Source organism: Micrasema longulum, unplaced genomic scaffold (genome assembly GCF_059751315.1).
Source record: "Micrasema longulum isolate JH-2025_06_02 unplaced genomic scaffold, ASM5975131v1 h1tg000769l, whole genome shotgun sequence".
In the NCBI taxonomy this organism is placed as follows: Eukaryota; Metazoa; Arthropoda; class Insecta; order Trichoptera; family Brachycentridae; genus Micrasema; species Micrasema longulum.
In genome coordinates, this window is record NW_028277963.1 from 412584 (window position 1) to 542760 (window position 130177).

Genomic DNA, 130177 nt, shown 5'->3' on the forward strand with positions numbered 1-130177 from the left:
AACGAAAATATGAAACTAATTATTTTGTCATTTTTTTATTAAAAAATGCGATTTTTACGTTTATTTGCAATGGAAATTTAACAAACCTTGGTTTGCGGACACTATATTGATTGTAACAAATACCATAATAATATAATTTAGATATTTTTCACAAAATGGTGTAGAAAACAAAAAAAACACTTTTTCTTTTTTTTTGAACAGCAATTTGTGAAAAGGACTTAAAGTATATGGTTATGGTATTTGTTACAAATCAATATAGTGTAAAGATTCCGCAAACCAAGTTTTGTCAAATTTCTATTGAAAATAAACGTAAAAATGGCATTTTTCGATTAAAAATTATAAAAGCGCCATCTACGAATAATTAGTTTCTTATTTTTGTTTAGAATCACCTTAAATATTTTTTTGTTGCAGAAATAATTGCCATATTTCTTTGGCTGCATTTTACCATTATTTTAACTAGAGTTTAGAGACGATTTTGCGTGAAATCACATCGCAAAAATTGACCTGTAGCACGAGTATTTTAGATTCAAATTTGTACGGGAATCCAAGTAGATTGATACTTTTTCGAGTTTACTATGGGCAAAGCGTGCGCCGAAGAAGTTCGCTCTTGCGGCGGTGTCAAGGTGAAGGTTCCCGTGACTAAAATTGTGTCGCACCGCGCCAAGAAGGCCGGCAGCAAGCGGAAGGCGCGGCAGGCCGCGCCCCCCGGCCTCAAGGCGGGCGGCGCGGCGCCGCCCCCGGCTCCGCCAGCCCTGATCCACCCCATCCTGCTGCCGCCTGCGGGCCTCCGCCCCCACACGGGGTGCAGCTTGAGGAAGAGGATACGTTGGTGTAAGTTTTGGCTTGTGGGGACCTAGTTTCGTATATTTCGGCGATCTTGTTTTGAAAAATTCACTATTCTTTCTTTTTTTTTTAACAAAAAAATCTGTTTTCCTTTATAAATTATCGTGATCTTTAGAGAAAAATCGCTTTTTTGTCTGGTAAAATAGTCCCAATTCAATTTTTTTTAAATAACTGTTGTTTGGTTCTTAATAAATTCTATCTGGCCATAATCTGCGTTTTTTTATTTGTATAAACAGCTAAAAACTTAGTAATAAATTACAATTAGATTTAAACTTCAGTTGTGATTTTATACTTTTTTTCAAAGAATTTTTTTTTTACATAAAATATAACATAAATTGAACTTTGTTAAAATATGTTTTTTTTTTATTTAAAAAAATCCAAAATAGGGATTCTATGACCCCAACCACAGTTTACGTAGCAAAGTCACTTATGTCACTTAAAAATATTTTTTTTCAATTCAAATTAATTTACACGAACTTATTATGGCTTTTTTAGGTTGTGCCTGTGTTAAGTCATTATAATGAACAAGGAAAAGATATGGTAAATTAAAAGAAATATTTATATATTATACGATAATAATATTAAGAATGACAAGCCAAATATATAACATTAAATACATACTTGTAAATAAAAATTAAAACACATTGGAAAAAAATTACTAAAATGACCTTTCTGGGAAAACCTAATTATAAATCTAAAAGTAAACATTAACGATTTACTGAAAACGTTTGTGGATTAGAATGTCCGTCAATCTAATATTGGTCATAAAATAAAAGCGCTAATTGGTCAAATGAATTAGTGAAAGTATTTTGGTAAATAACATTTATTAAAATACAAGTTAATTAATAATACCCACCCCTTATTCCCTTATCAATGAACTGGCAGTTTGTACGTGGAAGACTGAATACAAGTTAACAGATGTACACATAATGTAGTTAAGAAAAGTAGCATGGATGATTGGCCTCGAGAAGGGAGACTACACTTACGGAGAAATGGAGTCAATGTTAATAATCTCAAGTCTACAAAAACGTAGAAATAACATTGACTCCATATTTATGTTTAATTTACTGAATGGCTTAATTGATGTACTATCGTTACTGGAACAAGTGGCATTCAATGTTCCGATCCGCCGGTTGCGAAATAATAATGTGCTGTTCCTCGATCAACACAGCAACACACAAACTATGGCTTGCATGCACCAATGTCCCGATTGTGTCGCATTGTAAACTCGAGACAAGATCTGGACTTTTTTGGTGTAAGTCTTTATAGATTTAAAAACTCACTAAGATAGACCGGATCTTGTATTAAGGTATTTATTAATTAATTTTTTTTTTTTGTCCTAGCTTTAAATTTTTTTTGTTGTATTTTATTTTATAAGTGCCGGATTTATTATAAGAAATTGTATTTACCATCGTTCGAATGGACTGCATAAGTCCGTCAAATAAATAATTAAATAATATTAGGTATCCGATTGAAATTTAATAAAGATGAAATCTGTCTTAGCGTGTCATAGGTTACCGATCACTGAACTAGTACATAAACGTATAATAATTTTCTATCCAACATATAGTTTACCATGAAAATGGCCCTTACCATGGTAGCCGAAACTTCAGAACGAGTCAGATCACCCAAACATACTTATTAAAATCTGATAAATGATGTTCATGTTAAAATGTGAGGGCAGTTTGTCAACGGTTTCCCTTCTTCCCCAGGCGATGAGTTGCCGTCGGAGGCGGCCGTGGCGGCGCTGCGGCGCGCGGCGGAGGGCGAGGGGCAGGGGGAGGGCGACGGGGGCGGCGGCTGCCCCGAGGAGGTGCGGCGCTACTCCCGCGACCAGCTGCTGGAGATGCGCTCGCTGCCGCTGTCCAAGCGCCGCCCCGACTTCCTGCCCGAAATATACTGGTAAACAGGGATACAATTAATTAGTAATAAAGTTTTTTTTTTCTTTAATTTTTTTTTGCACCACAACAGGCCAGGGGGCCCAATTACAGTGGTGAATTACATTACAAAACACCGAGGCTTGAGAAAAATCACATTTAATTTTTGTGTTCTCACCGGGAATTGAACCCGGAACGTTCTGTGTGTGAGTCAAGCGTCTTGACCACGACGCTACGGAGGCCATTAAAATCACTTCACTCTCACAGTTTCGCACTTCTGCTGGTAGAGCTTTCCATAGGGTCTGCGACCATAAATGCACGTTCGTGCATTATCCTGATTTCCCTATCTGTACTCAGTGGTGCATAGGGCACTGCATTGGTATGGTCCAATTGCAGCATATCTTAAACATTTTTTCATGGAAGATAAGGTGATCACAGTTTAGGAACAATGTAATGTTGCGCCGTGAAACCGCCTTTATAAACGAATATTTCATGTTGTCCACTCTGCCAGGATTTGAACCCAGGTTCTCGAGCATGACAGGTGAATGCGCCAACCACCACACTACGAGGCGAACTTATCTCCCCTCGATTTCCTCTTTTGAGATTTTTACCCGAGAGTAGCTATCGATTCGAAAACTGTACTCACCCGCCCGGACATGGGTATAATTAGTAATTTACCTTTTGAACCGCAATGTATTTTTCATAGAATGTGCGAAAAGTGAGTTAGCATCTGTCATTTTCGCTCGAGAATACTCTTGAAAACTTATCAATCGCACCAAAATGTGTCTTACTAGTTTGTCTGTTGAAAACTGTGTCTATAATAGCCGAAAATTTACAGACTTATTATAAACGTGTGAGGCGTTTTAAAACTAAGACGCTAATCTTCGCCATTGATCTGAAATCAGTAAAACATGGCGATGAACAAAGAAACAAAAGTACTATTGGCTACTGCAAAGGTTCCGGAACACAAATGGCAGTATCTTATACATTTTTTACTCAATGTATCGAGTTCTGCAAAAACAATGATAGTCTCCTTTACTTACAGAACATAAAACAAACCAAAACCATGTATAAAATTTGAAATGTGTCAATAATTTAAATGCAATAAAATATAACTTCTGGCAACAATGATCAACTTAAATAATAAATTATCCCTGCAGTCTGGAAACAGTACTAAATTAAACATTTATTGCTTATTACTTATTATTCATAATGAAAATAAAGTGGAGAATGCTCACACATCATGTGTACCAATCTAGGAAAAAAATAGGCCTGTACGATTACGTATGTAAATTCGAAATTCAAATATTACGTGCATTTTTTTATCCAACCTCGTACACTATACCATGCGTTTTATGATAGTAGTTTTTACGTTTTATGATTTGTAACATTTATTGTAAAAAGCAAGATAATATTTTTAAAAAATACAATAATTACCATTGATATTAATACACATAGACATGCCCTGACCCCTTAAAAATGATGACACTTAACTCATGCCCAGCGCGTATTTAGTCGTTCTTTGACTGCCAGCCAGGTGTGACATTTCAATCAAAACCAAAATGCCCGCTTGTGTCATGAAAGCGTGTAAAAACATTTAGGGTAAACATTGTTAAAAGGATTGTGTGACCTTTCATTGGTAAATATTTGTTCATGAGTGAAAGCTGAAAACAATTAATATCTAAATATTAATTTTTGAAAACGTCCAACTGCGCCTAGCGGCGCGATTGCGAAGCTTTTCTTAATTTTATAAGAGCACTGATAGGAATACGTTTTTAAAATATAATAAATGTGAGTTAATATTATTTTTGTATTCTCCAAAATCCAGTGAAAATAAATAAATGGGTCGAAGTTATAAGGAAAGAATCTGATTTCCACCAGAAACTAATGTTGATTGTTAACGTTAAAATACAAAGTTTTTTTTATGCACATATTCAGATTGTTAAATGCAGTTCTGGTATAAATAAACAAACTTAGTAACTATGGTACGTTTTCGTGTCACTACTTTTAAAAATATTTTACTCTATGCGGCCCGTCTATGTATCAATATGTCAATGACAATTATTAAACCAACAAATTCTGTGATTATTTTGTGATGTTTTTAATGTCAAATCACTGTAAATATTTTGCTCGGAAATTATCAAAATTGTAATGTACTTTTAGTTCGGTCAGCTCTTGGGATGGAAACAAGAAACGAAGTGAGACTCCTAACGATGATGATCGCGGCGGTAGAGACAACCTAGGGGATAAGGTGAGTAAACACTGAAAATTATTAAACTCTATCTGTTGTTGGAGCCCCTACCCTAGTTGGAGATTGACAGAAGACATGAGGCGGCTGTTTAATGCGTATTTATTACATGGCGAATAAATAATGAATAGTTTCACGGCAATGAGGAGCAGCTGTTCGGGCTGCCCATTTGGGCTAACTGGTTAGGCTGACTGGGCGTTACTCTTTGGTGTGGTCTCTTTATAGGCCACATTCCTTCGTTGTTCTTTTCACGAAGGAATGTGGCCTATAAAGGAACGTGACGTTGTAGGAACGATGTTAATGTACTACCGGACATTGCTCTCGTCGTTATGTGCAATACTGTTAGTTTTGCAGAATTTGTTGTATTCGGTCCAATGTAAAATGATGACTCGCTTCATCGGTCGTCGCTCTATATTTCAGGTGAAATGATTTAGAGTAAATAGTATTTTTTTCAATCGACTTTTTCCAAATTATCTTATCTTATTTTTTATGACAAATGTAGTTTTTTTCCGTGGCAAAAAAATACAGTTCGTGTGAAAAAGTGACAAAAACATTTACTTAATATCAATATTAAATTGGGTTGTGATCCCGTGGCTAGTGTTGCGGTCTCGCGGATCATAGGTCTGAGATCCGAGGTTCAAACCCCACTTTACCCCAGCATAGTTACCATTTTCTATTCTAATAGTGCGTTATTTACAACTCGTTGAAAATGGCCCAAAAATTTTAATGTTTGGGTAAATCCTATGGCGAATTCAGTCTGTCCCATCTTCCCTGTAATAACCGAGTTCGATTGTATTTACCTTTACTGTTGTGTTTGTGTGCAGAGGCGTTCGGGAGATCCCCGCGAGCGCATCCGCAAGGAGAGCGAAGGGATCGTGCTGTCGCCGCAGCGTCGGAGCTTCAACTCTGGCTGCTTCGTGGTGGCGGGGAGTGCGCCCGGCGGAGGGGGCGGGGGCGCGGGGGGCGCCCTGGGGCCCAACCTGAGGGAGACCCGCCTGCGTCCCGACAGCCCCATCTCCTACGATAGGGACGGGAAGTCCGACATGAGTAAATATCTCATTTTCTCTTATGAAAGATAATTTTGTAACATTTCAGTTCATTAGTAAACAATTATTTTTTAATGTTTGTTGTAATTTATTAAAGGCCAGTGAATTGAAAAATTTACGCATTTGGAATAATCAGTATTTAGTTTCATCGCTTTAACATCTTCTAAACCAGTGGTTTCCAATCTTCTAAGGGGTAAAACAGGATTTTCTGAGGGGGAAAGACACTGGATCATCGTTTGGTCACAAAATAATCTTCATTGAATCCGATCGAACTTGGAGCACGACGAATGTTAAACAAATTGTTAGAACTTAAGCAATATCAACTGTCCCATTGACTTGCATCACTTCTTGATTTTTATTAGAAATTGATTTTTACGGATTAAATTCATTTAACAAAATAATTTATCTTTTTTAAATTCACATTCTATTATTAGTGATATTATTTTTAACATCTTTTGTAAAGGTTGTATGTGTCTTTTGTTTAGTTTTGTCTGGTAGTTTATTGTATAATTGAACGTAGTTATGCAGAAAGCAGCCAGCCATAAAAAAGTGAAACTGAGATAATAGCACCTTTGTGAAAAGAGAGAAATTATCAAATTTTCACAACAAATCAAATGTTTTTGACTTTAACAAATAATAAACAATGAATACATTAGTTTTTTTACATTGCAAACAAGAATCTAATTATGTATTGGACCAGTTTTTATGATTATTTAAGTATTGTAAGATATTTCTAGTTCTGTGGGTGTTTTCTGCAAATTAGAAATGCCGTTTTTGTGATTGACACCATTTTCAGAAGGTGATTATTACAGTTTTTTGTATGAGAGCGGTTTGGCTGTTTTTAGCAGAACATAGAATTGACCTTACTGGACCCAATATGTATCTCATTTTTTCAAAATTGTGGACTGGCTGCTTTCTCCATAACTGCGTTCAATTTCAGTCTCTGGTTTATTAGTCTCGACCGTCCTTGTCTCGTTTTAGTATGTTGCACATGATATTGTTCTGATATTCTCGTATTGTGGCCATGTTTACTATAACTTTTTTCAAGTTTCAGACCTTGTTGCCACTAAATAAAATGTTTTATTCTAATTCCATGTTAAATGGGAACTTGTCAATGGACTAGTCTTCTTTTAAAATAGAACTAAAATCACTGTAACAATTTTGTAACAATTATTTGTTAGATTAGATCCCATTTGTTAGATATTGAATGAGGACTAAAAGAAATGTATTTTCAAAAATAATCCTACATAAAAATGACAAAATCACCAAAAGTGTGACTTATGCCCTTTTAACATGGCTGGATTCAATTGTACAGGTGTTCAAAATTTTAACCGCTGATATGTATGCTTTTAGTTTTTATCACATGACTAGCACCTTTATCCACTTATGTCTTCAATTCACACCCTATTGCTACTTTATTCAAGAAAATTTTATTTATTTATGTGTCGGCCTCGTGGTATAGTGGTGGGTGCGTTTGCCTGCTATGTGGTCTCAGGTTCAATTCCCGACGTGGTTTACACGAAATATTTATTTTAAAAAGCTGTTTTTGCATCCCAGGTTATCCCAAGTTTTTACATTTTATACCCCAGGGATACAATATTAATAATTTAAATATAAACTCTGTGGATGAAATAAAGTATCTCGGAGTTTACTTTGATAGATATTTGAATTTAAAAACACATTCTCAATATATAACAAAAAAAAATCATTTATGGGAAGATTACAAAATGTAATAAATATAAAGAGTAGTGTTTTTATATATAAAAACAGTCACATGTCCACACATAAATTACTGTTCTTTCATTCTTTTTTTATGCAATGAAAGAGAAATTAAAAATATACAAATTTTTCAAATTAAGTCGATGAGGATTATACTAAAAAAAAATAGATATGAGGAGAAAAACAGAATATCTAAACTCATTGTACTAGGGATTGAAGCTGTACAATGAGTTACCTGAAGAAATAAAGGAGATAGAAAAGATATAAATATTTCAAATTAATTATTAAAAAATATCTTATTGAGAAATTTTGATAAATAAATTGTAATGTTATCAAAAGTTTATATTGGTTTTTAAGATGTTATGAACTAACTTAATAAAGCATAAATAAATAAATAGTCTCTGGACTGGCACCTGAAGTGTAAGACTGATCATCTTACTTTCACGTAATAAAAAAATATCAAGATACGCTGTGATTGGTGTACCAATGCAGTGCCCTATGCACCACTAGGTGCGGAGAGGGAATGATGATGATGATTTATCCCTGAAGTATCAATAAGAACTCTTGAGTATACTAATATATAAAGCCTTTTATTTTCCAGAGAAATACCTTATTACAAAAATTTAAGAAGATCTCTCATGTCTTTGACAAAACGCACTGAAGATCTTTTGAATGAAGTAACTTCGAACACGGATATTAACAAAAATAAAATTCCATTTTTAGATTCGCGGGACGGAGGTCGCCGTATCGGCTCCGGACGGATTATGGCTCGCGAGATGGTGCCGTGGGAAAGGGGAAACAGCGAAGTCGGCGACACTAATGACCACGTCCCCTACAGGACTCCCAGAGAACGGGGCGATGATAGGTAAACATCATTATATCGCAGATATAAAGATTGTAAACTTTTTTAAGAAGACTGAGATGCACTACTTGAAAAAAATACTTGTGAATGTAGTGAAAACAAAGTTTGTACGTTAAGATAAAGTGGTGTGGTGTTCTATCCATTTTGCCGTTAAATAGTTCTAGACATTAAAGAATAGATAATGAGGAATTTTAGTGTTGTGGGAAAAATTTTAGTACAAATTTTTGACCAATGATTCTTTTGACCAATCTATTTTTTTGGTTGGCTGTAAGATAAGCCCGCCAAAGTGCTTATTTTTTGTACTTGAAGATTTCAATAAATAAATAATGATAAAGCCATGGAAATGCCTAGACTTCCATATTTCTTTCTCTTAAATGTTCTCCATCTCTGTTGTAATTTGTAAATCCTAATGACTCCCTAGGGGGTGAAATCCAGTCTTTTGTCTGAATGAATATTACTCTAATACATTACCTATATGAGAAATAAAAATGCTGAGAAAGGGAATTGTCAGATTTTTAGAATAGTTTTAGATGAAGTGTTAGTCCTTCGAACATTCATAATTTATAGTTTGACTGATTAATTGAATAATGCTGATCATATAATATTTTAGGTATTACATAATGTAACATATACATACTTTAAAAAATAATACATATTTTTTAGGTATGAACGTCGCTCGTTTGGTCGTGACATGTACGGTAACTCGGATAAAAATAGAATTGATCGGGACAGAATGGATCGGGATAGAGAAATCGGAGACACTCGCTTCTCTGATCGCAGGGATAGGTAAAATATTTTTTCATTAATTTAAAGTTTTATTGTTTAAAATTCCTAAATTATTACATTAATAATACATTCGCCCTTGCTTGGAATAACACTACTTTTCCAATATTCAATCTCCTTTCTATCTTCCTATCCACGCATTCTACTATAGAAGTTTGTAAAGAAACCTTGTTTTGTTTTCCAGAGATGATAACAGGCGAAATAATAACAATCGATACAATGATAGGAGAAGATTTGACAAGGATGAAGAACCAGAGTGGTATGTATATTTCAAAACTTATTAAATTAATCGTGCCGAATTATGGTCCTGTTTTAGTTGTGGTTCGCTACCAACTCTACCATAACATCATACCCGTTTTCTTACAGTTATTTACAAACACCTGTAAAAGAAAAAAAATACTTTTAAGAATTATCTTTCGTGGCCCAATATGTCATCTCAGACGTCATGTAATCAGACACATGCGCCGTTGCTATGTACCCCGAGTTTTGAGGCTCTGAAACTTTACTCCGCATTCGATGCTAATTTAAAATTAAAGTATTTCTCTTTCGTATTTTAAATAGGCTTCTGTGATAAAAAGTAGCCACCTCAAAATGATTAAAAATGTATGGGAATCCCAATTCAAGCAAAAAATGTTCGTTGGAACATAATTTTTGCCACTTTTAATGCGTACACATAACTTTGTTTTCCATCCATCTGAAAATAGTCAAAATAAATCAATGTAAAATACAGATTTGTAAGTTATGGCCAGGAATTCCAACAAATTTAAGTTAACATTATTTAAATGATTTTACCCTCAGGTACAGTGGAGGTCCGACCTCTCAACACGATACGATCGAGCTGCGCGGCTTCGACGACCCTTCGGCCCCTTCCGGGGCTAAGTCCGGCGAGGGGGCAGCCCCCTCCGGCGGCCCCCCGACGGGGGCCCCTGAGGCGGCGCCGCGGACGCGGCCAGCGCGGAGGTCAGCGGGCAGCGGGAGGACGCCCAGCGCCGTGGCGGCCAACCAGGTCAAGGAAACACCGGTGAGTAGTGAACAATATTTCAATAAGAACAATAAGTGTTTTAAAATCAATTTTGTGGAGGCAAGGATTAAAGCAGTGTTTACTGCCTAGTAGCCTACTTTAATATTATAAAAGATTTGGATATTAATTTGAAGTAATTTGCATAAATAAATTCATTGAACTTTTAATACTTTTATGATTATCATATAAAGAGACACTGCCTTTATGGCTATTCTAGAATGCACGCCCCTTGTTCTCAAGCACATACATCATATGCTTGCACACGCCTGTGCTGATGCCTCTTGTTCACACGCACATACATCACACACCTGCACCCACATCTGTGCTGATGATTCTTATTTCTCGTTCATACATCATACACCTGCACACCCATTTGTGCTGATGCCCCTTGTTCACACGCACATACATCATACACCTGCACCCACATCTGTGTTGATGCTTCTTGTTCCCCCGTTCATACATCATACACCTGCACACCCATTTGTGCTGATGACCCTTTTTTACTCATACATACTTCATACATACTTGCTGCCCCTTGTTTACACGTACACACAGCGTACACTTGCACACACATCTGTGCTGACAATAAGCATTATTGACAAATGACATTTTAACCTAGAGAAACACTACCAGTAGGGTAAAGTCATTTTTAATAGGCGTATAGATAATTTTTTAATACATGTTAAATTGTATTATGAATTGTAACATCTTTTATTTAACTCTTTTTAGAAATTATCAGATAAGTTTGGGGAGGAAAGGGAAGTACAAAGTTCCGTCACGGCGTCTTCCCCCATTCCTGGCAAGGACACCACGACCAAGGTGAACTGTCTGCTACTTTACTATCTTCTATAGTATGTAGTGCTACCTCGTATAGACTAGCGTATCTACCAGGCATCTTAGAAAATCTCATTTCTTGAACCTAATATTCTGAGCAGAGATTCACTCTCTGTATATGTGAGGTGGTCTGAGCGGAAGTGACGTAACTCGCAGACACGCGGAACTGAGATAATCGCGTTTAAAGTTTATCCGTGTACACGGCGGGTGTTCAAACTGGTGATCTGTGCACCAGAAAAAAGAATAATAGAATCCGTTTAACATTTAATTTTATTGGAAGAAACGAGTGCATATTACTTTCCTTTCTTGAACATAAAAAAATATTAACTGGATATTAAATCCATTTTCTGCAATTAATACATCAAGTTTTGTACCAAGAAGAATTGTCTAGTGCCAGTCCACAATTTAGAAAAAATGGGGTGTTGGTGGTTGCAGTAAGGTGGATTTTATTTCCTGCTTAAAACAGCCAGACCGCTTTTATACAAAAAAATTAAATAATTACCTTCTGAAAATAAAAATGAAATGAAAATTTTTACTGTATAGATGCTGATGGGAAGATTAATGCCTCCAGAAATCTATTTCTCTTAAATAAATTAATGAAAATAAATACATTAGCATTTTAATTTTATAAATTCATTAATTTAAAAATACCCATAGTAAAAAAAAAAACATGTTTTAACCCCCAGTAAATATGTTTTTTTGCATTTATAAATTCAATTTTTTTTTCAAGTATTTTTTTTTAACCTTGCATAGTTTGCAAAAAAACATCTTCAGGAATGACATTGAGGCTCAGGGGGTGTGAAATAAAGGTACAGAGTACAAAAGGCACATATTACCGTTTTAAATTTTTTATATAAAAAAATGGTAAAAAAACCTAAAATAAATAAAAATATAAGAAAATTTTAACTATTAAATCGTGAAGTTTTTTAAATTGTAAAATAAATAAGAAAACAATTGTTATAAAACACAAACGTCAGAACTTAGGTGGGCTACCAACATAAAAATTATATTGTTTTGTAAAGAATATATCTTTGGCTAGATGCATGCAAAAATGGGGCAGATTGGTTTAGAAAATAACGAGATATGATTATTTTTCTTCGTGTACCTGAGGAATGACGCTGGTACTGAGAGGGCTAATACAGAATGTCACCTCCATTCAAAGTTTGAATGAGGTATCATTCAATATTAGATCTGACTGTTTTCTACAGAAGACATATTTTAGATTGTGTGGTCAGCCAGACTTTAAAAAATCCCCAAAATTCCCTTTGTAAATAATTAAATTAATTATTAAAGTAAGTGTAACTAATTAATTAAGTGATTCTTTACAATTCTGTACCTTCAATTGTAAAGAAGGAGCAATAGATCAAAATGTGCATATCACTTTTGAGATATAGGCTGATATATGAAATAAATTACGTTTCGAAGTGCTATCATGATTGAATTTAATATTCAACAATGTTTCTAGAACATTTGGACATTTAGTTTGTAGAGAATAAATAAATTAATTAGATGACCAAATAACTATTTTTTTTTTTTCTTAAGAACATTAGATGTGCATGCACGCAACAGCTTAAGGCTATGTCGTATTCTATTATATAAAAAAAAATTGCTTAATGGTTTTTTAATTACACATATGAAGAAAGAAAATAATATACATATGTACCTACAAAATAAATCAGATTAGAGAAAATAAATGTAAATTTGAAATAGCCGGTAATTAAAAAATCAAAGTAAGTGATACTGTTAAACAAATATTTTTCTATCTAGTATTGTTATATCTGAGATTATAATGTCAAACTTGAAGGGTACAGGATGGATATAAATTTTTATATGTTTTGAACTAACATGTGAACTAACATTTGAACTAATGGCATCTGACGGCAATTCACACGATCTGCATTATTGATGATGTAATAACTTATATTTACATATAAGTTATTAATTTAAAAAAATACTCGGTACACTTCCACTTATTTATTTTGACCAATTAGCGCTTTCACCCTCTAATGGGCATCTTCAGACTGGTGAATATTATACAGTGTAAGGATAATTTATATAAAACAAAATATTATCTTAAGTGTAGGTACATTTAAAAATAAATTGAAAAAGATACAATACGCAATATTTCAATGGAACAGAGTGAGACAAATTATTGAAACATGTGTTGGCGGTGTACTTTAAGAGAAGATTATTAGAAGATTACGCAAATATTGCGTATTGTATCTTTTTCAACTTATTTTTAAATAAGATAATATTTAGTTTTATTTTTATTTTTTTTTTTTTTTTTTTTATTTTTTTATTAACATACACGGCATAATTGCCTTTTACAAATTTATAATATAAACATATAAGGTTTGATATTTTTTAAACTACATATTTGCACTCAAAACTTAGGAACAATAATCAAGCCTAAAAATTATATAACATAATATTTAAGAAAAAAAAAGTTTAAATAAAACAAAAGTTTGAAATAAAAAGTATACGAGAACTTTAAAAATTAATATAAAAAGTAAATCAAATTTTAAACATAATAAGGTTTATAATAAAAATATATATAAAAACAGAAAATCATATATGAAGTAACTACGGAATTTTCAACGCTTCTTATATAACTTTCATGGCAAAAACGAGAGAGCTTATTACACTCTCTTCTCAACCACTGAAAATTTATGTAATCAGACGAATTTCTCGACTTTTTGTAAATTTTGTGTGTAATTTTTTTCTTAAAAATTAGATCTATTAATTCTCTACTAAACCATATAGGAAAATTAGAAGTTCTACTTTTAGATATTGGAACATGTAAATCAATAATATTATTTATTATATTATAAAATGTATCAACAATACTGTCCAAATTACTGTCCTGCAAAAAAAACCAATCAACACTAGAGAGAGATTCGCAAATGATTTCATAGTTCGCTTTGTTAAAATCACGATAAGACGTTGTTGAAGTAACATTACGTAGATTTAAATCAGGAATAATTATATCCAAAACTGGATGATGAGCATCCGGAGCGAAAACAACATCAAGAGACTCACTTACAGAAACCGATGCATCACTACAAAATATTAGGTCCAGTATACGGTTGTTTTTGTTTTTTACCGAATTTAATTGAAGCAGATTTAGGAACTGGGACATTTCAATTATTTCTCTTTCGACAACGGTTGAATTATTATAGTTAACGACTTCAGCGGGTAATGCCTCAACATTATCCCAAGTAATATTAGGGAGATTGTAATCTCCAATAACAAGAAATTTTGCGTCCGGATATAAGAATTTCATGTGTTCAACCTCTTCACAGTGATTCTGATATACAATCGGATCAGACAGCGGTGGAATGTATACACAGCCAATCACTATTTTTAACTTATTTACACTAATTAATACGAAAATGTGTTCGATATTTTCATGAACTGTTTTTAATTTTCTAGACACTATTTTTTTATTTACAGATATCAATATGCCACCTCCTCTTGTTTTGTCACTTGTCTTCTTACTTCTATCCAGTCGATAAATGTTATAGTTATGCATTCCTAATTCAGAAGTATATATATCTTTATGAAGCCACGTTTCTGTGAAAATGAAGACATCGTATAATAAGGTGGGAGTGGTTTTTATAAATTCTTGGAGCTTTGTGCACATTCCTCTAAGATTTTGATATAAAAATTTAAGTAACGATATTTTTTTTAGTTTTTTGGTACAGTGGAAACTATTTTTGGTGTGGAATTTATATATTTTATAGTCAAATGTTCTTCACCATTACTTGTCCTGGATTCCAACTCGCTTCTTAGATCGGTTAGGTGATTTCTTTGTTTGATTGTAAGGTCAGGTTTCATTTTAACACCCCCAGATAATTTTGTCTTAAAGCGCAAAAGCCTTTTGGTTTGAGAAGAATCTCGCAACTCAACTTTAATTGGCCTATTTACTCCTTCCCGTTGTATGCCTAGTCTATACATCTTAATCAAGTCGCTGTTTGGTAGTGGTTCGATTTGATTAATTACATGATGAGTTGTTTTTGTGTCATCCTCAATCCTCTGTGGCTGAGTGGTAGATAAACTCTCAGGTATGTTAAAAATAATTAAATTCTTCGATCTCTCCTTACGTTCTTCAATTTCCGAGATTGCTTCAAAAAAAAGATCGGTGGTGTTCACCGAGTTAATAGCAGATGTAGAAGGCTGGGGTAATTTCTTGTAGGCCGCCAACTCACCCTCAAGAATGCCCATTGATACTGCCATTTCACCAACAGTCCCCAATAGTTCCGAGGTTTGTGGCGAGATTTTCCCTAACTGTTCCTTTGTAAATTTATTATTGGGTTCATTAATTATTTTGAGTATTAAATTAACAATATTTTTTGCTTTAGTCATATAACTAAGCGCGTTTAATGATTGAGCCATTTCGAAATATTTACAAAGTCGTACGTAAGTAGGTACTACACCGATGGGACAGCACTAATTCCTGGCCAGCACTAATAGCAATGAAGTTTACAACACGTCGCGGTGCGTCGGTAAAATCGAATATGCTTTTGCTGCACCAATTGAGATGTCGGTAAAACAGTTTATGTCGCGTCGGTAAAAACGAAAAGTTTTAACTGTCACTCACGGTAAATTTACACAAATAACTGACGATTACTTGAAATTTATATAATCGCAATGGTTCCCCACATAATATGTGATGCAGAATAACCTCCTTACTATGTATACTCTTTTGTGTCACTTAACGATGTTTTTTTATAATATGCAAGTAATTAAGGACACAGAAAGGCACTCACGACTTTTTGTATATGCTATCCTACACTGTATACTATTCACCAGTCTGAAGATGCCAATTAGAGGGTGAAAGCGCTAATTGGTCAAAATAAATAAGTGGAAGTGTACCAAGTCTTTTTTAAATTAATAACCTATATGAAAATATAAGTTATTACATCATTACAATGGAATTCCATCAAGAATTGTCAATAAATAATTTTAATGAAATCTACATTACTGTTGAATAAAATTTGATATCAAGGCTGTACTTTCCAGGATGCCTGAACAAGAAAAAAAAATGCGGATAAGAGATAAAGGATATGGATATCAGTTACGTAAATACTGGAAATAGAGCCATATTTTATTTTAAAATAAATAAATATTTGCATTCTTATGATTTACCCAAATATTCTATTTTGAGGATCATTTTCAACGAGTTGTAAATAACTCACTATTAGAAAATGGGAATCAAGTTGGGGTAGAGTGGGATTCGAACCACAGACCTTTGGTCTATGAGTCCGAGACACTAGCCATAGGACCACAACCCGATTCAATATTAATGAAAACCATTTTGGATTATGTAAAACAGTATAGGTTATTTACATTAAGCAGGTTCATTTATAAGTTTATTTAAATGTCCAAGAGGTTTGAAAACTTACAAACGTTATATCTCATAACTTTATTTTTTTAATATATCTTTTATATCCTTGTAAATTAAAAAAAAAAAAAAAAATATCTACGCACAAACTTTATTTAAACGAAGAACTCTATTCTTCCAGGAGAACAATTTTGCACCCAAGAATGAAGAAGATTCTGGAAAACAGAATGATGGGGGTGAAGCTGTTGCCGGAACATCAGATTTCAACCTCGAAGACTTCCTCAAATTGGATACTATACCTGGTCTACTTCCGGTAAGTTGCTTGGGTAGTTGATCATTATTTTTTTTAATTTAATCACCAGATTTTCATTTTTAGAAATAATTCTCTATCTCATTATTACACAGGCCAAATGGTACAAGTTTTTGTGCAGGAACCTGCACAATAATTCTTGGGTCATTTTATTTGCTGTTTTACATGGGGCAGTTACTGAGACCTAATTTTACAAAATTTTTCCAACCCCTTTTTACTGTTTTGCAAACAGAACATATTTATTTATCATTGTTTTATTTACTATAATAAACCCCGATTCTCGGCACCGAACTAGAAGTCGTGATATGTCTCGTCTGGTAAGTACAGTCATCGTGTGCTTTTTAAATTTGTCTCCAATATATTTTTTCAAGTAGTCATGTAAGTCATTGTAGTGTTCAAGTCCATTTAAGTCATTTTATTTCCCCACTTTCCAATATTTATAAAGCATAATAAACACTATTCTCTATACAGAATGGCGGCTCTGACGAGGTCCTGTCGGGCGGGAGTAGGTTCAGCCAGTGGTTCCGTAGGGAGAGTCCTACTCCGGCCGCCACGGCACCCAACATGGATGCACCAGAACACCTATTGGCCAACATCATTAACGGTTCGTATATTAGATTATTGAGTTTTTGGCGCCCAAAACCTACCAGCTACGGGAAGGTAACCCCGACATAAAATCCACCAGAGAAGGCAACGGGAAACCACTCTGGTCATCTTATCCCAGGAATCACTACGTTGAGTACATCAATAAGCAGTTGTCCTGGCTGCGAAATGTAAAATTAGCGCAGGACAGATACATATGCTTTCGCTGTAGTGATCGCCAACGTCGGAGGGACCCAGCAAGGCACCAGAACATTAATTTAAAACATATCTTAAATTATTTTTTTGCAAATTTCTTATCCCAACTTTAAAAAAAGGGAATTTTTTAAATGTAAGGCAAATGCAAACTAAAGGAATTGGCCGGAGTTAGCTACTCATATGTACACATTGACACTCGTGCCTACTCCGAATATAATGTGGCGGTTACTTCACCCCCCGCTTATTTCACCTCAACATTGTCACACTCGGATACTAACCAGCTAACAATGAGTCAATTTAAGAACACGTTCAAACACACAATATGGATTTTGTGGAGAAATATTTTCATTCATAAATTTTAAAAAGAACTTAAAAATAAAATACGTCGCTAGACAAACGCAACATGTTTGGGCTTGACTGTTGTGACGTCAAGATTTGTGACAATTTTATAAACAAATTTGAATGATCAGGAACAAATAAACACGAATCTTGAAGTATTAGGGGTGTGGACAATGGAATGACCGTTTTTGAGATGATTCAAAATTACAAATTTAAAAATGATTTCTTGTTACTATAATAATAATTAGCAAAGAAAGGTTTTTTTACTGGACAGTATTTCATAGACCTTTATTACTTTGTGTGGTAAAACGATGTATGATAGGTGCACAAATGTCGAGATCCGTGAAGTGTGTAAGGCTGAGACATGCATTATTGACAGAATTAAGAAAGGGGTGCTGCGTTGGTTTGGACATGTAGAGCGAATGGACAGCGAAAGAACGACTAAAAGGATCTACGATGCAAATGTTGATGGATGCAGAAAACGAGGAAGACCAAGAAAGATATGGCACGATCACGTCCATCAAATACTTGAAGATGGACATGTCAAAAGTAGGAATAATCGGCGTGCGTGCATAAGAAGATGTATGAATGTAGAGGAAGCGAGGTCTGTATGCCAAGATAGAGTGTTATGGCGTTCTATCCTCTCTGCCTACCCCTACGGGGAAACGGCGTGATGGTTTGTTGTTGTTGTTATTACTTTTAAAATGTAAAAAAAAACCTGGTATATCTCTATTCTGGTAGTTTATTTATGTACCATTTTTTTCTAGGTATCTTATAAAAGGTTAAATCATTAATTTAAAAAAATCCAATGTCATACGGAAAAAAATAATACCTTTACCTTTGTAGATTTTGCTTATTTAAAAAAGATTCTAATAAAAAAAACCCTATGACTATTGTCGTTAGACATTCCGATAATATAAATGATTATTATAGGCTCATACATATACATTTAATGCACTGTGATTTAAATATATAAAACAATACACATATTATTACTATACTTATGTGCGAAGTCAACTCGAATTCGCTTCATTAGTATGGTCCCCTCAATATAATGTATATATTAATCAAATTGAAAACATTCAAAAGAAATTTATAAGGAGCCTGGAATATCGTTTTGGTAACATTGAAAATGATTACGGCGCATCTTTGATCAATTTTAATATAGAATCACTACAAAAAAGGCGCCTTAGATATGATTTAATTTTTCTTTTCAAAATTCTCAATAACATAGTTGATTCGCCGTATCTTTTACAAAATATTGGTTTCCGTTGTCCTCTTCGCTATACTAGATTAAATTCCCTTTTTTATGTACCAACTTGTAAAAACAATTATACCTCGAATTCATTCATTGACGCACCTGTAGAAATTATAACGGACTCAGTATTGATGTAGACATTTTTAACTGCACGTTGCATTTGTACAGAAAATTTCTTCATGGGGTCGATTATTTGGGATAGTTGCTGAATGTACATCTTGAGTGGTTTATGCTATGTATATGTGCCGCATGTAATGTATATGTTTGTGTATGTTTTATATGTGCGTTCATGTGTGTGCGTGGATGGCTCGGAGTGTGCATTCGGTATTTTTATTTATTTTAATTTATTACCTCCATGGAAAACGCAAATGTCAACAATTATCCTTTTTTCACTTAAAATTCTTATTTATTTTTTATTTTTTGTCACATTTAATGTTTATATCTTTTTAATTTATGAAAACTTAATTGGTCTTTTTATGTTAAAAAATTGTTGTTTTTAGTACTTATTTTGTATGACTGTATGTTTTCTAAATAAAATAAAATAAATTTATGTGTTTGCCCAGGTGATTTGTGAACACATACCGAGTGTGCACAAATCGCCTTGCGGGAGGCTTATTCGATCGCCCCACAACTCGGTTTGTCACTCAATGTATCGACGAGAAGAGAATATTTTTATAACATGATGTGATTGTCTCCAGAGCCATCCATCAGCATCCCGAGTGGCGAGTCCCCGCACCTGTTTGCCCCCATCTCCCCGGCCGCGTCCACCACCAACTCCCTCCTGGAGATGCTGCAGCGAGGTCAGCAGCAGTCGTCGGCCCAGCACCATTATCACCACAAACCTGCCATGGGTATGCACCATCTCCCAATGCCCATCCCTAGTTGCAATCTTCCATCCAGATAAAGGAAAAGATACAAGAAGTATTTAGAAAAATGTGCTCTCATAAAAACACGCGTTAGCATGCGGGAAGTTACTGGGTAGATTAATAATCAGTCCACCTAGCGACGGATGGTGAAAAACTTACATTCCTACGCAGCTTTCAAAATTTCAGTATGTTTTGACCTTGTGAGAGCATATGCGAGTAATTCTGTTTTGTGTTGTTGAAAAAAATGTATGTGGGGCCAAATAGGATGTGGTCAGTGCAGTTTCTTCATTGTCATTTCCTTTCCACACCTAATGGTGCATAGGGCACTGCATCGGTACACCGATTGCAGCGTGTCTTGATCATTTTTATTTATTTTTGCACCACAACAGGCCAGGAGGCCCAATTACAGTGGTGAATTACATCACAGAACACCCAGGCTTGAGAAATATCACATTTAATTTTTTGTGTTCTCACCGGGAATCGAACCCGGAACCTTCCATGTGTGAGTCAAGAATCTTGCCTTTTTGAGGCCGATTTTTTCCACGTGAAGGTAAGATGATCAGTCTCACGCTTCAGGTACCAGTCCAGGGACAATGAAATATTCCAATGTAAAAAACACCCTTTTAAATAAATATTTCATGGACAATGAAATATTCCATTGTAAAAACACCCTTTTAAATAAATATTTTATATTAACCATTTCGGGAATCGAACCCGAGACCTCTCGCATGGTAGGCAAACGCACTGACCATTACACTACGAGGCCGACTACTATGCTACCAATAAGTACAAAAATATTTTTTTACTCGACTTTATTTCATAAATCCTTAAAAAATTAATAATTGTAAAAATAAATGTGATATTTCCATATTAGACATAGATTGGTATGATATTCTGTGCATTCGACGTTTATGTGCGTGCTTGGGTTCATACAGCTTATTTTAAAATGTGTGACAGAGATGCCGAGCAACATACACAGTCTAGAGGAGCTGGAGGCGCGCATGCTGGGCAACGTTCAGCAGCAGCAGCAGCAACAGCAGCAGCAGCACATGCAGCACTTGCAGCAACAGCAGCACCAGCACCGCGCCATGCAGCAACACCAGCACCAGCCACCGCACAACGACGACGTCATCTCCTTCAAGAAGATGGTAAATTACAAACAAACTTGCCGTTTCCCCGTAGGGGTAGTCAAAGAGTATGGAATGCCATATCACTCGGTTTTTGCATACAGACCTTGCTTCCTCCGTATTCATACATTCTATTCATATTTTAATATTATAAACCGCCTTGAAGCATTTAAGTGACGTTACCTGTAAATAAAATCACCGTTCGCCACTGATACATTGTATAAATAATTAATAACATCTTACGTTTACAGATGGCCCAAGCGATGCCCGCCAGCAATGGACCTTCATCCAAATCTCAGCAACAGCCCATGAGCCTCCTGCAGGTAATTCACCAGTGCCCTTATTCTCTGACCCTGTTTATTTATATGTCAATAACACGCATCCTATAAAATAAATGGCCCCGCAGAAGGAGGTCTATGAGAGTCAAATTAATTTAAATAACAAAATTTCCTCATTACTTATTCCGACGTGTAACTGTGTTGTGTAGATGCTGAGCAAGTCTCAGCAGGCGGACCAGGCGGCCATGGAAGCTCAGCACCAGGCTCCCTCGGTTCCTCAGGACGTTCTCTTCAAAGTTTTCCAGGCTCAGGTATATAACTCCCACCTTTTACTTCCATCTAAACTTATCTGCAGTGCAATCGCGAATCAGAATCCTGAAGGTTCTCTTGGGGGCCGAGAAAGCGTTGCTAACTAGTAATAAGTTTGCAAATTACTTTCTAGCGACGCGTTTTCTACCCCCTTTAGAGTGTTTAAAATATAAGTCCCGGTTTAGCCATGAATGCCGCAATTGAAGAATGTAGAACAACGACGCTTGTGATTTTCTTCAATTTTACATGAGAGCAGTTGAATTTTTTTTTTACACTTTATTTCATAACTCGAACAAAAGTTAATCCTTCGATACTTAGGTTAGTTATATATATAATTTATTTTCTTTGAACCTGGAATATAAAGCCTTTATAAAATCTTTGCAAGATCAAATAAAAATAAAGTCAATGTTGCATTTTTCACACATCCGTCGTTGCTCTACTATCAAGACGATATGTTATTAATTCGCAAACCATTTGTTGCTAATTACGGAAAAGAAATGTACAATTTATTTATCATGTTATAAATGTGGTATTTCAGATAATTATTTTATAATTAACATTTGTAACAAAAATTTTATATAAAAAAAATGTAAAGGTATTTATTTCCATCGTGCCGTTTTCTCTTAAGGGTAGTCAGAGAGGATAGACACCACATTACTCTATCTTTCCATACAGATCTCGCTTCCTCTACCTTCATACATATTCTCATGCACGCTCGCCGATTATTCCGACTTTTAACTTGTCCATCTTCAAGTATTTGTTGGATTTGATAGTGCCATGTCTTTCTCGGTCTTCCTCTATTTCTGCATCCATCAACATAAGCATTGTAAATATTTTTATACTGTCCATTCGCTCTACATGTCCAAACCAACGCAGAGCTCCTTTCTTGATTTTGTCAATAATGCTTATCTCAGCCTTACATAATGTACGGATCTCAACATTTGTGCATCTATTGTACATAGTTTTAACAGACATTCGCCTGAGAGATCGCATTTCGACAGCATTCAGCCTACTTTCATCCCTGTTTTTACAAGTCCATACTTCGCTCCCCATATGGGGGACCAGGGTCGGGACCAGGACTTATTTATTTATTTGTTTATTAACGGACATTGTCCATGCATACAATTTATAGGGTTTAAATGTTACAATAAAAGAATAGTTAAAAACATTTTTAAAAAAGAAAAGAAGCATTGACAAACATAAGGAACTTCATTGTGAATTGCTAATTTTGCCTCTTGCAACAAACGTTTATTTGCCAAGGATGATTCCTTCCCATCCCCTCTCCTCTCTTCATAGTGTGGTGTAAATTTTTAGTTAATTTTTGTTTTAAATTTTTATAAAGCCATAAAATATATTCTGTAAAATAACCTAGAATATGTCCATCTACAGTATAACCCCGGTTTTACGTTTTTCAAGGGAGCAACAAAAAAAGTGTAAAACTGAGGAAAACTTTAAAGTGAGGAAATGGAAAATGTATGGAAAAAATTAAATTTCTTAACAATATAATTATTGCACAAGACTATACTAAATATACTGTAGAAAAATTGTAAGAACTGTCATGATTGGGGATTATTCATATTTACCAATGATATAATTTAAAATATTTTGTATTTTTTCAAACAATACTGCAATGTGTTATTTTTTATTGAATTAAAAAAAATACATGCATAAATAATTTTATCTTTTTATACCTTAAAATTTGAATTTGCATAAAATGCTCGCAACGATTATTTCCCTAAATATTGGGAAATTTTATTTATATGGTATTACTTTTTTTAGTATGGCACCACAAAATTTCAACTGTCATTTACATCGCGGACTGTTTCACACTTTTTTGATAACTGTTTAAACTATATCTTTTTCACATTATGTGTGTATAACATCAAATAATATTTATATTGCCAATTTTTTAAGCTTTCTGCATCGTAATTTATTGATGTAAAGACTTTATTCTTCCGAAACATGCGTCAACTGCATGTCACTATTTAGTCAAATGTCAAAATTAGACCCTTAAACAAAATGGTACAACACTGCACCTACTTTGAATTTAGTTTGAGACAATAATTTACACATTTTTTTAATTACCTCGATTTTATTCTCCATTCATGCGGCGGCGCGCGGCTCGTCTTTTGACAGATCGAATGAGTTGTGAAAAAAATTCGACGTAAAACCGAGGTTATGAAAACGTTGATGGGGGGAAAATTGAATGAGAATGTATGGAAAAAATGGGACCTAAATATTTCGGTGTAAAAAGCGGGAAAACGTAAAATCGAGGAACGTAAAAACGAGGTTTTACTGTACTTGTAATTTTCTCAAACTTAACGGATTGGGTAGGTACGAAGAAATTGCCTTAAGGCAATATGTCCGCCCTTATATGCATATAAAGTGTTGAATAATAATAATGTTTCTTTAAAACTCATTTTATAATAATAAATATTTTCAGCAAAATCGCCCGCAAGAGCATCCTAACAAGATGATGTCAGGCAATGTCAATCATTCCAGTAGGCACTATCAGGTGAGAATCAACCCTTATGCTTAATGGTATTTTAAATTATGTAGGATTAACACATTTATTTTTTTATAAATCTATTGCATAAAATTAGTATAAATATTTAATAACAGGGATTCTGTATAAAACTAATGAATAGAAAATGAAAACGCAGTGTTCTCTGTTTCTGACAGTCTTCATCTAACATGGCTCAGCCTGTTCTAAGATGGAGATTTTTTATCTTTTAGAGCATAAGTAGTTCTATACTAATGTAACATTAACAAAACAAAAAAACTTGAAACTACTAAATTATAAATGCCTAGCTAATCAAATGTAAGACATTAAACATCGTTATTATACAAATATAAAGTAAATATATGTGCCAAGAATACATGTTACTTAAACATAAATAATATAGTATAATATATAATAAAAAAACAAATATGAAGTAATGAAATACACAAAAATATAAATAATATGTGTATCAATTATATAAAGTACTACGTTTTTTGATCTACATGTATTTTTCAAATAAATCTCTCACCACACTATTTCGCTTTCGCTATCGCTACAGTTATTTTTATTTTAAAATTTGTTTTACATTTTGAGTCTTATATTTGGCAATAAATCATTAAATATTTTTGGAGCAATTACATTATATTGCTTTTTACCAAAGGCGGTTGATACAAATGGGACAATACAGTTAATTTGTGTTGCCGAACGAGTGTTTATATTTTGTTGGGTTCTTTTGACATCACTTAATTTATCATAAAATTTAAGTAGTAGGCACCTCACAAACAATTTTCTTGCATCCAATATCTTTAACTCAGCATTAGTAGACACTTTTTTCTCATCCACTCATATAGACACATATTATAATTATCTTATTTTAAAAATATTACTTCCGATTTGACAGACTGTAGTTGACGGTTTGAAGTAAATCTTATTTGAATAACATATTGGGAGACTTTTGTTGCCGATTGTTTTTTATAGGGACACAATAACTCTTCCAATGTCTTTTGGAGTGATGGCTTTAGCCATTATCTAAATGAGACAATTTTGACGGCAATAGCATAATTTCTACGGTTATACTTAATAAACTTGTTGTGACATTTACACTCAAATTTAATTATGAAATACATTAAATCTGTAAAAAAGTGTAAAACAGAGGAAAACACTAATATGAGGTAGTGAAAAATGTATGGAAAAAATACAATTACATAAAAATAAAATGAATGTACTAGACTATTATAGTGTAAATATACTGCCAGAAAAATTGTAAAAACCATCATAATTTGGGATTATAGACATTTTTTTTACCTGTTTTCAATGATTTCATTGAAAATATTTTGTATTTTTTTTAATCAACATAATGGGTTTTTTTTCATAAAAAAAAACATGTTTAAATAATTTTTGTACCTACTTAATTTTTTTTAAGTGTCTAAATTAGACACGTAAACAAAAAAATTACACACTGCACCACATACTTTGAATTCAGTTTGAGATGGTATTTACCCTTTTTTTTATTCACCCTGATTTTATTCTTCATTTTAAACATTAAAAGCGGGAAAACACAACATTGAGAAACAAAAATATGAGGTTTTATTGTACTTCAATTATAAACACAGTGTTATCTTGGATTAAGTCTTATGGTCTTGTATTATGGTATACACATTTATAACAATGTCAAACAGATATAAAATGCCATGTTTTCATAGGATAAATTTGATTACAGGTGTCTCCAATTCCTAATGACTTGCAAACTTACATGAATAATCTCCAACCTTCCCAAGATCTGTTGCTGCGACCGGAAGCCCAGACCATAATGCAAGGTAAGTGAATTGCTGTAATTCATCTGGTAATAAAATGGATTCTCATAATACTGACTTGTTTTTTCTCGAGCTACTGAATTTATTTATTTATTTATTAACGGACATTGTCCATATATACAATTTATAGGGTTTAAATATTACAATAAAAGAATAGTTTAAAACATTAAAAAAAGAAGCATTGACAAACATCAAGACAAGATCTGGACTATTTATTTAGTGCTTGTTTAAATCGTTGTAAACTCAAACCAAAAAAGTCTAGATCTTGTCTTGAGTTAACAATATGACAAAGACGGGTCATTGGAGAGTTAAGGCCATAGTTTGTTCTATTCTGATCGATGAATGGAACTTCATTGTTTCTCAACCTACGAGTCGGAATATTGAATTTTACTTGTCCCAGTAATGATGGAACATCGATTATACCATTTAGTATGCCGAACATATATATGGAATCAATATTAGTTCTACGTTTTTGTAGACTAGAAATATTTAACATTGACTCTATATCAGCATAAGAATAATTACCCCTCTCTAGTCCAAGCATCCACGCTACTTTTCGAAGCAAGCGATGTTGGACTGATTCAATGTGATTTATGCGATTGACATAGAATGGAGACCAGACCACGGAGGCATATTCAAGAAGAGGGTGAACAGTTGAGCAATAAAAAGTTTAGAATGTACTGACATTAGTAAAATCAGAGGATATTCTGTTAATGAAGCCAAGTAATTTCAGTGATTTATTTACCATTCATTCTCACCATATTTAATTTATCAATATGTTTATTTATTATATATACGGCCTAAGCCAATTACAACAGTTATATGAAGAAACGTATATACAAGAATCCGAATGAAAAGAACATAAAACTATGTAGCAATGACAAACAAGGCCAATAAAATAATGGGAAACAATATATTCAAGAACATGATCAACATATAAGATTTCGAGATAATAATAATAATGGCGATAATAATCGCTTTATACGTGTTTCTGTTTCCAGGACTGAAGCAGGGGGAGCTGACGCCGCAGCACCTTGTGCAGCAGATCAGCAACCCGGGCCTGCAGAGCCGACAGCGCGACATGCTCGCCTCCATCCTCAAGGTCCACGAGCACTCGCGCCCCCCTCACCCCGCCCACCTCGCCCTGCCGCCGCAGCAGCAGCTCAGGGTCAGCCCGCTGCCCCCCAACGGTAAGACACAGACCATCGTATATTAGTCTCGACGCTCTGTGTGGATGAGAGCGGAGTGAACTCTGTTGGATTGTGATGAATGTCACAATCGGATGTTTAAAAAATGCTCCTTAAAGGTGTGCAGAATATTGATTAATACAGTACTATTTATTAATAATATATATTAACAATGAGGACCTGCGATTCTTGGTAACTTAAGTGTACGATGTATTTATTTATTTATTTATGCTTTATTAATTTAATTCATTACATTTTAAGAACTAATATAAACTTTTAATAATATTACATTTTTTTTATCAAAATTTTTCAATTACATTTTTTTTTTTATTAATTTTAAATATTTCAATTTTTTCTATTTCTTTTATTTCTTCAGGTAACTCATTGTACAGCTTCAATCCCTTGTACAATGAGTTTTGAGATTCTGTTTTTTTCCTCATTGGTAATCTTATCTTTTTTTTTACCCCTTGTTTCATATGTATGACATTGTTGGTTTAATTTTATTATTGTTTTTATTTTATTCATCCCCTTAATTATTTTATGTATAAAAATTGCCACATTATATTTAATTTGTTGCTCTTCTGTAAGCAAGCCAATTTCTTTGTGCATTCTTTCTACATTAGAATATATAATTTTTTTTAGTATAATCCTCATGTATGCGAGGGAAGCAATTTGCTGATGAATGTCAATAAATCGAAAGTGATGGTCTTTGAAAGAAATGAAAGTATGACTAAATGTGGAATCACTGTGAATGGGGTTATATTGAAACAGGTATGGGGATTTTGTTTATTTGGGAAGTATGTTTACTAGGAATGGAATGACTGAGAAAGATATTGAATGGAGGGTGAGTGCCAGGAATAGAGTTAATGGTGCACTTCAATCAACCGTCAGGCAAAATTAGCGGTTCACAATGGAGTCCCAGTGCCGACCCTGATGTATGGGAGCCAAGCATGGACTTGGAAAAACAGAGATGAAAGTAGGCTGAATGCTGTCAAAATGCGATCTCTCAGGCGAACGTGTGGGAAAACTATGTACGATAGATGCACAAATCTCGAGATCTGTACATTATGTATAGCTGAGATTTGAGAAGCCTTATTGACAAAATCTAGGAGATTTGGGAAGCCTTATTGACAAAATCTAGAAAGGAGTTCTGCGTTGGTTTGGACATGTAGAGTGAAAGAATGGCTAAAAAGATTTACAATGCGAATGTTGATGGATGCAGAAATAGATGAAGACCGAGAAAGACCTGGCAAACACTTGAAGATGAACATGTCAAAAGTCGAAATAATCGGCGTGCGTGCATGAGAAGATGTATGAATGTAGAGGAAGTGAGATCTGTATGCAAAAACAGAGTGATATGGCATTCTATCCTTTGCCTACCCTTACGGGGAAACGGCGTGGCGGTTTGTTTGTATAATATTTAGTCTGATTTTGTCTTGTTGTTCTGAATTACATGCAGCCTATTGTGTTTCTCCCATAATGGCCACAAGTCCCAATACTTTGGCTGTTCACCACCCAGGTAAATTATAATATATATATATATATTTAATAAATGTTAAAAATTGTATTTCCATATTTTCAGCATGCCTTAATTTTTGCTGAAGTTTTCTGAAAACACTTTGTATTTACATGGCTTATAACTAGTCATTCTCCCAGGTGACAGAGTGCAACAGATGACTATATAAACTTGTATATGAATGTTTCTTCGTCACCTTAACACATGTAGAAGCTAAATCTTATCACCAGATTGGTACTGATCAGTTTTAGAACACAACCATTCCCTTGTCAGGGCTTAAAAACTAGTACTGGGTCATTATGCTATGTGCTGCCGTTCGTTGTTGATTTTCAGACAGTATGGCAGCATCAGATGTACAGCTCGGTAAATTCTTCATCTGTTAAAGAAATATCTAATATTTTACGCTGCATTCAGTTAAAAAATGGTAACCTGCGCATGAAATTTTGCTACCAAACTTTGATGTCTGAGCTGAGGTTACCATTGCTCTCCATCGGAAGGACAATTGCTGACCTCACTAATGCACAAGGTGGTCTGCGCTCTAATAGATCGCCCAAAATTGCTGTCCCTGATAATCTTTTGTGTACCCCCAAGGACCACCAAACTCTAACACATGTTCCGATGCCAGTACAGTAACACAGACTACACTCACTATTCATCTCCCCTGGCTCGCATGCACAGAACTGCAAATAATTATGCAGAGCTGTTGGACTTACTCCACATCACTTCTGTTGTAATCCAATCAGCTACGCTATCCGCTGAATGGCCATCTCAATTCTCAGACTCTTTTTAACGTGTTTTTCATTTCTTTTTAATTCATCTTTACTTCCTTTTCAATGACTTGAAATTGAAATGATTAATATCATTATATGTGAAATATCTGCTGCTAATGTACTTTATGTATATTTCTTCTTTATTTATTTGTTTTTTTTCCTCACTGAAGTGTTTATTTATTAATGAAATCATACAGTCTTTATATAAATACAAAAGAACAATTAAAAAAAGTAAGACCAATTACAGATTTCACATTAATTTATTATGAATGCAGGAGAAGAGGGGAAAAATAATTCAATTCAATAAAAAAATACATATATAAAAATATAAATATGAAATAAAAAGTACATAAAAGAGAGAAGACATTGTATAGCTCCAACTATACTTTCCTCCCCTCTCTCTCTGCCTCCATGAACATTTATATTTCTTAGTAAAAATTTACAATCAACAATAATTAATTAGATGCAGGTATTTTACATATGAATAAGCAAAAGTTAAGAGTTGAAATTAAAAGTTAAAATTAAAAGCTAAAATTAAAATTAAAAGTTCAAATTAAAAGTTAAAAGTTAGACAGGAGATAAATTTAAAATGTCTTTAACAGATCTGATAAAAATATAGTCTTTACAGTGTATTAAGTCGATGTCACTAAAACTGTCATTATAGGTAATCTGTATTCTTCGAAGAGTGCTATTTTTCATATAATTAGTCATTGCGTTGTCGAGTTGAGGAATATCGAAGAGTACAGATTGACGAGTTCTATGGACAGGGACTCGATATGAAATGCTTCCAACGATTTCTGGGCTATCAATTAGGCTATTTATAATTTTATAGAGAAAGCTCATGTCCAACATGGTACGCCGAGTTGCGAGATTTTGAACCTTATGAAAATTAGCGGACTCAGTCCTACTTGAAAATGAAACATTAATTTTTAAATCTAATTGTCTATGAAAACAGTGTTCTCGAGTTTTTGATTAATTTACACATGTGTTAGTATTATATACAAGTGAGTGTGCTAGTATTTAATATTAAGTACATAGATACCATTGTTTCTAACTAGATATTTTTATAACATTTTGAATATATGTATACGACGGCCGGCCATGTAAATAGCGGCGTCCACCCGCGCGCGAGTTTAGTCGACAGTATGCCGCGCGGCGAGCAACATACAGATATGAATACACAAAAACACAATATTGACATTTAACTTTATTTCTATACTATATTTGCCCTCGGTGTAGTCAAGGCCAAATCCGAAAGTGAACTTTATTGAGGATTTAGCACTTGACTTTATCACATACACCGAGGCCCTATACTTATTTAAAATACATGATACATTTTATTTCATACATAATACTTGGATAATAATATATTTACTAATTCGCCCGCGCGTCCGGAACAGAGACGTTGATATATCAAGGATAACCATTTATGGGGCATCCAAAAAAACACAATTTAAATCTTCCTCTTCAAGCTGACATTCGCACATGGCAAAGTCCCAGACGTGGATTCTTGAAAAGTGAGAACCATCGCAGCAGTTTTTACGTACATTTAATCTGTTTATTAAAAAGCCCTCTGGAAGTTTATTAAATAAAAATAATTGTTTATGTATTCTGAATGTCATCGTGATGTATTTCGACAGCGATGCAGTCACGGATACCGTCCCCGCGCGAGCTGCAGCAGCACACGCAGATCATCATGCAGGGGGCGCTCATCAAGAAGAAGCTGGAGGAGCAGCGGGAGAACTTCCGGCGGCGCCAAGAGCAGCAGATGGCCGCCTCCAGTCCCACCAAACACCAGCTCTCCGTCACCTCCTTCACCCCGACTGCCGTAATTCTCAATCCTTCATTATTATTATCACCGTTCAATTCAGTCATCAAAATAATTTAATGACCCAAGGGACAAGGTGTAAATTGGTTTTCTTAAAATGAGAAAATAAATATTACCATTGAATTTTTTTTCATTGATAGCTGTATCTTCATACATATCGACACGTCGATAGAGCTGGATTTTTAATACCGAGGTAGATAGAGACTGAAGAAAAGTTTTGCATACCATGTCAGGAATTGTCGAATTTCATATAGAAATCATGTTCAAGCTAGTATTTTTTACTTGTAATTGCTATTTATTTAAATTTGAAATTAGGTGGCTACTTTTAATCTCATTTATTAATTTTATTTTATTTTCTGACTAATGAACTGGACGTTTGATTCTTATATTATTTCGTCATGATCGTAGAACAATGACGGATGTCCGAAAAATGCAACATTGACTTTTATATTTGATCTTAAAAAAGGGTTAAAGGCTGCATATTCCAGGTTTGAAAAAAAAAGTATTTACAATTAATCCAAGTATCAAATGATATACTTTTGAACTTATCAAGTTGTGACATAGTGACAAAAAAAAAATTATACCTCTTTCGTGTAAAGTTGATGAAAATCACAAGTGTCGTTGTTCTACGATCATGACGAATAACTCTCAAAATATAGTGGGTTGTATTTTTAATAATTTTCTGTTGCAGGTTCTACGAAAAATGATGGCCGACAAGGAACCAGAGCCACTCGGGCCCAACGGGGCTAAGGCCTCGGGCTGGGGGGCCCCTCCCACTCACATCCTCCCTCAACCCGTCGCTCCCAAGCACGGCAGGCCCATAGTCAAGGTAGGCCTTAATTAAACAGCTTATAATTTACACCAATTGTTTCATTACAGACCTCGACTTGGAGGGCGAAATTTAAAAAAAGGAAAATTTGTCATAATAAAATTACACAGTTTATGAGGTACTGACCCCCAAAAATCATGTCCTGCATGTAATATTTTATTAATCTATATGCGATGGAAGCCACGGAATATTGTATTAATTGTTTATAACTAATATTTAATAGTATAGGTCCTCGGTGTATGTGAAAGCCAAGGGCTGAATCCATAATAATGGCGATTTGATCCACTTTCGGGTTCGGCCTTGGCTATACCGAGGAAAATGTAGAATAGGATTTTATTTGGATTATTTTATGTTGAATGTATGTATTTTGTGTATGTTTATTATGTTGTACATTCATTGTTCATTCTTGTATGTTGCTCGCCGCGCGGCATACTGTTGACTAAACCCGCGCCCGTACCCCCACTCCCTGGTGGTGGCTCGTCGGGCAGAGTGCCGCGAGCGCTTTATAATGGGTATACTTAAAAATAAAAATCAGTTCGCTCAAGGCAATTGTATCGTGTATTACTCTCCGCCTCCGCGCCCCCCGCTCCCGCTGGACTTCGTGCTTCGCTGCTGGCTTCCGCCGTGACTGCCCTGACTGTGCTTGCCTCTTCACCATCAGGACCCGTTGGAAAGCCCTTTTCAGGGCTACTGAGGTTGACTTAGCGGTCAGTGCTTTCTCGGTGCGCCGGGCTCTCAGGCCTCCCGTTCTGTTCTGTCAGAGTACAAGTTTAGTGTATTTTTCTTATTTTGTGTCTTTATTTACACAACAGGCCAGAAGGCCCAATTACAGTGGTAAATTACAGCCCAGTCTATATAGTTTAGTTGGTAGTTTCTTGTGTACTCACCGGGCAACTAACTCGGAGCCTTCCACGCGTGAGCCAAGCGTCTTAGCCACTACATCATGGAAATGTGTATTTGTCAACCTTTGTCTGTATATGTTTATCATTGTTTTTTCAGATGTTTGTAATTTTTGTACATTTGATTTATAAATAATAATTAAGAAATGCTGCATTTGGTGTTCTCATGCAGTGCCCTATACACCATTCGGTGCAGATAGGGATATATATCGGTGATTATAGTCCTTAAAATATAGCTTGATCAGAATGACAGCTGTCAAACTAATGTCATTAGTGATGGGAAATTACTGATCACTGATCAAATCGATTTTATCAGTGAATCATGAAACTCTGTTTCCAAAAATTGATATAAAAACGCAAAAACAAGCCTATTATAGTGTGTAATGTGATAATTATTTACCAAAAAATAAGACATTTATAATTTTTTCATGAACAACATCAAATGTATTATTTTTTTATTCGATCAATTTGTTCCATCTCTAACGTTTTTGCAAAATGATGTCACCTTGTAAGAACGTCATTAATAATTAGATTTATTTTAGTTTTTTTTTTAGTTTTAAAGCTGATTTTATGTATTCGTTTTGATTAATGTGTTAAGCATTGTATTCAAATAATTAATTAACACGCCAGATACGAATGATTTTTCATGTGTCAATATAAATAACTCCTTAGACGTTACTACAAAGTTATGTCGTCACTTTTTCTGGCAAATGTTATTCTAATCAAGCTATATTTTAAGGACTTTGTTATTGTGAAAGTCATATGATTCCAATTCTCCCTTTCATTACAGCAGGGTAATGGCGGTGGGATGGGAGTACCCGGGGGCTACCAGCCCCCTCCCGCCGACTTCCCTCCCCAGCAGTTTGTCAACCACCACTCCCAGGTAACGATATAGTCAATAACTCGCCTGACCACACCTCGCGTGCTGTATCTAACCACAAATTTATCTCTTGGTTTTTTCCAACTGGAGTTGCTTGTAACATTTTACTATGTATTGTATTTCATTTTCTTGCACTATTCATTTTTACAATTTTCCACAACTCTCTCGTTCAATTCATTATCTATAAATTATTAAACTGATTTTACCTCAAAATTTAATATCTATACCATTACCAGTGTACCTAAGTCTAGTCTAAATCTCAAAAGGCGTAATCTGCTGGTCGAAAAGTAATTATATTTCAGTTGCATAAAATTTTTAAGTATATTTTTTACCAAACATACCTTTAAAATTAATTGTATTTGTCTAGTGTTTATTCACTTTATTTTTTTAAGGGCACAATTTTGAAAAAATAAACGGTGTTTTAAATTACTAATTTGTATGATTTTTTTACGTTTTATTAAACTACAGCCTTAAGACCAAAAATTTTTTTTTTTTAAATGACTACACTAATAATATTTCTCATATAACCCTGACGGGTTTTAAAAATCAATTTAATTTAAAAATAGTCATATTTTGTGAATTTAAGTATCAAACTGCCTTCATATTAATTTATTTTTATTTGAATTTTTGGTGTGAAAATTATAGTGAAATATACATGTACCTCTAAAAAAATTATCCCCTTCAGCCTCCGCCGATGATAAAGGACTTTATTTTTTTTATAATCTAAAATATGTGTAAAGCACCTCTCAGTGCAGTGATGTAACTTATGATCTCATGTTGTACAGCAACAGTACATGCAGAGTATTCAGCTGCAGCAGATAGCCCGCGGTAAGATGCCGTCGGGGGTGGGGGTAGGGAATCAGCAGCAGTTGCTCATGCAGCGCCCTCACCACCAGCTCAACAACAATATGGGGGGCGCCAGCTTCCACCAGCTCTTCGCCCACCACAGAAATCACAATGGTGAGAGATTAACTCATATAACCTATCTCTAACTTGCAAGTTTTTTAACTCGGAGTAATAATGCGCCAAGCTGTAGATTAAGTTAGCTACAGTTCGCAGCAAAACAATGGGCCGTACTCAGGTCGAGAATTGCCAAATGGATAATAATTTGCATAAATACTTTTAAATATGTACCTGTGTATTTATTATTGCAGGGTTATTCCAATTTATTTTTCTGTAATTTGCCCATATTTATTTTGTAAAACGAACTACAAAACAAAAGTATTTCATAGACCACTATTAAGAAAGTATTTCTGAAACCTTTATTTGTGCGGGTGAGATTCACCTGATTGAATTATTTCACCTACATACTAGGTAACGCCAAAATATTTTTTAATTTCAATACTTCTTGGAGCAGGGGGATTTATCAACAAACAATATTTTGAGTTTGTTCAAATTTTTATAATCCAAATAAAGGTTTCAGCTCTTTAACTTCTCAAACATCAACAGATGGATGAATTGAAGGAACAATGATGTTCAAATATAGGCAGAATGGTGAATGTTAGTGTGTAAAGTGGCCACTTAAACCAGCCAATGACTGGTCATAAGCTCGGTAGACGCTTAGACTTCTATATTTCTTTTTCTAAAATGTTCTTCATCTCTGTTGTAATATGTAAATAATCCACGAGTCAAGTACGTTTTTTTACCAGGGGTGTCGTACCACATTTCTAAAATGACGCCAATAGATGTAATATCCGTGAATGTGTTAAAATAATTTGGGTTCGTATAAAACTTAAACACAAATATATTTCAATTTTGGAGCTATTTTCAACTAGTTGAAAATAACGGCTAGAAACTGGAAATAGGGTTGTGATAGAGCGGAAATCTCATCTTGGGTAGTCTGCGACACTATCATGGAACCACAATTGGACAATAAGGAAATAGAATACAACTAATATGTCTCTCATTTCCCAGACGGGGGTCACAGCATGGGCCCCGCCCTGAGCCCCACCTCCAACCAGCTGGCGCAGTGGTTCAGCCCGGAACTCCTCGCGCAGGCCACCGCCGGCAAGCTGCCCTCCGTCAACCTCGCCCCCAACGTCCTCTCCCTCGAGGAGCTGGAGCGCATCCAGCACAACGAGGCCATCGTCCGCAACTAGGCACACTACACCTGTAATCTGCTGTCCTCGTTAAGGAAATAGACAATAAACTACGTACTTCGTCGTCTTGGTTGTGAAAATAATTGTTACCAAAAAATATCGTAAAACATTTTAATTCAGTTTACTAGTTGACGAAAAATACGTATTTCAGTACTGATTTATTTAGTAACCTTAAAGATTTTTTGTATTCTAGATATTTCAAAGAAAAATACGAGGTATGTTCAAAAGTATGTTCCGTTTGACTGGCTAAAGACAACAAGTACATATTTTTTTTAAAAAATCATTAGACCTTAAACTATTTTAATTTTTTATTTACATTTTGTAGGCACCTGTAGACGCCCGCTTATTCGTCGTCGTGTATTTTATCATGGCCGTCATTAAACCGTCTCAGTCTTCTCATAACCATTGAATCACTTGTTCTCCGTACACCTCGCAGATCTGTCGATGAATGTGGACCGGCTTAGTGTTCTTCGCATTGAGGAAACGAAAAACAGACCATTTCTCGCAGGCGGCGAGTATTCAAATTTTATTTGGCATTTCAAACAAGCGCCACATTTAAAGCGTGCACAACGGTTAGCTAACTCGTAATGGCGTCAACTCCTCAGCAGGTCTGGGTGAGAACCACGCGTGCTCAATACTACCACCGGAGCGCTGCGATGGCAAGAAACACAAACGGAACTTGCTGTCTGGATATAATCTCGTATTATGAAATATTTTTTTTACAAAAGAGATGCTGGTATTTTCACCACTAGGACGACGATTTATTTTGTGTGAAATCACTAAATTAAAATGTATGTATTGAATTGTAGCGGTTTCAGAAGACAACTGTTGTTTCGTCAAGGCGAAGAGAATTTTCACTCCTTGACAAAGGAACAGTTGATTTTTGAAACTGGCCGGCAATTAATTTTAATTTACTGATTTTAAACAAAATAATAAGGCTATACGTACATCACTAAAGTAAGAACAGTGGAGTGTTAACCAATCCTATGAATGCCAAAGTAAAATGCACTAGTCTATGTCATTACACCAAGGGTTTTGTAATTTATTCTTTTTATTTGTCAATATCTATTTCTAAAAATCATTTAGACAACATTTCTAATCCAAAATACAAGTTCGATGATCACATTCGTCACAAAATTTTCCACTTGACCATTATTTTAAACCTTCCGAGATCATTATCCCTAATAATATGAGAACCTCATTTCTTCTTCTTCATTCCCTTTCCACACCTAATGGTGCATAGGGCACTGCATTGGCACGCAAATCGCAACGTATCTTGATCATTTTTGTTACATGAAGGAAAGATGGTCAGTCTTAATTTTCAGGTTCCAGTCCGGGAAATGAAGCAAAACACTGAGAGTTGTTATTTTGCAATGGATATGAGAATATCCCTGAAGGGGTTTTGTTAAATCCAAGTGGTCGGGTTGGAAAAATGTTTTTTTTTTTCTAGTATGACATAGGTTAATGCATTTACATGCGCGTGGCGTTCATTGGGTTAATAATATGGTATGGCACTCTGACCTATCCAACAGATGAATCTTGAACTTGTCTAGGTCATAATATCCATAGGTCGTGTCTATGTCTCGACCTAATGCAAGTTTGACCGTTTGTTTATCCCGTTGCCACTGCACAATCAAATCCAATTATGAACCTTAAAATTGTACCAACAATAGATAAAAAAAAAACAAACTATTCCGTTTTTTTTTTACGCCTGTTGTAGGGGTAGGCGCTGAAGGCTACACCATTCTGTGTTTGCATATATACCAGGCTTCCTCTACATTCATACATCTCATGCACGCACACTGATCATTCCAACTTTTCACATGTCTAACACAATTTCGAATATCTGTGTTGAAATATCATTGGATAAACTCCGTTAGAGTTAAATCCAACAGTTATTTACAATGATTTGGATGTTTTCGTAATATTTATTTATTAATTTACATGGTATAAAAGTACCTTCCACATGTTGGATGGAAACAGTACATGAATTCTTATTAATTTTTATTTATCATCTTTTTGAAATTGCAACTGCTGGCAGGCTGCCTAATTTCATACTTAAAACCATCGCTTGTACATAATTCCGCTTTCCTTACTCTCACCCGCCTCTAGTGGGGCATAGAGCGATCTATCGGTACATCTCTCGCTCTTTGCTGATTTTTTAAATGTCTGAATCGATTTGTTAACATTTTGATGTCATCTAATCCATTCTAATGTCTCAGTTTATGTGCTTAGTTGGGTTTGGTTTGCGTTGGCAACCGTTTTACTGTCCCCAGTGTTTCGTAACGTCCCACCGTCACACTTAGTACAGTATCGTGACTGTTTCCCCAGTGTCAAGAATTTCTCTTTTCGATTGCATTTGCGTTATAACATAATCGTTTTGAGTTTTGGCAAAATACATTTACCAAATTAGTTTTAAGCCGTTTGGAGACATTTTGAGTGTAAATTATAAATTTGTGTGTTTTTTTTCATTATATCTTAAGTTTAAGAGGAAAGGTTTGTTTGGAATATTTTCTCTGCGTGACTGAATGTATTACGCCCACTGTAAATTTTCCATTAATGTACTCATCTTAAAAAATAACCTACATTTGGAGGCGTCTCTGTAAATTATTATATCGCGATATGGAGTTATGTTTATTTACGATGCATTTAGATACTTATACGAGTTTCAGCAAAATATGTTTAAAAAACATTTCTCAACAGAATGATCTTCACATATATGTTTTTTTTTATTTCTTATTATTTAGTATTGTAAAACTTTATTTAATATTGTAAAACTTAAAGAATCAACGGTGATTCTATAAGTTGCGGATGTATTTTGCTCTGACTCACGATTGAATAAATGCAGCTCAAAAGATTGACACATCTGTTTCCAACTACTAAGTTCAAATTGAATGCTCGACCTTAAATGACTCGTTCTGCCTGATTTTCAAGGGACTATGTCTTTTGCTCTCGGAGACCACATTTCCTGTAGATTAAGCGATAGAGAAATTGTTTTCTTTGCCCTTGGAGCTCGACGAGTAATTATAATTTGGCATTTATCTCTATGGACAAATTGTTTTCTCATTCTCTTCCATAAATTACCTTTAAAACGATTCAAATTTACTGTTTAAATATTTGCCGACTGGTTCGCTTCGTGAATAAGTATCTGTTCTTGGATTTCAAAGTGTAAATTGTCTTGTACGGAATGTTGAATAAATTGTGTCTGTGGGTATTGCCTCGCTCTCCCGAGCAGACCTCTACGGTACTAGTAGAAATATTAAAGCATCGAGCTACAAGGGTAAAATTTGAAATATGTATGTGATATTAGTTTGTAGTGATACAATTTCTGCCGCTGTGTTAGTATAACTATAGCGCATTTTACTTTAAATACAATTATAAAATAGCTATATATTTCTTGTATTTATTATAAAAAGTAATGCGATCCCACAAAGGAGTTTTAAATACATAAAAGTTGTTTAACTCGCATCTCTTTTGGCATTTTATTTATGTGTCCGACTACGTTAAGAAAATGGCGTACTTTTGTCGGTTATACTGGTTTGAGCAAATCGGTCCGAATTACCCAAATTGCGTACTAATAGTTATATGAATGAATCTTGCAGCAACAAGTCATTTTGTGTCCTTTTCATGACAAGAGGTTTTCTTCTTTTTTATTTTTTCTGATCTCACAATATCGAAACTTTTTATTTTATTTTCCCACCTCGTACTACGGCTGAGGCTTATTTATAATTTGTGTGACTTTTAATATGCCGGTTTCCTCCGCGCCCCTCGTACTAACAAATACCACGGATTTAACTCGATTACCTGCCGATGCTCGATCACGGTACGGCTCTCTATTTCTGCTCGAGGATACACAAGACCTCGCATCTAGAAGGTCTAAAGGTATATTCTAATCTGTCTTATCTAGCCCACGTGCTGGATTTTTTTGCAAACTGTCTTTTAATATTAATTGTTAAGCATCCCCTTTTGAAAAATTTAATCCGGAACTAGGAATTCCACTTCTAGTTCCATAAGGTTTGGCATATTAAAGCCCTGTTTACGAAAATCCGCATATCTTCATCCTTCGACTGATCACTCTTCTCCGATTGTTTGAAAATGGAGTACCAATCTAGTCCACGAACGAATCAGCAGCATCGAGATGTATCTTTCTATCCTCGCCATCTTCTGAAATATAAAGTCAAAGAAACATGTTTTTTCTGTTATGCTTACAAAATTGCCGTATGTATTAACAATAAATAGTTTTTTGTTTATAATCTCTTATATCCAAATAAGCGTAGTAGATAGTGTATATTCATATATCTTTTTCGAGAAACTGTCCCTAATAATGGAGACAAAATTGAATATTTGGGTTGTGTTAAAAAATATTTCAAAAACTATCGCAAATTAGATTCCTTATTAGTAATTAATTTCTGATTATTGGAAAATGATTAACTGTGAAATGTAATTGATATACAATGTGACTTTGTAATATGCACTATCATTCAGCAGACATGTGTAATATTTATATTGTAACTAATGCGAGACAAAACTGGAAAATTGTTTCTAGATGACTGTTTATTTGATGGGAAATTAAGAAATGCATAAAGTATAACATGTCTTTAAATGTCAATTAGTTAATAAAGCAACTGGATTGAGTAACCGGATGTCCGAAGGAGGATGTTGTAAACTTGATATTTCTCGGAGGCGGCGAAATTGACCTAATAACAACAATTGGCTACAACATATTGGAACTGATCAATAAAGAGCAAACATACAATTGTGTCTCGTCTTTTATTTCTACAAATATTTGTTCAATATTTCAACTTTTACTTACCTATAAAATATATTTGTTGCTATGGAATCAGTACCTTTCTGACAATCAAAGAAAAAGAAAATTGTAAGGAGTACAGATCTTCTGACAGGACACACAATATGAATAGTAAAATAATCTTCAAATGATAGCAAGGAAGGAATGTACTGAAAATGGATGCAGGATGTAAAGTATTCCACGCTAAGGAAACAATGTCTCCTTTATAAATAGTTCATTTTAAATTGGAACTGCTTAAATAGAAAAACATTTTTTAAATAATTCAACTTACTATTTACTCAAAATATTTTTCTTAAAAAAACATTTGCATTATATTCATTTTTCCTTTCATTCCTGCTCCAAATATACACATACAGGTCGCGTTATATTCGGGCCAATATAGAATAGTATTTATTATGTGTACAATCACTAAAATGGATTTAATTTGCCAACCGGTTACAGAAAACAACCATTCCTTTAACTAAGCGGTTTCTGTATGCAGTGGTTAAGATGCTTAACACAAAATTAAATGTGTTTTTTTGGATGTTCTGTGCTGTAATTCACCATTAATTGGACATCCTGGCTTTTTTTATTTTCTCACTTGTTATGTATATCACTTGTTTATTGCTTTTGAAATGATACAGCGAATTGGAATCACGTTAAAAACCTACTTAAATATGTCCAGCAAAGTAATTAAGAAGCAATTAGCTTTGATGAAGGAACTCATTTACGAGCTTATAGCCACTTAGCATCTTTTTTTAAATTTTCCTACGACGATTCCGATATTTGGCAATCCAGATGACTGGAGTTCGGATAAACGGAGTTATACTGCACCTAAAATAGATCAGTGGCCATATTCTTTGACTAATATGTTTAATAAATTCATTCGAATCGTATGAGAGGGATCGGGAGTGAAATATTATTCTGATTGCGTCAAGAGTGAGGATGGATGCATTCATTCCTGCTCCAAAGCAGTACATTGCAAACAAACTTACGAAATTAAATTGTGACAGAATAAGCCCGCAGTTAACATGTGTAATCACATCCAGACTACAAATTCTCAGACACAGCATAAGGGGTAGGTTGGTAGGTATTATTTATTGATAGAGGCTTCTATTATTAATAATTATATCATATATTTCATTATTATTATTAAGTGTGATTATTTTTCACTAGGTGATTAGTGAGTTCAGAAAAGTTTTGTTCCCATGTAATGAAATTTTTACTTGTTTTACCAACATATGCAAAAGGGCATGAGTCACACTTTAGGAGATTTATTTCTTGAAAGTTTGCTACCTATTCTAGTGCTATTTTATTAGTGCAGAGCGAAATTCTTCTCCATTCAGGTGGTAAGATACGAGTATATTATGCTGTGGAATGCAAAGTGCAACTTGTTAATTTAAATCCAAAATGTTAAGTAGGTATGTGAAATCAAAATACATATATTAGTTTAAAACATTTATTGACAACAAATATAAAATTAATATTATATAGGTATAAAAAAATCTGACAGCATATAAAAAAACTAAATTTCAAACAGAAAAAAACAAATCGATATGTACACATAAATAGCGTTCCTAATAATAAAAATAAAGCAATTACGTTTTTAAAATGATGCATTATACTGTTACAGTGTGTATCCCAATATTAGTTGATATAGGGAATCCAATCCAGCACCATTTTTGTGGGATCGGTGATGCGGGATTGAAATAAAAAATGAGCGCAGACGTCTTTTAATGTTAAATTATCCCGGTCCCGGCCTCATTAATAGGTAATTAAACAACTTTCTTAATGGAACTCACGATTTTGTCTTCCTTTGGCGTATTACTGAGCCGATAAAATGATAGGCTTTGTTTAGACCATCATTGTTTTTTTCGTTTTCAGCATGAGTTTTTTTAAGATAAATTTGTTGTGTTAACAGAACATTACAGAGTATTAATAATGATAGATTTGCATTCTACAAATATAAATTCGTTAGTTGAAAACATCTGCCTTGCCTACTAAGCAATAAAGGATTTTTGTTAAATCGAATGATAAAAATCTATCACAAAATGATCTGTTACAAAATTATATCAAAGCAGAATTTGGCAGGGTGTAACGGCTGATTCTAGATTGCCGAACCCGCTGGAGCAGTCTTGCAGCAATGATAACGAGGTTCAACCAAGCAAACGGTGCATATCTAAAGCTCTTATTCATCTTAAACTGACATCATCTTCCTTTTCTTTCACTGATGAAGAATTTATAATATTGACTGATATTAAACATACTCTAAAGCCAGTAAAACTTGCTGTAAATGTTTTATGTCGCAAGGATGCAACTGTTACTGCGGAAACCACATTGTGTTTCATGATCAACAAACTGAAAAGACAAAATAATGGACTGAGCCAGAAACTTGTAACATCTTTATCTCGCCGGAAAAAAGAACACCGCCCATCAATGACTGGCGTGTTGCTTTACTTGGAAAATCCAATCAAATATCTAGAACAAAATTTAATGTTTACAAATAAGGAAGATGATACATTCTTTTTTCCAAGTTCAAGTAACACTAAGAACAGAAATTAAGAGTTTGATTGAGAGACTGCTAGTAAAGGCGCAGCCACAACCATAAAAGTATATATTTTTTTAATAGTCTTTTATTTCATACAGCACTTCATAAACGCATGAACATAACTACTTAGAACAAAAAGTACGATTTAATTGGCGATCCCGCAGATTCGCAGGATTGATTTCCTCGATCCCGCAGGCTTGAGATATTGATGCGGGATTGGATTCCCTAGTTGATATACAAATGTAATATTAACTAACCAAAGGAAAAAAAAGTAATAAATTGTCAGCTTTCTGGCACAAGTAAGTAACTACATTTTACTATAATTAAAATGCAGTTCCACCAAGAAATGTCAGTAGAAAAACTCAATACATTTTGCTAGTTGTGAGATATTGCACTTAGAAATTTAAAAGCTCATCCCAAATCAACAATTCAAATAAAACGAAGTTATTTAAAATATTTTATTTTTAAATTAAGATTGTTTAATGCCATTTATAAAGACAACTCATTTTTTAAAAATTTGTAGTTACCAACTTGTTCTAGAAACCTGAGGAAATAATAGAGTGATTTTTCTGCAATTTGCCAATTTCACTGGAACCTCTTTTTACAGTTTTAAAATAATACAGTAAAAATATAAAATGACATTTTTTTATTTATTATTAATTAAACAATGCGTAATAGTAATATGACTATTTGTTTTTGGAATTCTCTACATCACTCTTTTACTTACTAGGCGCAAGGGAAAGGTGATACTGAATAATCTGTTACAATTAAAGTATTTTGTTGTCATGTTGTATTTTTTTATAAAATGAAGGTACAACAAATAGTAAACAATTTATTTTTAAATCCCGAAATGATTGTTACGCAAGGAAACCTATCTGCCATTGTTCATTTTCTACACGGTACTGTGTGGAACATATACCCGTAAAAGGGTGTTCCGTTGTATTTATGTATATTAGAATTATTTCAATAATAACCCAAAATAAATTGAAAAGATGTAAAATATTTTTGATCAATAGTGAAGAGAAGATCTAGAGACTATGTATAAGTTTTGAACACAGTTAAAATTAGCTTTAAGCCAAGTGCATAAAATATTACAAACTTAAAATAAAATAACAATAACTTAGTATTGTTTTGAAGCGAATGAAGGTTTTCAAAAATACAAGTAATATGAGAGGGTTGAACATTGAACTTTGGTTTTGTTGGTCTTCCCAAAAACAGTCGTCATGGACAGTGGCATTTTTGCTTTTAACCCTCTCATATATGTTATGATTTTATTTATAAAGAAAACCATTAAATTAAAGAGTTGTATGTATGTTACATAAATTATTCAACAGCGAAAGAGACAAATAGAAATATAATTATTTCAGATTTAACTTTTCTGAAATTCTTCTATCAAAAAAGATGCCATAAAGATAGGAACATATCAGTTGCACAATTATTCGAGGAATTAAAAAAAATAATAATTTGTGATTTCAAAAGGTCAACAACACTCTCAGCCAAACTCACGTTATCTTATATGTTGGGATAAATATGTTGGAAAAATAGCTACTAGTTTCAATTTAGTATTCAAGACAAGAAAAAATTAGTTAAAAAAAAACGGAAGCTTTCATGTAACAACTGATCAGGATACCCTATGTTCCATCAGTAAGAAGAGTGTATTAAATTATTATTTCATAAAAAACAAGACGGAATAAATTTGCAATTTGCTACGAGTTTCAATTTTGTTAAAAGAAATATTTGCTTTGATTTACCAAAAAAAAATTTTTTTTTAATTGGCTATTTTCTGTTACTCGTAAATAACAGTGTTGTGAAACAGGAAACAAATTGTGGTCAAGTGGGTTCGAACCTCCAGATCTGGCGTCCACAACACTTACTACGGAACCACAACCCGTCATTTATGTTTTCAAGAAACATTCTTGTAATTTAAAAATGGGCGGATATGAGAAAGTATAATATTTGTTTGTGATAATGATTTGAATACCAATATCGCATCAGTTGCAAACAGTTCAAACAAAATCAAAGCACATTTTTATTAGCTTCAAGCCAGATTAGTCAATGAAGACATTATTAACACAAATATTCAAAAAACTAACTTAAGTAAAAATGTACAAAATAATACAGGGTTACATAGGGGTATGTATTTGTTTTCCAAAAAATAGATTTAAACAAAACTACGATATAATAAGCTCATGACTAAGTTGTCAATGGAACAAAAGGTATTACATTATACTATTGTGTATTTATAATACAATAAATTATTTGGAAGGAAGAATTAACATTAGTCTAGTAATTTCATTGGCAAATCATGTTTTATTATTGATTGCCTATATTTCATAATGATACTTCACAATAAAGTTTTACCTTTTAGTTTCAAAAAATGGTAAGACGATGTATAAGAATTTAGCATATTGTGTTTTATAAGAAATGTATAGTTTGATTTTACATAAAAAAAAAAAAAACTATTTATAAGGAAATCTCAGTAGTGTTTCCACGAGATTTTTGGCATGGACAAATTGTCGAGTATTGCATATATATATTTTTTTTTTGTATAATTTGCTTCTGCGATATGCTAGACGGTGTCATTTTCAGGAAGCACTAGCTTAATGAATGTTTTTATTTGGAAAAATCTTTTTATCGCAAAATGGTGAATTTTTTCTTATAAAACAATGAAATAACCCGATTTTCATATAAATTGTGCGCCATTAGTCTTATGTTTTTATTAAAAAAACATTTTAACCAGAAAATACTCGTTCTATTTTTATTTGGAAAATAACCAAAGATTAGTCAGGTGTTATTATTCCAAAGTGGGAATGTTATTTACATAAAAAAAAAAAATTTTAAAAACCATCGAAATGTATAAGATTAATTTTATATGAATACTATTTGTTTCTACACAAATTCACCAAAAAAAACTGCCTCTTAATTTGCTAAAAATTATCTTTGATGCGAGCAGTCAAAAAATATCCTTACATAAGAGGTAACAAAACAAAAATGCTGCAATAGAACTTAGCAATAATTAAGGAATCAACACCCACAAAATATTATGCAAGTTAATGTTAAAATTAACTGTCAAACAGTTTCCTCTATATAATAATATAATATAATATATTATATTTATGTATGTGACATTCACACTATAAGCTATGAAGCAGACATTAATATTACATTTGGGCACACAGAAAGTCCGTAAAAGTTATGCTTACTTCAAATTCACATTTTTATTTCAAATAAACTAAATTTAGAAAACATGTTTAAATTACCCTGACTACGTAATAATATTGCCAAAGGAAATTGTAAATGCCGTAACGAACAAATTTATAGAAAATTTTCCCTTTTCACCATATTAAGTTTTATATTCTATTGATCTTAAATTTTGAAAAACAAAATTTTACGTAAATTTTTTATGATGAAAACATTTTGGTTGGTTTTTCTTTTTAAAACATTTTTCTCTTCGACAAACTTGTACAAAATTTGTCCCATACAGCATTTTAAACTTCCATTGGCAATGTAATACACATCCAAAATTCTGTACCTAATGAGGAAATATACATTTAATATTTAACATTTATAAATGGTAAAACATTTGCTAATCTAAAAATGTAAGCTCTTTTTCATCGAATTAAACTGCGTTAATGTGCGTATGAAATAAGCCCTTGAGCATTTTTACTGTAAGTCCTCGAGTGTTTTTACTGTACTGAGAAACAAATTATTTTACAATTTTAGTATGAAAAATGAACTATTTCATAGACCAAACATTGCATGTTATTAAACAATTATTCGCCAGTTGTTTCAAATAAAAAAGTCATTTATTTCACACAATTATTTCAATTAATAACAATCATTCTTAGTATTCTATGCAAAGCTTTATTTTTACCATTTTATTCAATAAGAAAAATATTTCATTTTAGTTGGCTACATTTTTTTTCCAAAGACTATGCACGCACACACACACACACACACGTGTTGACTATAACATTGATAAATAATTATTAATATTTTGTTTTACATATCAGATGGTAAATAATGATACCTCTTTGTAAGTAACTTTGTTTTCAAATCAGTAATATATAGTCAGATTAGACTGGCACAGGACAGAAAAACTCAATTGTTCATTTTGCGATGAGGAAATTTACTGTTTTTTTTTTAAATTTGTTAAAAATACATATTTATTACTGCACTAAGTCAAAACATTATTTTAGAAGATGTGCTGTCACTCTTATTGTTCTATGAAATCTGTGGATTTTTTCCACTATGGATAAATAGGTATTGTTGACGATTCCACCCTTAAGCTAGGGTTTCCTAGGACAGCGGTGCTCGTATCTTAACGGCCGTAGTGAACGGTGATGCGGTGGACAGCCGTCGTAACGGTGACTAGAGAGTGGTTTCCTAGGAAAATGATGTTAAACGGTGTTGATAATACCGTTTTCCTAGGAAACCACTCTCTAGTCACCGTTACGATGGCTGTCCACCGCACCACCGTTCACTACAGCTGTTAAGATACGGGCACCGCTGTCCTAGGAAACCCTAGGTTCAGGTGCGGAAAGGGAATTATGATGATGATGATGTATATTATTAGAGGAAATACATATTTTAAATGCACTCGTTAAATATTTGAGGAACATAATTATTGTTTTTGTTTTATCTGTAAACATTAAAAAAATATATATGATGGCTCACAGCATTTTAAACAAAACATATTCAGACAAAAGGTTTGACTAATGGGGTTAAAGTTAGTCTAAAAGGAAATTCGGAAGGCGATAATTCTAGATTATTCCATCAGTTCAGTCACAATATAAAAAAATCACTACCCTATCCAGACGTGAGGTCCAGTCTCATTCTACATTATGACCGACACATAATACATAAAGTGTGTACCCTCTACAAGACGAAATATTTTTTATGTTTGGTATATGCATGAAGACACAATTTGACTCCCTTCAACTTGATTATTTTGTTACTTACGCGAAAGATATTATTATTTATCACTCGATAATAAAGCAAAATTTGATTCCAATATTTAAGACATTAAACATTTTCTCTTTGCTCTGTTTTCTATAACTAGACGTTATTTTCAAATCATCCACTTGTATTCGTAAACACAAGCGAATAATGACACTTCAATATATATGATAGCACCACGTTTCACATAATTACTGTAACTCTCAATATTCAGTCGTATCTCCAACTACAAACGTAAACAAGCTAATCGGTCACTCCCAATCGGAAAGTCTGTAACATTAAACTGACTATTACTCGACTAAAGAGCATGCACTGTGAATATTACAATTAAAGATTTAAAGAAATGTTATTACCAGCTTTATACTTCATACCTGCAAAACCAATATATATATCATTATAGGCCACTTATGACGTAAAGCCACCATAGTGTAAAATAGTTAACTGTAGCTGCATCTCAAAAATACATCCATTTGTTTTATATAGACCATTTTGAAAATTCTTAAAAATATCACTACATAGTTTTTTTATAAAAAGTTAATATTCAACAATGTTTTGAGTATGTCTAAATGTTTGTAGACAGACTGGATTTCACTCCCTAGGGAGTTATTAAGGTGTAAATTTATTGCAACAGAGAGGAAAAACATTTTTGAGAAGAGAATATGGAAGTATAGGCATTTACAGGGCTTATGACCTGTCATTGGCTGGTTTAAGCGGCCACTTTACACATTGTGTAACTAAAAATTGTAAAAGTTTTTTCGGGTGTTGCCTAGTATGTAAAAGAATTCAGCCAGATGAATCTCTCTCACATCAATGAATGTTTCATCACTTATACTTCACAAAAGTCAACAGACAGAAGAGTTGAGGAAATGTGGATGCTTAAACATAGACAGACATGTGAATGTTACACAGTGTGTAAAGTGGCAACTGAAATCAGCCAATGATGGGTCATAAGTCTTGTAAATGCGTAGACTTACACATTCCCGTCTCGAAAATGTTTTCGCTCTCTGTTGCAATAAATTTAGAGTTCATAAGTAAATTGAAGTACAATTGAAATGAGGAAGTTCGGCGCGAAGAGGAATTGGATGTAAAAAAATGTTTTCTTATGCACAGTAAAAATTAGAGCATTTAATTTCGTTGGCGAAGCTTCTCAAAAAAGTATGAAAAAATTCATAAAAATGATTTTAATAAAAATGAACTACATTAAACTAAGTCACAAAATCTTCCGAATCGACGGATAATACTGTTGTGATAGATTACCGTTTCCGGGAAGCCAACTCACCAATCAGCAGAACTCATGGAAGAGAATTTGTGACGTCATATGCGCAATAATTACAAAATTAAAAAAATCATAGCGTTGATAATGCGAAACATAAAAATACTTGAAATTTTCAAAATAATTTTTAGAGAGTCTATTGATAAATAATTTTAAAAAAACACTGAACTTCCTCATTGACATACAATGAAATCAATCATTTTGGAAGAAAAATTACTGTTTGCACATATGTACATGTATGCACATTGTACCAAATCTCATGTAAATCGCCAAGCTTTTTTACAAAAAAATTAAGAGTTATGGACTCTTAATTATTTACATAGATTTATTTTGGAAACTCTTTTTCACTTGTATCACAAATGACAAAACAAAATTGATGTTGGGTGCTTTTGTGACTAAGATTCCATCAAACCCACAATTAAGTATATAAAAAGACAATTTGACACACGCAAAAGAGATAAAATATTGGTTACAAAATACACATTTGTTTCTATTTTACAACTAAATTTCAAATATTCTAGAAGTTTAACAATGTATTTACATGTTTTTAATATTATCGTTATATTCCACAGTAAGGTAAGGTTGCTTGCTACATTCACAATAGTTATTAATAAGTCTTCAAAGTATAAGATTAGTTTTATCATTCGTTTCTTGAAAAAACCCACAAAATGGATACTTTTATCCGTAAAAAATAAATATTTAACAATTTAAATCTCTAACACCTATTTCTATTATTACGTACAGTGAAAAATATTACAAAACACATTTATTACACTTATGAACAATGTCTTTTTATAGACGTAGGGAGTTACTGGGATCATGTTAACTTATATATTATATTTGGCTCAGCTATATAATGTTATATAGGTCGTATAAATATTTAGTTACATGAAAGCATTCATTATTACCACACAAAACGAATGCGTGTTACCACTGTATTAGTTGGATAATTATTTTTAAATAATTATCTTTGAAATCGATAAAAAGAACTCTCAAAGTATCACCGAGAAACGCACATTATTTACACAAAAATAACTGTCTAAAAATAATATAACTATGTTAGAAAATGTAAAAAATACTTTTTAAATATCTATTACAATAACGGAATTGTTTGAAAAATATACACGGGCATCGGTAGTGATCTGTGGAATTACTCTAAAGCACCAAATAAGGTTTGTATACTGCCACAATTTGCGCAGAATAAGAAATGGGTAATTTTTCTTAGCGTTGGTATTAAGCACTGACTTCATGGTTTACTAATGACTAAGACTGTATTCAAATGAGCAAACTTTATATTTAAACCACGCCCGCTTAGGTGCGATAGGTCGCACATTTGATAAAATAGTTATTACTCAATAAAGCAGAATTTCAGAAGTTCTTTTCATTGAGTTTTTTCTTTTCTTAAAAAATGCTATATATAACATTTTTTAATGAAAATCTTGACTGTCATATAGAAAATAGTCAAAATATAACACTGTTTGAGAATGGTGGTGTTCAAGTAAATGTTACTGTAAGTGTCATACAGCCATCAAGTAAATTGTAAAGCTAGAATTTGGTCAATGCTATAGCACATGAAAGTATTTTTTATAATTCTTTCTGTAACTAAAAATTAGTTGAGACTATTTTATCAAATGTGCGATATATTCCGTTTTCACGGGCGGAAATCTTTCCTAATTGTATTACTGTTTTAATATTCCGCAACCTCATACTTTTTTGTGCCATTCTGTAATTGTTTTACACGGATTAATGTTTTAAACAACTTAATGCTCTTCAAGGAATAGTTGGGTTTCCGCTAAACACGCTTGCGAGTTTTGACTTGTGCTTTTTTTTGGCAAAAGTGCGCCATGCTTCGTAATTTCCAACATGTTCACACAAAAAATCGGTATTTAGTGAATATCTTGATGCGGTAATTTGCATGTGTCATTCACTAAACTGTGCGAATTTTCAAATAACCAACCCGTGCAAAACGTTGTAGACTTGATAATAATAGTGATAATAATAGTAATAATAGTGATAACACTCCACTATGACATAATGTTTTCTACTGGAAAGACAAATATATTTATTAAATGAAAAGTTAGCAGCATCAAACAGAATTCAGGTAGATATGTGCCTCAAATTCTAGAGACTTCCACACAAACAAAAATAAATTAAATTAACTAACCCAATCTTACTCTTCCCCTCTTCCAGACTAGTTTCTAAGATTAAGAAAATCAACATTGGAAATAAATATATCTCTCTACTGTACACTTGATAACACTTTAAACTATCTAAAAATTATAAGTAAGTCGCATACACTCAAAAATCATTTTTTAAATTTCAGCAAGCATTAAGTTATAACTAACTATTTATGAAAAAATATTTATATTGTGGTTTATGAACATTGTGAGTGATTTCCAATAGTTTTGAGAATATACATTTAGCCGTTGAATTTCAAACAGGCAACATTTGTTTTCAAAAACTGATCAGCAATTACACAATACTAAAACAAAAAAATTTAATGTACAGTAATTAAAATGATTTTAAATAAAATTTAAAAAAACATTCTTATTTTCCTATTTATCATGTTGGCAAAGTTAAGAAAACTCTGTTTAAAAATGATTATTTTTAATAAATGATAAGAATCGTAACCTTGTTTAGTTATGAAGTGCTGACCTTGATAGTAAAAATTAAATTATGTTTTTGGTTCATTTTTTGTTTAAAATTTGAACAAAAATATGTGAATTATTTTAAATAATCACAACTTGTTAATTAAGTTTATGCGACTCCATTATAATTCAATTGTCAGTACAAAAAATATGTTTTCTATAAACATGACTTATCTTTTATTTTTTGTTTATCTTTTGTTTTTTTTTATGTTACGACCTTGCTTTCTTAATCAACTGGTCGAGGAAGATCCATTGGTAGACACTCGGTTCTTGGTGGAGCTGGTTGTTCCATCTGTACTGATTTGGTCAGAGACTTCTGCCGGAGCTTTCGGAGCAGACGTGAAGAAGACTTTGGTGGCGCCCCTCATCATCAGGTAGAACCAGTAGAGTTGCGGGAAGAGAAGGATGGAGATGGAAATCTTGCAGCCGGTTGGTAGGCCTCTAACAGCCTGGAAACATAACATTATTAATACTAGTAGAACTGGTTATGGTCTTGTGGTGGTGTTACGGACTCACGAATCAAGAGGTTTGAGGTTCGAACTTCGCTCTGCCACAATTTTATTCCAAGTTTTAAGCACATTTATTTCTAACTAGTCAAAAAATGCCCACAAGGTGAAAATCTAATACAAATACATGTACCTATATATTAAGCTTCTAGAGTATTGCTATAAAATTTCAACTTATTAATTATTTTATTTTTATTTATTTATTTAATTTTACAATACGCCCAAGGGGTATTTACAAAAAATATACAGGTAAGTATAAACATAGTAAGTAAAAATTAAAAGCATACTACTATACAAAATAAAAAGTGAAACTTTACATAGTAAAAAAGAAAAAAAAAATATGGATATAAGAAAAGTAATTAAATTAAAAAGTAAATTGTAAATAACTTGTAAAGAATTTCAATAAAAAAATATATACATTTCCATATACTTATACATATAAAAAAATGGTATTAACAAATTATTGTTAAAAACAAATAATAAAAATTTGTTTACAGTGAGTATATATAAGATAATAACATAATATCTGGTACACACAAATATTTGATACATTAATTTCAGAGAAAGATAATAATACACATCAAAAACAGAGAAAAAAAATGTATGAAAGAGAAAGTTTCATTACGACATTAATAATGTAGTTAATTCAGTTTTAATTTCAATTATGTAGTGTTAGTTTATATTTTTAAAAAAACATTTTCATCACACAAAATTTTAACCTATTAAAAAAACATCCACACTAAAGTCTCAAGGGTTTTATTTTAAAAAATACCCTGCGCGAACAGCTTGCAGAGACCTCACTAATGTCACAAGGTAATATTTATTCAAAAGACAATAAACTTAGTCTTACCTCCCAGTAGGGAAGTCCAATAGTCTGACTGTACATGTGGCAAAGATAGGGAATGAGCATGATCCGGCAGATGAAGAAGGAGACCAGCATGGCGATACCGTTCACCACATACAGCTGGGACGCTTTCAGCTTCATCCTGCTGAGGATGGAGCGCAGGGACACGAAGGGAGTGGACAGCTCCATGAGGTACACGGCACCAAAAACGCAGTCGCCGAGACCCCCGCGCAAGTACTAAAAATCGAAATTTATAAACAACATTATAAATGAATTAATTATAATATATTTAGGAATTTTTAAAATGTTCTAAAACTGGATTGCGCTAAAGCAATAAAGATCAAAAAAATTAATCTAAATTTGTTGCAACAGAGAGGGAAAACATTTTTGAGAAGGGAATGTGGAAGTCTAGGCATTCATTGGCTGGTTTAAGAAGCCACTTTACACTGTGTAACATTAACCATTCTGCCTATGTTTGAACATCCACATTTCCTCAGCTCTTCCATCTGTTGACTTTTTACTCCCTAGGGAGGAAATCCAGCCAGTCGGCAAACATTTGAACATACTCAAAATATTGTTGAATAAAATTAATATTTGAACTTTGCGATGAACATCATGCGTTAGTATCAATTTGTTATTTGGTAAGAGTAAATATATTTAGCGTTAGTTTATTTATAAGCCTTGACAAAGGAACAGTTAGTTCTGAAACCGGTGGGCAGATCAAATTTATTTTGAGATTTTATGCAAAGAAGATATTTAGTTATACTATTTTATAATAAATATTTTCTTATAGAAATAGAAAATGAGAGATACAAATTAGGAATAACCGCTCACTGCTAATTCCAGATTATTATTTATTTATTTAACTTTTTGTACATAATGTTATTTGTACATTGGTGCACCGGCTTATTGCCGAATGCCAATTTCTTCCAACCAACAAATAAAATAAAAGTTTTATTTTTATAATTCAAGTTACAGAACATATTCAATAGAAAAAAAAAAAATTAAAAAGCTAAAGATATATAAAAATAGAAATAAACGTATTTTATTATTACTGGACTTTTATTTATATTATAAATTAGAACACACTTCCACTAAGAGTTTTCACTGACAAACTTGAATGTTGTTTATAATTGATATAGTCATCGGTGCATTTCTAATACAAACAGGAAATTATCATGAAGGCAAAAAGAAACATTGCTACAAATTTAAAAAATGAGAAATAAAATTGAAAGATTTTTACAGACGTTTCCTTCAATGCAGGTGAAATAATTCCGAAGACTCGTCAACGAAAACAATGTCAATAAAAAAAGGCTTCCAGCAATGATAGTTTACATGGTTGTCATAGATTAAAAGCTTGTATTATCGCCAATGGTTCGTTTGTCACGGAGACTTATCTGTCTACTTACTATTCTAGGGGTGTAACATCTCCGTGTCAAATGTTGGCAATAACAGTATGAATATTCAATAAATAAATAAAATACTCACGACAATGACAAGGAAACCAAATCCACCGATAAACAAATGATGCATTATGATAATCGGTTGGTCTTTACAGTACGAGAAAAATGATTGGACGACTTTGAAGTCATCCTTCTGTTTGAGTTCCTGGCTTCCATTTTCATTTACAAAAACGCAATTCTTTCCCTCCCCGGTGGGGTGAACCGTAGCGCAGTCATTTACTTGGTTATTTTTTCGATTGGCGGATATCTTCTTTAAAGTCTTCTCGGAAGAATGGACGGTCGGGATGCCGATGCTGATGTGGACCTTGTACATGGACCAGATGTCGTAGAAGAAGTAGGCCGCGCCAAACCACGCGTACGCCTCCGACATAAAGTGGTTGGAGTGAAGGAAGCTTCTGGTGCAGGACCACATGCACACTATGGTGCCGGCCGCGCACGATAGCGCCGCTTGGACAGCGGAGACAACCCTAGAGAAAAATATTCACAATTAATTTTTACATGCCTCTAAAATAGTGAATCAGTAAATTATTTAAAGATTACTGGTCCAACTATTTGGTTAACCTGAATTCCACATCTTGAAGCTTCATTCCAATATTTCTAAAGACTCATTAATGGGAGACTGTATAAACATTTTTCTTTTTTTTTTTACACCACAACAGACCAGGAGGCCCAATTATAGCACAAAACACCCAGGGTTGAGAAAAAGCTTGCTTTTATAATGAAATTCATAAAAATATTTTGACCTTGAAAATAATTAATAAATAATAAATAATAGAAAAAAAAATAATTAAAAATTACAAAATTGAGGCCAAGTTAAACAGCACAGGTGCTTGGTGTTAGTCCAATTTAGTTCCTACTTGTTTTCTGTCTGAAATAATTTTTAAGCACAATTAAATTATTACTGAAATTCACTTAACGTGGTTTCTATATAACGCAGTTTCCATATAAAGCGGCAATGGTTTCTATATAATGCGGATAATCAAACAAATAATCTGATTAGTATTCATTCGGATTTTCAACAATTCTTAGACAATGAATCTTCAACAATTACTAGATAATGTATTCTTTGTTTATAGGTACACAACACATGGAGTTATTTTATAGAAAAAAACATAAATATTGAATTTAAATAACATTAGTAAAATTACAGGCATGAGTAAATAAACAAATAAAATATCAGGTTCAATTTTTATCAAAGAATCGGCTTATCATTTATTGGGGCAATATTGGACCCTCCTTGATATTATTACAAATGGATATAAATTTTCGTTCACTATAAATATAAATGTTTATCATTTAATACATGTAAGTTTATCAGACAATAAAAAAACAAACAAGTGACTCACTATTCATGCATATGTAAATGACTAACTATATTTGCAGGTTTATCTTTAGAAGAGGCTAAACTTATGGAGATATCGAGTCAATGTTTAGTTTACTAAATGGCCTGATTGATGTATCATCGTTACTGGAACGAATGGCATACAATGTTGCAAAATAATGATGTGCTGTTCCTCAATCAAAGCAAAAACTATGGCTTACATGCACCAATGTCTTGATTGTGTCGTATTGCAATTTGCAAAAATGTTAAATAAAGCCTGCGAAGATTTGTGCACGTCGAAAACACAGGCATACGAATGGTATAAGCGGTTTAAAGACGTTCGTGAATGCTTAGATGATGATAAACATACTGGACATCCAGCAAAGTCAAGTACCCAAGAAAACATCAAATAGGCAAAGCAAATCGTGTTGAAAAATCGATGTGTACCAATCCGAGAGCTTGCTGTGTAACTGAGCATATCATCATTGAGATGTTTTGGGTATGAAACGCGTCGCTGCCCCCCTCGTCCCAAAAACACTGAAGGAATGTGGAAGGATAGTTCGTGGATTTTGCACCACGATTAAACGCCGTCTCATACAGCGGGGGTTGTTTCAGAGTTTATGGCCAAAAATTAGACTAATCTCATCAGCCAAGCACTGTATTTTCCGGACCAGGCCCCCTCTGACTTTTTTCTTTTCCCAAAACTAAAATTGCTTTAAGAGGAACGCGCTTTGAGACTAAAGACGAGAGCTAAAGGCCATACCTTTGCAGGCCTATGAAAAGTGCATGGACAATTAGATTAAGCGTTGGCATCAATGTATCATCGCAAATGGCGAGTATTTTAAGGGGCGTAGTAAAAAAAACATTGAAAATTAAAATTTTGTGTTTTTTTGCTGAATTCCCTTTTTTTATAATAAGGTATATACCAAATGTAATTATTTTATAGTAGTAGTTATTTAACAAAAGATCATTTCTTTATTTTATTTTACTCAAACAAAGCGATTTTCAGAATCAAATACCTACGAAAAAAATATTTTTAAATTACATATTATAAACTGTACATTAAAGGATAAACCATAGGAGTTTTTGTGATTGTGCGATTTGTCAAACATCATAACTTTTGAACCAAATGAGATAATTGCAATCTATAAAGAACTTTCAATGTGAAATAATTATTATTTTGATAATAATAGTGCTTATTGAAATAGCTTATCTGGAACTACTGATGTTTTTCGCATTAAAAAAAAGCAAAAAAAATTTTTTTTTAACGAAAGTGGACTTAGATGTTTTATTAACGTATAAAATAACTTATTGCAATAACTTCCGCATTTGTACTTCAAAATGGCAAAAAGAAGGCTCCAAGGTACAATGTAAAAATTTCATCATGATCATTCTTTTTCCGCACCCGGTGGTGCATAAGGCACTGCATTGGTAAACCAAATGTAGCGTAGTTCGATTATCTGTTACATGAAGGTAAGGGGATCAGTCTTACGCTTCAGGTGCCAGTCCAGGAACATTGAAATATTGCAGTTCAAAAAACCTTTGAAATCAATCAAGTCCAGCCTGCCAGGAAACGAACTCAAGATTGCGAAAGTGGTAAGCGAACACGTCAACCACTGTACAACGAGGCAGACTTATCCTTCGAAATTTCCTTATTCAGGATTTTTGCCTGACCGAGTCAAAAACACTCCCCCAGGGTTCTGGTTCTATTTAAAACACAAAACTGTATTCTTCATCCGCCTGGACACTGGTAAAAATTTAGTTTGTTCGCCCGCATTTTCAACATTTGCACTGTGAATTTTTTTGCTCCATTCTCTCAACATGTCCAAACCAGAGAAGTCAAAAAAAAAGTTATGATAGATTTTGGCATTGAAACTGTAATACTGAAAGCATAGAATTAAGCACTATGCCCTACTTTCGCCGCGCGCTTTCGTGATGTCGCCGCGTAATGTTGTTTGATGGGAAAAAAATAATCATAACACAAATGTAAGGTAAAAAAAAGCAATCTGTTAATTTCTCTAAAATTTCATTGTGCACGCGGAAACATTGATTGACACAACAGAGTAGATGAGTAAAGGGTCATTTAATAAAAGTAATTGAATTAATTAACTTTGAACTTAAAATAAAAAACAATTTTATTTTACATAAAAGGGATATTTTTATATCATGTTAAATAATATTTGATGTTTTAAAGATAATGTCGGTCAAGTTGTTTAATCCGAGATCCAATTTTCATTAGTTCTCTCATTAGATGAGCAAAGTAGGGTAAAAAAATTTACTACCCTGACAACACTAACGAAATGTTCATTTTATTTCTTCGGCGATCTAACAGATGGAAAAATAATTCAATTTTTAAATAATGCATTTGTTACATACACATTTATTTGCTAATTACACATGAAATGTGATTGCATCCTGTTCATTTAAGATCCTAGCAGTATTTCTACACTTTAAAAGGACACAACACGGCATAGTTGAATTCAAATCAGGAGTTGCGTACTGAGCGACGTCTACAAAGAAACTAATGGGTCAAAACGTAAACCTACTGATTTTTGAGTAGTTTAGTTGCCTTCTGTTTCTGGACTTTTCTTAGTTCTATGACTGAAAGGTTTAACTCACTTGTTGCTAATATCCAGAACATCTGACATCGTTAGCTGGTATTTTTTCCGAATTTTGAGACCAGAATTCGTTTTGAGCGCCACATGGTTTAAAAAATCAAACAGAGAAAGGAAAAATACAAATCCTAGCACTAAAATAAACATCCCTCTGGCGATAGAAATCCTGAAAACAAAAGAAAGTCGACTGATAAAGTGAGTCACAAAATTAACCTATGAAAATGTATGATATATTCGAAATTCAAATCAGTTCAATATGCCAGTTACATTATGTGATCTTACTTGTCTTCGGGACCTAATACGAGAACGGATCCTGTCGCCAGAGCCAAAGATCCAACGGTATATAGACATAATGAAGAAAACAGTCCTTTTTGCTTCATCTAAAATAGTAAAATAGAATTTATCATCAAAAATACAGAGGGGTTTTCACATGTTTTGACACTTATTTCGCAAAACTCACGGTTGATTATCGCGAAGGAAGCACACGCGCAACAATTTCAGGTGTTTATTTTGAAGAGTATAAAAGTTTATTGTACACGACGGAAGCGCTTTATTTTGACATTTCCTCAGTTTTCTTATATTTATAAGAAAAGTCTCGACAGAACCTGACGCAATGGTTGTCACTTGTCAAGAAATTGGCCGGCCATATTTAATGTTACTAGAGGTTTACAAACGTCACATGAAGAATAAGTACAAATTAACTGGCAATATTATGAGCTATTTTTTTCAAAAAAGTGTCCGGTGATTTTACTATGATTATTTTTTCAAATACGGAGTCCTGTGGATTTTTTCATTTAAACATTTCCTTTCTTTCCCATTCTTCATATTCTTAGCAGCATTTTTAATTTCTTCCATACTTATCTCTTTCGCATCGTCATCCACAGATTATATCTGCATTTATGTTTACTTGAGAAGGTGGTACGCTGGCTATATTTCCTGTGTGCGTTTCGTACACCTCCACAAAATATTCATTCCATTCACTATCATTCGTCACCATTTTTCCATCGTTTCCTATTACTGTTGTCATACATCCGCTATCCTTACCTTTTTGGGAATTTTTAACTGCATTCCAGAATATTTTAATATTTTCTTGTAATTTTTGTCATGTTTATTCCCTCACTTTCTTTCAGTATTTTTTTTCTTTCACACACACCTTGTTTTACTCTCTTCTTCCGTTCAATTACACTTTGTAATGCGGCATACTTACTGGTATCTGTTTGACTGACTGTTAACAAGTTTAACCATGCTTTCTTCTTTTCTTGAACGAGCTTTTTTATTTCATCATCCCACCATGCACCACCTTTCTTTCTTCCTTGTTTTGCAACACCGCATACTTCCGTTGCTGATTCACGCATACTTTTTTTCAAACAATCCCACATTTCAATGTTCATACTTTCTCCACACTCCCCTATTAATCTACGATTCTACAATAAAACATGCAAAAAATATTATCATGTTGGATTGTATAATTGGGACGAGTACCCTTTTGTGTCCAGGGTTCATTTCCTATTGTGCCCCGGGGGGTGGGGCAGAATGGGAAATTTCCACTTTTTTAGACACTATTTTTTTACAGTAATTATGTATTTAGGTATGTTAACACTTGTTTTTTGTAAATAAATAAGTAAATAAACGTAGAAATAGACAAATAATGATGTTGTTAATTTCAAACTCTCACAAATTGCAATTGAAGCTTAACTACCGCGTTCCGCCCCGGGTTCCCCTACCCTTGATTTTTTGCCTCCTAAACAAACGCAGAAAAATTAATTTCAACGATCGTTAAATGATGTTTATGAACAGCTCCCACAAAATCTTAAATCTGTCATTGGTGCGAGATGACATATAGAAAGTATAGAAAAACAATTTATAGGTTGACGTTTGGTTTGGTAAATTCTATCGCACCTAATTTGAAATTATCAATAAAATTCATCGTTATTTTATGTGCAAAAAGTCAGAACAATGTCTGATTCAATTACGACAAACAGTTATGATCCGAGTGTCATAGCATTGAAGGAATTTAAAGCTGGTAAATACGAAGAGTGTCTCAAACATTTAAACGAGTTATCGGCAAATCTTAAGCAAAACAAGCGTGTTATATTCAACAAAGGCGTCGCGGAGTTTTATTTGAGCCATATGAAGAACGTGGATTCGTTCCGCAAACAAATAATGCAACTTACGGGTCAAATTTGGCCTTCAGTAAATATCAACGAGATTAAATCTCCGACAGATGCGTCGATGTTCTACAGTTACGCGGTACTGCTGTATCACACCCGACATTACGCTCAAGCTTACACCATCCTAGAGAAGTTATTCACCCTAAGAGAGCAAATAGCGGATACCAACTTGACTTGCGGGATAATCCTGCTGCTTATGGAAGTGAGTTTGTGTCGCCGTTTGCCAGAAAAGGTGAACTTCTTCGGCGACCAATGCATACAGCTATTCCACCAATCGCCTGACTTCTCCGATATGTACGAACAGCTGAAACTGCGATCGAGTCTCATGAGCAAGAAACAATTACTACCCGCTACAAATATTCAGTCTTTGGAATGGCTGTTCTTACGGGCTCATCAGCAGTACATCAACGGAGACGTCCAGGGCGCATTGGCCACCCTGAGCCGATCCCGACAGATACCCGACCCGCAACTGAAGAATCCGGATGCTGACGAAATCTGGGCGCCTATCAATAACAACCTCGGGATCTTGTACTCCGCCATGAAGAAAAACAACTTCTCTATCAAATGCATGCAGGAGGCATTGAAAGAACACACCAAAACTTTAGAAGGAGACAAAGCGTCCAAGTTGACTACATCTAAAGAAAGACCGATTTACGTGTTAAATCTCGGAGTGGCTTTACTAAGAGCTAACCGAACCGAAGACGCTTTCGATTGCTTAGTAGAAGCCGCAAGACACTTCCCGAACAATCCGAGAATCTGGCTTCGGTTAGCGGAGTGCTGCGTCATCTCCTACACGAGGGTGAACCGCCAAGAGATTGTTGTGCGCAAGATTAGCTCGGGCCCTCATGCCAAACTTGTAGCAGGGACTCTGCACAAGGACAAGTACGCCATATCCAGCGAATCCTACGCCATCCCGACTCTCTCTCTCGAATTTGCCGCCCTCTGTCTTATGAATGCTGTAACATTACTCCCGATGTTGGACCAACCGGTAGACTACGATCGATTCGTATTCCAAGTTGCCCCGAGCTCCCCGATGAGCTTCAAACAGTACTGCAACCTGAGGAATTCTGTTTTATTATTGTATAGTTTTGTGTGTTTGAGGTTAAGCGATCCCACATCCGCTTTGTTTCACTGCTCCTCTCTTCTGTCGCGCCCGGGGAGTCCGACGCAGCGAGCCCTCGCACACCTTTACTCTGCCGAGGCTTTGATCGGGCTGGACCGGATTTCGGAAGCGATCGACCACTTGAACCCGGCGGTTATGCACGACATTGCGACTGAAATAAATTCCGGGGCTCAGGACACTCTCGGGGTGGCGGTGTGGCTGAATGGAGCCGTGTGCCACGCGGTCAGGGGAGATCTCGTCACTGCCAAGAATATTCTCTCGCAGATAAACTCCCCGAGAGCCCTCCCACTGCAGCTGTATGTGGAGTTATCCCAGGGTAATATGGATAACTGTCGCGGACTGCTTCGAAAGTTTACTCAAGTACCGTATCAAGCGTGATAGTTTGCTGATCACTCTAGAAAATTTAATATTCATAAACTGTATGTAAATTTTGAAAATGAAACATTTATGAATATGAAATGGGTTAGGTATGTTTTAACAGATGTGAAGAACTTTTTTGAGAAAGGAATATGAAAGTCTAATTAATGAAACTTTACAATATATTTTTTTGATGAAAATAAATGTTTGTGTTCTTAAAATTTACAAAAATATTTCAGTTTTGCAGCCATTTTCACTGAATTAGTAAATCATTTTAGTCTTTAGTGTAGTCTTTTTGTGATAACTTGTTTAAGTGATCACCGTGCAACAATCACCATTCGACCTATATTTGAGCATCTGTATTTCTTTAATTTTTCCATCTGTTGATTTTCACTGAGTAAGAGTAAAACATCAATTGATTTAGGTGATATTTTTTCATATTATTTCACCTGCAGTTATTTTTAACTTTTTTCATCAAGATCAGTTGTTTTTATCAACAGGACTTCAATATTACCTTTTTAAACAAGTTCTCTATCTTTGTAGAAGTATAACTAGACTTGGACCCAGTACTTGTCTATAAACATTTGGACGTACTCAAAAGTATGTTGAAATGTATTAGTTGTATTTTATTTTGAAAAAAAAACGCACTCTTCTTTTGTAATTTAGATTGCAATAACTAAAGAATTTTATCAAAAATGTTTTATTAAAACCAAGAAAAAAATATTGAAAAGCATAATACCAGAGTTGTAATAATCTTATATGTTGAGAACAATATTTTTCTAATTGAATTTCATTTTCCCCTTTTAATTTTACGGCCCCGATTATCGGCCTCATTTATATTGATAAATTCAAAATATAAAATATTTCTTGGAATTTTCTGTGCATTTTCAATTAAAAGGGATCACAAATTAATCTTTTTTTAAATAATTTATCTTTTCAAAAATGATTTAACAAATAAACAAAGCAAAACATTATTTATAAGAAAAACATCATCTCTGTGGTAACAAGAACCGGGTAACAATCGTAACAATATCATAGTTTTGAGGAAGAAGATATTTAAGTTTACTAGATAATGAAAGGTTTGATAAAAAAATACCTACACGGAATATTTAAATTCCAAATTTAAATACGTAATTGTAAGAGCCTCTTTTTTTTCCTAGATTGGTACATTGGTTTATAATTCATCTGCCAATTTTTGGCCATTACAGACGCATAGTTGGTTTTTGACAAATAAACTAGTTTGACGCACTTTGGTGTGATTGGCGAATTTTCAAGATTATTTCAGAACGAGAATGATAGACGTCTGCTCATGCGTCTTGGCTTGATAAAAAACCAGACCGTGTTTATGCCTAGCCACCGTATTCACCGTACTTGGCCTCTCATGGCTTTTTCTTGTTCCCAAAGATGGTGAGGACTATAAAAGGATGACATTTTGCAACCATAAATTAGATGGAACTGAAGGTCATGCTCGAAAAAGGTTTTTCAAAAATGTTTTAGCATTGAAAAAACACTAGCATAAGTTCATTATATCCTATGGTGACAAAATTTAAAAATATTTTTTTTATTAAAATAAATATTAGCGCTCTTATAATTTGCCCAAATATTTCAATTTTGGTGGCCATTTTCAACGAGTCGTAAATAACTAACTATTAGAAAATGGAAATCAAGTTAGGGTAGAGTGGGGTTCAAACCTCGAACCTCTGATCTGTGAGTCTGCAACGCTAGCCACGGGACCACAACCCGACTTATTAAGGTATAATTTTTTTTTTCAAATATACACTAATTCTGTATATTTTTTTTATCAAACTGTTTATATCTTTCCATCATAATACCAATATTTATTAAAATAGGTTAATGATATATTTAGGAAATATTGCGATGAACTACGAATCTCAAAATGAAATGCTAAGAAAAAGATAATTGGTATTTTCAATTAGGTCTCTTCACTGCCTAGACAATAATAATGCTGTTTGTGTGAAAAATTGAGATATTCTAGAGCGTACTGTCAAGCAATAATAATAATTAGCTATTTTTTGTAGCGACATTTTTCTGAAAAATCACCTAAAAGGCGGTTCACAATTTTGTACTTATTCTTGTATTCAAATGCATCTTTAGCTCACTACATAAACTATCTGATTTTGAAGTTAAGGGTAAGATAAATGAAAAAAGTGTAATTTCAGCCGATGTCAGGACTGAGTGGAACTGTCAATGATTCCCAAGTGTAAAGGCAATACGGTAAAAACACGATCTCAAACCTATTATTCTGCGCCGGAATTCAACAAGTTTTCCTTTGCTTGAATCGAATGCTGACAATAGATACATATTTCAAATTTTTAAAGTTATGACAATTAGTGTTAGGCCATAATCGACATATTGAATTAAATCTCCTATTGTCACTTTAAGATCACTTTAATTGGAAAAGAGATGTTAGGTATTTTTCATTTTGGCTTTACCACTAAGATGATGATATGTGTGCTAAAGAAAAAAATGGATTCTCAAAAATAAAACAAGTTAAGGTGATTCTAAACGAAAATATGAAACAAATTATTCATAGATGGCGCATTTATAATTTTTTATTGAAAAATGCAATTTTTATGTTTATTTTTAATGGAAATTTTACTAAACTTGGTTTTATATTTTGTTTTGTACACCATTTTGTAAAAAGGTCCTAAATTATATTGTTATGGTATTTATTACAATCAATATAGTGTAAAGTTTCCGCAAACCAGGTTTTGTAAAATTTCCATTGAAAATAAACGTAAAAATGGCATTTTTCAATAAAAAATGATAAAAGTGAAGAATCACCTTGAGCCAACCATTATTCATGCTATAAAGCACTTAATTGCTTCATTAAACTTTTACATAATAATTTTAAAGTAAACATTTATGAATAGGGTCTTTTCATATTTTTTCATTATTCTTATTTTTAAATTAGCAAACAAATAAGATGGTAAAAGCATTATTATATTTTCCATGCAAAGTCGGATAAATTTTTTACAGTGATTTAAAATATGCATATTTTGAATTACCTGAGAACGAACGGCATGTATTATGTTATCGTGCCATACTTGTACGCAATTTTTGTTAGAAGCACACTCGGCAGGCATAAAGCGTAATGTCAATGTGACGGAACGCCAACTTTGAGCTGTTTGTACGTGCTCATTTCTAAATGCAAAAATTATGAATGAAAACTTGTTTTCTTTTCGAATTGATAGTTGTATCCTTGGAGTAATAACACGCCACTGGCTAGAGTCGCCTATACGGGAAAAATAATTTTATGATAATTAACTAGGAAGTTAGCTGCAGATTACATACAGCAATACAACAGGCCGTCAGAGCTAAAGGGCTTCTCTAGTGCATTACTCTGAGATTATATTATTAGTCGTAAAGATCCGCTCCAAATATTGAACAGATTTTCAACATTATTCCCGATTTGTGAAAATACCCTAAATTATTATATAAAAAACAAAATAGTTTTATATTCCAACTTGTTTATTAATATAATATTGTTCAATAATTGTAAACAGTTATATTAAAATGTATAATGGAAAAAATTACACAAAGAACTAACTTGTAAAATAAGAAATCAACTAGTAAATCATACAAAAATTCTTATTTGTTATTTTTATAAACATACCTTATATTAAAAGCTCAAAATCATGTATTGAATTGGATGCATCCAACATAATTTATATATTATATGATTGTATGATACAAGTATAGTTAATAATATACGTAGTTCTGAGAAAAGTATTGAGAGCTTAAAACTATTTTAATAAAAGAATAAACTTAAGTTAAAAATAAGCTTGGATGAAATTTCAGACTTTATAGAGTAGAAAATGGTGGAAACAGGAACTACAACTTTTTTTGTGCTGGTAACACCAAGTTATTAGTGACTTGTACTTTTGTTATGGCAAGGCCACGGCATTCTATTTCAATATTACTATTTTTAAAGTGTTACCATAAGAGGTAAGCCTGCATTTATCACAACCATCCCCAATAATTAGATGTTATGGACACGTATTGAGAAAATTGAAGATATAGATATAAATCGACTTTGAATAAGCCTGGCAAACTTCATCTTATAAAGTCAATTTCATCTTTTTATAAAAAAAAGTATTTTTTCATTCACAGCAATTATTTTATGAATAAAGTGACAATTAATAATAATTTAACATGGTGGTAAGGCTTTTAACCCCTTGGTTTTGGCAAGCTATAAATTCTCAACAATGTTCGAGTATGTCCAAATGCTTGCAGACTTGCTGGATTTCCTCCCTAGGGAGTTATTCATATTTAAATTTATTGCAACAGAGAGGGAAAACATTATTGAGAAATTAATATGGAAGTCTAGGCATTTACAGGGCTTATGATCTGTCATTGGCTGGTTTAAACACGGGCAGAATAGTGAATGTTACACAGTATGTAAAATGGCCACTTAAACCAGCCAACGACAGATCATAAGCCCTGTAATTGCCTAGACTTCCATATTTCCTTCTCAATAATGTTTTCCCTCTCTGTTACAATAAATTCATGCATAGATACTTGCTAGAAATATTGAGTTTTTTTAACATTTTGATATCAATTTTTTTGTTTTTATATCATAGCTTAGCAAAAAATAAACCATTAATAATAATCTAGAAAATCCCTATTATTCTTTTTGATGTCAAATATTTTTTAAAAGATACGCATGTGTGACAAATCGTTTTGTCCACACTCACGAATAGGTTCACATTCTTCGACAGTAGAAATATACAGAGCAATATTACGTTGGTTTAAAAAAATCAAGTCCTAAATCTTTCTTTTAAATTGATAAATAGACAATGGGATGGGAAATAAAAAGCCTTACACGCTTAGAAATAGTGGCTTCATTTGATCGATGTAATTTTTTCAATGTATATATTTTCTATAGTAGCAACACCAACATATCCAGGCCTACTAAGGTAAAAAAGATGGTCGCCAGAGTAGGTCATACGAATGTTTTTGGCACTATGAGATGTATTTCACATTTTTCATTTTGAACAAATTCAAAACACAAATTTAACGACAATTTCAACAAAGTACAATAATTGCAGTTGAATAATAATTATAAGGATGGCCTTTTAATTTATAACTATACCAAGTTCACTAATACAGTAGAACTCCGTTTATTCAAACTCCAGCCATCCGAATTTACAAATATCAGGAAATAAAGAATAGATGTTTTTAATTAAAATTTAATTGTGCAATTTACTTTGGTGCACATTTTAAAGTTAGTTTAAATGTAATTTCAATTAGCTGTATTATTTCAAAATTAATAAAAACTGTCACTTATTAAACTGGATAATTTGAGTTTTACTGTATTAGAAGATTCTGCTATATTTTAATATTGATGTTGGACGTAAGTAGGTCCATTATTAGAAACATCATTTCTATTCGCCTCGTGGTGTAATGGCCAAGACGCTGGACCCACACACAAAAGTTCCGAGTTTGATTCCCAATAAAAACACAAAAAAGTCATTTTCTCAACTTCGAATGTTCTGTGCTGTAATTCACCACTGTAATTAAGTCACGCGGCCTGTTTGTGGAGCAAAAAAAAATAGGTAGGTATATGATCTACCAAAATAATATTTTAAAGGAAAGGAAGGCCAGGAATTGAAATGCCATCTATTAAGCGCTAAAAACATTGTATTTGGTCTTATGTGTAGTTCATTCTTTGATGTCATAAGTTTCCAACAATAGATTTTTTGGCATGCTTTCAAGAGTGTGATTTATGGTCGGTTGCCCCTCAAGGTGGTTCTCTCAGTAAAGGTAATTGTCACATCCTGGGTGCGCATATTCGGGGTTAGGAATTGAGCCAAGGTGTCCACTCCATCACGGGGCATTCTGTCAAATGGATATCCCATGGAACGCCGGTCAGGGTAGAGCCTGTCCCGGATGCCGCAGTAACTGTCGGCATCGTTGCACGTCCCTGAGATGTCTTGCTCCACCTAGAAAAATAATATTTTAAAAAAATATGTTCCACGTTGACTGCCGAGTGAAGTAGTATACTGTACGTGTCATAAGGAAAAAGGCAGTTTTTTGCTAGTCATATTTTAAGATATGACACTTTTGATACTTATCAACTTTTTGCGAATTAAGAAAAAAAATGTAAATAATCATAAGTATGTCAATGAGAAACTTCAGCCCTACGGGAAATTGGATACAAAAATATTTTCTTCCGCGTAGTAAAAAATAAAGCATTAAATTATAAGACAGTTTCTTAAAAATGCACAAAAAAAAGATTAAAAATATTTTAATAAGTTCATTAGTTTGAAAATGGCCTTATTTATTTTATTTGTTTATTTAACTTTTCGTACATAATATAAATTGAACATTGGCGGGCTCATTTCCAAATGGCTATTTCTTTCATTTAAGTTTCAAAGCGTTTTCAGTAGAAAAAAAAAAAGAAAAAAAACTAATCATCATTATTCCCTTTCCACACCTAATGGTGCATAGGGCACTGCATTGGTACAGCAATCACAGCGTATCTTGATCATTTTTGTTACATATAGGTAAGATGACAAAGTACATTATTTTTCTCAAAATAAAAAGTTAAAATTAAATTTATATCTTGATGTAATCACTTTGTAAAGCGCCCTTGAAGTATTATATTACGAAAATGGCGCTATATAAGTTATCCATAATTATAATTATGATCAGTCTTACGCTTCAGGTACCAGTCCAGGGACTATAAAAAAAAAATATATATTATTTTTTTCACAACTGATTTCGGGAGTTTAATATTTTTTTTTTTTAAATATACATATTGAGAACAGCAAAGAAACAAAGCAAGTTTAGCACCTTTATAACTAAATATAACACGACAATATATGAGCCAAAAACTTTTTCTTACAAAAGCAGAATTCTAGTGTGAAAACACTCCTTTAAATATATATTTCATATTAACCATGTCGGGAATTGAACCCGAGACCTCTTGCATGGTAGGCAAACGCGCTGACCAACAGATCATAGAGATATACAAAAATAGAAATAACAATATTTGTACATAAATTACCTTAAATCAATAATAGTACTCAATGGGAAAAAGGAATAAAGAGGAAAGAGGAAAGGAGGATAGATTAACTCTCGTGTGGCTGTGATGTCACACTAGTTGACATACGATACAAGACTTGATATATCTCTCTTATTTTTTTAAATGACGAACTCGTATTTGTCGCAATCTTCAAATGGACATTTTCACACCGGATTTGGAAAGTAATTTTTTTTACAGAAAATATTTATCCTTGCTACGTGAAGAATTAATGTCCGCTAATTCAACAACACATCTGTATAAGAGAGAGCACGAAGATATAACTCATAACAAGGAAGACAGAGACGCTGCTCTGTGGCGGGTGTTGTGTAAAACAGATTCAGTCTTCAGTTGGTTGATGACAGTGATGGGGGACGCATGAAGTAATATGAGCGGCCTATTTATGATTATAATTTATTTTGCAATAACAGGGCTAAATTTTATGTTTATTTGCATAAATTATGGAAAAGGAATTATTTAACAGTATGTCTCTATGTTTTTTTTATTTTTTTAATGTCTGAACTTGAGAATATTCCGTCTTTTACTAGTGGTAACACGATGTCATCATCATACATCACCGCACACAAAGGAATTATTTACCAGTCTTTTGAGAGTTAAGGAGGAGAAATGAGATGTTTTTTCAGATGTTATTTAAACAGAAATACTGTAGAAACATCGATAGTGGATGTGAGATGATTCCACAATCGAGCCAATGGCAATTTGAACTTACCCTGTCTCTCGAATAGTTGGAAATCATGACAAACAGTTCGCAGGGCAAGCCCTGCGTTGTGCCTTTAGGTATGAGCATGTGGTTCGGCCAGCCGCATCCGCAGAAGTTGAACTCCGCAGCTTCGGGAGTGCCATCTGCAGGACGGTTCAAGTCCAAGTTCCGGAAAGTTCTGTCGAAGGGAATAGTCTCCGACGACTGGTCGGATGACCGGTTGATTGTATTGTCACCATCGTTCACTGGGGATTAAAATAATAGTAATAATAATAATGGTTATTAACCCCTGGAAAAGAATATTGATTTACAAAAAAAAAATATTTTCCTATCATTAAAAAAATTTCTACAAATGTACTTTTTTAAAACATGATCCTGGGTGCAGACCAGGTTTCCGTGAACATGTCTCGCAAAACTACACAGTTTCATTCCTTCCTTCCTTTTTACCTTGGTAACTGCGCACGCCCCTTGGATCCTTTTTTCTTTCACTTGGGTAAGAAGTGTGACTCACCATCAAAAAGATTTGGCAAACGGGCTGGCTATTTTTAAACATTGAAAGAGTTTTGATTTTTTTTAAAGTATTTTTTCTCTGTATATGGCAAAGGTTTTTTTTTTCTCCAATATGGTAATAAAACGAAATTTTTTGCCAAGAACAATTAGAAAGTTAATGCATTTTTTACACGACAATTCACTCGGGCAGGTGGTTCTCACGAAAGGAGTTCTAAGGGTTTACATATTTATTTCCATAATTTAGTACAAATCTTATATCACTATGTTTATTAAAACAAAAAATCCCACAAAGGCATGGCCTGTGCGTAGGTATACTAATCTAGAATGTATTATGAAATTTATGGTGTGAATGTGAAATAGACATGTAAAATAAAAATGGCAAGTTATATATAGGCTTTGTAATACCAAAGTAGATAGAGATGGATGAAAAGTTAACCATGCCATAACGGAATTTTTAATGTCTAAGGAATTGTCAAATGTCATATAAGTTAAGTATACCATTTTTTTTATGTACTGATGAAGATAGTGTTTGTAATTCCTGCTCAGGTTGGTTTGGCCCAGGTCTTAAAGAGGATATAAATTTAAAATCTATAAAAACAGACTCCTTTTCAACAATAAATGTTAGTAGTTTTCTCTGTACTTTTATTTATACATGCTGGGTTCATAGTCTATGATTGATGACACACATGTATGCTAAATCATTTCGTCTGAAATATAGAGCAACAACCGATGAAGCAAGTCTTCATTTTATACTGGATCCAATACAACATATTCTGCAAGTCTTAAGTATTGCACGTAACGACGAGAGCAACGTCCTGCAGTACATTAACATTGTTCCTACCATGGAGAAATGAACAACAAAAGAATGTGGCCTATGAAGAGACCACATGGCGTAGTAACGCCCAGTCAGCCTAATCAGTCAGCTCAAGCGAGTCAACCCAGTCGTGCAGCAAATCAGTTCTAGCATGTAGTCCAAGTGGAGTTACTTCAACCCCTCATCGCCGCTACGCTCGCGCTCCACGGCAAAGTGTAGTACCTTATTCAGGACGCAATAAATACACATCTCTCCAGTATTCTCTCACGGACGTTACTATGTCCGTCGTTTATTTGATTAAATATTCAACTTGTATTTAAATGTGAGTAAATAGTAAATTCTACATTCCAACCTGTTTCTTCTGTCTACGCTTCAACTGGCGTAGGAACTCCTCAACACACACCCTCAAACACCTACATATATACAGAATCAAAAAATGCCCTGACGGGATTGATATAAATATTAGATATTTTATGTAACTGTTAGTTTCGTCACAACTGTTGCGCGTTGGTGAGAGAAGTTTTCTTCTGAATCTTTTAAGATGGTACCAAGTTACTAAACTTTAAAAGTTATAATTTGTAAAACTAACATGTCACTGTAAATTTATCCAACTCGATCATCATGTGTCGCTGGTCACGGAAGAGTATGGGCAGACCCCTCTCATCAAACTTGGGGGCGAGGAAGATGCGGCAAGTTCCCATCACCTGGCCACCGGATGAATTGTTCACTGTAATACTGTAAAACAACACAGTCAATGAAAGAATTACCTTTAAAATCTTATCGGATAATGTCGAAAACAGAGACAACTAAAGGGCACACATAAATGGATGAAGGTAAATGATTTTAAAATATGAATATTATATTATAGTGGTCAGTAACTCCCTCTCTTTGTTTGTGATACTTAAAACCGCTTCATGCACAACCGAAGTTCCAAGGCCTCAATTTTGTTCATCGTTGAGACTTTGAGAGTCCAACCCTCCACTCCGTGCAGCAACACTGGCAACTCATAACAAAATAAAAATCTTCTGTGTTTTTATGTTCTTACTTGTAAGTGAAGGGTTCATGCTGCAAGTGGGTGAACCTTGCGAAGACAGATCCCCGAGGAGTGAAGTCCATTCCACGGGACAAATCCAAGTCGCTCTGCTGCCAGAAGGTCTGCAGTTGGTTGTCTCCGTATCCGGGGACACTAGCTGTCAAGCCTGTCACCGTCACCCCTGGGTGCTCCAACTAAAGCGACACATGTCAATGTACTGAGGGTCTTGACAAAGAGACGGATACGTCTCGTCGGTATACATTAAAAAGTGGGTAAGTAGCTATATACTAATACTTACTAACATTACTTTAAATAATTATTCCCCTTATATCTTTCAGTTTATTGATTATTATTATCACGCCATAACAAAGGAACAGTTGTGTTCCAAAATAGGTCAAATTCATTTTTTGGTGTGGTTCAAAGTCAAATATATATGGCGTTTGGAATGGCAAATTACAAAAGTGCTTCAAATATGAATTATATAGATCTAAATCCATTGCAACAGAGAGAAAACATGTTTGAGAAGGGAATATACATTTACAGGGCTTATGACCTGTCATTGGCTGGTTTAAGTGGCCTACGTTTAAACATGCACATTTCCTCAACTCTTCCATCTGTTGACTTTTGTAAAGTAAAAGAGCTGAAACCTTTATTGACATGGATGAGATTAATCTGGCTGAATTATTTCATTTACTAGAAACGCCTGAAAACACTTTCTCAATTTTATACTTCTTATACCAGTTAGTTTAACCAACAATGTTTTGAATATGTCAAAATATTTGTGGACAGGCTGGATTTATTTAGGTAACTGTTTATTTTAAATGTATCATATGTAACCTAACATAACCTTCATTGATTTGTCAAACATACCTTACCTAACCTAACTCTACATATATAATGTATGTAGATATGCAACAGATATAGCAAAGTTTCAAAGATATGCATTAATTGTTCGACAACAAAGTTGATGCTTTAAATATTAATTATAAAATTTCAGGAGTGCAAGTTAAAATGTCATATTTACCCTCGACACAGGGTATCGAGGCAGCCTTCCTTTGTGGAGCTGGAAGAGATCATCCACATAAGAATGCCAGCGGTAGAAGATCGGGTCTCTCATGGCTGTTGCTGCATCACCCATCACACTGAATGTTTCCTAAAATACAAGCATACCATTATTTAAATAATTATTGTTAGATCACATTAGGAAGTTTTAGTTTTTTCCGTATCCAGGCAGCTAAAGAATAGAGCTCTGTGTGTAAAATAGAACCGGAACCCTGGACAAAAGTTTTTGTCTCGATGGCTACTTACAGGTGAAAACCCTGCAAAAGGAAATCCACTGGGTTTGCCTGCCATTCTCAAGGTTCAGGGTTCAATACCTTGAAGGGTTGCCATGAAATATTTGTTTATAAGGTGATTTTACACTGTAATAATATTTCATTGTCCCTGAACTGCATGTAGCTTAAAACTGATCACTTTATCTTTATAAAAAGGCAATCAAAATTCGCTGCATTTGGTGTTCCGATGCATATGACCCCTGACATAGTAAATAAATAGACACATCTTCTTTTATCCATATTCGCTTTTAAGTGGAGCATGCCAGCTAGCACTCGTACCTCCTCTTATATCAATCCTGCGTTCCTTAGTTCTGTCGAATAAACACAAAAAATCATCATCGACTACCTTCCAGGACGGCGAGAGTCCGACAGGTGTGAAGAAGAAGCGACCTGGGTTAAAACTTTCAAGAGGCATCCGCACCATACGCTCGAGTCAGGTCCACCGCTGAACCCTCAAGAAGCTCATTATAGGAGGACTTTAATGCTGGTAATGAAATCAAACCACCTTATATCTAATACCTATTTACAATCAAGCATTAACTCTTGCATGGAGTTTTAGTCCCGACACTTATGTTTGAAAGTGAAACGTTCAATTGACAGAGAAAGGATGAAAGCAGCGAAATGAGATCCCTTAGATGAATGTATGGGAAATCAATGCATGATAGGGTTATGAATGATGAAATCAGGGGAGAGTGCAAATCTGAGACAGGTATAATTGTTAGGGTTAAGAAAGGGTCACTGAGATAATTTATGGGTAGTATATAAGCAAATGGATTGGGAAAGAATGGTAAAACTGATTTAAATGGCTAAAATTAATGGTAACATAGGACAAGGACGACCAAGGAAGACGGGGCATGATCAGATAAACTAAAACCTCAATTCTGGTCATATCAAAAGCAGCGAGTATGTATGACAAGATCTGAGGCTGGAAGAAGCTAGGAATATATGTCAGGATAGACGTGTGTGGCGGTCCATCCTCTCTGCTTACTCCTACAAAGAAATGCCATGACAGTAGTAGTAGATGGTAGCACTTACACTAAAAGCTTAGAAGATTGATGTTTTGAGTTTTGGTAAAGTGCCAGGATTCCCACTTATATGAGAGTACTGGCATTATGCAAGAATAACTTACCAGATGCTTGTGATCAGGATCGTGAGCCAGAGCAATGAAGACATGTCCCATGTTGTGCATGTCTCCGTAATAGTTCCTGTTGGGACTAATGGCAGAGGCCTCCATCATGTTACCCAGAATGTCTATTCCATTCTGCTCATTCAATTGCATTCGCTGGCCGTTCTCCTATGGGGCAGTAAAATCATAACGAAATAAAATAAATATTTTTTTTTGGAAACGACAACTGCATTGGCTCTCCACTTCCGGTGATGTGTAGCTAGTACACATTGCATCTAATAAATTTAATATTTTTATAAATATAGTAAATCGTGGGTTAAGATTTTCGGTATTCCTCCATTATACATTTACGTATCGGGTAAAATATTTTTTAATTTATGCTTATTGGGAACAGAAAAAGCATTTTATCAAAAATCGGAGATAAATCACAAATACAATAGAAAGTTTACCAATGTATTTTTTTAAATTAAATATAAACTTATTTCAATAAATCCTGAAGTCCTCTAACCCTTTCCCTCTTTAAATGTCATTCGCTGCTTCTCTCTTTCTAATGATGAGTACTGAGATTTGGATGTATAAAAAAAAGGAATAACTTACGCCCATGGCGAAACCCTGTTCAATGGCACCACGGAAACGATCCCTCCACTGTTCCAATTGAGAAATATCAGCCGTAATTTGATCCACAGGTCGGTTCAGATCGCTTATCTTTGTGTTGGCAAACCTGCAAAAACATAGAACATATTGTCTTGAATGTAGAAAGGTACACCAAAAATAATCAAATCAACACGTATTTATTCAGTAATTCGAAGTTGATATTGAATTATTTAAGCCATGACAGAAACAGCTAGAAAAAAACTTGAAACAGCTAGGAATGCAAATCTGGCATGATGATATCAAACTTTTTACATAACTGTTGAGATTAACAAAGTAATCTTTGAAATAAGCAAAAAGTATTGTAAAAACAGTATTTTTAGTGAGTGTGAAATCACTAACGTAAATTTAATATGTCGACCGGTTTCAGAACATGACTTCCTCTGTCAAGGCTTATAAATAAACTATTACTAAATAATATTGGGTGTTTTCACACCAGAATATTTCATAGTCCCTGGACTGGTACCTGAAGCGTAAGACTGATCATCTTACCTTCATGTAACAACATAATGATCAAGATACGCTGCGATTGGTGTACTCATGCAGTGCCCTATGCACCATTAGGTGCGGAAAGGGAATGTTGTGGTGTTGAAATAATATTTTAAGCCTTATCAAATAACAATTATGCAAATACTGTTATGGTGTTAACATAAGTTGTGTTTTGTTTTTTTCAAATTTAAAAACGAACACCAAAAGTACAACAAAATGGTTATATGTCATTTAAAAGAAAATTTTCTGCTCTACAAGATATTCTGGTTGTTTTTATGTTAGATATATTATTTTATTTGATTACAAGCCTTCAAAATGGAATGTCAAGTAGACGATTGGTGATGTTTATTTAAAAGCCACGTGTTACCTTGGTGGCCAAGTCCTACTGGCGACCATGGAGTCCATCTTAGGGAAATAACCTTCCTTGATGGGCTCTCGTACATTGTTGAACCTTCGCACTCGAGGAAGGTTATTGGAGAGACGTTCTGCGTTGTACCTGAGGCATTCACAAATACATTTTTACTGAGGAAATCACACCATGACTCAGAGGGTCAATCTAGAATGTCTACTGTGAGAAATGGAGGCATTATTTATATAATAATTATAGCCAGCATTTTTTAACGGGTAATTTAACCCATCACATAATGTAGACTGTGAATCTCAGGAAGAATTACATAACAATAATAATAACGATCATGGTTTATTAACAAAAATTACAATTTCTCAATCAACTACATACATACATACTTAGGTTATAGATTTCTCTGGATTATGTCTAGTCTGCCTAACTAGGCGCAACCTGTTTTAAGGCAGACATTTTTATGCAAAATAAACAATAACATGACTACCTACTGGTTAATTTATTATAGAGCTATACAATATTTAAATATACCATTTATTATTTTAGTAAGTTTTTCGATTTTTCTCTTCCTAAATCAAGTAACAATTTTATTTCAAATTTATTTAATTGAATTCGGGTCATGGTTTTGTAATGTTCAGGTAACATATTGAATATTTTGGGGCCCAGAAACTTTTTTTTTTTTTGCCCAAATTCAGAGTTTGTGGTAGACCCCATGACCCATCCTTTAGTTTGACTTCTGGTAGAATAATTTGCTTTCACAAACATAATTATTCTAGATATAAATAATTGCCGTATATCTTATATATCGAAATCCACAAACAACTTGGCGCTGAGGTACCTGAAGGGCTTTTAAAAAAATATTTTGATAATCGATTTTTGAGCAGATTCGAGAGGTTTTAATTTTGATTTATAATGAATGCACCTTATACTAGTTAATGTAATATTTTAATAAAATATGTTGAAAACTGTCAGCACTTGTTCCCTTAAACTCAAACCGCCATAGTCAAATAAAAAATTGAGCATTCCGAGTGTTTTAGATTCAACGGCTATTTGAAAAATAAAATCGATTAGAGATAAGTGGACAAGTGGTACTGGGCGCGTCCGCCTATCATGCTTAAAGTCCTGGGTTCGGTTCCTGGGAAGCAGTGGCGGATTATCCAGGCAAGTAAGTCCGAGACGAAGGTCTCCAAAGTAATGGCGGCGCAGATGCTTTTCCATCTGCATCGATATGTATTCTGGGTATTTGAAACAATACTTTGTACAATAATATTACTATAGCTAAATAAGCAGAATTACCACATACAGCCATTGCAATTTAAAATGTTCTAAGAAATAAAGAACCTGAAATAATTTACCATAACAAGAGAACATGCGTACCGATGCTGATGGCTGTCGGCAACTACAGGGTAAGCAGAGTTTTTCTTACTTTAGTAGAAAAACTACCTTTGCTCAATATAGTCTAATAACCGACTTAATAATCAGAATAAGTGCCATCTTTGGACTATGATAATTAACTTTAACAATTATGCAAGTCAGAAAAGTAGATGGCAAGTTGCAATAAAGTTGCGAGAAAATTGCAATCACTACTGTCTTTCAATAAAAAAATTGTTCATAGCATTATGGAACTATTTTTAATGATTACCGTTAAGAAAAATTATCATAAATAAATTTGAATATTTTATTTTATTTTATTAACATAAACTGCAAATCTGCTTTTTACAAATATTTTTAATATTAACGTATTTGGCTTAATATTTTTTTTTTTTTTAAAAACATGAATTTACTTATACCCAAGATTTATATTTAAAAAATTAACCTAAAAATTATACAGCATATTCAGTAGAAAGTTTAAATAATAAAACATTCTACAGTAAAACAACAAGAAAATCATAAGTACTGTTTCACACAGCTAGGCAAAGTGAACAAAAAACTGTAAATATATATATATATATATATATTATGAAATGCATGAATAAATAAATATAATTACCATTCACCATCTTTGAAAAAGTTCAAAAGGTTTGTTCTATAGGAACAATACCCTACACTAAATATATCAGATACGTGGGAATATCTATTGCCGAGTTCAAGAAGTCTATTCAATACGGCATTACAAGTATACACTGTCCGTGAATTGTTGCTACAAAACGGTGGCACCTGTCTAGTCATTCTTCCAGGCACCCTGAAGTTGATGAGAGATAATAGTTCAGGGCAATCCCATATTGAATTTACAATTTTGAATAAATTTAAAAGGTCTATAATTTTTCTTCTATCGATAAGTTTTAACAAATTTAATGTTTTTAGTAAAAAATCGTAATTTAAAAATTCATGACTGATTCTAAGTTTAAAATTTATATACCGTAAGAATTTTTTTGGACTCTTTCAAGAGAATTTTGGTGACAGTTGTAGTGAGGAGTCCATATTGTAGAGTTATACTCTAACTGGCTTCTCACTAATGAAGTATACATCAACTTCAAAGTGCCTATGTTATCATCTTATTTTATTCATCTTATTTTTAAGATTTCTACAATATTTTTTATGAATGCATTCACATTTGGTAGGGGTCAGAGAGGCGGCGATGACCCAGAGTGTTGTTGACATTATTTACCGCCACTGCCAGAAAGCTATTAAAGTACAAGTACAAATTGTTATGCAGCGTTCAAAAATTCATACTATAATGATTATTCAAGTCAACATGACTTTGTTACAAATATTTTTTACTAATTTAATTAGTTACATAGAAAGATCTCGTCCTACCTTGCGATAATCTGCTGGTGCATGTAGTAGAAGAGTTCTCCTCTGCGGTCCTTTCGCACAATTGACAGATCGGTGGCATCGAAGGGATATACTAAATGCCAGTGCCAGTGATGAAGATTGATGCCAAGATCTTCACGGAAGTACGCCACACGATGCTCCTCATCCAAGTCTGATGCTGTGTAGTCTTTCGGGATGATGATGGGCATCTAAAGAGCAATAGCATTTTGCATGCTGTGGTTCAGTTCCATACAGAGATAACTATAAATTACTAGTTTTGGGAAATGGCCGACTCAGATTTTGACTCACCTAAATTGATTTGTAACAAGTAATTATTTATAGCACCTTAAGTGAAGTATGTATGAATATATATTTATGTGAATTATATACACAATGGTTACTAGTTTTAGGATTAAAGTTGTTATGCAAATTATTACAATGTTTTAATTAGTTATGGAGCTGAGAGATTGTTAAGTTTATTTATTTCCATTTGAAAACATCTGTCTAACAAGAAAAAAAAATTAAGAGTTATACTTTTGTAGAATTGACAAGGAATGATTTTTTTGATAAAATGAATGGTATAAGTCAAAACTCAATTTTTTTAGTTATTTCTCTGTGAAACTGAGCCATCAATATTTTTGTGAAATGTCCATTGCACATTATTTCGCATTAAAAAAAAAGATGTTGCCTTAGTGGGGTGTCCCGTGCCGATGGAAACATTTTACATTTTGATGCATACTCACTAATATGTGGATTTAACTGGCAGATTTTCTATGTGACAACTAATTTTTACCCAGAAATTTCACTATTCAATCACAATGTTTTTACATTTTTTTTTTAAATATGTACACATAAGTAATACACACATACATGTTCGCAATCAAATCGAATGAATAAAAAATACATTTTTACTTTTTAGATAGTATGCAAATTAAATCAAGAATTGGTTTGTCAAAAAAAAGGATAGTTTATGTCTATAAAAAAGTCCTGGAATGGCGACCTAGAATGGGTAGAAGAAGTGTTGGCAGGCCTCAGACAAGGTGGTCTGATGACATAAGACGAGTTGCAGGAAGTGGTTGGATGCGGTTGGCTCAGGATAGGGAAATATGGAGACTAAAGGGGGAGGCCTATGTTCACCATTGGACAAGAGACGGCTGATGATAATTATGATGTCTATTTGTCTTACCTATGAAAGGCATAATTAATTTTTAATTAGTTGTTTCGTTTACAACATTACATGAATATTTAAAAAAATATATTAGTAATACAAATATATTAGGAGTGTTGTCAAGTTACGGAAGGTGTTGACCTCGCTCTTTCATGACATTGGTCGTAGGGAGTCAGAAAATTTGATGCATGCCACGGATTGGAGAACCTTACTGGATGTCAAAAATAAAAAATAAGGAATAATTTAAAAAATATATATTTATAGATGACAACCATGAAGTTTTGCATAAATAAATTGTCTATGTTTTTATGAATGTATGTATGTGTATGCGCATGGGTGTATGTACGTGTGTGTGTGTATGTACATGTGTATATATGTGTATATTTATATATACATGTGTGTATATATGTGTATGTCTGTATGTATATGAATCAAAATGTGTATCCGAATAAGTTTATATTTTGTTTGTCTGTGCTCTATATTAATTTGTTAACTATTATAATATATAAAAATGTAATTGCCTAGCTTGGAACGGGGTATGTACCCTTGTTAGCTGGGCAAAGTGAATATGGAATTGTATTTTGATAAAGAGTGTGAATAAATAAATAAATAAATACTTTTTCAGAGTCCAATTATAATGTTTGTATGAACAAAAAACCAAACTGATAATATGAGCAGCGGGTGAGATAGTTGAGAATTTGTTCTGATAAATATTTCCACAAGAGACCAATATGCAATAAACTCTAACTAATCTTGAGTTACAGTGTCTTGTCTCTCGAGATCAGTCCATTATCATCAGGGATGTAGTCTTTAGGCGATGCAGTTATCACAAATTCACTGGAGACGCAGAACAGTACACTCGTATTATGAGGGTATGGCAGGTTGTGTGAGAATAATTTTCAAACACCAGCGGCGGCGTAGCCGATAGTGAAAGTTCATAGATTCATGCAGAGGGCGTCAAAAACCCATGAATAAGTGCTGCCAGGCGTAGTCATTTCATAACACCAAAATTAGCAAGCACTTACCTGCATACGGTTCCCTTGCTGAAATAGCAGCTGAACAAATTATCGGTTCAACTTTCTCGCCTATATCAGCCTTTTACAAATATTTTAAGTTTATTGCAACACCAGAATAATTCATGTAGTAAGTAACAAACTTAACAATTTAGAGAATATTATTAAGATTTAGAATAAAAAAATATAGAGGTAATGCTAAAATATTTCATAGTAAACACCACAAATATTTTTTTTATATAAAAAAAAAATGGCCATAAAAAGTGTGTGACTTTATTGAAACATAACAGTTGGATAATTTTGTGGGAAAGATAAAATTGTTGAGGTATTATTTTCAATTGTATCTATTGTTTATGTTCTGTTCTGTTGTGTATTTTTTGTTATTAATGATATATTAATTATTAATGCAATTAAAAATACTTGAGCACAATCAAATAAAGGTAAAATATGTACATACATATAACAAAAATAATATATGTACATCAAAGTGACTTCAAACCACAAAGATAAATTATAAATTGTTTATAGAAGCTATAATTATAATGACCACCGGATATTGGGCAGGAAACACTTAAACAGAGAAATAATCTAATGCTGAAATTTATTATTTATAGTTTGTATTGTTTCTATATTTGGAAAGCCAAATAACAAATGAAATAATAATTGACCATGCATAAACAATTTCTGAATATTAAAATTAATACTGACAAAAACCTCACAATGCAAAATAGATATCAAATTCATACGCAAAAATACAAAACAAATTTTATAAAAGAACCTCTCACTGTGTTATAATAATACTTACTCGTGAACCATCGGGTACAACTGTAGCTTCTTCTCGCGCCTTTGAGAATACGGTGCTGTCCATATATTTATCTGGGAAAGTTTGGATGAAATTAGGCAGTTGAAGATCCTTTGTGTCTTCTCTGAAAAACATTAGTTTATTTAAAACTGACCCTCTTCTCTTTAAAAAAGCACACATTGCACATCTGATAAAATATAGCTATCTGATAAGTCATAGCTCAAAAAAGCTGAGATATGAAAATAACATATCTTAAAAACATGTCTTCATCTTATAATTTTATTTAGATTTGTCTCAAGCGATTCAATTACGTTTAAATGACGTCATCCACAGCTACATGACGACAGCTAAATAACGGCATCACTCTCTTCGAAAACCAAATCATAATAGAAGAATTTTAGTACCTGTGAAGCAGTGCTACGGACAAGCAGTAGTTAAACATGTAGGGATTAATACGTTCTCGGCAGTACACTCCCACAGATTGGAGGTCATCTGTGTTGCGCATTCCTGGAGAAGGAAACAAGTTACGGTCAAATTAAAACTAGAAATTTCATCACACCACGGAGAACAGTAAAGAAACAGTGGATATCATAACTACAACTGATTTTTAAGCTGACAACATTAAATTATAATTGGCTGTTATATGATTGGTTACAAGATCACAGTGTTCTATTTAAGTACGTGTTAACGTAAGTTGTGTCTGTTTTTTTTCCAAATTTAAAAATGTTCATACAAAGTAAAACAAAGTGGTAAAGTTACATGTCGTTTGAAATAAAAATTTCTGCTCTACAAGATATTGTGTTTGGGTTACAATTATTATTTTATTTGATTATAAATCTTCAAAATGGAATATCAAGTAGACGAAAGTGATCATTTTCGACACCTCCTTTTGTTCGTATTCAATCGAGGGAATAAATCTGTCAAAGCTGCTTGTGATATTTGCACAGTGTATAATAAAGATGCTATGAATGAAAGGACAGCTCATAGATGGACTTTTCCCATTGATTTAAGATACAGTCATTCAATTCATATGCTCAGCCAATTCTGCGGTGGTTTAAGGAGATTTGTAATAAAACATCGTCAGGAATCTTGATGTCACAACTGACAAGGTCAAACATGTTGCGCTTTTGTGGAGACATATTTTTTAACAATTTTATTTTAAAAGTTATGTATGAAAACATTTCTCCAAAATATTTACGTTGATTTTGAAAATACAATTATATTTTCTAAATCCATTTCACATATTTTTATCGGTATTCGTAGTATGTGATATTTCGGTATTGAGATATTAATTGACAGCTTTTGATTTAACACTAAAATCCCACAAATAAACCTAGTTTTGATCAATTTCATGCAAAAGGATTGAAAAATATTTACAAAAAGTCAACATAAGATGTTTTGCTCATGGATTTATTTTTAAAAAGGATGTTTATTATAACATAATCATGACAAAGGATAAATATATTATTTATATCACATCTTAAAACCACAATTTTTTTTTTATTTGTTTAAATAATATTCTGAATATGTATTTGGTGGATATACACTTCTTAATTTATTTGTAGGCTGGAAAACGCGCACGACATTTTGATTTAGTTTATTTGTCAATTTCAATAAAATCTGATTACAATTATTTATAAACAAAAGATGCTGACTGTAATTGACAAAAAAGTGCTAGATAATTTGGTAAAGTTTTCGTGTGGTGTTAATTAAATAAATTATATAAAATATTAAAAATACCCATGAAGATATCAATAAGACGGGCGGCCATCTTTCTGTGAGCAGGGAGGAACAACGAAAAATTCTCTCTCCTTTTCAGTTGCAGTGGCAAGTCTAAGTTGGGAATCGTAATGTTCTGAACAGGGATAACTTTGCCAGTGTCTTCGCCAAATCTGCTGGACAGCTGTGGCGCTATAGGACGGTACCTCTCAGCCTGCGAACAACAAAAGGTAAATTAAATTTAAATTGTCAAATCTTCAGGACTGGTGCTTGAGCGACTGATAATGTAGGGCTTTTTCCAAAACTGACTATTTCCAAATTTGATATTTTTCAGAATGTGTTATTTTTTATTATAGACTATTTGAAGCAAAAACATTTTTTTTTGTTTTGAATTTTTCCTAAAATAAAAATAGTCAGTTTTGTGGAAATATTTTTTTTTTTGCAGAACAAACTAGTTCCTGTATTGGAATTGTAAATATTAGAACATATTAGAAATACTGCATTTTGAAAAATAATATTTTCCAAACTACAAACACACCCAAAATTTGAGCATTTTGTGAAAATTAAATACATTAGCATCTTACGGGTCCCTAAATATATATGATAAAATTCGGTTTTTAATATTTTGGAAATGGTCAACAAAGGGAAAAAACCCAACAATTTTGATAAATATTGCATTATGCGGAAAACGCTTTTAAACATTTATAGGACATCTACATAAACCCCTTCAGTCCGGGTATTAGAAATTAGTTGATTAGCAATGATGTGTCATGTTTGACCACAAGGTTAATGCTTCAAATATTAATAACTTTAAAAATATTTTAACTTAAAATATTTTGCAACTTATGATATCAGCTATAGGTTACACAATTTATATATATATATAAAATCATAATACATGATTTTAAAGTCAGTTATTATTTGTACTGAAAACAGATTGGAAATAATTTGGTAATGTTAAAAAGTAACAACATTGATGATCTATTATATCACTAATGTAAACAATGTCTGCACCGATGACATTTGTCCACAATAAAAAAATATGCCACTAATATGTAGCTTTGTCTTCAAAGGTGTACAAAATTATAATAATCTCCCCAATGAACTAAAAACTATTAAAAATAATAAATAAATTTTAAGTAAGTCTAAAGAAGTTTTTTGAACACATGTAAAAACTGCTTTAAATTTTAATTCGTATGAATGTATTATTATTTTATGTTTTTTTCTTTATACATCCTGTTTTTTTTTTTCTCATGTACTCGTAGATTTAAAATGACATAAACTCTTATAAATAAACAACTACAACAGTGTAAGTCACTCTCCAAGCACAAGAGTTAGTATCTTTTTTTGGAGAGTTACAGTGATAACATTTACTAGATGTATAAAAGTGGATCTCTATAGAATTTTTAAAAAACATGTACCTTTTTTAAAATAATTAATTTAAAAAATTAAAAAATAGTGGCTTGGTGGGATGAAGCCTTTTAAAATGTTATTCTTTTTATGTTATTATTATTTTTGTGAATTTGATTTTTTTCATGTTTAATAAAAATATTTTGTAATTTTATACACAAAATGTCTTATTTCTGTATTTATTTTTAAAAAATAGCCATGATAAAAAAAAAAAAATTGGCAACATTGCCCAAAATTTCAAGTGAGATCATGACATTGCACCTTCGGTGCAACAAAGGCACAATTCAGGACACCTTTTTTTTACATCTTTTATTAGCAGTTTTTTTATAATTCAGAATAAGCTTTTAACGTGAAACTATAGAAAAAACAATCAATTAATTCAAGATTTAAAACCTACTGCAAATAGAAATCCGGTAATAAGGCAATAAATGCGAAAAAAAACTTAAAAGTCCTCTCCTGTAAAATTAAAAAAATAAGCTGTTGTGCCTTTGTTGCACTGAAGGTGCGACATATTCAAATTTGAGTTTTATTTGAAATTTCCAATGAAAGAAAAACGTTAAGGTTGTGATTCCATGGTGGTGTCATGACTCATAGATCAGAGGTTCAAGATTTGAACCCCTCTCTACCACAACTTAATTTTCATTTTCTATCATTGAACATTTAAAAATAGTTTGAAATGGCCCCGAAATTCAAATACAAAAATAAAAACTACATCGGATACAAAATTCATACATCAATTAAATTGTGCAGTAGTTGGCGTAGTATATGGAAGGATCTGACGCTGAAAAAAGAAAAACATATTACCAGGAAGTTTTCTGGAGGCTGGAAAACTGCTTTTTCTTCACCCTTCGGAACAAAAACGGGTTCCGTCGGGCGATCGAACAACAGCAAAAGATTTTTTTTGTCAGACATCTTGAGAGTTCGACAGCTGACCTAAATTGTAAAAAAGAAACCATAATAATTTTGTAGATATTCTTATTTTTAAAAAGTATGCTTTATTCTAATATGGGATCTTTATACTAAGTAAGAAGGAAAATAAAATTATGAATCATTTTATTTTCACTATGCTTTACACAAAACAATCAGTGTTTACTTAATTTTTTGGAACTTAATTCATGACAGTTTAAATATTGAAAATCTATTGCAAATAAGTAAGGATTCTAATTGTTTTATACCTATTAATTTTAAATGTCTCACTTTAATTTAATTGCCTTGAAAAAAATATTTTTTACTACCAGTTTTCACTTTTTCATGTACATCCTGTCTTCAAGGCAAACTAGATATATATGTACAGTAGAACTCAGTTTATCCAAACTCGTCATCCGGATTTCCAAATATCCAGATCATTATCAGGAAATAAAAAATAAAAGAGATGTTATAATAACAATAAAAAAAGGGCGCTGACGGCCGGCATGTTTCTTCACCAAAGAAATTAACTTTGATGGACATGTTTAAGTGAGGTTTTATGTGATGACGTCGGGCACCTATTAATGCGGATAATTTGAGTTTTATAATTAACATTCATAAAAAAAAACATTAAAGATACAGAATATAGTTCAGATTTACATAATTTATTTGATAAAATTATGATTTATCTAAAATCGGTGTGAAATAATAAATAAACCAATCTACAAACAGCATTTGAGTAAACACTATGTTTTACATTATATCTAAACATTACCCAAATATAAACTATATGCTTAAAAATCACTATGAAAAAACTGGTCCAAAATTAGACACTTTCACTGACAAGTAAATACATAAAATGCGAGGCCTAATCTCAGGGCAATCTAAATCTTTAAAAAAAATCCACTGCTAAAATATTTTAAATAAATAAAAATAATTTGAACTGCAACATAATATCATCATCATCATTCCCTTTCCGCACCTAATGGTGCATAGGGCACTGCATTGGTGCACCAATCGCAGCGTATCTTGATCATTTTTGTTACATAAAGGTAGGATGATCAGTCTTACACTTCAGGTGCTACTCCAGGGACTATAAAATATTCTAGTGTGAAACCCCTTTTTAAATAAATATTTCAATAATTATAATATACATAATATAATATAGACAGAGCATATGTTTTACTTTCGTAAAAATTAGCTTAACAAGTGTTCCAGAATACAATTCAATGTTCTGCCGTTCTGAGCAAGAAGGCATTCACAAACATTTTAAGTTTTGAGGAAATTGAGGTTTTGTGTATCTGGTTTTTTTTTACCATATATTCATCAAAACAGCTTTCTGTACATTTTAGATCTACTTATCATAGTAAGTTGTTTAGAAAGATCACAACTATTTCTCAGATGGCATTAAAAAACCAAAATTTAAAATTTTCGTTAGATACTGCATTTTAGCTTGGAAAGGCAGTATTATTCTTGTATTTTATCACAATAAAAAATATCTATCTCTTGTAATTTGTTATTTTGACTTATGTGGTTATACTCTTTCTATTGATATAATACTGCAGTTCCGTTCAAAATTTCTGGTGGCTATACACCACAGTTAATTTTTCATTTAAGATATGAATTTCTGAAATAATAATGGATTTGATTAGCCTCATATACTAAATATAATATCAACCACGGTTACTCACCTTTTAAAAATGTCAATAGGCTGCAGTTAACACTGAGCTCACAACTTTGTAATGTTTGATAAAACAAAATACTTATAAACTTTATACACATCAAAGTGAAGTGTGCATGTCGTTTATTTTAAATTTAGGGAAGTGTGCAAAACCATTCTTGTGTTTTGATTTTTAATCTTGTTGTGGTTTAACAAACCTCTGTTGATATTTCCTATACAGCGTGTGGTTTGTATCACTTTACCTTAGCTGAATAACATTAGGGTTAACAAACTAACTAATCAACAATTAAGATTACATAAGTTCAATTTAATAATTAAATTTTTGGCATTATTGGCACAATTAGACATTATCTTATCCATGATTGTGTAAATACTGCCGAGAGCGATCAATGTAATTTTAGTCAATCTTGCCAACATTTTTATCAATTTACAGCATTTCTGCCATTTACATTTATCTCTTTGCGACCGGCGGAAGTTTTCCACAAAAGATTTTGATTATGATCATATCAAACATATTAAACTTACAAAAAATACAGATGTGTACTGAAACTGGTCGGCCAAGAGTTTAAAAACTTATTAGACAAAAATTGTTTAACATGGAAAATTTTGCCTTTGGTTTATTCAAACCTTTTGGTTTAATTGTGTATATTTCAATATTTTTTTCTTTCTTTTTCAATATGTAAAATGTTAATGCTTATGTGGTTTTAATGTTACCATCAATACACACAAAATATCTCCACCTCATTTATTTAATCCTCGCAAGTTATTTTCACATCAAACAGGCTTGTTGTATCATTCTTAAAAATATAAGTATTTTTACTTCGGTATATTAATGTAGGTACTCAAACTAAACCATACAGAAGACTAATAAAATATTTAGGCATTCTATAACTACTGTCAGAGTACAAAATGGTAAAACTTGGAACTATGATTTTTTTGTGATGGTAACACTAAACAGTAAGTACCTTTTTTTGTGATGGGTTATGAGATAACAATGTTCTATTCAACCACTGTTACAAATGTTACCACTAGAGATAAGCTATAAAAATACCCGTTCCTTATATATCCCTGCTCTTAAAATGTACTCTCTTGTTCTCAGCTAACATGTATGGACAAGACTCCACCTAAAAAATCTTTAGTATTATATCTGTAAAAAAACTGTTTTTAGGTTGGTGAACCCCGGGAAGGCACAAATCAATACTTTGATGTGGTTAAATCAAATATTAAATTAACTGGTTGAATGTTTATTGAGATTAGTTCACTTAATGAGGAACTTCAGCCCCGCGGGAAATTGGATACAAAAGATGTTTTCTTATGCGCGTAAAAATTAGAGCATTAAATTATACGACCGAGAAGAAGTGGAAGAGGAATTGAACCTAGATATGCAGAAAGCAGCCAGTCCACAATTTTGGAAAAATGCGATACTGATGTTATCGGATGCAGTAAGGTCAATTCTATGTCCTGCTAAAAACAGCCAGACCGCTTTCATACAAAAAGTTCTTTTAATCACTTTCTGAAAATGGTGTCCATCACAAAAACGGCATTTCTCAATTAGCAGAAAACACCCACAGCACTAGAAAAATCTTAAAAAATTATAAAAATCATTCAAACTGGTCAGATACATAATTAAATTCTTGTTTGTAATATATGAAAAAAAATGAATATATTAATTGTTTAAAGTCAAAAGCATCCAACTATTGTGTAGATTTGTTTATTCACTCTTTTCGCAAAGGTGTTATTATCTCAGTTTCACTTTTCTATGACTGGCTGCTTTCTGCATAACTATGTTCAATTGAGACGTCTCACGCGGAGTAAATTCAGAAATACAAAACTTTAAAAAATCATAGTGTTGATAATACGATACATAAAAATTAGATTTTTTTTTGGCTTAGTTAAGTAGTCTATTAACAAATAAATAAAAAAAACCACTGAACTTCCTCATTTTAATCGACCTCTCCAAATTACAATATAATTATAAACTATTTTAAGTAGCCTATTAGGGTGTAATTTTGCCATTTTCCCACACAACTTATTGTTTGATTTATTTTGCAGTTTACTTTGTTTATTGAATATTGGTGTTATTACCTGCACTACTATGAGTGCCTGTACCAAGGCAGGAATTTCACATTTTTACTAACCAGTATCAACATGCGATAATTAACATACCATGTTTTTATTTGTTGGCAAATTGCAGTTTTCAAATTTCGCCTATTAAATTGTGAATTATTTATTTATTTACATTATTATTAAATCCTAACCATCAAAAATTGTGGTGTAAAAACACCCTTTTTAGAATATTAAAACTTCAATCAAACACTGATTTGAATCAAATAATTTATTTATTTTTTAGACAAAAATCTGTCAGTAAGTTGTTTTACTGAAAAAACTCAACTCTGGAACAACTACTACTTATATAGACAATTGAAGACTTGAGTAGATGAAGGCATTGTCGCAAATTAAAAAATATTTACTTTTTCACATAAATTAAGATTTTATGTACACGCCTTTCACATTTATTTATTTGTTCTTTTACAATTTATGTATTACTTTTTTTACATTAAATATAATGTTCTCGCATATAAAGCCAACTCTCGGAGTGAGAATACACCATCCGGCTATAAAGTTACCCATTCGGAAAAAAACCATTCTATGATTATCCATCACTAGGTACTCGGGTCGAGAATTGCAAGCGCAAACCGAAACCGTCCTTTACATGTTTGTTGTTAAACAAAAAAATTGGAATGCTAATGTTCTATGCAATAGAGCAAAAGGCCATCTCCATAAACTGGGGTGAATTATTACTCTAGGAGCCGACTACACCATAAAAAAGTAGCAGAAAACCAATTTTCAGAATAAATGAAGAGGGTGTGATAATTTGCCAATAATTGTATTTATGTTCAAAACTTTAGCCCAGATATATCCACTTTTTTTTGTCACATAACACCTTTACCACTCATGTCTTCAATTGTTTCATTTGGACTTCAGTTTGAAAATGCCCTTAAGGCAAAACAATTTTGAGATATTTTGTTAAAAAAAAAAAACAAAGTTAGTAGGCCCAGATAGTGTTTGATTTAAATATTAAGATTCTAATATGAAGTTCTACAAAATAAATTCCAACTAATAAATACATCATTTTTAAATAGATTTATGACACCAAATTAGACTTGTTTTTACAAATTAAAATTTGTTTCGGTATTTATACAACATACCCCTTATAGTTTTACATAACACATGTCTTACCTATATTGTTTAGGAAATTATTAAAAATAAAAGTTATTCTCATTTTTGGTTTATGCAAAATTTACTTTATGACGCATTTAAGTGTTTTATCATTAATATAATTTACTCACATATTTTTTAAAATCACAGGTCAGGTAAATAAAAATACAGATCAGCTTTAAAATTTTAGTTGTATTTTATTAAAAACACGGTGACAATTACAATTCAAGAGCTGTAAGAAAACATGTAGTTATTTATATAAAAGAAACATTGTGAAAAGGTATAAAAATATTTTTGCCATCAACAATAGTTATTGATCAAGAAGTGATTCGAGCATTAATACCTCTTCATATTAAAAAAAAAAAACTGCGATAAAAGAAAAAACCCGCTAATTTAATTGAGTTTTTTTACAGATAATTGTTACTTCTAAAAATACTTAACGCTTTACGAATATAACAAGTTTTATTATCGTTGTATCAATCCTAAATATAAGGAAAGCGAATTTGTTAAATGAAAGGAAAATTCTAGAGTTTAATAAGCAATCAGAATTAACTGTTATGTACATGAGGAAAAATGTATATTTAAATCAATAATGGTTTATTGTAATAAGATACCGCAAAAGTTTCATTCTAAACAATACATGTCTCAATGTTGTCAATAAGTGACATTTTAAAATCAGTTTTCTGGTGCATTGTAATTTTAATGAAAATTAGGATAAAAACTCTCACAATGATCGTGTTGACGAATCAATGAAAGATAAGTGAATAATTTATGTATTTTTTCTATGAAGGGTCTCCTGAAAATTTTAGTTTGAAAAGCATTATAACAAAAGTTAAATAAAAATGAATTGATTTTAATCACGAAATAGCTATGGAACAATGCACAGTAGTGCACTTTTTCCTGCATGCCATTCAATATAAGTAATGAACAACTGCATGCAGTGTGAGGAATTATTTGGAAAGAAAACCATTTCAACTTTCTATCGATCACAGATAATGTATTACAGATGTGAGAGAATAATTGTATGATTGGCAAATAATTTGGCTTGTACCAAAAGACATATTCGTCGGACAAAGCAACCGACACTGGGAAGGCGTGATGTAAGAAAGTTGAAAGTTGTAAATCATTATTGATATGCATAAGGTGCTCACCGCCTAGTTTAGTATCCTCCGGAATCCATCCTGCTCTAACTCGGCGCACGAGACATTCGCACCGGGCAAACACTTAGTTTATTGCGCGGGTGTCCGTACAAAGGAAACACTTAGATAGCGAGTAATTTATCACTTTTAGTTTCAGCGCGGCTAAAACAACCGATCTAAGAGTTAATTAACACATCCGTAGAATACTCCTACAGAATGTCTTTTGTCCAGGTACACGGTTCCATAGTCTAAGTTTGTCAAAATGCGATCCTCCTATTACGAATGCTTTCCTGGAATCCTGATAATGCACGATTCGTCCTCGGAACATCCGTTAAGCGAAAAAAGTATTCTTCCACAAATTATCCGATGAAATACAGTTCGGGTCCTAATCCATTATCCTCCGAGAAATTATCCAGTTTCCAAAATCCATCCAAATTAATCCCATTATGTCATACGGAGATCCTCAACAATCCATCCTTATTATCCTGCCACTCCGTCCCGTGGATTCATACATATGAACAGAAAAAAAGTCATTAGTTTATTATCATTCAATGTTTATACAGAAAAGGTTCTAATTTACAATTTCACTTACAAACATTACTCGGAACACAACCAAATTGTGTCCTCAACGTATTATTTAAACACAGCAGGTTTTTCCTTACTTTACAATAGGATTGCCTATTCAATTAGATTATTTTAGCCATCTTATAAAAACAACACGGAGAAACAACCTTATCCAAAATACACAACTTAAATCTAATTATGTGACAGAAAAAGGAATGACTTCAAAGTGATCAAATAATCTTATGGGAAATTTGTGAGTAAATAAAGTGCAAAACCCTTAATTCTAGCGCTTAAGACAATATTGCCAGAAAATAAACACGTACAAATTTAATTACAAAATAAAAATCAAAAGTAAAACATAAATATATTTTGCGTATGGAAGGTACAATACGGTTGAGCCAAAAATCAAATGATTCAAAAAGAAAGTAAAGACTGAAGAATCATTAGGTAAATGATAGCATCGCTCATATTACGTCAAGGGGTGGGGATACCTCACTTATCCAACACCCGCGGGTGCTAAATAAGTCGGGTCTCACAGTGTACGCACGGCCGGCGGGAGGCGGTAATACGTACATCGGGGCGCCTAGTAGTTGGAGCGGGAGCGCGAGCGGGAGCGGCTGTACACGCGTCGCACCGGAGAGTAGCGCGGCGAACTGCGGCGAGATGAGTAGGAGTGCGAGCGGGACCTGCAAATAGAGCTATGTATAACTAAATGCAACAGATTATAATGAGGAAGTTTCATGTTTTCTTTTTATTAAAAAAAAAACACAAAAATTATTAAGGCTGTAGTCGGGTAAAACGAACGCAAAATTAGGAAATCATACGATTTTGCCATTTTAAAACTAATGTTTTCTAATAATCGGGCAATAATAAAAAAACAAACGCCTTAATGAACAACTTTACTAAATCAATGTTATTTAACACCATTATTTTTGTAATATTTTTTTTTAAATTTACGTATTCATATTTACATGTCACTCTTTTCTTCTAGTTGTGAAACCTGAAATCTATGAATTTTTACTATGGCAGTTTATGATTGGCAAAAAAAAATTTGTGACAACATGGGAACATATTGTGGGATTTAGTGGTTAATGCAAAAACTTAAAAAAAACCCGACAATATTTTTTAAAAAAGTATTCAAATTTTAACTAATTATTTTTCCTCTTTTAATATATTTTAGTGAAATTTCATGGTAAATGTTAGGGAATCTATATAAAACTAGTTAGTAGAAAATAAAAACGGAGTGTTTTCTGTTTAGGATAGTCTCCATCTAGAGTTTTTATTACGTCCAAGAAAACAATTTTTAAATACAATTTATAGTGAAACATGTTAGATTGAAATATTATATTTACCGGAACTTCTCCTTTTCAGCACTTCCATACCTATCACCACTGCCTCCTCTGTAATCCTCCTTCACTCGAATGTACGAAACTTCTCCCTGTAAAACAATTCAAATACAATTATTAATAGTCGATACCAATGTAGTTACAGTAAAACCTCGTTTATACGTTCCTCAATTTTACGTTTTCCCGCCGAAATGTTCAGGGCCCATTTTTTTTTCTTTCAATTCCTCACTTTAGTGTTTTCCTCAGTTTAACACGGGGGTTTTACTGTATATATTTTTGTTCAAACTAAAAAAACCTTCTTTGGTCTGCTGAGAGATGAGTTTTCATAAAAACTGCTTTGTTCATTTTTATAAGACTAGCTGAAGCATGCACTGTTTTTAAATATAGATAAAAAACAATAAGTTGCATAATAATAGCAAAAATTATAAGACGGTTTTTGAAATGTGGTTACAATGTCCATAGATCGATCACACACACGCGCGCGAATGATCTAGAGCAGGGATGCTAAAACTTGAACTGCTGGCGATCTACCTCAATATTGTTAAGACTGCAAACGATTGACTCTGAGAATTTTAATTTCTCCTCCAAAAAGGCAAGAATTTTTATATTACCGACAATGGACATTTGCTTGTAACTTTCCATATCAAGCAAGCAATGCTTAGTCTAAGACATGTATTTGTTATATACATTAACTAATTCCCGAACCCCCCCCCCCTAAATACAATGTAAAACAAATTTGTCAAAACAACTACCATTTCGGAGAAATATTGCCATTGAATTGTATTAACGGTCAACATTCTAGGGCGAGTTTTTTTATGATCACCACTGTAGTATGAAATAAATAAATTTAAAATATCAAAAATTTCAAGTGCCCTGGGCACGGGACACCCAGTGAGGACGCATTCATTTATTGTATGTTTATATTTAGTACATGTATTACAATAAAAAAAATCCTCACCTCATGAGATCTGAAACGCGAGTCGTCCAATTTTTTGACTGCGTACTTCATGTCTTCGAGGCGCAGGAACTCCACCACTCCGGTGCCGTCCTTGAAGGCGTCAGCAAAGCAGACGTCGCCGGCCTCACGCATATGGTCCTTCAGATCCTGCCACGATCCAGAGCTCGGGAGACCTGATAATTAAAAAAAATATTAATTCAGTGTTTTTTTTTTTCATACATTTTCAGGAAACTTTGCCATACAATTTAATGCTCCAATTTTTACCATGCGCAAGAAAACATTTATTGTATTTTTCCGTAGGGCTGAAGTTCCTTATTATGATGCTTAAGTGATCTACTCATATTTTGACAGTCAAATGAGCAAATACCACAAACAGTACCGGGCATCATAATGTCAATATAAATTATGTTACGAGCATTATTAAATTTTGCAAAATGGCTGATTTAGAAATACCTAACTGGGGGTGTGACTTGTTTAACATTTTAAAGCTCTGTAAAGTTTCAACTTACCACTGACTAGCACTCTGAACTCGGAGCGCCTGGCCGGCGGCCCCCTGCCTCCGCCTCTCCCTCCGCCCATGGGGCGGTCCGACCCGCGCCCCCCTCGGCCGCCGGGCCCTCCCCCTCGGGGGAATTCCACCCGGAGGCGGTAGCCGTCGTAGTCGTAGCCATCACGAGCGCGCACTGCGTCGTCCGCATCGCTGTGGACAAAATGTTTATGAGAAAAATATCAAGCCATAACATTCAAAAAGTCAAATAATGCAAATTTAAAAAAAAATTAAGTTAAAATCTGAAGCACTAAGTTTGTGGTTATTGTTATTAAAATTAGACTTTGTTAAAATAAAATAGGATAATGCTCATCAATAAATTATACCTCCCTCCACCTTATAGCTTTGAAGCCAGACAGTAACAAACAAAAAAAAAGTGATTAAAACCAAAGCTATTTTATTTTAATTTTAATAAAATAATGCAGTTTCTACGAAAACTGTAGTCTGGTAAAGCGCACGTAAAATGAGGAAATTTACCATTTTAAAAGTTAAGTTTGTTTTTAATCGCGCAATAATAAAAAAACATAAATTCGATAAAAACAATAATTTTTAAAGGTATTCTATTAAAAAATATACTCAAAAGTTTTATGTACCTAAAATATAACTACCTTTAGACAAGCAGATTACGCCATTTTAAATTTAGACTAAACTTAGGTATCTGGGTTCTCATATAATATAAAGACTAAGTATTGAACTAAAATTGGTTGTAAAAATTCGAAGATAATAAATTGAACATGAAAGTGGCCGAAGCGAAATCTTAATTTTTGTTTTTGAAAAGAAATAAAAGCATTTCAAATCACATACATTTTTGTGAAATTTTCCTTTATTTCTACGTAAAATTATGCCTTCGATTAATACTTATACAAAAATGGCACTATATAAATTATCCTAAATAAATAAATGTTTTATGTACCGTTTGTTCTGTTTTCTAGATTATGTTTGTAACTTTGTACAATAACTTCTTTCATTTATTACTAAGTTATTTTTGGACTTCTTAATCTTGTTATTGTGTAATGTTATATTTTCGTCTAATTTACTATTTTTTTCCATGTTAATAATCATGGCCTAAAAAAACCATAGTAAGCTCATGAATACAGTATGTAAAATGTAAATAAATTTAAATTAGTAAATAAAATTGTGTTTTAATTTATTAAAAAAAAAAAAATTGATATTTTTTGCGGTTTATGATCTCTTCACTGCCCTTTCAAATATAATCTGTTTAATCAGAAACACCCATCTGGTTTGCTATAATTATATCACATGTTCACCGGTTCGAGTTAACCATCTGTTGGCTGATTGACAACATAGTATGAAAAGTTTCTAGCGTCGTATTTCAATACCATTGAACTTTTCCTTTGATAATTTTGTTTCAATACAACAAATTGAAAAAACTCAGGAAGAATCAGATAATATAACATTCTTTTAATATGTTTATACACACATAAATGTTTTAATTTTAATTTTTGTAATATTAAATATGCAACTCAACATAGGGCTTTTAGTACCATAAAGTCTGTTATACTTTACTCTTGCAGTGTATAATGAATAAATAAATAACCCAGAAATTATTATGAAAATAATAAAAATCAATATTAAATGATAAAAATTAATATAAAAATGCTTATTTCATCTCCTGTAATAATAAAGTACAATATGTTGGTTGGATTATTATTATTATAGATATTTTAAAAATAATGTTAGGTGTAATAATGAGTTTATAAAATAAATATATCTGCTGGTTGATAATTGATTACTCGGGTACTTAGTAAGGAAGTTAACTTTATCTTTTATAGATTAAAAAAAATTCCCAAAGGGACAATCAGTATTTTTTTTGATAAAAGAACATGTTCATTTAGTGTAACATAATACATTGAATGTTGCGAGCCAGATATACGCCTCACATATGCTAAAATTATTTCGATATGGACTATGGAAAATGGAATTCTGGATGAGTGTTTTCGACTCGATTGTCTCAAACAGAATGAAATTTGCATCATACATACAGTTTAATATATTTAAGATATATCGAATACCCAATAATAGTGCACAGAGTACTGCAATATAACAACCTATCACAGTGTTATCTTAATAATTCAAAACTTATAAAGAAAACAGAATTTGTCATAGCCTTGATATTTAATATGGTACAGTCGAACTTGGTTATAACGATGACGGAAATAGCGAGATATCAGATGTAATGAGGAAACATTCCTCGACATTTTAGTTGATGTTTTTCTCCATACATTTATTAACTTTTATAAAGAGCTACTTCTCAGTCATACAAAAACTCTTCAATCGTTTATAAACATAATTTTAAAATAAGAACCTGAGTAGTAAAATTGACACGGGTGGCTAACTTAGGACCGATGTTTATTACACCATGTAAGGGTCTCATCATCATCGTTCACTTTCTGCACCCAATGGTGCATAGAGCACTGCATTGGTACACCAATTGCAGCGTATCCTGATAAAAAAAATGTGCGTTTCAACTCTTTCGCTTTCGGGTAATGCCAGCGGGGCAGTGAGGGTCTATAATGCTATATTCAACACTCTGTTCATGTTTTGGCTCAGTTTTCTGCTTTTGAATGTCCTTGATGTATTTCGGAACTATTCGTCTTTGGTATTTTGGCGGGGCTATAAGAGGGTTATTTTGGACTCGCTTCGCGAGAGTTCATGGAAGGTAAACTAACAGTACTGTGATGCGTTTCTGAATCCTCTTCAGTACCTCGGTCGTTTGATAAATATCTGCTTTTAACAATTGTTGACAAATTACCAGGTTCATATTTTTCATCATTTTTATCACTTTCAGACTTTTCTGTTGCTTCAAGTAATTCATCCGCTAGGAAGGTTAAATCCCTCTTAATTTTGTACCATCAGTGAAAAAATGCGTTGAATCTGGATCAATGTATTGACAGCCTACGTCTTTCTGATGAGAAACATTGAGTTGATTGTTTATATTCAATATTACACATGTTTATACATGTGTAATATTCATCTATATGTACAGGAGGTGGTTTCATTTCACGAACCATTTTTCTCAGTAGAAATTCGCTCATGTCTGCCTTTCGAATCAACGCTGCGTCTGAAACTTTTACTACACTAGATGATAGTGATTTCTGAGATTTGTTTGTTGATTCATGAGCTGCTGATATATTGACAAGATCTTTTTTAGAAGCAACTTTTTCATACTTGACTAACTGGTTGAACGTTGTTTGAAATTTGCGAATTTTGCAAATTCTTAACCTGTTTAACATTTTCTTTGACGAAGTTTTTTTTTGTTCTTTTTGAGGGTTTGGAAATATCCCCGCAAAGAAAACATGTCAATTTTTTTTTTACAAAATTCATTGTAAAGTGTGAAATGATTATAAAATTACAACATATTATTATGAAATAAATATATTACGAAAACTATCAAAAATACGAGTTTATAAAAAACAATTGCCAATCTTTCCACTCAAACCAACATAATGTTCTTATGAATATTTCCTCAATAGTTTTGTTTTATTATTTATCTCTACAAACTGTTCGTAAGTAATTGTTTACTTAATGACAACATAAAGGCGATCGGATTAAAAAAACCTCTCTCTGGTATAACGAGAAAATTCAGTCGGCCCCATCTTCCTCGTAATAACTAAGTTCCACTGTACTTTGGACTGCATTTCCACATCATTGTATAATTATTAATTTACTATATTTTTTCCCGATGTTAATTATAATGACTTAGCACGGGCACAGCATTAAAAGCCTTAAGTTCGTAAATATGTAAACTTTAAATTAATTTAAAATTAATAAAAATAAATCGCTCAGTTTATTTTTAAAGTTTTTTGTTGATGGTATAATTTATCTTCAGGTATCTAACAAATTAATGAATACCACATACAAAATGACATGTTGTCCTTGTGCTGTGATTTATGATAAATACGATGAAACCAGATATGGCGTTAAGGTTCAAAGTATGATTATTTACATACCTACATTCCTTCAAAACAATAGACGCTAAATAATATTATTAGCCGGTAGCTAAAAACGCAAAAAAAAAAAAATTGATACTAATTAAAATGTAAAATCGAACTTACCGTGCATCTTCGAACTCTACAAATGCGAAAGGGGGCCCTCTTCTGTTTTTCAGATCGACGAACGTAACTTTTCCAAATTTGTAAAATAGATCCTGGATATCTTTGGTCCTTATATCGGGAGGAAGATTACCAACGTATATTCTACATTCGTTTCTGCCACCGGCTCCAGACATTATTGTGTGTATTAAAGGTTTTAATTACAATTCTGTAGGCAATTTCTAGCAAAATTACCAGACCCGAACGCGAACTTGTCAACCCAATCTGTGTAGTCTGTGAACCCAATCAAGATTATAATTTAAAATGGCGTTAGCTTGGTTTTTAAAATAAAAGCCCTAATCACAGCAGATTGCAAAATACACAGTTAAAGGAAAAAACTTTTTTGTTCGCAGGCTATAAGACTCACGTAGAAGCTTCCACTAATTTTTTTTTACGAAAAGCCACTAAAAGGTTTAAAGGAAAAAATAAATATTTATGTTGCCAGGGTAAAACATATTTCAATCGCTCCTAAATAAGATTTATATAAACGGGGCTAGTCATGTAATTACTGGTGCTAGGAAAAATCATTTGAAGGCGGCAAAGAAGATTACTATTATTTATTTAATAAAATATATGATACAGCACTACTGCCAATTACAATGAGGATATATCATATTATTAGGTAATTGCAAAAATGTGTTTAAAAAAAGCACAATATATTATTAAGGTCCAGCATATAGTTAATAAAAACAATAATAAACAAAGACGAATAAGTCACTAACACACATTATGATGCATGGTTAGAGAAGAAGAGTCTAAAACTGGTAATCTTAAAGGAAAATATCCACTTCTCTCGGTAGACTGTTCAACAGATCAATCTTCCTTCCAACGGGCAATATCAACGGTAATTTTTTTCTGCATTCAGGAAGAACAGGTGGTCATTATGGATAACTTTATCATTTTTGTAATGAAATACATACTTTAAGGGAACTTATATAAATAATTTATAAGGTGGTTTAAAAAATATAAAACATGTTTTGTTTCATACAATATACCTTAGTTTTAATTGCATTCATTTGAATTAGGGATTTTACTTTGCTTTCAATTTTAAAAAGTTAAATTAATTCTTATTTACTTGGACATGTACATCCAGGATTATCCATTATGATAAATATTTTAAAAGTGAAAGAAAAAAAAAATCGCACATAAGTATTTATTACTTTCATATTATATTTAAATCTTCAGAGTAATAAGTGCCAAAGCGGTAGCGCGTTATTATTCTGAATTCTAAGTATAGATCGGTATAATCATTGACGTTGTCATAAGGTACAATAGTAATAAGTTATGAATATTATGTAACAAACAAACATGCCGTTTCACCGTAGGGGTAAACAGAGAGGACAGAACGCCATATCACTCTGTATTTACATACAGATCTCGCTTCATCTACATTCATACATCTTTTCATGCACACACGCCGATTATTCCTACTTTTGACATCTCCATTTTTGAGTATTTGTTGAATTTGGTCGTACCATGTCATCCTTGGTCTTCCTTGTTTTCTGTATCCATCAACATTTGAACCGTAAATCCTTTTAGCCGTTCTTTCGCCGTCAATTTGCTTTACATTTCCAAACCACCGCAGCACTCCTTTCTTGATTTTGTCGATAATGCTAGTCTCAGCTTTACATAATGCACAGATCTTGTCATTTGTGCACCTATCATACATTGTTTTATCACACATTCACCTGAGCATTCAGCATTCTTTCATCATTGTTTTTTCTAATTCCATGCTTCGCTCCCATACATAAGGGGCGGTACAAGAATTCCAATATAATATAAAATTATGTACAGCATGTTTCCTAATATATAAATAAATTTATGCACAACAATGGTTGGCGAAACTCGTACCTTCTAATAAAAGGACCAAAAGGAACAATAAAGGTATTATTTCTTCATATTTTGAAATTAGAAAATAGGTTTGAATTCAATATAATATTGCCCTATACAAAAGTAATTAGAAATGTTGCCAGTATATAATCTTGAAAGACGCATCTGAAAGAGTCTTCGGAAGACCGACCAATAGAACTGCTGCACCAGTTAAAATCCATTTTGTAAAAGATTATCCGCCAAGAGAGGGACCTTAGAAATTTTGGTGTAGAAATTAGAATTGCCGTCGTGCGTATTTGCCGATACATATATTATTGTATTCTCGCATTATTGTCAAGACCCTTAAAGGTAAGGTTTATTTTTTTACTAATTGCTGCTATTTTATCGTAGATATTAGTAAATATGAAATTGCATTTTTACTGAATAAAGAATTAGTTGTTTTTAGACATCGATAAAACGTTGTCTAGGCGATTTCCCAGATTATTTCAGGCCTACGGAACATAATTTCAGTTGATGGTCAAGCTAATTGTACCTGGAATAACGCAACAAATTACCATCTTGTATAATTTTCGAATTTTTTGATGACAGAATTGAACGTTAGTGCTACTGTCAGAGTCCACGCGAGAAATAAATATTCCGAAGAAATTAATAGGTAATTAGTTTCGGCGTGAATATTCTATCCTTAAAAGTTAATCAATAATTTATTTTTGCAGTTAAACTCTGTTTCTAAACCATTTTATTGCAATGCCGGCTTTTGACGAAAATTTACCTGTTTCTCCCATACTTATAATATGTATACCATAATATGCGCGTGTGAAGGTGTTTCCACCTTTCTATGTGTAGCGATTGATTTTTCGTCTTTATTTTAATGTCATGGAAACAATTCCAGTTGCTTCTAGATATAATTAGAAGCTGGATTGATTTCCAATATATTAATGCGAGATATTGCACAGTAGTAAGATAAACATATTATTTATTAGTTTGCCCAGTGTAGTTCAAGGTAACTGCAAAGATCAAAAGTGCATTTTATGTTTACATAAAGTAACCCTTTATTTTTCTCCCGAATCGTAAGCAACCAGTTGATAGATGTTTTTAAGTAATGTAATGAGAAAGTTGTGTTTTTTTAATAAAAAAAATAATAAAAAATGGATCAGCACTATGATTTTTTAAGTTTTGTGATTTTGAAATTACTCCACCTGTGACGTCTCATGCTCTTTACGGTGAGTTGTCCTGATTGGTGGGTTGGGTTCCCGGTAACCGGAAGCGTATCACAATGCTCTGTCATTGGTTGATTTCGGAGAACTAGTGACGTCGTTCAAAGCAGTTAGTTTTTCATACATTTTCGAGAAACTTAGCCACAATTAAATACTCAAATTTTTACCGCATGTAAGAAAACATTTTTGTATCCAATTTCCCCGTAGGGCTGAAGTTCCTCAAGTGATCTAATCTCAATAAACATTCAACCAGTTAATTAATTATTTAATTTGACCACATCAAAGTATTGATTTGTGTCTTCATAGGGCTCTCTAACCTATATCCAATTTCCCGTTGCACTGAACTTCCTTATTATTTTTATATCTATTCCCCGTCCAGGCGGATGAAGAATAGAGTTCGGTGTGTGACTGAATAGAGAGAGAATCTTGGACAATCGTTTTCGATTCGACTACTACTCTTGATTGAAAGAGTTAACTTTATGCTATACATATATCTATGACATACTTGGAGTTTAAAGCAAAAACGCCACGTCTAAGATCTCTGATTCTGGAAAAAAACATTAAAACCAGTAGCGAAAAGACTATTTCTTTTATGTTTAACGTGCAGCTCGTGCGTGGTATAATCAGTAATGAAAATACTATTTTTAAAATTTTTATGTACACATTGAACTTAAAAGAATGTCTTTTCTCTACTGATTTTGTTGGTTTTTACCAAAACAGTCATCATGGACAGTGGCATTTTTGCTTTATACCCCCTCATTTCATCAAAAGTTGATAGCTACAAATTTTCAAAAAATAAGATGTCTTCGTAAATGGCATCAAATAATATTTGTTTAAAAAGTAAATAAAAATATTTCATATTTTATAAATACTGTAGCCAACGTGTTACCGGCGTCGTGTTGTGATTCCGCTGTTTACAGACCCGTTCACTGGTTGAAGGTAGTGGAGGCTAGGCGACCCAGTTGCGTCTCATCAAGGCCGGATATGTCTTCAGAAGGGCCTTTTCAGGTTGAATTGCCCAATTTGCCGTGGTTAGGAATCCGTAGAAAGAGATGTCCAAAATCAAAGTCCAAAGTGAAGCGAAGGCCACAAGAAATGAAGCCGAGTAGAAATCTGGGTCGGGGCAGAGAGTAGAGATGAGTGAACGCCAAACATCAGAGAAAATGTGACTGTTTATTTTTAAATGTGCATGTTTTATACCGTTAGCACTGCGCGCCCCACCATTAAACCCCGCCGTGCGAGCCTAGAATATCGTAGCGGAGAGAGAGAGAGAGAGTGATAGAGGAGGCCACCTGTCCGCTCTAGCCGTATAGTTTTAGTTTTTCTTCAATATAGGTATAATTTATACTCTTATTAAAAGTCAATATATAAATAAATAAACAAAACAACACAAAGAGATAGTCAGGTTTCAAGAAATAACAACTCATTCCAAAAATAATCAATTAAACTAACACAAATACTACTGTTAGTTCCATATACTGCTATCTTCCATCTACTCATTAAGTCCATAATAGGCCTTTTTTTGAAGTACGCTTTTTTTGAAAATGTTGAATTTATTGTCCGTCATAATTAGGACATCGTCGGGTATTCTATTGTAGAAGCGTACGCAGTGCGCAGTGCCCCACAAACGATGTGCTTACCTTGCTTAGCTTCAATTCCGGGATTACCAATTTGTCTTTATTTCTAGTGTAATGATTATAATTGCCGCTATTTTTTTGAAAGAGAGATATATTTTTACGCACATACATAATATTATCATAAATATACTGACTATATACTGTCATAATTTTTATTTCTTTAAACATATTTCTTAAAGAATCGCAAAAATTTAAGTTGTAAGTACCTCTCACTGCCCTCTTTTGCAAAACAAAAACTGCGGAAATGTCGGCAGCCCGATCCCAAAATGCCACAAGACATAATAGTGTGAAAGTAGCTAAAATAGACTATTTTCACTGTAGCTACATTCGTTATTAGTCGGATCTTCCTGACGGCGTATGCTGCTGCACTAAATCTTGCCGCTAAAGCTTTTATATGGGGGGCCCACTGTAGGGTAGAATCTATAGTCAGACCTAGGAAAACTGTGCTTTTAACAAAATCTAGCCTCTTGTTATCTAGAATTATTAATTTCTTACATTACGTAAAGCAAATTGAATACATTTAGTTTTAAAAAAATATATAATTATATATTTGTCCCTCCAGCCACACACGTCAGTCAGAGGGCAGCAGCGCAGCACGAAACAATGCAGATTCAAAATCATTCAAACTGATTTATTAAAACTAAATAACTATTCTTAATGCCTCAGTATGGAAAAGGCCACCTCCATATGTTACAAATACTAGTCTTGATGGAGAAGGCAGCACATTTCTAATACGCACATACCGAGGTTCCTAATGTTAACTATATAATCTATCGAGGTGGTGGTTTCAAGAAAGGCCGCTTTCCGTAGTTGACGTCCTTGACAAATACAAAAAATAATATTCAACGTGCAGTTTTATTTGAATTGTTGATTTGGGATGACTTTTTTTAAAACTTTTAAAGTGCAATATCTCACATCTAGTAAAATGTAGTTACCAACTTGTGTCAGAAATCCGACAATATGTAACATAACTAAACTTACTAAAAGTAAGAAAAAGATTCTAATTATAGACGCAGCAAGCAACATCTCCATCTTCAACTTTTAAACACTACAACTTCGTAGTTTTATATTACTGTCCTTAGTCTTATTTGAGTCAAATCTGGAAGCAGTAATAAGCCGCGGTGCAAGGAAATGAAAGCTTAAACATTTATGGTGTACAACAGGGCCTCCGTTCAATATAATTATAATGTAGATAGATAGATGTGCACTGATATGCAAATTTTATAATGAATGCAATTTGTATTCGACTCACCAGTTATGTTTTTGAATATTTTTGAATAATAAAAAAAAACTCTAAAGCTACAAATTGTTAATAAAACTTAATTAATTCATATACTATTCTGCGAACTACTGTGGAGTGTTAATTTTTTTGTAATTTTTCTCAAGTCATTATTTTTTTTTAAATATATTTTTTGACAAATTTCAATTGTAGCATAAGCAGATACAATCAAAGGTAGTATACAAGTATGTCAGGATCAATACGTGCGGTGTTCCGTCCTCTGCCTACCCCTACGGGATATGGCGTGATAGTAGTAATAGTGATTTTATTTATATTAAATAATTTAGTTGTAACGCAAAAATTTATATGTGAATATGAATTTGTCAACAGAACCGAAGACAAAATGTGCGACCGAAAGGCAGTGATTAAGAATGCCGACATGGGGGACGAGATGCAGCAAGATGCCGTGGATTGCGCAACACAGGCATTGGAGAAGTACAATATTGAAAAGGTTTGCCAAATTTATAATGTAGAGTTCGGAAGATCTTTTATTATTTATTATTATTGAAATCACTCTCGAAATCTTTAGCAAAATACAAGGCATAAGATAACTATTCAAAGAAGTAAGAACTTACAGATTTCGCATTAATATTTATTATGTATACAGAAGGTGAGGAAAAAACTCTCCTCTCCCCCTGTTTCCATGTACATTTATAACTAAAATTTCACAACAAAGAATTCATTAGATTTTTGTAGGTGGTAAAAATGTAAAAGTTAAGTAGAAGATAAATTGAACGTAGTTATGCAGAAAGCAGCCAGTCCACAATTTTGAAAAAATGTGACATGGGTGCAGTAAGGTGGTCAAAATGTTCTGCTAAAAACAGCCAGGCCGCTTTCATACAAAAATAGGTCGATCACAAAAAATTCATTTTGAAATTTTAAGAAGAAAAAAAAGAAAAATCTTAAGGTACTTTACAAATCATTAAAACCGGTTAAATACATAATTGGATTCTTGTTTGTAATATTTAAAAAAACTAATGTATTCATTGTTTATCATTTTTCAAAGTCAAAAACATTCCAACTGTTGTGTAGATTTGATGATCTACTCTTTTCACAAAAGTGCTATTATCTCTGTTTCACTTTTCTATGACTGTCTACTTTCTGCATAATTACGTTCAATTTAGGATGTCATCAATAGACCTGATAAAACATTGTATTATACTCGGAGTAATAAAACGCCATCCGCTTGTAGAGTCGCCCATACAGACAAAAAACATATGATTATCAATCACGAAGTTAGTTACAGTTTACTGCAATACAACGGGCCGTAGGTACTCGGGTTGAGAATTGCAAGCGCAAACCGAAATCATCCGTTACGTGTTTGTTGTTAGACCCAAAACCAAACCAAAAATTTGAAAAGCTTTTAGTGCGAAAAGGCGTCTCTTGCGGGTGGGTAGCTAATTATTACTTTGAGGTATTATACAAACAATATTATAATAATGTTACTTAGCTAACAGTAGAGTTCTGAGGAGAGCATCTATAGTGCCAATATTCAGTTCAATTAATTTCTTTAAATATAACATATACATTACAAGCATACATTCAATACGTACATATTATAAAAAAGAAAAAATACACGAAAGAAACTCGTGTTAGGAGAAGTAGTAGGAGAATCTTGCTCCGGAAAACCCCTTCGGATACATGGAACAGATCAATATCCAGAGCGATGTTTATCATAGCGATAGCCCTTCCAACAGGCATAACCATAGGCAGGTTGGTCCTGTACATCGGAATATGAAACAATCTATGCTGACGCTGTCTTAGGTAATTATAGGAACACACAAACCAATGCTCATTATAATCTCAGAATTATCGATCATACCGCGCAACAATCGATAAAAATGTGTAGTCAAATACACATTCCTTCTAGTCTCCTGTCTAACTGTTGTAGCCAAGCATACCCTGGAGAAACTCAAATCGTAGCATGCAAATTTGTGAGAGGTCAGATGAGCGCACCAAGCGTTAGTGTTGCTGCGCTTGTCTGACTTCTCTGAGCATAACGACTCTAATGCTCGTCTGACCTCTCTAAGCGCAGCAACACCGATGCTCGTTTGATCTCTCATAGTTTATTACACTGCTGCATCTTCACCGACGCTGCAGATACTCCTCGGAACTCCGCCTTACAATACTATTAGAACCTAGACTCCGAACAAACTGTATATTTCTAAAATCAAAATACCAGTAGGTGATACACAAATAATATTATTTGGTTTGTGGTCCCGTGGCTAGTGTCGCAGTAGATAAATATATATTATAATTAAATATGTATTAAAGCTGAAAAGGTGTACCTTAATGTATTCTATTTATTTATTAACGGACACTGTCCATGTATACAATTTAAAGGATTTAAATATTACAATAAAATAATAGTTTAAAACATTTTAAAAAAGAAGGAAAGAAGTATTGACAAACATAAGGGACATCGAGACAAGATCTGGACTATTTATTTAGTGCTCGTTTAAATCGTTGTAAACTTAAACCAAAAAAGTCCAGATGGGACATCAAGACAAGATCTGGACTATTTATTTAGTGCTCATTTAAATCGTTGTAAACTTAAACCAAAAAAGTCCAGATCTTGTCTTGAGTTAACAATAGGACAAAGACGGGTCATAGGAGAATTAAGGCCATAGTTTGTTTTATGCTAATCGATGAACAAGTACTTCATTGTTTCTCAACCTACAAGTCGGAATATCGAATTTTACTTATCCCAGTAATGTTAGAACATCGATTATACCATTTAGTATGCCGAACATATATATGGAATTAATATTAGTTCTACGTTTTTGAAAACTAGAAATATTGAACATTGACTCTATATCAGCGTAAGAATAATCACCTCTCTCTAGTCCAAGCATCCACTCTACTTTTCGCAGCAAGCGATGTTGGACTGATTCAATATGATTTATGCGATTGACATAGAATGGAGACCAGACCACGGAGGCATATTCTAGAAGAGGGTGAACAGTTGAACATATTCTATTAAATAAATAAATCATGAGAATGAAAATATTTTTTTTTTTTTAAATACTGAAATATTATTCTTACTAGTAACATTGTATTATGTATTTAGCATAAAATGTATTTTTTCATATGCATCCACTTGACCTTTTGCTGACATTTTGTTATTGATCGTAAATTAGTATATTTTGATAACATTGAATGTGTAAGTAACTGCAAGATAATGTGATTATTTTTCCGTACCAGCAAGCTTCTCGTTCTCACATTTGGGCTTTGTTCCAGGACATTGCCGCATACATAAAGAAAGAATTCGACAAAAAGTACAACCCGACCTGGCATTGCATAGTGGGGCGTAACTTCGGGTCGTACGTGACACACGAGACGCGCCACTTCATCTACTTCTACCTCGGCCAGGTGGCCATCTTGCTGTTCAAGAGCGGTTAGACAGTCCGGCCTCGCGTAGATGTTCCCTCGTATCTCCATCCGGTTAAACTAAATTGAAGAATGTGAAAAAATTTCCCAATATTCCATGTTCTCTTTGCATGACTGTGTTAAATCATTAGATAAATTTAAAGGGTAAAACAATATATGGGAAATTATTAGTTTAAGGACGGCGGCATCCTTTTCCGATGTCGCGTCGCATTATTATAATATAGATGTTACTATAATTTCAAATTATATATGTTGAGTTTTTTCGTGCCCCTTGATTTTTATTGTTTTATAAGTTTATCTTATATGCCGAGCAGAGTTGGAGTCAATCTACGGGTAGCTGATTATACCCACCGTTCTCCCACACGACTCCCCGAGATTGGAGTGTTCACTCTAGCGCAAGTCATCGACCAGCTACACGGTGAACATTTCATATTCACCTTCAGTTCAATTCTTAAAACACCTTTTTGTTTTAATGAGTTTGTATTTTATATCCATAAATGTAAACAATACCTATATCTATTACTACTCAACTTACTATAGTATAACGCATAATTTTATATAGTGTACACAACTACCTACCCTTTTATACCTTTTAAATATAAATATTGTATTTTTTCTATGTTAGGTTGAAACATTGACCGTTTGATTATGAATGTGAATTATTTCAGTAGGCTATGTTCGTATTAACGAAAGCTAAATATGGATGCCAATACCATCGATGAATAAAGCAGGGTCGTTTGACAAACCATAATGTAAACTAATTGGTTGTGTGACGTGGTCAGGAGTCATCTCCCTAGTCAGTAATGGTTCGGTTAATAATAGCCACTCACTAAGTTAATCTCTCACATTGGTAGCGATCTTCCGGAACCATCGGGAAAGACTTATGGTTTGAATGTCGGTTAGGATTATTGTGCGCTTGAACAATGGCATCTATAAATTACTCTCTTTAGACCATCATCATCTACGTGGAGCATGCTTTTGTTATCTGTCAATTAAATTATTTAAAAAATGTGTTATCTCGATAATCATGGACATTTTTGAATTTCAGACGATTGTTTTATTTTTGATAATTTTGTCAATTTCCTTATATCGGCTATATAAAGAAACCTCTAGTAATTAAGCGGTGTGATTGGAGGGTGTGAGAGAAATTCCTGTCTCGATCGTTTTACGTAATTCACTCTAATTAATAAGCACAAATTTATTTATGATTTGTTAGGTTTTTTTTTACTCGCAGATTAGTTCGAGTAGCTATTTAACCACTCCCGCATTTATGTTTATAAGACTAAATATTTAGCTGGATGTCTAAATATTGATATGTTAATATGTAGCTCATTAGCCGGTGTACCACATAGCATGCAACTTCGGGACTTGTAATTTCTAGAAATTTCATCAATGTAAAAACCATTTGGATTTTTTTCCGTGTACTTAAGGACAGGAGCAGGAATGCTATTTCTTGTTTAAGTTATGTTTGAAAAATATATCTATTTACTGAAGCGAAACTAAATCTACCAACTGTCGCAATGTGAGCAGTGACCACATTATTTGGTTTTGGTTTGTGGCAATAAATCAGTTCTCTTTGAATGTTGTTTTACTCCATCACAAACCCACCCACCACATGCATTCATTTCTTCATCATTCTGAGCAAAAACATAATACTTCATAGTATATTTAATTTTTCAACTGACATTTCTTGGTGGAACTGCATTTTAGTAATTCCAGGTTTTGTCGCGACCGACATCGGAAAGAAATTTTTTTGTTGCATTTTAGACTGGACATTTGACACCTGTATAAAATGGCCTATCAGCAAAAAAAGTTTTTTCCAAATTGATTTAAAATCCTTAGTAGTTCGTTTATTTTACTAAACCTGTAGCCATAGGCCGTCGAATTCCGGAGTAATAGCCGCGGCATCAGCTAATTAAAGCTAATACCTTCTGGAAGAAATACAAAAAATAGACCTTTTGAATATGTCACTATTTATTGTGTAAAGTAAAGTGGCCACTTAAACCAGCCAATGACAGGTCATATGCCCTGTAAATGCCTAGACTTCTATATTCCCTTCTCAAAAATGTTTTCCCCCTCTGTTGCAATAAATTTAAATATGAATAACCCCCTAGGGAGGAAATCCAGCCAGTCTGCAAGCATTTGGACATACTCAAACATTGTTGAACAATCCTATTTATTGAATATATAGATATTAGTTATATTTTAAGTACATAAGTTATTAATAACAGTAACAGCTGCCAGCTAGTGCTGTACATGTAGCTTGCTAATTACAAAAAGAGTTTCCATTTCAACGAACTACGACTCATTCTTAAACTAGTTAGTGAATGGTTGATTTTTTTTGCATTTGTATGATTTTTCACAAACATTTATACTATTGAGCTTTCAGATATCATAAATAATTGTTAGAAAATGGAAATCTAGTTGCAGAGTAGGAAGCGAACCTCTGGTTTCCGATCCAAGTTCAGCAACACTACTGTGGGACCACAACTCAGCTTTTATCTCTGGCGTATTTTATACAACTTTGGATGATATTCCGAAAAAAAATGAGAAAGGGAACATCATTTTTAATTATAGTCTGTGGTGTAGTGGTCGAGACGCTTGCCACACACGAAAGGTTCTGGATTCGATTCCCGATGAGAACACAAATTAAATTTAATGATTAATTTATTTACAATTTTTTGTTTACATTTGTTAATTTTTTTTTTAACATAATATATCACTTTATTTACAAAAACAAAAATCCCACATTAAATAATTAAAATGCTGTACAGTAGAGGTTGTTAAAGAAAACACGCAGTTACTAGAGAATATTTTAATTTTTCCCAAAAATAAATACTTTTTCCACCAATAGAACATACAATATAATTTCAAGTGTATAAAAAAATTTGAGAGCAAGATCTGGTAAAAAAAAAGGATTACTTATCAATGTTATATTATATCAATGATAAATTATCATTGATATAAAAGAATAGGAAATAAGAGATTTTTCTAGATTGGTTTTATACAAAACAAAACATCAGAAAAATAAATACTAAACTAAAACTAATTGGCAGGGTTCTTTTCCAAAACTAAATTTGAACTTTTTCAGGAATCAATATTTTTTATTATAGACTGAAGTTAAAAAAAACGATGGGGGGGTACAGTTAAGAAGGTATGATGGGTATTTTTATTTTCTGAAAAAATTAGGCCGGTTCACCAAATACACTAATGCATATTTGAAATAATATTTTTTTTTGTTATGAAATTTTACCTAAACTGACTTATTCTGGAAATAGTTTTTTATAAAAAAATTATGTCTACCCTGGAAATAGTTCATTTTGAAAAAAAAACTGATTATTAAACTACAAAATCATCCAAAATTATGGTTCTTAAAATATAGTTGGATTAGAATGACAGCTGTCAAACTAATTTCATTAGTGATGGGAAATTACTGATCACTGATCAAATCGATTTTATCAGTTTTTTCATGCAATCATGAAATTCTGTTTCCGAAAATTGATATAAAAATGCAAAAACAAGCCTATTATAGCGTGTTTAAGACAATTGTTCACCAAAAAATAAGAAATTTATACTTTTTTCATGAACAACATCACATGAATTATTGTTTTATTCGATCAACTTACATTGATCGATTTCTCCCATCTCTAACATTTTTGCAAAACGATGTAATCTTGTAAGAACGTCGTTAATAATTAGGTTTATTTTAGTTTTTTTTTAGTTTTAAAGCTGTTTTTATGCATTTATGTTGATTTATATGTCAAGCATGTATTTAAAAAAAAAATTAACATGCCAGATACGAATGATTTTTCGTGTGTCAATATAAATCACTCCTTAGACGTTACTACAAAGTTATGTCCTCACTTTTTCTGACAAATGTCATTCTAATCAAGCTATATTTTAAGGACTATAGTTCGTTTTTACAAAAAAAAAATAAGCAACATGTTTTGCATCCCCAAATCAACTAACTCAATTTAACATATTCTGGAAATAGTCAACTTTGGAAAAGAAACTTACAAATACGAGGCACTGAAAGAAAGAGAAGCTTAAACAACATTTTTTTTAAATATGTATCTCTTGCCAATACAATAAATAAGAAAATTGTTATGATTACAATTTATTTTGATGGAAAACATACGCCGTTTTACTGAGAACGGCTTGATATTTTTAAAAGCTTCTCTGGTTCTCAGTGGGCCCATATTACACAATATGACAGAAAATCAGACAGTTATACCTTAATTTCAATGTCTAGGAATACAAGAATTCATTATTACAAAAAAATACACATTAAAATGTTGCAATTGGTTATTCTTAACTTGTTTCAGAATTAGCACCTAGGGATTGCCAATTACATTCAGCAGAAGACAGATTTCTATAATCTTGCATCAACGGCGAGAAATAAGGAACTCTGTTTCATTTTGAGAATGCCCAAAACATTGTTTTGGTACAAATACTCTTTACTTATTAGATTTTAACTCTTAATCCCAGATAATTTAGCATTAAATGTGCAAAAAATCCCAAGAAATTTACTTGCAAAAAAACATATTGTCACCTCAATTTGAATGCAATGTAAGTAATTTTTTTCTGCATTTCAATCTTAAGATTATGATTGATTATTTTTCATCGTGCAAAATTGTTGACAGAAAAAAACTTTTGAAGAACATTTTTGGAATAACGCGTATCTCAAAAAAGATATGTATTGCTTGGAATACAGCGCAAGTCGGTAATTTCTATAGAGCCATTTTGGTGAAAGGGCGCTGTACAATAAATAAATATCCCAGCACTTCTTGCAGCTACCGAGCGCATGGACGGTTGGGATTCTAGTTCCTCATTTTCAATTATGATGTATTTCAATTATAACAGATAGGGTCAGTTGTACAATAGTTTACTTTTGTTTGGATAAATGTATACCTTAAAAACACAATATACATATACATATATATATATAAAACAAAATATTAGGTAAAAAATGAATATTTTTGCACAAAATTACTGATTTATGAAGTTTTTATTGTCTCCTGTTAAGTTATCATTATGTGACTTTCGTTTTATTCAAATTGAGGCAACAATATTGAGTTTTGGAACATAAAAACTTAGTTTAACACTTTGAGGTCGATTGTTTATCTTCCCCATGAGATTTTCCACATACACCAGTTAGGGCTGATCATCGGCTTTTTGGGATTAAAAGGCCTTAGGTTGGTTTTAGTCTCACGCTGACTGTCGGCTCTGATAGGTTAATACTATGAAGCGTTCCTGAGTAACGCTGAGCCGTGCGCAGCCATACATGGTGCGTGTCATCCTGTACATCCAGTGCTCTTGTCCCTACCATGTAGACAATGAGGGGGTTTAGAGCGACAGCGAAAGGGACATTGAAAGTTGTAAATGTAAATATTTGTTCCGGGTTTTCCTTACTGAATTTGGTTGACAGAGGAAGAAATATAATCAATTTGTAAGGAAAAAAAAAATTATAAAGTTTATGTTTGAAGCACTAAATTTGTGGTTATTCATTATAATAAAATAAATAAAACAACTTTGTTATTAACCACAAATTTTTTTAATTTTTTATTTTATACCAACCGGTTTCAAAGCAAACAAGCTTCTTCGTCAAGGTGATTGCGATTCAATCTACATTGGAAAAACTAAAAGAAACTTCAATATTAGAGTAAAAGAACACTTAAGATGCTTAAATAATAATAATTTTTCTGAATTCGCAAATCAGCTGATAGAAAATAATCATAACTTTAATATAGACACTGGATTAAAAGTACTTCATGTTGAAAATAAAATATTAAAATTAGACAACTTAGAAATCAAAAACGCAATTCATAATAAGAAAATAATAATTAATAACCAAATAAACAATATTTCTTTTAGTCCTCTCCTGTCTAGCTTCGAAAATATTGTTATCAAATTACCACCCGTGTAAGGAAAAAACGACTTGATTTATTGGGTCCACGTGTAGTATTTAGTTAAACATGATAAGAATAAAATAGGCATTAATTCATTAGTTACGTAAACCTTGACGAAGAAGCTTGTTTGCTTTGAAACCGGTCGGTGGAAAAAAAAAAAAATTAGTGGTTAAAAACAAAGTTGTTTTATATATTTTATTTTGAAAAAAAAAGCTTGCTTGTATGAGTGAATCTAGAGAAAGAGACATTTAACATTCAGTGAGTGTTTTCGTTTCGCGCTGATCCGACGCGCTGACAAATACAATCATGTATGTCTGTACTTCGCGGTGATCAGCACGATATTAAAACGACTTGAGCTGACAGGACGGCGCTGACTAGCTACCTGCCGGCGTGAGACTAAAACCAGCTTTTGAAGTATGTAAATAATTAAAACCACACGAGATGTATAATCAAATCGTAACACACTGTTAATATATAATCACTAACAAGGCCGCACATTATTACAAGAATTGCTTATAATACAAATAATCATTTTAAAAGTGCTCTTGTGGATGTATCTTGATATAAAAGGTGTAAATCTTAAATATGAATGCAAGTATACACTATCATAAATACCAACATTTAAAAAATATTTCTTCTACATCAAATATAATTTTGTCAACCATGTGAATAAATATATTTTCAGGGTGTCCTTTAAACCCTGTCACATCCAAAACCACGATGATCAGTATGGGCAATAAGACATATTAGCATATTTCAAAAAATATATAGAACAAAGATATTTTTTTAAAATAAAATATTAAAAAAAACAATTGGTTGCTTACTTCTGCAGGGGAGAACTGAGGGGAGCGCGGCGCAGTATCAGACTCCCCCCTTCCCCCCTCTCGGTTTACCCCTACAGAAGTAAGCAACCATTTGCTTTTTTAAATATTTTATTTTAAAAATTTTATTCGTTCTAAAAAATTATTTTTGTGCCAATATGTCTTCTTTCTCATACTGATCATCGTGGTTTCGGATGTGACAGGGTTTAAAGAACCCCTGTATATATTTTTAACTGTGAGATATTGTTTTAACTGTTAGATTTTTTAAAATATGTACCATGAAAATTGATATTTCGTATTACCTACTTAAAAATGTTTAAAAAACGTGATCATAAAAATATCAACTAAACGTCCTCAAGTTTATTATTTTGAGGGAGCTAATTTTAAGCATTTAAATGGGGCTAGTTAAAAGCTTCTGACACAATCCTTCGATTCTTGTTTGAAAATTACCCCTGGATACAAAAATCATGGTAGGAAATCATTGATAAATGCGCTTAAAAGATAGCAAATAACAAAACTTAGCAATGTTTCTTTTTTGGGTGATACATGTGTGTTGGATTTGTTCCGACGTTTCGGCTACCATTGCAGGAGCCATCTTCAGGGTAAGCTGAGTGTTTTGTAGAAAAAAGGTGTGTGTTTAAGTACTAGTAATTTGTACTGTGTCGCAGTCGGCAGTAGGCACATTTCTATTCATTTTTGTAGTATGTCCAACACACACGATATCACCCAAAAAAGAAACATATTGATATCAGTGACCGTGAAAACCTTCGCACCTATTTAACAAAACTTAGGATTATTTATCTGGCCATATGTGGCATCTGCAATCGTAAGAGGTTAAATAAATATACAAGTCAAAATGTTTGTTATTTTTCATTACTCTAAGTACATTTATTATATTAACATAAAGAATGAAGTACATACCATTATAAATTATTATAATATATTACAAATATTAATGAGTCACCAATGTATAAAAAGCTTGTTAAAAACGTTAACACGAACGTAATCTAGCAGATTTCAGTTTAATACCCGTAATAATAAATGCATTTATAGGCATATTGCATGAACTGAAACCGGCTGACAGTAATATTATATATTTTTATATTTGCAATCTTAAATATAATTTGCATAAAACTATACATCCATAAGGCAATTTTCACTTTAAATGCATTGAGCAATATTGCATTAAGGAATTTTTAACAATTTCTTTTATTTATCAAATTAATAAATATTATGTATGTTTATTATCCATTTTATTAAGTCAGACAAGTCCAAAAATCAAAACTTAATTTGAATATGCTGTTTTTTTAATTTTATTTTCTCCCCTATCTAATTCACTACTCAAATTATGAAATGCAAAAAACTTATGCAGAGTTAAATGGTGATATTGCTTGGGTCATTTCAAAAACATTCCTAAATGTCATACTAATAATGGCGGCCGTCAAGAATGTTTCCCAAATTTACGAATGAGTATTACTACGGTACAAAAATTGGAATAAAATGATAATAAAGGTATAATAACTTGAGTGAGTTTTGTTGGCGTTCGATTCCCGACACGGTTGATATGAAATATTTATTTAGAACGGTGTTTTTACACTCGACTGTTTCATAGTCCCTGGACTGGTACCTGAAGCGTAAGACTGATAATCTTACTTTCATGTTACAAAAATGACCAAGATAAGCTGCGATTGGTGTACCAATGAGTGGCCCTATGCACCATTAGGTGCGGAAAGGGAATGATGATGAACTCGAGTGACAACTGACAACTTACAAATGATACATAAAATGAAAACAGCATATGGCCAAAGATCACACATATACCTTGGTTCTAAGATCTGTAATATTCTTCCAAAAAGTAAATGGGACTTTCAATTATAAGCGGGACATAAAGAGGTTTTGAATTAGTATAAATCGTAACAATAATTTGTCTTTTGGCAACACTGCAATGCACAGGGCCAAAATATTATTTGTGCATTTATTATTTTTAAAAACTGTAAAATGTATTCCTCGGCATAGGATTTCCCAGTGAGGAATACATCATAACCAAATTATGCTACTACTACTACTACCATCACGCCATTTCACCGTAGGGGTAGGCAGAGAGAATGGACCGCCACACACGTCTATCCTGGCATACAATCCTAGCTTCTTCCACATTCATACATCTTGTCATACATGCCCTTCGGTTCCGTCTGCTTTTGACATGACCAGACTTAAGATTTTGGTTTATCCGATCATGCCACGTCTTCCTTGGTCGTCCTCGTCTAACGTTACCGTTCATTTTCGCCATATATACTTGTTTTACCATTCTTTCGTCGTCCATTCGTTCTACGTGACCAAACCATCTCAGAGACCCTTTTTTAATCTTATCAATTATACTTGTCAACAATATTTTGAGTTTGTCCAAATTTTTGTAGACAAGGACTGGATTCAACTCCCTGGGGAGCTGTTTATATTAACATATTACAACAGAGATGAAGAACATTTAAGATAAGGTAATATAGAAGTCTGGGCATCTACAGACTTACACTCTCGCCTGATTTCATCATTTGTAACCCTGTCATACATTGATTTATGGTAGAGTTACGAATGATGAAATCAAATTATGTATGTGTTTATAACAATTAAATACTCAATTAATAAAAAAGCAGACATTTTGCCAATGTACCCAGTCACTAAACATATGTTGCTAAAATTTAAATAGCCAGTTATTCTCTCATTATTTCTTAACTAGTAATTTGGAGTTGTATGACAAATGAAATGGACAATTATTGATGAATCTAAAACATTTACAATTTGTATCCTGAGTGAATAGAGCACACTCCAAAGGACAAATTTTCATAGGAGACGCCGCGGAAGCCAGCATTTTCAATCATTCGTTTGAAGGTATTCTGCAAAAGGGAGCAAAAATCATTGTTATGGTTCAATAAAAAACTTATAATAAATACACCAACTCCCGTTGTGGATGCTTTCCACCAATACAAAACACCGTAGGTAAGATAGGTGTTATGTAAAACTATTAGTGGGAAGGATAAATACCGAAACAGATTTTAGTGTAAACTTAAATGACAATTCGTAAAAATGAGTTCTAATTTTGTGTGATATAAATCTGTTGATTTTATGAATGTTGTAAAAGAGTTTTCAATATAAACACCAAAGTTTAGGTCCAGTATCAATAGGTGTTGCCTCATACAGTACAGCTTAAAATTAGGAGAAGAGTTAATAATAATGGTTTATTAACAAAAATTACAATTTCTTTTTCTACTACATACATACTTAGGTAATAGATTTCTTTGGATTATATCTAGTCTGCCCAACTAGGTACAATCTGTCTTAAGGCAGACATTTTTATGCAAAAATAAACAATAACATGACTACCTACTAGTTAATTTATTATAGAGTTATACAATATTTAAATATACCATTTATTATTTTAGAATGTTTTTTGGCAAGTTTTCCGATTTTTCTATACCTAAATCCAGTAACCATTTTATTACAAATTTATTTAATTGAATTCGGGTCATGGTTTTATAATGTTCGGGTAGCATATTGAATATTTTAGGGCGCAGAAACTTGAAATTTCTTTGCCCGAATTCAGAGTTTGTGGTAGACCCCATGACCCATCCTTTAGTTTGACTTCTGGTAGTGTGGGAGTGTTCCTTTTGGGATTTGGTAAAATAATTTGCTTTCACAATTATTATGTTATATTTACATATATAACTTTATTTCAGCTATAATTGACGCACAAGTCACGTAGACTTTTTGCTGCTGAAACTTCGGCTCAACCGGAACCTGCCGTCAGGATGTGTCGGATTACGTTTGGCTGTACTCGGGTGGAAAATTAGCACAATTAAAGATACTGGATTGTTATCCATTCACATAATTAGTTATAGTATTCCCATTGTCTAACATAAAAAGTAAAAACTAGACTGATTTTGTTATTTGTTGACTATAGTTAGTAGTTTTAAGATCTTTCATAATTAGATTTTTGTAATTCCTTTATAATCAATAAGTTCATATAGTGTAGATTGAAGAACTGTTACAGTATATAAAATAAAATAATAAATAAAATAAAATAAAATATTAAAGTCGAGGTATTTTAATGTTTGATGTGCCCTTTCCAAAATTATATGCATGTCAGATATCGTTCTAAAACGCCTTCACAGGCACGTCTTAATTCTAAAACATAATTTAATCCACATTATTTCATCAAAAAATTATCAACGTCACAACGCGAAAAAAATATTTTACTGTTCTGTCACACTGTTTTAAGGTTATAAGATTTTACGATAATTTATACTCCACATCTATTTTATAATTTCACTTATAACTTGCACGCTTATTTAATAATTCCTTGTTAATATGCTTCATTATGATTTCGATAATCATACACTTGACACGGATCTACTAGGACTGGTCATGATAAAATTATTCGTTCATATCAAAACTGTAACGATTGTTACCCTGTAAGCTTTGTACTTAATGTGCAAAACATACAGTAGGTAATTAATGATTAAACTTGAAATGTTGAAACTGAAAGAATAAAAGATCTCGGATATAATATTATATATAATAATTCCGCTTTGAAACAATTATTATTAATAGGACCTGTCACTTATTAGCAATTATTTCTTAAAACTATCTGAAGATGGAACTGGCGTCGTAAGTCGTGAGGCAGGAAGACACATTAGCATATTAAAAAAATTTATTTAGAACAAAAAAATTTTAAAAAAAACAAATGGTTGCTTACTTCTGCAGGGGAGAAGTGAGGGGAGCTCAGCGCAGTATCAGACTACCCCCTCCCCCTCCTCGTTTCTCCCCTGCAGAAGTAAGCAACCACTAGCTTTTTTTGATATTTTATTTTTTAAAATTTTATTCGTTCTAAAAAAATATTTTTATGTGCCAATATATCTTCTTGCTCATACTGATCATGGTGGTTTCGGATGTGACAGGGTTTAATGAACATCCTGTATAATTCCTCTGTACGTGTGATGTCACTGAACTCCTTCTAAACGGCTTAACCGATTTACGTGCGGTTTTCAGAGAAACATAGATCTTTGCGCTGTGCGTGTTTGTAGATATTCAATCTTATATGTAAAAGAGACGTAAGGAGCATAAATATTTTGATGTTGGTTTTTTGTGTGTAAAAAAGTTTATTTTTGAATGTTTACAAACAGCATATGTTTTTTGTGGATCTTAATCAGATTCTTTTCTTAAATTCCTTATAATTTCTACCCATTTATTTATTTATACTGGATTTTTGGTAATACTACAGTAATATTAAATTCAAAACATTTAAAAAAAGTCGTATTCCTACATAAGTATACCCCTCTGTTGGTGAGAAGACCGGAGTTTGACGTTTGCAAAAAGAATGCGACATTTGAAAAAAAAAAAATTGTGTTTTGCAATTCAACCATAAACAAGTACCAAGGTACTTACCTACTTGAATTCAATATTGAAATATTATCAATTTTTAGTTTTGGAATCTAATCACAAACAAGTATCTAGGTACCTACTTATCAATGAAAAGTCTTTTGACAATGTTCGGGCAGGACAACGTCTGTCGGGTCCGCTAGTATATATATATATGTATTTATATAGAGATAAATAATATCTATATTGTAAAGAATTAAGAGACACTCACTTGGTCAGGAAATTTTCTTATACTTTCCACCAAATATTTATATGGTTTGAATTGTCCAGCAATTAACTGTCCCATCAATGGAATTACTTGAAATGAATAGCGATCGTATATCCTAAAACACATGACATGTTTATTAATTTCAAATTGCATACTAGAGACAAAGGTAAAATGTATATTTTATTGATAATACAACAGAGATAAGGAAATAAATTTGTGATTTAAAAAAAGAACAAAGTCAATACGGCATGTTTAATGTCAATACGTGCATGTCGGTGAACCAAGTAAACATACAAATTTTGTTTGCATTGACTTCTACCAAGTCGGTCCCTCAATGTTGAGGATCGTGATCACCGTGAACACTTCTGATTAGTCTGTTCCATTCCAGTTTGTCCTCAGCCCGACGCACTGACTCATCAAATTTTAGCCCCGTAGCCACCTTTATTTGGTCAGTCCATCTATATGGGATTCTACCCCGGCTTCTCCTACCTTCAACTCGGCCAGACATTATTGCCTTTTCTAGATTGTCTGGCTCACGTCTAGCAGTATGTCCAAAGAATTTGAATTTTAGAATAGAATTTGCATTAACATAGGTTTATAAAACATTTTAACACACTGCACATATTTCATATTTAAAATGAAAAATTAACAAAGAACAACAGTTTATAATAAAGGCAAATATATAAATGAAAACGGTATTAATTTTAAGCTGAACTAAGTTATGATTATTTGTTTGCAATAGCAATTATAATGTTTGTAGTACAATAATTTGTTTGTGATAACGGAGGAATGCAAAAAAAAACCATAGGATTATAATTTTTTTTTTTAGTTTTTTTAAATTGTAACTATTTAAACAGTCTTTTTTTCCTATTTGTCCCTTTTGCTGGCAAGAGCTGTATTGAAAGAAATAAAAAACAACTCAATTTTATCTTCGTATTGTTGGCAAAACGACATACCATTGAAATTGCTCCAATTCTAGTGTACTGAATTCAAGGCACATAAATCTTCCACCTGGTACTAAGACACGGTACGCTTCTTCTAGAACCTGAAATTAACATTTAAAGATAATATAAGAAAATATGAGAAAACGCATGTTAAGAATTTAGATGGATAGAGATACAACGGAGATCTCTCAAAATAAAAACATGTACACATCAAAACTATCGTCCAGGGATATGAAATTAACAAAAGTTAGGTTGCGATTCCTTGGGTGGTAGTGTAGGAGACTCACGGATCTCGCTCAGAGTTTTAAAGCCCAGTCAGTCGCAACTTGATTTCTATAATATTCTGGCATGGTTATTTGGGACTATCAGAAAAAGGCTTCAAATTCTAAATATTCTAATAAATCACAAGAATGCAAATTGCAAGTCTTAAAAAAGTTAATTCATATCAAAATTTATATAATAATTCACGGCAGTTTACAGCTTCTACGTATTTAAAAGGAGAAGTGCTAGGTTTAAACAGGGTCTACATTCAAAGTGTTCTGAAATATAATTTGACACTGCCTGGTTGAGTTTAGATAAAAATCAGCACCGCAATATTCAAGAATATCATATACATCATTCTCTTTCCGCACCTAATGGTGCATAGGGGACTGCATCGGTACACCAATTGCAGCGTACCTTGATCATTTTTGTTACATGATTATACATGAAGGTAAGATGATCAGTCTTACGATTCAGGTACCAGTCCAGGGACTCTAATGTAAAAACACCCTTTGAAATAAATATTTCATATCAATCATGTCAGGAATCGAACCCGAGACCCCTTGCATGGTAGGCAAACGCGCTGACCATTACACCACGAGGCTGACAATATACAAGAATATAATATATTCATAAATACTGACCAGCTAATTTTTTTTTAAACTCAACCGGACCAGTTCTATCCCATATATGTATCTATTGTTTCTACACTTTTGTAATCTTATTTTTTTATTGCGTACATGCACTTATCTTACACCTATTAGTGTATCTTTATAATTAGTAATTATTTCCTGTAGTTATCATGAGAATACAAGGTGTACATAAAATGTATAAACATTTGTTTTTCTAGATAACATGAACAAATAATAATCAACTGATAAATCAGAAAACTAACTCAATGTATGGTGCTTCAAAATTGCATTTTATTGAATGAATTAATTTGATTATGTACTTAACAAATACATGGTTGTTTTCCTTTTACACTTATTAGCAATAATTAATACTTGGCTTTTGAAAGAAGTATGACCGCGGCACTGGTGTTAATATGGGTGATATTGCAATGTTTTTTTTTGCCTATTTTCAACAGTTTCTTTTGATTTACTCAGTTGAAATTTTGAAAGTACATGCAGTTATTATTTTTTTGTGGGGATTGCATTATTAAAAAAATGGAAAATATTTTAAACGAATATCCCTTAATTAATTAACAAATAAAACGAACCGCTAAAAATGAAAATATATTAGATAATTTTCGAACTGAAAATTTTTTGGCGCATTATTTGTAAATATTTTGCAAAAATATACATATCAATGATTTAAGAGTACACTTACATTAGTTGAGATATTAAGAAGAATACTGACCATTAAGTAAAACAAAAATAAAAATATGTACATGAATAGTAATAGTAATGCAATGTGAAAAACCAAAATTTTACTATAAAAAGTGTGTAAAGTGGCCACTTAAACCAGCCCATGACAGGTCATAAGCTCTGTAAATGTCTATATTTTCTTCTTTAAAGTGTTCACCATCTCTAATGTATTTTTTTTTTCCTCAAACCAAGAAATGTTTTTTTTATGAAATCACTCAAAACATCCATAAAAATGCATGTGTTATTGAGGAAACTCCTTATCCAAGTTTATCTAAAGGTTATTTGAAAGTTTTTCAAATAAACCTTGCTTCAAAATGCTTCAACCTTTCTACTAAAACATTTGACAACTTTCCGCATTGTAATAACTAGTGGAGACTTTGAAACGCGAAACCCAAACAAGAATCAGAAGTAGCAAATGTCAACTCTAGGCATGGTGGGAGAGCAGTGAAGGGGGTAAAATACCAAAAAAAGTACATAATACACCTGTAAAAGGTACATATTCTTTGAGTATATTCATATATATTCATATATGTATATATTCTGGCTATCTATATCTGAAAAACTTTGGGAACAAGAGGGAATTTCAACTGTGGGCATTTAAAAGAACCTCTCCATCTACCATTTTCAAAATCCTTAGAAAATTTAATTTCAGAACTCCAAAGATTTTTAAAGTAAAAGATACCGAAGACATTAAAAACATTTTTCCTACCTTAAGAATACCGTTGAAAGGTATATATTGGCCATATCGAGTTTGTCCAACACCGTTTTCTAAGAAAAGTAGCACAGTTGCTCAGATTGCAAAGGGGTAATTATTCCTACTTTGAAATAGAGCAGTATCTCAATCTGTATTCATTGGAGAAACGTATAACTGAGATAGACCTTACATGCATTTTCAAAATACTTCCCAACCGAGCAACTTTTTTTTGATGCCCCAATGTCTATAATGTGTAGATAAGTTGATTCGTCACACAACTCGGAATTCTTTGGAAAAGATCTTCTGGCTTTTCGAAGATCTCTTCGCCATTATCACAGTGTGGGATGGAGATGGATTGGCGTGGGTTACCTTGTAAACCATTATTTTATTGGGCTTGTTTGTCTTTGCTACATAGTTTTATGTTCTTTTCGTTCAGTTTCTTGTACATATGTTTCTTCATATAACTTGTAATTGGCTTAGGCCGTATATATAATAAATATATTTTACCTTGTCAATATGAGTGCAGTTTCTAATGCCAAAAGCGATGGTATAGGCTGAGAAACTTTCATCAGGAAACTTTAAATCTTCTGCATCTCCACAAACCCAATCTATCTGAATGTTCCGGTCCGATGTATAACCGTTCCTAAAATAATGTATAAAATATTGAATTGATTTTTCTTTTGCCTTATTGAAAAAAAAATATTTGCCTAGTTTCTAAACTAAAACTGTATTTTCCATCCGCCTCGGCACAGGAATATTACAACAACAAATATAGGTAAAACATTAATTTTATAATACAATATATGTAATTTAGTCACGTACATCACATAATTAAAAATAGAAAAAATATGGTTTCTATAAAAAAGTTAGTGATTTAGATATAAATTTTAACTCTTAGGTTTACTGATTCAAAAAGATAATTTGTCCTTTTTTGAAACTGTGCACTTTTTTTATTATTAATAAAATAAAGACTTCATTATTATTTATTCATGTATATTTTATTTTTTAAATATTTAATAATAATAACAATAATAATCATGGTTTATTAACAATAATAACAATTACTTTATCTTCTACATACACACTTGGGAAATAGGTTTCTCTGGATCATGTCTAGTCTGTCTAACTAGGTACAACCTGTTTTAAGGCAGACATTTTTATGCAAAATAAACAATAACATTACTACCTACTAGTTAATTTATTACACAGTTCTGCAATAATAATTTATACCATTTATTATTTAAGAATGTTTTTAGGTAAATTTTCCGATTTAAATTTACATTATTTCAGTATTTAATAAACTGGTGTGAGACTAAACTAAATCTTATATTATATACAGATGAGAGAAACCCCTGGCAGTTTAACAATGTGAGTCATTGTGAACTGAAAATGGTCAAAACTAAAATAAACTATTTTATTTATAATTTCATCAAGAAATGTCAATAGAGAAATCCAATTTACGAATAATAACTTACTTCAACGCCCGGGACTTGCCAACTTCAAGCATAGCCGGGTTAATATCGCACACGGTAACATAACTTTGTTCCACCTCTCGATTGTCCAAATATTTTGAGAGTCCCCTCAGATACTTTATGTAGCGAAAAGCAATGTCACCTGTTCACAGAAAATATTAGATCAATCCTGTACTTATTCTTTTTTTAAAAGTATCTTATTTACTAATCAACGGACAAAGTGCAATTCGTACATCTTGATTTGAAATATAATAAAATAGAAAAACATAAATTAGAACAAAATTTAAAAAGCACGCTTGTGCGTATAATAAATACAGATAAATAAACATCGAGCTGGAGACACCCAAGTGTCGTTCTTTCGCTGTCCATTCAATCTACATGTCCTCACCAACGCAGAGCTTCTTTCTTGATTTTGTGAATAATGTTTATTTCAGCCTCACATGATGTACGAATCTCGACATTTGTGCACCATCCACAATTATCTACATCCTGATCATCATCATTACCTTTTCGCACCTAATAGTGCACAGGTCACTGCATTGGTATACGAATTACAGCGTATCTTGATAATTTTTGTGACATGAATGTAAGGTGATCAGTCTTACGCTTCAGGTACCAGTCTAGGGACTTTGAAATATTCTGCTGTGAACACCTTTTTAAATAAATATTTCATATCAACCATGTCGGGAACGGAACCCGAGACATCTTGCATGGTAGGCAAACACGCTGACCACGAGGCCGACTATAGTCCTTAAAATTTAGCTTGATTAAAATAACAACTGTCAAACTCATGTCAATAGTGATGGGAAATTACTGATCACTGATCATGTACCGATCAAATCGATTATCCTTTTTTTTCATTCAAACATGAAACTGTTTCCGAAAATTGATATAAAAATGCAAAAACAAGCCTATTATAGTGTGGTGAATATAATTATTCACCAAAAAATAAGACATTTATACTTTTTTCGTGAACATTATCAAATGAATTATTTTTTTATTAGATCAAATTACATTGATCAATTTGTCCCATCTCTACAGTTTTTGCAAAATGATGTAATCTTGTAAGAACGTCATTAATAATTAGGTTTATTTTAGTTTTTTTTTTTGGTTTTAAAGCTGATTTTATATATTTATGTTGATTGATATGTTAATCATTGTATTAAAAAATAAATTAACATACGAAATACAAATGATTTTTCGTGTATCAATCTAAATCACTCCTTAGACGTTACTACAAAGTTATGTCGTCAGTTTTTCTGACAACTGTCATTCTAATCATGCTATATTTTAAGGACTACACTTATCTACAGTTACTATTTATTTATTTATTAAAAACTACACTCGTTTAAATATTGATGAACTTATTAAGGCTTTTTAGGCTGTGCTCGTGCTAAGCCATAATAATTAACAATAAAAAATACATAGTAAAATTAATTCAATTATAATTAACATGTGATGAAATAGAATAACAATAATAGTAAAAATGTTTTAATCTGTCATAGAAATGATATTTGTTTTAAATAATTTTGAGTGTTATCATTCAACATACTGAATTATATGTATACATCGTGCAAAAAAGTATATTTAATTTTACAGAGTTTAACTATTGACAAATTCAAAGTTTTTTTATTAATAATTAATTAATAATTTGACGCATAACATGAGGCCGGCGCCAAAATATTGACGTAGTAACAAAAGATTAAAGTTGAATTTGTTTTGCAAACTCCTTATAATGGACACTCAATATAATTTAATATTGAAGGAAATTTCAATATTGTCTCTCGATAGTGAAGTAAACAATAAATAATAGCTCTGGTGGTACATCACTATTTTAGCGCCTACAACAATGAAGTGCAGCATTTGTTCCCCACACTCAGATGTCGCTAGTATACGTATTCATTTCAGAAGATAACCTATTTGTTATATTATCATACCTACATAATTAAACAGTACAATAATTATTGAAGTAATATGATAAATTTTGCTACAAATCATGATTTCTTCATTGTTTTGTTGATTCTGTGAACACAACTGAAACTCAGGCTTTGGTAATTATCTTTCATTAATAGCAAGCATTCATACGTCAATAATTAATGATATCATTATTGACTAAACAAACGTTGAGTAAATAATTCAGGAAGACAAGATTTATTAAAAACAATTAAGTAAAATACTGTGATAATTAAATACCTGTGCCTCCGGCTACATCCAACAGTTTAGTACCATATAATGGCCCCAATCTATCGATAAACGTATCTTTCCAAACTCTGTGAATTCCTGCGGACATGACATCATTCATGACATCGTAATTATCAGCTACATTTTCAAACACTTCACGTACTGTAAATGAGAAAACAGTATCACGAATGAATAATGTATTAAAATATGAATACAATGAACATTATATTTTTTATCAAGATTATGTGATCATAAAAATATAACCTTTTCCTGCTTTTTCGTTCTCGCCCACAGTTTCGAAGCCAAAGTGAGTACTTTTATCCGCTTCACCAGGGTTGCTTTTTTGGAAATTCACTTTACATAAAGTGTTAAAAGCTCTTACGTTTTTATGCGAACGATTTAAATTTAAAACGAATCTTCGTAAAGCCATATCGGACCCGTGCGCGCCAGACTTGGCTGTCAAATGAAACAATAGATGAATAGATAAATATTGTTATGTTGCCAAAAATGAGTACTTTTTGTCCATAGAAAATTGAAGATGTATCATCGAAATGTAACCATAAACAATAGAAAACTGTTTAGTCAGGGTCGACGTTCAAGGCGCATGGAAGGAATGCAATAAAGTCTGTTCATTATTACAAGAATTTCCAAATAAAGAAAACAGCCGCCTGATACCCGACGGAAAGTAGCCTATTACACACATATTATTATTAATCTAAACGGCATGGTAAAATTTCAGTGGATTGAAATTTATTGGATTCGCTGGTACCTATTTAAATTTGTAAATGTTAATATATATTTTTTTTATCAAACTCCACAGGTAATGATGTTCCGAAGGCGCTGGAGTTGAATTCAAAGCCAATATTTAAAAAAATGTTTGTTTTTTCATTCATACTATATATATATACATAGAAATATAATTACAAAAATACACTTTAAAAAAATACATCTTAAAATTAAGCTATAACATAAATTGGAAAAAATGCCCACAAAGACTTAAGCGTCTCTTGAATGTTAATAATTTGTTTTACATGAATACTGAATAGTACAGGGCCCAGGTATATTTCAAAGCCAAGTGCTGAATCCACAATAAAATAGATTTTTTCCACTTTTGGGTTCGCCTTTGGCCATACCGGGGAAAACATAGAACAGGTTTTCATTTAATATTTTAATGTTGATTTTGTGTATTTTGTGTATGTTTATTATGTATTATGTTTAGTTTGTAGTTATATGTTGCGCGACGCGTGGTATACTGTCGATTAGTGCGCGCGGGTGAGCGCCGCTCCAGGGTGGGATTGGGGGGAACCGAGA

At 32.9% G+C, this 130177-nt stretch overlaps 7 protein-coding genes across 7 annotated transcripts; 3 read left to right on the forward strand and 4 right to left on the reverse strand.

The window, feature by feature from the left end:
* The first annotated feature begins 575 nt into the window (after window positions 1–575).
* On the forward strand, window positions 576–40946 carry LOC148279092 (uncharacterized). Its single transcript, XM_088230470.1, has 23 exons — window positions 576–831; window positions 2556–2745; window positions 4884–4971; window positions 5793–6015; window positions 8457–8598; window positions 9259–9381; window positions 9563–9637; window positions 10177–10399; window positions 11129–11218; window positions 16759–16890; window positions 17359–17491; window positions 19981–20133; window positions 21106–21296; window positions 21527–21598; window positions 21763–21864; window positions 24306–24377; window positions 26086–26182; window positions 27181–27369; window positions 31293–31480; window positions 32172–32309; window positions 33999–34091; window positions 34874–35048; window positions 36003–40946. The coding sequence occupies exons 1-23, from the start codon at window positions 576–578 to the stop codon at window positions 36185–36187; spliced, it is 3330 nt and encodes a 1109-aa protein (XP_088086596.1). The 3' UTR covers window positions 36188–40946.
* An 11536-nt stretch (window positions 40947–52482) lies between these two features.
* Window positions 52483–60030, reverse strand: LOC148279093 (TLC domain-containing protein 3A-like). The gene is made up of 6 exons (XM_088230467.1): window positions 59611–60030; window positions 59433–59530; window positions 59155–59316; window positions 55240–55681; window positions 53758–53988; window positions 52483–52850 (listed from the first exon to the last, which is right to left on the reverse strand). The coding sequence occupies exons 2-6, from the start codon at window positions 59528–59530 to the stop codon at window positions 52632–52634; spliced, it is 1152 nt and encodes a 383-aa protein (XP_088086593.1). The 5' UTR covers window positions 59611–60030; the 3' UTR covers window positions 52483–52631.
* A 944-nt stretch (window positions 60031–60974) lies between these two features.
* Window positions 60975–63710, forward strand: LOC148279094 (CCR4-NOT transcription complex subunit 10-like). The gene has a single exon (XM_088230469.1). The coding sequence runs from the start codon at window positions 61107–61109 to the stop codon at window positions 62820–62822; it is 1716 nt and encodes a 571-aa protein (XP_088086595.1). The 5' UTR covers window positions 60975–61106; the 3' UTR covers window positions 62823–63710.
* A 4737-nt stretch (window positions 63711–68447) lies between these two features.
* Window positions 68448–88434, reverse strand: LOC148279095 (phenoloxidase 2-like). Its single transcript, XM_088230468.1, has 14 exons — window positions 88352–88434; window positions 86559–86687; window positions 84366–84558; window positions 83030–83132; window positions 82629–82749; window positions 79646–79851; window positions 76895–77023; window positions 75985–76108; window positions 75391–75555; window positions 73952–74080; window positions 72940–73121; window positions 72484–72629; window positions 70580–70815; window positions 68448–68767 (listed from the first exon to the last, which is right to left on the reverse strand). The coding sequence occupies exons 2-14, from the start codon at window positions 86664–86666 to the stop codon at window positions 68549–68551; spliced, it is 2061 nt and encodes a 686-aa protein (XP_088086594.1). The 5' UTR covers window positions 86667–86687; window positions 88352–88434; the 3' UTR covers window positions 68448–68548.
* A 3300-nt stretch (window positions 88435–91734) lies between these two features.
* Window positions 91735–100446, reverse strand: LOC148279096 (serine/arginine-rich splicing factor 1B-like). The gene is made up of 5 exons (XM_088230474.1): window positions 100191–100446; window positions 96077–96267; window positions 95568–95740; window positions 94616–94701; window positions 91735–93949 (listed from the first exon to the last, which is right to left on the reverse strand). The coding sequence occupies exons 1-5, from the start codon at window positions 100361–100363 to the stop codon at window positions 93847–93849; spliced, it is 726 nt and encodes a 241-aa protein (XP_088086600.1). The 5' UTR covers window positions 100364–100446; the 3' UTR covers window positions 91735–93846.
* Window positions 100447–102264: 1818 nt separating this feature from the next.
* Window positions 102265–111157, forward strand: LOC148279097 (dynein light chain 1, cytoplasmic). Its single transcript, XM_088230475.1, has 3 exons — window positions 102265–102404; window positions 106517–106637; window positions 109427–111157. Exons 2-3 carry the CDS (start codon window positions 106530–106532, stop codon window positions 109586–109588), a joined length of 270 nt encoding a protein of 89 aa, XP_088086601.1. The 5' UTR covers window positions 102265–102404; window positions 106517–106529; the 3' UTR covers window positions 109589–111157.
* A 6451-nt stretch (window positions 111158–117608) lies between these two features.
* LOC148279098 (2-methoxy-6-polyprenyl-1,4-benzoquinol methylase, mitochondrial-like) lies at window positions 117609–129333 on the reverse strand. The gene is made up of 7 exons (XM_088230473.1): window positions 129131–129333; window positions 128879–129028; window positions 126689–126827; window positions 125721–125856; window positions 122904–122992; window positions 121951–122062; window positions 117609–119197 (listed from the first exon to the last, which is right to left on the reverse strand). Exons 1-7 carry the CDS (start codon window positions 129294–129296, stop codon window positions 119096–119098), a joined length of 894 nt encoding a protein of 297 aa, XP_088086599.1. The 5' UTR covers window positions 129297–129333; the 3' UTR covers window positions 117609–119095.
* Between the last annotated feature and the right edge of the window lie 844 nt (window positions 129334–130177).

Excerpts from the sequence above, each read along its gene's own strand:
- LOC148279092 (XM_088230470.1), top strand. The coding sequence starts at position 576 with ATGGGCAAAGCGTGCGCCGAAGAAGTTCGCTCTTGCGGCGGTGTCAAG. Across the intron at positions 9,638-10,176 it reads AAGGATGAAGAACCAGAGTG|GTACAGTGGAGGTCCGACCT; the intron begins GTATGTATATTT and ends TTTTACCCTCAG. Across the intron at positions 11,219-16,758 it reads GCAAGGACACCACGACCAAG|GAGAACAATTTTGCACCCAA; the intron begins GTGAACTGTCTG and ends CTATTCTTCCAG.
- LOC148279093 (XM_088230467.1), bottom strand. The coding sequence starts at position 59,530 with ATGAAGCAAAAAGGACTGTTTTCTTCATTATGTCTATATACCGTTGGA. Across the intron at positions 59,317-59,432 it reads GTATTAGGTCCCGAAGACAA|GATTTCTATCGCCAGAGGGA; the intron begins GTAAGATCACAT and ends TTTTGTTTTCAG. Across the intron at positions 53,989-55,239 it reads TTGGTTTCCTTGTCATTGTC|TACTTGCGCGGGGGTCTCGG; the intron begins GTGAGTATTTTA and ends TTCGATTTTTAG.
- LOC148279094 (XM_088230469.1), top strand. The coding sequence starts at position 61,107 with ATGTCTGATTCAATTACGACAAACAGTTATGATCCGAGTGTCATAGCA.
- LOC148279095 (XM_088230468.1), bottom strand. The coding sequence starts at position 86,666 with ATGTCTGACAAAAAAAATCTTTTGCTGTTGTTCGATCGCCCGACGGAA. Across the intron at positions 76,109-76,894 it reads AGTAGGACTTGGCCACCAAG|GTTTGCCAACACAAAGATAA; the intron begins GTAACACGTGGC and ends ATGTTTTTGCAG. Across the intron at positions 74,081-75,390 it reads ATCCTGATCACAAGCATCTG|GAAACATTCAGTGTGATGGG; the intron begins GTAAGTTATTCT and ends CTTGTATTTTAG.
- LOC148279096 (XM_088230474.1), bottom strand. The coding sequence starts at position 100,363 with ATGTCTGGAGCCGGTGGCAGAAACGAATGTAGAATATACGTTGGTAAT. Across the intron at positions 96,268-100,190 it reads GTAGAGTTCGAAGATGCACG|CGATGCGGACGACGCAGTGC; the intron begins GTAAGTTCGATT and ends TTTTGTCCACAG. Across the intron at positions 94,702-95,567 it reads CGCGTTTCAGATCTCATGAG|GGAGAAGTTTCGTACATTCG; the intron begins GTGAGGATTTTT and ends ATTGTTTTACAG.
- LOC148279097 (XM_088230475.1), top strand. The coding sequence starts at position 106,530 with ATGTGCGACCGAAAGGCAGTGATTAAGAATGCCGACATGGGGGACGAG. Across the intron at positions 106,638-109,426 it reads AGAAGTACAATATTGAAAAG|GACATTGCCGCATACATAAA; the intron begins GTTTGCCAAATT and ends GCTTTGTTCCAG.
- LOC148279098 (XM_088230473.1), bottom strand. The coding sequence starts at position 129,296 with ATGGCTTTACGAAGATTCGTTTTAAATTTAAATCGTTCGCATAAAAAC. Across the intron at positions 126,828-128,878 it reads GGATGTAGCCGGAGGCACAG|GTGACATTGCTTTTCGCTAC; the intron begins GTATTTAATTAT and ends TTCTGTGAACAG. Across the intron at positions 125,857-126,688 it reads GGCAAGTCCCGGGCGTTGAA|GAACGGTTATACATCGGACC; the intron begins GTAAGTTATTAT and ends ACATTATTTTAG.